General features: G+C 52.0%; 4 protein-coding genes across 13 annotated transcripts; 1 reads left to right on the top strand and 3 right to left on the bottom strand.

Annotated features, from left to right (window-relative positions):
- Positions 1 to 42,636: 42,636 nt before the first annotated feature.
- On the bottom strand, positions 42,637 to 60,182 carry LOC131584990 (sacsin-like). Its single transcript, XM_058850638.1, has 7 exons — positions 60,109 to 60,182; positions 58,041 to 58,128; positions 57,754 to 57,856; positions 57,351 to 57,497; positions 55,643 to 56,975; positions 55,321 to 55,409; positions 42,637 to 54,867 (listed from the first exon to the last, which is right to left on the bottom strand). The coding sequence occupies exons 1-7, from the start codon at positions 60,129 to 60,131 to the stop codon at positions 44,774 to 44,776; spliced, it is 11,877 nt and encodes a 3,958-aa protein (XP_058706621.1). The 5' UTR covers positions 60,132 to 60,182; the 3' UTR covers positions 42,637 to 44,773.
- A 3,260-nt stretch (positions 60,183 to 63,442) lies between these two features.
- LOC131585152 (immunoglobulin superfamily member 1-like) lies at positions 63,443 to 67,638 on the top strand. 4 transcript variants are annotated; one of them, XM_058850960.1, is made up of 5 exons: positions 63,444 to 65,439; positions 65,530 to 65,565; positions 65,761 to 66,024; positions 66,254 to 66,535; positions 67,130 to 67,638. In XM_058850960.1, the coding sequence occupies exons 1-5, from the start codon at positions 65,409 to 65,411 to the stop codon at positions 67,258 to 67,260; spliced, it is 744 nt and encodes a 247-aa protein (XP_058706943.1). In that variant the 5' UTR covers positions 63,444 to 65,408; the 3' UTR covers positions 67,261 to 67,638. The 4 variants fall into 4 exon arrangements, with proteins under 4 accessions (XP_058706941.1, XP_058706942.1, XP_058706943.1 ...); XM_058850958.1 differs by having other exon boundaries at positions 63,443 to 65,439; positions 65,530 to 66,024; XM_058850959.1 differs by having other exon boundaries at positions 63,443 to 65,565.
- A 358-nt stretch (positions 67,639 to 67,996) lies between these two features.
- L3MBTL1 (L3MBTL histone methyl-lysine binding protein 1) lies at positions 67,997 to 101,956 on the bottom strand. Of its 7 annotated transcripts, none has more exons than XM_058850949.1 (24): positions 101,671 to 101,956; positions 99,308 to 99,530; positions 88,989 to 89,178; positions 88,600 to 88,762; positions 86,304 to 86,527; positions 85,447 to 85,591; positions 85,171 to 85,309; positions 84,420 to 84,543; positions 83,745 to 83,832; positions 81,604 to 81,695; positions 80,910 to 81,014; positions 80,008 to 80,143; positions 79,433 to 79,533; positions 78,250 to 78,401; positions 78,088 to 78,164; positions 77,641 to 77,726; positions 76,976 to 77,086; positions 76,594 to 76,708; positions 76,241 to 76,340; positions 75,167 to 75,364; positions 74,859 to 74,905; positions 74,020 to 74,177; positions 73,323 to 73,385; positions 67,997 to 72,399 (listed from the first exon to the last, which is right to left on the bottom strand). In XM_058850949.1, the coding sequence occupies exons 4-24, from the start codon at positions 88,733 to 88,735 to the stop codon at positions 72,265 to 72,267; spliced, it is 2,532 nt and encodes an 843-aa protein (XP_058706932.1). In that variant the 5' UTR covers positions 88,736 to 88,762; positions 88,989 to 89,178; positions 99,308 to 99,530; positions 101,671 to 101,956; the 3' UTR covers positions 67,997 to 72,264. The 7 variants fall into 7 exon arrangements, with proteins under 7 accessions (XP_058706932.1, XP_058706933.1, XP_058706934.1 ...); XM_058850950.1 differs by having other exon boundaries at positions 88,989 to 89,174; XM_058850951.1 differs by having other exon boundaries at positions 99,308 to 99,525.
- Positions 101,957 to 102,069: 113 nt separating this feature from the next.
- SRSF6 (serine and arginine rich splicing factor 6) lies at positions 102,070 to 106,745 on the bottom strand. The gene is made up of 6 exons (XM_058850956.1): positions 106,447 to 106,745; positions 106,077 to 106,225; positions 104,673 to 104,800; positions 104,308 to 104,516; positions 103,676 to 103,765; positions 102,070 to 103,560 (listed from the first exon to the last, which is right to left on the bottom strand). Exons 1-6 carry the CDS (start codon positions 106,551 to 106,553, stop codon positions 103,197 to 103,199), a joined length of 1,047 nt encoding a protein of 348 aa, XP_058706939.1. The 5' UTR covers positions 106,554 to 106,745; the 3' UTR covers positions 102,070 to 103,196.
- Positions 106,746 to 109,246: the final 2,501 nt, after the last annotated feature.

Genomic DNA, 109,246 nt, shown 5'->3' with positions numbered 1-109,246 from the left:
TTTCAGGGTGATATCTCACCCTTTCGTTATTATAAAAAAAACCCCAAAAAAAACAAAGAACAAAACCCAAAAAACAAGAACCAGAAAAACAACAAAACTCAAAGATAAATGACACAATTGTCCAACATCAACACCTGCTTGTGGATGGGCCATCGGGGTGAGCACGCATGTCATCTACATCTGAGTCCTCATCCGATGACCCACCCATCCGCTGACTTCCAATTTGGTCACGGTCTCCAGCCCGCTCGCCGGTCGAATGCTGCCTCTGTGGTTGCAGGTCAGGACGGACACACTTCGCAGGTACCCAGCGTACCCCAGTATCTGTGGATACACAAGCATACCCTCGCCCCGAAGCAATGAGGTCATAGGGACCCTCCCACAGCTTTGTGACGAGATTCCTCACTCTAACCTTTGCCCGAGGCTGAGGCGTCTCATCCGAAGCCCGCAAAGAAAGGTGGTGATTCAACATGACCGGGTTACTGGAGTTCTGCGGCACCGTGAGGTGATTGAGGGTATATAAAGCTTTCCCCAACCGACTGTGTGGGGTCTCACCCTGCATTCCCCGCGGCATCACCACCCGAACCAATGGTAAACAGTGCGGGACCTCGGTCCGCCAGGGCCGCCGGAGGCGACGGGGGGGGGCTGCCTCCAGCCTCAGGCGCTGGCGATGCCCGAGAACGCGAGGCGGGGCGAGGTGAGGCCGGCACAGTGCGGCCCGCCTCCCGCGAGGGGGGGGAACGCGGCGCCGGCTGGGGCGTAGCCCGTGGAGACGCAGCACCGTCCCGTTCCGCCCCCAGGGGCCGTCCCGGGCTCGCAGGGGGAGAAACCTGCGCCCCGGAGCTGGCAGCCGGCCCGGCGTCTGCACAACGCGCTGCTCCCGGCCTCACGTCGCGCAAATCCGGCGCGGGAGGGACAACGCTCGGCAGCGCCCCCAGCAACATCCCGTCGGGAGCACGAAAGCCAGGAGCCGGTACCGGCCAGCCCCCCTTTGGAGCGGCGTGCGCATATGCTGCCGCGGAGCCCGGGCCTGTCCCATCCCCCACAGCGGGATACGACACGGCCCAGCCACAGCGGGGACAGAGGACTGTCCCTGACACCGCCCCGAGGGGCGGCGGCGCCCCCTGCTCAGGCGGCCCCCCATCGGTCTGTGCCGGGAAAGCACACCAAGGAGGCGACCCCACCCCAGCCCGATGCAGCCGGGGTGCCGGACGCGGCGGAGTTACATCCCACCGTTCGGAATCCAACCCTGCCCCAGACCGGCGCCGCCGGGGTGCTGGGCGAGACGGGGCCTCATCCACCCGCTCCGCATCACCGGGGGAGAGGGAAAACTCCGCCTCGCTGCCACAGCTGGAATCAGAGTCGCTGCTCTCATCCAGATCAGAGAGAGCGGCCACAGAACTCACAGAAGAGGGCGAGCGACCATGCAAAACACGGGCGCACTGCCGCCAAGCCCTTAGCAGCTGGACCAGCTGGGGCTCATAATCGAGCAGCAGAGCCTCGAGTAGGGAATCGCCTAAAGTGTCCCAAGCCGACTTCGAAAACAGGGCCTCAACCACAGGGAAAAAACCCTCATCTCTGCCATACTCACACAATCGCTCAAACTCAGCATTCGAAACATCAATCCCTCTCTGATCCAACACCGTATACCATATCTCCATCGCCAAGCCCCCTGTAGGAGAGAGCCCAAAAAGAGCCATAGCCACAGGCTAGACAGTAGCCTGTAACACACGTGCAAGACACGTAGGGGTTCACCAGATGTTACCGCTGAAGATGAATAGATCACACGGACACAGGTCGAGGTGTGGTGAAGAGAAGAGAGAGTTTATTTTTCCCTCCAGGATTTATAGGTTTCTGACCACGGCCAGAGATTGGATGGTCAGGATAACACTTTCTCACAGCACTGGCCATGAGAGATGTCCATCACAAGACGTGTAACAGAAAGAATGTACACATATCTATGTTTACAGTTACTGTCCTGGGAAAGTCTTTAGAAAACTATGTTAGCAAGCTCAGAAGCTGAGTTTTCAGGGCGACAGAAAGTTGGAGAAGATAGAGGACTGGCAGGAGAAAAGTCTGAATGAATTATTAAGAGAAGCACAAAAGGTGTGTTTGAGAAGGGAAGAGAAGAAGATGACGTCAAAGGCAAGGATCATGGCTGCAGTTGCTAGAGAGTCAGGATAGGGAAAGAGGAGCAAAGAGGAACAGCTAAACAGAAAAGGGAAGAGACTCTCAAGTTGTAAAAGGGCCCCTGGGAGGGGGAGTGTTTCTACAGCAAGGAAGAAGGTCACTTTGAAAAAAAAGAAAAAGTTCTTTCACTCAAACTATATCCTTTTGGAACTTTGGAGACACTGGAACTATCTGCCCCTGTATCAACTAAAAATTCATATTCCTCGCTCTGAGGGCCCACTTCCAATTTTACCAAGGGTTCTTTTCGATATTTCATGTCATCCCTCAGAGCATAGTACCCTTGACACCCCTAATCATCACCTTTTAATATTTTCTGTAAAGTGTCTTGTTCCCTTGCTATGTATTCATCCTGCTGCCTTTTCTTACAAAACCTCCTAATATGTCCTCTCCCACTGTAGTAATAACATATTAATTCTGACCTTTGTACCTTTTTCTCCTCTCCATCCCTCCCTTCCTTTTCCTCCTCCCACCTCTTCAGTTCTCTTCTGTCATCTCTTTCGGCTCCTCCTTTTTCTCCCCCCATGCTCTCTTTGGCCACTGCTATCATTATTTTTGCTTTTGCTTTTGTTTTCTCCTCTTCCCTCCTTAAATCAACTTTTTGCGCTTCTCTCAACAGTTCATTCAACCCCTTTTCCTGCAAAACATCCAATTTTTCTAATTTCCTTCTTATATCCACCCACGCCTTGGTCACAAATTGTATTTTTACTAGAACCTGTCCTTCTGGGCTCTCTGGATCAACACTTGAGTATAACTGAAAGTTTCTTCTTAACCTTTCTAGCCACGCACTAGGTGTTTCCTCCTTTTCCTGGTGGCTATCGAAGGCTAACTTTGCATTATTCTTTCTTGGTACTGCCTCCCTTATACCCCTAATTATTAATGTTTTGTAGTCCCTCATATTTCTTCTTCCCTCTTCCTCATTAGGATTCCAGCCAGGATCCTGATTTGGAACTTTCTCCTCCCCTCTGGGGCCAATTCGATTTTCCCTCTCCCATATTCTCATTGTGGCAGCTCTAATCAATTGATTCTCTTCCGGTGAAAACAATATATTCAATGTTGAATTCAATTCTTCCCAGGTATACACGCTGGGACCTAGGAATTTATCCAACTGATTAGAGATTCCAATTGGATCTTCCAATAAGGCTTTCATCTCTTTCTTAAAGTTTCGTACCTCCAAGGCGGTTAGAGGGGCATTTACAAACCCTAGGTATTAATGGTAGAGGAGGAGGATGATGCACTATAGGTGGAGGTGGTGGGAGGTTTTCTAAGGGATCCCATTTCCTCTCCAATTTATCTTCCTCTCATTTTTCAGACTCTTTAGTTACCTTACATACTTTAACTTCTCCCCCTTCTTATCATCATAAAGCCAACAATTAGTGTATTTTATTTCCTCTTCATCTGATGTTTCTCTTACATGCTTATTCAAGGCTAGACACAACCATCTCTCTCCTGATCCATACCAGGGCCAAAACACCGGGCCCTCAGAAATGCTTTCTTCTGGCCATATTTCCGTGCAATATCTTATAATTTTTACTTTATCCAACTCCTTTAGCATTTCCTCCTTTTCCCACTTACTCAACATCTTCCCCAGTGGGCTATTTGGAGGTATTTCTCTTGGCACCCTTTCTTTTCTATTTTTCCTATTGTTACTCTTTCCCACACATTGCCCCATGTTGCCTTTTTATATATCAGAGTAGAAACAAAATGGCAGGCAATTGAAAATAATAATTAAATATAAATACTATCTATGAATATAATCGGGTAGAAACAAAATGGCGGACAATTGAAAACAATAATTAAATAGAAATGTAATCGAGTAAAACCAAAATGGCAGATAATTGAAAACAACAATTTAAATGTAATTGAGAAAAACAAAATGGCAGACAATTGAAAACAATAATTAAACATGAATGTAATCGAGTAAAAACAAAATAGCGGACAATTGTAAACAGTAACTAAATATAACTGTAATTGGGTAGAAACAAAATGGTGGACAATTGAAAACTAATTAAATATGAATGTAATTGAGTAAAAACAAAATGGTGGACAATTGAAAACAATAATTAAATATAAATGTAATCGTGTAAAAACAAAATGGTGGACAACTAAAAATAGTTAAATAATAAAATTAGTATGTCTAACCAGCAAGTGACCTTCACAGTTCAAAATGGCTGCCTTCTCAGCTATATAGCCACCGTAACAAAATGGCCGCCCTTCCAGCCACCTACCCTATTATACAAAATGGCTGTTCTGTCAACTACACAACCAGCAACGAGACGGCTGCCCTGCCAGCCACACCATCCACAGCCAGGGGATGATCTGGAGACTCTCAGCTGAGCCTCACCCCAGAACTACATCCCCTGGAGCACCGAAACTACTCCAAATACTCAGCTTAATAACCAGTTACTAAATTAACCACACAATCCAATGTAACAACAAAGAACTTGCAAATGACCAACTCAAAATTTTGTCGCAGTTCTTTTAGATCTTAATGTAACAACAAAAGAACTTGCAAATGACCAACTCAAAACTTTTGTCACAGTTTATAATAATCCTACAATGACAGGCTCTAAAACCATACCCTCCTAATCCTAATGACTAGGAGGCCCTTCCCACAATCTGTGGCCCTTTTTCCCCTCTCCTGGGTCTCCGTATTGTGAGGTATGGACTCCGGTCCTTGCCCTTTATCTTAAGGGTTCCCTGAGTCCTCTGTTTCCCCCTATGAACCCCAAAACACCGGGTGAGGTTCCTAGTTCAGGGTCCTAACTCCCCAGGTTGTCCCTCAACCCTCGAGAAGCACAAACCCCAGAGTGAGTACCCCCTTTCCCCCCTGTCTAGAGAAAGGTTACCTCCCCACCTCTGGGTCCTAATTCCCCAGATGACCCAACCCACAAAAACCTTCCCACCTAGTCCTAACAACCAAGGGGACCCTCCCACAGTCGGTGGCCTCTTCCCTCTTAGGTCTCCGCACTGTGGTGTACGGACTCCGGCACCTTCCCGGTCTTAAGGACCTCAGAGTCCTCTCCCAAACTTCCCAAGCTCAGGACTCTCAGTTGGGTTTCTGGGGAACCCCTCTCTCAGGTACTGTTCCAGGCTCTTAGGGGTTCCTAGGGGTCACCCGTCTCCCTTCTCTGGGTCCCTGGAGTTTGCCCGTCTCCCTCCTAGCCTAAGGGGGTCCCTCCTTCCCCCTCCACTCCAACACCTTAATGGTAAGAGTTGCTCCCTGGAGAGGGGGGGGGTCCTCCTCGCTGGGTTGTCACTCCTGCTGGCTGTCAGGTTTTATCCAGCAACCCTTCCATGGTCCTGACGTAGTCCAGGGGTATATAAAAAGAAAATGCACACCACCCAAATCTGTGCTGCTCCAGGACCACCTCTGGGAGTGAATATCCCAGATGAGCCCCCAAAAATTGTCAAAATCAGGGTCTGGACTCTTGCTGGATGTCAAAAGGCAAGGAGCCAAACCTTTTATTTGATAACGCAAAAAAAAAAAACAACAAAAAACAACAGGAATTGGAACCCAGTCTAGCCTGAATTCTCTTAATTGATAACCTGGAAAGGAGAGCCCCCAAACATAGCTGTGCAAGAGGTTAAATATGGCCCGATCCCTGGGGGAGGGTACAACCAGGGTCCAATGGGGGATCTCAGGAGGAGGAGTGAGGAGAGGTGGTCATACTCTCAGGGACAAATGGGGATACAACGGAGGCGGGAATGTAACATAACCACCAATAAACTATTGAGGCAGGAATGGTAGACATGGAAGGGTCTGGAAGAAGAGGTGGGGTTTACAATGACGGATAGGGGGCAGAGGCAGGGTTAAGGTGATTGAAAAAGAATGTTCAGGAAAACTAGGAGGGGTCTAAATAACGGACAACTGGGGTCAAAACCAACACAGTTAATAGGGGGGGAACAAGAACATAGCAACAAAACCAACAATTACAATCATCCAAACCCTAGTTTAACGCTATATAAAAGAGTTTATTCAAAAGACTTCTAACATATTTAATATAAAATTAAAAAAGAGGGAGGTGTAAAATGACGCTTTGGGTGCTAAAATGTCTCAAGAAAGCACCAAAAAAGCCCAAGCACAACATTCCCCTCAGGCCTGGGCTGGCTGTCCAGCAGCTCAAGGAGAAAAGTCCTCCAGCAGCTCAGGGGAGCAGCAGCAGCCCACTGCTGATGCACAGCCTGTGGAGCAAGGGGTCAGTGGCCCAAATGTGTCCTTTGGAAATCAGAGTTGGGTTCCTCACTGCTGTTGGAACTCACTCTGCTAGACCTGTGGGGGCTGAGGGATGTACTGGGAAGGGTTTGGCAGCCTTGGACTGGACTTGTTGATCATCTGAGCCCTGTTCAGGGCCAGTCTGGGAGCCTGTTCCTTTCCCCTTCCCCAAGGGCAGAGTGTTGGTGAGGGCCTCAGTTGGAGGCTGTGTCTGCCCTGACAGCCGGTACCGTGGGGCTGTGGATGCTGCTGCCAGCGTGGGCTTATCTGAGCCGGGCCTTGTGCCTCTTTCAGGTGTCCCTGCTGCAGTCACAGCTGGCCCGAGACCGACAGCACCGGCAGAACTACACTGAGAGCTGCTCAAGGACCAGCCAGGAGCTGTCAGACCTTCACCAGGAGCTGTCCTGCTCCTTTGCAGCTGTGCTCAAGGAGCCCAAAGCTGCTCTTGTGGAAGCAGAGACTTGAAGCTGCATCGGTCTCTGAATCTTAACTTGGCAGGGACATCCTTGGGCCATCAGTCTCTGGAGAGACAGGCCCTGGAGAAGGCAGGTGCAGCTCTTGTGCACAGAGGATTTGTGCCCTGCTCAGAAGGCAGTTCCTGTCAACTGGGGCACAGAAATCCTGCCTAGGACACAGACAAACGCTATCAAAGATGAGGGCAAGAAACACCTGCCAAAGCTTTTCCAAGCAGATCCATTTGGTTCTTGAAGGTCTGTTCCTAGTGAGGAATCTTTGATGTAAGCAGCAAGACTTCTCTTCTGCCTAGAAGACCTAGTGATATATTACCAAACAGAGAGCAGAGCAGAAAAAAAATGCACTTGTGGCTGTCTCAGGATTCTCAATCTATTTAATGAGCTGACGCTGCTCTTGGCAGCACCGGAGCTCCGGGCTAGCTCCACAGTGCCCAGGGTCCAGGGTCCGATGGGAGCTCGCGGAGGGAGGGGTAGGGGGAGGAGGGTACAATACCAGGGACCAATGGGGACACAAAGAAGGCGGGAATACAACAGAACAACCAATAGTGTTTTGAGGAAGGGATGACATACATGGAAGGAGCTGGAAGGAGAGGTGGGGTTTATGATGATGGATGGGGAGCTGGGGCAGGGTAAAGGTGATTGACAGGGAACATTCGGAAAAGCTGGGAGGGGTTTACATAACAGACAAATGGAACCAACCAAAGCAGTAAATGGGAGAGAACCAGGAACATACCAAACAGACGAAATAATAACAATTTTAATAGAACTGAATAAACATACTACAACAATGAGCCTTAAGCACTGCAGCTCTAGGCATTTCTGTGTAGGAATTTGAAAAGTCCTTGAAACACCGTTTGTCCTCCTCAGGTGGCTGTTCTAAAGACAAAGCTTTACTTTCCATGAATATTTATAAAAACTAAGAACATTTTTAGGCTTTTCCTGACATCTCCCCTTGGTCAGGGAAGACAGAAGAATTGCTGTGACTCAGGAACTAAGCGCATCCCAAAACAGCATGCGGATCTTGAAAATACTGAGCCTTAAAAGTGATGCTGCCTGGAGCAGCAACTTGGAACTCATGTTATGAGCCAGGTCCCTGCCCAGCTGCCCAGCAGGGCTGTGGGGACATGTGGGAGGCAGGGCAGGTGCCAGGGCCAGCAGGGAGCTGGGATGGGGGGAGAACCAGGGAGGGCCGCTCCAACAGTCCCTGGAATGTTGGGATCCGGACCCTGGCAACAATCAACAGCTCTTGGCTATTAGGGTTTGGACCCTGGAGCTGTCGACAGCTCATGAGCATTGGGGCTTGGACCTTGCAACAGCCAACAGCACTTTGATTGTGTGCTATTGACCCTGTAAAGGCCAAGAGCCTTTGAACACTGGGGTTCAACCCTGGAAAGGCCAAGTGCCTTTGGACACTGCACTTTGGACACTGCTCGTGCCAAGGAGCAGATGGACACGCGACGGGTCAGTGAGAAAGCCACTGCTCTCCTTGTGCCAAGCCCTGCAGGGGCCTGGGTGGGCCTGGGCTGTGCCTGAGGGAAAGGTTCCCTGTGGGAATAGCAAGGGTTTAACAGTCGGCTGTTCCAGAGCTCCAGCAGCTTTGGTGCTTGCCGTGGGGACAGGCCTGGGAGGGAATGGGAGGCACCTGGCCATCTGTTGTGGTTTTAAAGCAGTAACTAAAAAATTACTAGAAGACTTACTTATTTTTTTGCTGTGAGATATGGATTAGAGCAAGAGCAAAACAGGCTTAAAACTTAAAAAGGAATAAGGAAAGTTTATTAACAAAACTACAAGAATAAGAACACCAGAATAAACTTCCAGAAAACCCTTTTTATCCCCTACTACCCACCATTCCCTTGTTTACATGGCAACATAGAGACAAAAAACTTTGGAACTTTGGTGTTTAAAACAGTCCCACTTCCTGCTAGAGTCTTTTCATCAGCCTTTGTAGAGAAACAGAAGTCTCCTTCTGCTAATCTATGGAGTTTTCCACAAGAAAGCTATTTTTCTAATAGCTTTCTATTTTTCTGATGCCAGCTGCCTGGAAATCCTGTTATCAGTTCACTCCTCCCATTTCACATCACTCTGAGGTGTGTTATGGGTCAATGAGTCTAGGGATGTTATTTTTAAAGATGAGTTATTCAAAGGCAAAAGTTCTCTTCATGTGTCTCTGTGAGCTTCCCTGGAAACAGTTTTCTCATTAGCTCTCAAGGCCTCAAATCTTCAACTATTACTTTATCTCACTCTGTTCCAGCACCTCACTGTATCACAATTACTCCACCTTTTGCTCAAAGTCCACAGTTTGAACACTCCATTCCTCCCAATATACTCTGTCATGGATTAAAGGAGTTTTTTCAAGACCCTATTGTACATCTCCATAGCTTTAACAGAAAAGTATTTCAGCTTATAAAGCATCTCCTTATTCTCTGCCTTTTCTGAAGCTTCTTTTCTTTACTGTCTCTGATAGTTTATAAAGTCTCTTTACATGTTGATTACTCTCTTTTTCTCTCTCTGGAAAAAAATGTTAATCTGCAAGTCTCATCTAAGTAATGAAAAGGTTAAAATCTTGCCCAGGCTTTTGTAAATAGTTCTGTGACCTCTGCTGGAGCAGCAGCTGGAGTTGTCTGCGATGGAAGATTCTTCATGGCTGCTCTGGAGAGTGTGGTCCCTGTCTCAGCCTGCCACAGGTCAGGAGCTCTTTTTCCTTTCTTTACTTGGCAGTCTCTGGTGAATTCAGTCACAGCAAAAACTGCAGCTGAGCCAGGGACTGGCCTGGCCTGGCCAGAGCCCAGGGCAAGCCCCGCAGGCCCCAAATCCCGGCTGGGAGCCGCGGCAGACCCGGCCCAGCCCGGGCAGGGGAACAGGAGACCAGCTGGAGCTCAGTTACCTTTCACAGCCAGGAAACAAAGAGACAAAAAAATTCCCAGGCTTAGGCCTTAAGGTGGTGTTCACAGGTTGATCTCATTTTTCAATGGTCAAAACTGCTGTCAGTTCTTAGAGATGGCCACTTGTTGGCCAGGAGAAAAACTCCCATCAGCCTCCAGCGGTTTTAACTTCTTTAGGTGTTTCTCTTTGATTTCTTAAATGCCAATCTATCACAGCTTGGTTTTACATCTTCAAACCAAGGTGAAGGGATCTGGGGATCTGAGGAATTTGAGGACTCTACAGCATTTCTCTGGGGTGAGGGAGGGGTTAACTGGCTGTTGGTGGTAAGGCACCAATGTTGTAACCCCAAAAACATAATCAAAACAGTAACAACAATTGCAAAAACCCCTATAACAGTGCGAAAGATGGAAGATAGCCATCCAGAGAGTCCCCATCCTGAAAAGATGTTAATAAACTAGTCTTTGGATTGTTTGATGTTTCCTATTAACTTTTGCATTTGGTCCAGGGTGGAGGGAATATTTTTGCATCTTGAAGTCAAATTAAGACAGCAGAGACCTTTGAATTCTGAGCAGTCATGATTGTGCAGCAGGAGCAGAAAATCAATAGCCGCTTGGTTTTGAAGAGTGGCATTCCTGGTTGCTTTTTCATCTGCTAGGAGGTTGCTGATGGCAGTAGAAGTTAAGTTGGCCTGTTTAACCACCCAGCACTCAATATGGCCTAATTCACCCAAAGCTTTCGCAGTTGCTACCCAGGGCAAAAACACTGAGACTGCAACCCTTTTCCCTATTGCCCAATGAATAATTTCTTCATTACAGTGTTCGTCCAATTCGTCAACACTGCATTTTTGGTTTTGGGTCGAATTCACAATTTTGTTTTGCCAATTTGCAATATGGGTTTTGTTGGGTGTAAACAAAGGAAGTGTCCCAATGGTACAAGGTCCTCCAACCAGGTGAGAAGGGATGCCTGCCCAGGCTCAATCACCACAAATAAGGAACACACCTTTTTCGAGGGTTCGGGAGCATCCCAAGGGGGTAGAGTCTGAGCTAATTTTGACGAGAGATTGGCACCAGTGGGCAGCCAGAAATTCTTTTTTGTGCTGCTCTAGAAACGTGTATCCTTTAGGGTACAGAGGTTCAAAGTCAAAATGCACACAATATGTGGCAGGGGATGAACCCAGGACTTCAAACTCCTGTGGTTCTGTTGAGGATACGGACAGGTCTTGGGTCCATCCCTGCCAGAGGGTAAAAGGGCCAGTTACAGGGAAGAGAAATTCAAAAACTTGACCAGTCTGCCTGCTTAGGACCTCAACTTTGGTACTGGGGGGATGGGAATTAACTTTGTAAAATAGGGCTTTTAAGCTGGGTGGGAGTTCATCAAACCTCGCTGGGATCCCCACTAGGCACGTCGACATTGGATTTGCTGCTGCTGCTGCTGCTGTGGACAAACAGATGTGGTCTTGTCTGAGGGTTTCTGCCAGTGCAACCCATACATTTTTTCTGGGCTGCGGGACAATCCACGCCTCTGAGGCTGGCATCAGCATGAGGAGGATGAAAGTGATCCACAGGAATGTCGTGCTGGGGATGGTTTCTTCCTAAAATACAGGTAAACAGGGAGCAAAAACATTAATGGAATTCATCAATAAACAAATTCAACAGGGGAAAGTCAGGATAAAATGGAGAATCTGGGTTTCCTTCTCCACCCAAATGCCTGGTTGTTCTTTGAACTTCTGCAACCGAGACATTGGGGGGTCTAGTAGGATGTTTCTCGAGGTACGGCTTTACCCAGTTTTGTGGGATCCATCGCAAGCCTTGGGGTGTTGATACTCAAGAGTACCCTCTACCACATGTCACTAATTTGCAGGGACCTTCAATTTTTCTACTCTCAGGGTCCCTTACCAGCACTGGCGGATGCTCCTTAAGCTTGTATTTACCATGAGGGGAGAAATGCTTAACCACTGCGGGGTTTTGATCGTCCACAGAGCAGTTGAAAAAACTGAGGGTGAACAGGGCTTTGCATAGTCTCTCTTGAGGTGTTAACTTTACTTTGTTTTCTCATTGATGTTTCAGAACTCTTTTGAGTGACAGGTGTGCCCTCTCGACCACTGCTTGACCAGTTGGAGAGTGTGGGATGCCTGTCTTGTGCCTCACTCCCCATTCTTGCAGGAATTCCTTACACACCTTGGAAATGTACGCTGGGCCATTATCTGTTTTAATCTCTTTAGGGATCCCCAGCACAGAAAAAGCTTGCAGGAGATGCTTGGTGGCATGCACACCTTTTTCTCCCACGTTGGCTGAGGCAAAGATAGCTCCAGAGAAGGTATCGATGGAGACATGCACGTATTTTACCTGTCCAAATGCAGGGATGTGTATTACATCAGTTTGCCACACTTCACAGCTTTTGAGCCCTCTCGGATTGACTCCAGCACCCAGTGATGGTAGGGCTGAGCGTTGGCAGTGGGGACACGTGGCCACAATGGCTTGAGCCTGATCTCCTCTCAGATTAAACTGGTGAATTAAACCAGGCACATTCTGATGAAACATTTGGTGGCCCAGCTTTGCCTGTTGGAACAGATCAGGGAGTCTGGCCAGCCCGATAGGGGCAGCTGCAAGGGAATCAGCTCTGCGATTTCCATCTGCTATAAAACCAAGTAATTTGGTGTGCGATCTCACGTGCATAACAAAATAGGAATGCTCTCAATGGGAAACTGCATGAATTAATTTTGAGAGCAAATCAACCAATGTTTTGTTTGAGATCTCCTAGAGGACTGCATTTTCTGCTCTGGAAACCACTCCTGCTACATACGCCGAATCAGTAATCAAATTAAATGGTTCTAAAAACTTCTCAAATGCTCGAACCACTGCTGCCAACTCAGCAATCTGAGGGGATCCTTCCACATACTCAACATCTGTCTCCTTTTGCTGAGTCTGAGGATCCTTCCAGGTCATTACTGACCTTCGGGATGCTCCAGACGCACCAGTAAAAACAGTCAAAGCCTCTAGGGGCTTCTGACTCCTCTTATCTTTTGGTACCAGATTAAACTTTGAATGAAACAATTTGTGAGCAGGGGCATGAACTGAAATCTGCCCAGTAAAATTCTCCAGAGCAATCTGCAGTGTCTCTTGATTTCTCAGGAGGTGCTCAAACATTTCCCTGGTCATCTTCACTGAGGATATTTCTTCCTCAGGAAGGCTGATGGGCAAATGTATGCACGAGAAATTGCAACTAGCCAGTTCTCTTAATCTCACCCTGGCCTTTCCAACCAGCTGGGCCATCAGTTCCTGTGGCCTCATGATGTTTTTGGACCGATGGTGGCTGAGAAAAACCACTCTATAATTATAAGATGGTCCTTCTGGTCCTTGTCCCACTGAAAGATCAACCCCTGAAGGTGCGGCAATTTCCCCATTATAATAAATTTGAAAGGCAACTCTGGGTGGCACCTATGTGGCTGTCTCTTCTCCATCATGCTGCTTACCTTCTCCAAAGCATCTCTGGCCTCTGGAGTCAGAGTCCTTGGAGAACTCAACCCTTGTCCCCCTTTCAATAAATTGAAAAGAGGGGCTAGGTCATCAGTAGCAATGCCTAGCCAAGGCTTAACCCAATTTAAAGTCCTTGGGGGAGAGACTTCCAATGGAACCTTCTCACTGGGGCTTCCTGGTTGAGGCTGGCTACAGAAAAAGCAAACCTAGGGGCATCTACAGGGTCATGGGGAATTTTGAAAAAGCAATCTTTGATGTCAATTACAGCCAATTCCCAATTTTGGGGGAGCATTGCAGGGGAAGGCATTCCTGGTTGAAGAGGTCCCATGTCCACAATGACTTTATTGATCTCTCTCAGGTCATGAACGAGTAGCCACTTGTCTTTCCCCAGCTCTTTAATGACAAACACTAAGGCTAGTTCCAAAGGCTAAAAGTTGGTTCAATGTTTCCTTGAGCCAATTGCTCGTCCACAAGTTCATTTAGGGCCTTTAGTTTTTCTTTACTCAGCGGCCACTGGTTTATCCAAATTGGTGAATCAGTGGTCCAATCCAGTTTTTGGGTCTGGCGCTTTTCAGTGGTAGCAATCAAAAATCCCAAGGTCTTTTTGGAATTTCAGTGCGGACTCCTCATTGTGACATGACATCACTTCCCCACAGGAGAACCTGGAAATCAGTGACGACTGGGTGTATAGATGCTACTTGCCCATCGGGTCCTCTAATCTGTATGGGCTCCTTTGATATTTTGGCCAATTGGGCACCTCCAATACCTTGGAGATGGTTCACCATATGTTGTAATTCCCATTGTGACAGCCATCTCCTTTCAGGGATCACAGTCATATCTGCCCCTGTATCGATCATGCCTGTCATTCCTAGGCCTTCGCTACCTTTTTTGAAGTGACATGAAATGATGGGTTTGACTTCCCCCACCACCTGAGCCCAATAGATTTGCGGTGCCACATTGTCTACTGGAATTCCCCATGGAATGGGGATGGCTTGGGCAACAACTTGCCCTTATGCTAGTTCAAATGGTGGGTTAATGCATTGTGCCAGGAGAATGAGTCCATCCAAGTCAGCCAAAAGGGTGATGGGAGAGATCTCAATCTCTGTGGGTGTGTTGTTTGTGTCCCCAATGACAAGGAACTGACAGTTCAGCTCCAGGGTCAATTTTCCCTCAGCAGGTCAACCGCAACAACTGTCCAGTGGCGAGACTTAAAAAAATGATCTTTAGTGTTAAACAATTTGAGTGGTAATTTAGGTTTCTATCCCTCGTTACCCCTGGTGTTATTTCGGTGGCAGAAGTCCGTCTGGTGAGAAATATCACAGTTAATAGTGTTGTCACATTCATTTTTTCCTCCCCCTGTTACTTCCATTCTACTTGTGTCTTGGCGCGGAGTGGAATCGCGCTGTGTATTTAATTTTTTTGGATTGTGAGGTTCCCCTCCCTTTTCCCGGATCCCCTGCCCTTGCTTGTTAGGACACGGCACATGGCAGAACTTTGCAAAATGTCCTGGCTGTCCACATCGGTGACAGGTGAGCGTTCCTCTTGGCTTAGCTGGCGATGGCAGAGTTGACACACTTGTGTCCACAATCCTTCCCGGGGTTTTCTTGGAGTCCCCAGTCTTTGGCATTGGAGTGCTGACTACACCTGTGCACATCTCAGTCAAAGCTGTCAAGGTAGGTGGTGGATCTTTTGGCAATACTCAAATCAACGCCTGCCAGGCTTCATTAGCATTTGCTTGGGCCATCTCCAACAGCAGGTCTGAATGAATGAACAGCATTTTCACTTGTCTTTCAATCTGTACCTTTGATCTATTTACAAAATCTACAAATCGTTCATCAGGATATTGTTTAATTTGAGCCTAGGGAACAGCAGATTCAGAAAGAGGAATACAAAGAAATGCTTTCTCTGCAGCTTCCTGTATTTTTTCCCTAACTTTTCTTGGTAATACTCGTGCCTGGTTTCTGGCTTGACTCCAGTCACCTTCTCCACAGAAATGGTCCATGGTAATCACTTTCCTATATTCATCTAAAGCATCAGTATCACTGTCTAACAATTCCCTTAGAAGGGTTCTCAACAATCTTCTCCATGCCCCCTCCCAAAGCAAATATTCCCCTGGGGATAGAAGGCATGAAGACAAATCCTTCAAATCATGTGGGACCAATTGGTTGGAGGCGATGGTTGCTTTCAAAAGACTTTTAAAAATTTCACTTTCTATTCCAAACTCCTTGGCTGTTTTACAGAGGTCCCTCTTTATTCGAAGTGAGAGAGCATTCCATTCTGGCAATGTTTGTCCACTGCCATCAAAAGTCACAGGGGCTCCAAGGAAAGCAGGTTTCTGTGTCAGTTCCTGGTTTCTCCTTTCCCCTGCTCCCATCTCCACACTGCATGGACTGGAGAGAGCAGTCTGGGAATCAGCAACAGAGAGAGGGTAGGTGGGATTGCAGAGAGGGTAGGAGGGGTAAAGGGTGGGATAACTTGTGAGGGAAACACCCCTGGGAGGTGGGGCTGAGGTGGAGGAGGGAGGGTCTGGGGGACCAGGAGGGGGGAACCTTGGGGAAGGTGCCCACCATGTGGTCTCCTCCATTTTGAGTACCCCAAGGACTACTTGGAAGAAAAAAAGGGGGGTATTGGGTCTGAAAAGGGGTAGTAGCTGGAACTGGGATAGATTTTAAGGAAGAATCTCCTGCAGTTTGGCCAGAACTACTGGAACAGGGGTACTGGGATGGCTCTCCCAGCCTAGGGTAACAGGGTTGGGGTACAGGAACAGGGTTAGCTGGGTAGAATTGGGTAAACTTTTTTCCCTTTCTTCTTTTTCAGTAAGTGCTAGCCTAATCAAAACAAACAAATGAATTGGTTTTGCTGCAGAACTACCTCTTGCATTCATGGATTCTGTCAATTTTGTTCCCACTCTGTTCCAAAATGAAACAGAAGGTACATCTGTAGGGAACACTACAGAAAAAAATTTAAAAAACCCAATTAACTAGCTTTTTTACCTTTTTCTTAGAAAACTGTTTCTCTCCAATTTTTAACAATTCTATAATATGGGTATAAATTCTCTTTTGTGCCACAGATAGCTTCACACTCATGATTCTTACTTATCTGTGGTAGTTACTTCACTGACAGTCACAGGAACGCAGTGTCCAGAAGTTTCACCTGGGATGGGACTCCTCTCACCCTCTCCCTCTTCACCGCTTTCCCCTGCTGTGGGGAATTCCATCTTCTGGATGCTTGTGATGTCATCTTGGTCATTAAAACAGCCCCTTGGTGCTCAGGGGTTGTTGCTTTTGTCCCCAAAACGTCCTCCACTTACAACAGTTAAGTGCCACTTCTGGGGTAGGTGATGTCCCAGCGGTGGTCAAAACCTCACCTTCCGTGGGTCTTCTGTCCCCCTTTATTGAGGAGGAAGACAGCCCCACATTGGGCGCCATCTGACTCAGGCCAGAGTTTTCCCGGCTGGCTCAAATATAGGTTTTTCTTCTCTCTCCGGCCCGAGGCCAGGAGGGGTCTTGACCAGAGTTGCTCTCTGGGTTTAGACCAGGATTTGAGCGTGCCAATGTCCTCTGAGCACAAGTCTGTGGACCGAGGAAAGAAGCCAAAAGGGCGGACTCTTCTGGGTTATATTTCACAGTTTATTCTTGCAAATGGAAACCCTGGGAAGACACAAAAGTTTGGGGGTCTAGGGCTGCTTCTTTTAACAGGACTTCTTCAGAGGGTGGGAATTTCAGAAAAAAACAATTCTTTTTCACAGCTAGCAAACTTACAAACTTTCTACAAATCAAGGTTAAACACGCTAAGATAAGAAATAGCAGACACAGACTCCTTCAAATGCCTACCAAGGTGTAGGAGTGAACTCTTGGTGGGGCTTGGGTATGTGGGGAGGCAGGGGGGGCAGTCACCCGACCTCCTTTAGATGGGACACAGGAGATGGAAATGCCCCAGGGACCAACCCCTGTAACACTTCACTATAAACTGAAAGGCTGAGTCCCTCGCATGTTCCCAGGCCGGGGCCAGAAAACACGGAGCGGCCTCAACTGCTGGGAGTGACAGCGGCGCTTTCTCTCCACCCTATCGGGCTCCCCGCTGTATCCCCACTGCAGGCAAGAGGGGAAGAGGGGTCGGCACGACCCCCGGCGGCAGCAAGGACTCAAACAGAGGGGTCTGGAGGAGGAAAACTCCGGTAACAACAGTAAACCCAGCCCCCGGCAGGGAGCGGAGGGGAGCAGAGGGAAAAAGCCTCAACCTCTGGCACTTCCCAGCTGGGGAGGGTGGGGGGGTGTTGGGGTGAACACTCCCTGAGCTGACAGCCAGAGGGGAATAACACAACAGGGCGCCACTTTGTTGTGGCTGGGTTCTGGGGTTCTGTCCAATCCCCAGCTTCTGCTGGCAACAATCCAGATAGTCGTCCCACGGCGGGAGCCGCCATCCGGGGTTCCCAGGCAGTCTCCAGCCAGGGGTAACCCTTAGGAGCACGGGCAGAGGCTTTAGGTGACCAGCTCTTTCAGCAGCGATTTCTGCTCTGTGATCAGCTCTGTTCAGCCCAGCCAGCTCCCTTCAGGGGTTATCCCTGCCAACGCAGACAAGAGATGGGAAAACCATGTGGCGTTCGTCAGAAAGTCTTTAATGCAGGTTTCAGTGAAGGGGGCCAGTGATGGTCGAACCCCGAATTGGGTAAAAGCTGGGGTTTCTATAGGGAAGGGGAGAATCAGGAAGGGGACCAATGGTCTGAGACAGGGATAAGGTGACCAGTGGTTAACAAGGAAATAATACGGGGTCCTGAAGCAGGAAGGGCTCCACAGCTTAGTCACAGGGACTAGGCAGTTTTATCTTATCTTAGGGGACAGATCTCCAGGAAGGATGCCTGTCAGAGGACTGGCGTCCTCCACAATGAGAGACTGTATGATTTGTCAAAAGATAAATAGAAAAATGATGAGAAAAGCACCACTGGGTGGAAGAGAGCTAGCTAGAAGGCCCTTCCAAAATGTTCAGGTAGATTTTACTGAACTGCCCCCAGTCCAAAGGTTTAAGTATTTATTAGTAGTAATAGATCATTTAACCCATTGGGTGGGAGCATTTCCAACTACAAGAGCCACAGCAGAAGTAGTCAGTAAGACTCTACTTGAGCAAATAATACCGAGGTATGGAATTGTGAATACTATTGATTCAGAGAGGGGGCCACAGAGACCTTTACAGCCAAAGGTCTACACCAAGTGGTTAGAGCATTGGAAACCACGTGGAAACTCCACACTCTGTGGAGACCCCAGAGCTGTGGGAGAGTAGAAAGAATGAACCAAATCCTAAAAGAAACACGCAAAGTTAGCAGAAGAAATTAAGATGAACTGATGAAAGTACCTCCCATTAGCACTAATGAGGATAAGAACAAAACCAAGAGCTGACATAGGTGTTTCTCCCCACAAAATGATGTTTGGATTACCATTTCTAACTACCTTAGATTGTGTGGGGACTTAGAAGGAAGGAGAAGAGAGTGTGAAAAAGTATATACAGATTATTCCAAACACCCTAGAAGAAGAATTGAGGAAGAACGAATACCTTCCCCAAAGTCCACCAACTGACTTTCAAATTCATTTGTTCAAGCTGGGGGATTGGGTTTTAATAAAGGTATGGAAAGAACAACCATTAACCCCCAAGTGGAAAGGTCCCTTCCAGGTTCTCCTAACCACGGAAACTGCAGTACGGACACAAGAGAGAGGATGGACTCATGCTACCAGAGTTAAAGGTCCGGTACTGGCCCCCACTGAATGGAGAGCAGTCAATGCAACAGACACGAAGCTAACCCAGAGAAAGAGACTAGAAGAGAAGTAGGGTAAAAAGGGGACAGAATCTTTAACCCTTCATGAAATGTTGAAGTTAAAAGTTATTTATAAATTGAGATGTTACTTATGAATTGTTATTTAAATATGTATTATGAATAATTTTAAATTTCTGGTATTTCTCATTACAGACCTAAGAGTCTGAGATCCTGAAGAATAGAGCATCCTCCCACCCACTAAGTAATCAGGCCCTAAAAAGGAAACTTACAAATCAATACAAGGGAAGAAGTGAGGCATTGCAGAGCAAAGTAACCGGTAAGGATACATTACAGGGGGCAGGATCGGATCAGGTTATACTCTGAGGAGAAGGAGTCACAGATACTCGGTAGACTGTCCCAAAAGGGAGTGGGAAATAGGGAAACTGGGAGAGGGCCCTGTACCAGACCCCTGTTGATGTTGGCCCTGTTACTAATAAGTATCCAGGGAAGATGGATGGACCCCTGTGATAAATGTTACTACCCTCTCTATGCCGGAGACTCTTGGAGCGCCATCCTAAGGATCCACATGAACCCCAGTCCCAATTGTATTGACTTTTCACAATTAAAAACGTGTGCAGAAGACAGTAAAACCTACTGTCTCTCCAAAAACGTAGGAAATTTTAAACAAAAGCTGCTGGGAGAATGCCCTACAAGGGAAAAATGGATATGTTCAGAAGGGAATCCTGGGGAAAAAAGAATCAAGGAGGGAGTATATGAACTAGACATGATAAAAGAAAAAGAAGTAAAAGGGGTGATAAAAAAGGGGATGGGAATCAAGGTTCTAGGTGGGAAAAATTTGGTTTTAGATCTAGTTGAAAGAATAAGTCATGAATTCAATATTACCAACTGTTGGATTTGTGGAGATATTAGAATGGCAGAGATCTGGCCATGGGAGGGAATAGCTCTGAGCCCACAGGAAACTGATGACAAACAGAGAAAAAGGCAACGAATCACCACTGGAGCAGGATGAACGAGACGATAAAGAAGTGTGATGAAGAAGTGTGGGGTTTGAGTTCAGATGTGGTTGGTGAGGAATGTTTATGGAGAGGGGAACAAAGTGTATGTCTTATGTAGGTGAGTCATCTTGCAAACGGTATCTAGTAACCAATGACACCCATCAGTGTTAGAGTCCCCAAGCTACTCATTTATACTGGTCTAAAAGGTCAAAGCAAGGATGCTCTTCTGTCAAGTGAGAACAATTCTATGAATACATTACCGAAGAGTGCAAACCTTTTTACGATGAACCCCAACTCTCTAAATTTTGGAATAAAAATGGGATTACTACTGGAGGACCTCCGAAGTGCCGGAGGGCCCCAAAAGAATTATTTTGGCTATGTGGGAGGATGGCTTATGGGATGTTACCCAAAGATTGGGTGGGAAGTTGTAGCCTAGGTATTATCAAACCTTCCTTCTTCTTACTCCCAAGAAATAAAGGGCAACATCTAGGAGTACCTATAAATGATGAATTAGAACACGAGAAGAGAGGTTTATTTGGTGGAACCCAAAAGTACAGGGAAGAGGAATGGCCCCCAGAAAGAATAAATGATACATATGGCCCTGACACCTGTGCTCAAGATGGTTCATGGGGTTATAGAACTCCTGTTTATATGTTAAATTGAATTATCTGGTTGCAAGCTTTACTTGAAATAATATCTAACCAAACAGCTCTAGTCTTAGATTTAGTCAACGCCCAATGACACCAGATGAGGACAGCTATTTACCAGAATCGAGTAGCAATAGATTACTTATTAGCCAAAGAAGGAGGAGTATGTGGGAAATTTAACTCAACAGAATGTTGTATTGGGATCGATGATCATGGAGAAACCATCAAAAACATCACAACTGACATCAGGAAGATGGCATATGTACCTGTACAGAGGTGGACCCGGTTGTTTAAAACTAATTGGTGGGACAACCTTAATTTCCTAGAAAGAGGGTGGTGGAAAAAGATCTTACTTATTGGAGGCGGTGCATTAATGAGTGTTATTTTTCTCCCTTGTATTATAACTTGCTTAATTCGTATGATTCCTAACATTGTTGATAATTCCTTAGAGACATTAAGTGATGAAAATATCGAGGAGATCATGACGGTGTGAGAAAATGAATGAGAGAAAGACTTGGTAACCACCAGAGAAACTTACAAGAAAAACGAGAAATTGAGGAAATTTTATCAATCCTCTGAAAGCCTTGTTTAATAAAAAGTTTTGATGCAGACTAAAGCCTAATCAAAGATTTAGAGGGGGGAGTTGTTATAGATAAATTGGCTTTCATAGGTGGAGTTATAAATTGTTAATAATATAATTAATAAGTATTAAAAAGTTGGGGCCATTAAAGTTTTCTGCTCCACTGCATTGGTGCATTTCTCAATCCTCGCACTGGTTGGTCTCTGTTCGCTGCTTGGTCCGTACCACCATGTGTTTCTGACCAACCATTTCAGAATAAGTCCATTCTATTGGTTGGCTCATTCTCCAGTCACAGTTTACGGTATTGTTGTCATCCCTTTTTCTCCATAAGGTAATATTCTAGAGGGTTCGTCCTGTTAAATCTATTGAATCCTTGTTACATCCCCATCTAGTGGTTACATACCCATACATCAGCGCATTTAGCTTAACAACTCCTTACATTAATTATATCGTTAACAATTCATGACTTTTAAACACTTAATAGTTATATTATTAACGACTTATAACTTCACCTGTGAAAGCAAATTTATCTATAACACTAGCGACTTAAATTTTACGCTCTGGGTGGTGTGGGTAGAAGAGCTCCTCTAGATGGGGAGCGGGGAGAATAAACCAGTATAAACCAGTCCAGACTGGGGCAGCTGGGGAAAATTCAGAGTCACAAGGAGCCGCTGGGAGCGAGGCAGGGGAGGGGCGGCAGTGACCAGCGAGGGGAGGCTGGGGAGAAGTTCCCGCCTCAGCCGAACCCCCTCAGTGATTGACAATGGGGGGCGGCTCCCGCCCAAACCGCGGGCAGGGAAAAGTGCCCTCAGGGATTGGCTGGGCGGGACGGGGGCGGGGCTGAGGGTTCCCGCCTCAGCCAAACTGCCCTCAGTCATTGGCTGCCTGGGAAAAGCCTCAAAACCTCCTCCAAATTTCAACAAAACTGGCAAAAATGGAATAAATTCCAATAAATATGAAATATTTCAGGCTATCTTTTAGTTACATTTAAACAATTGAAGATTGAAAATGTAGATTGTGCACAAAAACGTGGCAGAACCAGAAAGTCCCCCCCAAATCCCTTTAGGAGTCCCTCAGAATTAAGTAAAATTGAGTAGAAGCATAATAAATATGAACAAATATAATTCATTTAAAGCCATATTTAATGCATAGTTTAGAAATGGGGATGTGTAAAATGGGGCTTTGGGTGCTAAAATGTCTCAAGAAAGCACCAAAAAAGCCCAAGCACAACATTCCCCTCAGGCCTGGGCTGGCTGTCCAGCAGCTCAAGGAGAAGAGACCTCCAGCAGCTCAGGGGAGCAGCAGCCCACTTGCTGATGCACAGCCTGTGGAGCAAGGGGTCCGTGGCCCAAATGTGTCCTTTGGAAATCAGAGTTGGGTTCCTCACTGCTGTTGGAACTCACTCTGCTAGACCTGTGGGGGCTGAGGGATGTACTGGGAAGGGTTTGGCAGCCTTGGACTGGACTTGTTGATCATCTGAGCTCTGTTCAGGGCCAGTCTGGGAGCCTGTTCCTTTCCCCTTCCCCGAGGGCAGAGTGTTGGTGAGGGCTGCAGTTGGAGGCTGTGTCTGCCCTGACAGCCGGTACCGTGGGGCTGTGGATGCTGCTCTGGATGCTAGGCATTTCTCTGTAAGAATCTGAAAAGCCCCTGAAACACCATTTTTTTGGCTGTTCTAAAGGGAAATCTTTACTTTCCATGAATATTTGTAAAGACCAGGAACCCTTTTAAACTTTTGTTTACAAACCCCCTTGGTCAGGGAAGGCAGAAGAATTGCTGTGACTCAGGAACTAAGCGCATCCCAAAAAAGCATGCGGGTCTTGAGAATGCTGAGCCTTAAAACTGATGCTGCCTGGAGCAGCAACTTGGAACTCATGTTATGAGCCAGGTCCCTGCCCAGCTGCCCAGCAGGGCTGTGGGGACATGTGGGAGGCAGGGCAGGTGCCAGGGCCAGCAGGGAGCTGGATGGGGGGAGAACCAGGGAGGGCCGCTCCAACAGTCCCTGGAATGTTGGGATTCGGACCCTGGCAACAATCAACAGTCCATGGAATGTTGGGACTCAGACCCTGGCAACCATCAACAGTCCATGGAATGTTGGGACTCAGACCCTGGCAACTGTCAACAGGCCATGGAATGTTGGGGGTTGCACCCTGGCAACAAACAGAGCTCTTGGCTTTTAGGGTTTGGACCCTCAAGCTGTCAACAGCTCGTGACCATTGGGGCTTGGACCTTGCGACGGCCAACAGCACTTTGATTGTGTGCTATTGACCCTGCAAAGGCCAAGAACCTTTGGAGATTTGGGTTTGGACCCTGCAAAGGCCAAGGGCCTTTGGAAATTGGGGTTTGGACCCTGCAAAGGCCAAGGGCCTTTAGATACTGGGGTTTTAACCCAGTGTCCAAGGGCCTTTGGACATTGAGGGTTGAACCCTGCGAAGGCCAAGGGCCTTTGAACATTGAGGGTTAAACCCTGCGAAGGCCAAGGGCCTTTGGATATTGAGGGTTGAACCTTGCAAAGGCCAAGTGCCTTTGAACACGGGGGTTTGGACACTGCTCGTGCCAAAGAACGGATGGACACACGACGGGTGAGTGAGAAAGCCACTGCTCTCCTTGTGCCAAGCCCTGCAGGGGTGTGAGTGGGCCTGGGCTGTGCCTCAGGGAAGGGTTCCCTTTGGGAATAGCAAGGGTTTAACAGTCGGCTGTTCCAGAGCTCCAGCAGCTTTGGTGCTTGCCGTGGGGACAGGCCTGGGAGGGAATGGGGGGCACCTGGCCATCCCAGAGCACAGCCACATCTCCTCCTCCATCCTTGTCCCACCAGAGGCCATGGGCACAAACAAGGGTCATCGCCTTCCCCTCAGCCTAATTTACAGTGCAGCCTCAGCACATCCCAGAGGCAAACATGGGTTTCTCTCAGACATTTCTGAGATGATCCCCAGTGGCCTAAGGGAGGCCATGGGGATAATAGGAAGATGCTCCAAGAGCTGGAGCATCTGTGCCAAAGGCAAAGGAGGCAAGAGTTGGGGTTGTCCAGATGGGAGAAGGTTCCAGGGTGATCTTAGAGCCCCTGTCAATGCATGAAGGAAGGGCCTGCAAGAGAGCTGGACAGCAACTTAAGCCAGGGGCCTGAAAGGACAGGACGAGGGACAGTGGTTTCCCACTGAGACAGGGCAGGGATGGATAGGATATTTGCAGGGAATTCTGCCCTGTCAGGGTGCTGGGGCCCTGGCATGGGTTGCCCAGGGAAGCTGTGGCTGCCACTGGATCCCTGGGAGTGTTCAAGGCCAGGATGGATGGGTCTCTGGGCAACGCCCGTTTTGGCGTCCTTAGAAATGACGAGACACATTCCAGCATGTTTGTGCTGCTGTCAAACTAGTGGTCTGAAAATATTCCCAAGGAGGGGAGGAAGAGCTCAGCTGGAATTGCTGCTCTCTGGGACAGGCTGGGAAGGACTTAGAGGCGACTGCCTTGGGGGCAGGCATGCAGTCTAAGTGTGCTCTTCCCTGTGCTCTTCCAGGGAGCTCGAGGACTTTCTCACCAGGGACAATCCTCCAGAGCCCCTGAGGTGAGTAAACTGTGCTGAGCTGGCTGGGATTTTGAAACTGATTCTCCAGGAATGGACACTGGTCCTTGTGGGATGAGAAGAGGCATCTCAGTGGTACTTTGGAATAGGAAGAGAATGCCTGACTAACAGCTGGATGTGGGCTTTCAGGCACTGATAGACGACGGTGACAGCATGGCCAATGCCATCTTCTGGACTGACAATCCTGGCAGCATTCCCTCATCTCTGACATCCACTGATAAACAGGATCCCTTTGGATTGCTTCGGGAAGTCTCAGAGAATTGTGAGCGCTTGCAGCAACATATTGATCAAATGGACGAGCAAACCCAAATGGTCACAAGCTGCCGTGAGCAGATAGAGAGTCTGCTAGAAGAAATCAGAGGGTGAGCATTTCCTCCTCCTCCTCCTCCTCCATTCCAGAGGCAATCTGCTTCCAGGTCTGGGAGTTCAAAGGTTCCTGGGTGAAGAAATCACCTGCCCTACCATGTGTGGCTCTTGAGCATCGTCCTGTCAGGGCTTTTCATGCTCTACTGTGACTCCTAAGGCTGTGTGGGAGATGCACAGCCATGTTGGAATAGAAGACTCCTTCTTCTCACCATACCACTTCCCTGAATTCTGTTCTTTGTGTGCCCCTGCCCAGCCACTGCTTCTCACTGAAGGAAGGCAAAATCCTGCCTTCCTTCCCCTTTGCCTCTGGAGGATTTCCTTGGGAGGGAAAGAGCAAGGTCTTCCTTAGCCCACTGCCACCTGCTCCAGCCTGGAGTGCTGGAAATGGGATCAGTGACTCTTGAGGCCTCTTTGTTCTTCTGACTGAGCCTTGTCTCTGCAGTTGCTCAGAAAACCTTGAGAAGTCCAGGGAAAAGCTGCTGCAATACATTGGAATCCCAGAGCCAGGAACCTTGTGGCTGCGTCAGAAGAACACCGAGAAGCAGAAGGAAACGTCAGCCCAGGTGGAAAAGGCCCAGCAGCAGGACAGGATGAAGGTTGGTTTAGGAAATGAGATGGGTTTTCCCTTGAAAACTTGTCTTGGCCCTTCTTGTACAGTGGAGGCTGCACTGGAGGGAGAAGAGCCCTCATTGTAGAGCAAGCTGGAAGTCAAGAGGCAGACACTGGAGGAATTGCAGCTTCAGAGGGATCTGCTGGAGCAAAGGAGGGATGATGTTACCATGCCTCTGGACACCTCATTGCTAGGCAGCACCTGTGGGAGTGGGAGTTGTGCCAGCCAGATCAGTGCAGATGCTGTTTCTGGCAGAAGAAGACAGGGACACTGCTGTGGACACCTGCCTCAAGATGGCACACACATTTTTTAGCCACGGATATGGGTGTTCATCAGCAAAGTGTTGCCTGCTTCTACAAAATTTGTTGCTTTGGGCAGCCACAGAGCCTCTAAAACAGGGAATGGAGTTGGGGAAGGGTCTGGAGCACAGGTCTGACGAGGAGCAGCTGAGGGAGCTGGAGGGGCTCAGCCTGGAGAAAAGGAGGCTCAGGGGGCACCTTCTTGCTCTCTACAACTTCCTGTAACAGGAAGGTGCAGCAGCTGAGGGTTGGGCTCTGCTCCCAGGGAGCAAGGGACAGGACACGAGGAAACGGCCCCAAGCTGTGCCAGGGGAGGTTTGGATTGGGTGTTACAGGATAGCTGCAAGAGAAGGGTTTGTTTCTGATGGTCCCTCTCAGACAGTCCCAGTTCTGGGGTATGTGGTAGGTTTGGCAAATACACAGCAGAGATTTTGCTTTTGAAGAAAAGAGCTCAAAACACGGTTTGGTCTTCTGGCTTGAATAGCAGCAAGGGCCATTAGACACCTTCTCTGTGTAAGACAAGTGGTATTGTTGGTGTGAATTGCTGAACAAAGATATCTGCATTGGCCACATCATCCAGACTTTCATCAGTCACTAAATGTCTGCTCACCACAAGAGCCATTTCCATGCCAAGGATCCCCTCGTTGCAGAGAGCTGCTTTGAACAAGTGAGGAGGTGACATTTTGATGGGGGTTTTGTTCTAGAGGGGGAAATCCTGTATATTTTCCTGTGCTTCAGGGAGCAAAATTGCTTTCCCCAATCTTCCTGAAAATGTCCAGTGCTGAAATAGATCCTGATAGAAATTTTGTTTGCCAAGTGTCACTTGAGGAAGATGCATTACTTTTGGGTAACAACATGGAGTTTGGAGTAGGGATGTTTGTTGGCAAGGAGCTGTCTGGTCCCAGGCAAGGCAGCAGGGCCTGACACAGCAGCTCCAAGGTAACAGTGGCAGAGGCTTTTGCAGCCCAGGGTATCAGAGCTGCATAGGGCAGATGCTGTGAACCTTTGAGCCCAGAGCACAGGTGCTCCTTGTCCTCTGCCTGCCTGCGAGGTGGCACTGGCTGGCTCTGCACAGGGCTCCTGAGGAAGGGCTCAAGCTGTACCTTGTCCTGTTTCCAGGTTTCCCAGGAGCAAGACTCATCGAGCAGGGCTCTGGAGCAGCTGCGCCGGCAATCCTCTGGCCAAGGGCACACACTGGCCCAGGTGTGCAGAGAGAAGGAGCTGCTGGGCCAGGAAAAAGCTGCCCTTGAGGTACGAATGGAAGACATGGAACGGCACCGACATGACCTTTCCAAGCAGCTGGCAGAGACCAGGTAAAGGCAGGGAGGAGAGTCTTTCAGATGCTTTTACATTTCATGGACATAAAATGGAAATGTCTCAAAAAAACAAGTATGCCACAATGTGAAGGTTATTTTTCTGACATCTAAAGCCAATAAAGCTCTCATGAGCCTTGGTCTTCTGTTTGTCCTGCTGAGCACATTCCTGTGGGAAGTCAAAAGCAAGCCACCCAGCCTTGAATTCAGTAGTAGTTAAAGCATGCAGAGGTTGAGTGAAACCTCAAGTCTCTCTTGGGTTTGGTTCCTTTTTCTGAGCATCCCTTGTTCACTGAACATCCCTCATTCCTTACCAAGTAGCTTGACATGATCCTGATCTTCAGAACTGAAGCTCCATCTTGAGCATTCCAGGCTCTTGCCTGGGGACGTTGGGAGTGTTTTGTTCTAGAAGGGGAAGTCCTGTATGTTTTCCCTTGTTGCTTGCTGCCATTCTGGGTGAAGCCAGAGGCTCCTGCTGAAAGTATTGAGGCTTTCTGCTTCCAAGCCCACTCTTGAGAAGTGTGGGCCAGGTGCTAGAGCTGGTTAGAGAGCAGCAGGGAAAGCTCATCCTCAACAACCTCTGGGGATTCTTGCTAATTGTTGGTGGGCATCCACCTGCCAAACCCACCAAGGTCCCTTTGCATGGTCCCTCTCACTCTGTAAAGGAGGACAAGTCACTTGGGCTACTGCCTGCTTAGCCAACAACACTAAAGTAAATGTGTCAAATCTACTCCTTGACCTTGTAAGAGTTTAAACTGCAGTCTCTGCATTCAGGTAGTTGTTGTTCAGACAAAAGGGTGTTGGGATTTTTACAAGTGCTGCCATGATGATGAGATTTTACTGTATCATGCAAAGTAGTTCTGAAATCTCTTAAACAGAGAGTGTCTGGAAGATGATGTACCTTTATGTCCATTTTCAAGAGTATTAAAAAGTCAGGAGTCAGCCAGAGCAAGAGTCTGTTCTTTCCCACTGCAAAGCAGCTTGCAAGTGCTGACGTGAGAAGGGCTGTGAACAGAGTCTGAGCCTTTACTCGTCATGCCCATCCTGTTTGGGCACAGCTCCCCAGTGTCATAGGTCAGGAACAGCAAGTGAAGCTTTGGCTGTTGAGGTCAAGTTGGGCTGGGCTGTGTGTGCTGTGCCAGACCATAAGCAAGGCCTGGGCACTCTCTCAGAGGGCCCTGCTTTGCTATGGAAATGGCACAAAAGTGCCTTCTCTGGACAAGTTTCCATGTGATCCATTTTCCATACTGATGTGTGGGGATCTTGAGCCTCATTGTCCTGGAATAACCAGCTGTGGGTGTCAGGAGCAAGCAATTCATGTCTCTGTGTATTTGCAACTTGTAGGTCAGCAAAGGAGAGCCTGGAATCCAGCCTGTTTGTTGCTCAGCAGCAGATATCTCAGCTGGAGATGAGCAGGACCCATCTGGAGGCTCAAGTGCTCACAGTCACACAGGCCAAGGCAGTGGTAGAAGGTGAGGACCTCGTGTGCTTTGTTTGTGGCGCCGCCCCTGCCAAGAGAAGCCAAGCACCCTGAAAGCCACCTCTGTCCACGGGGCTTCTGAGGAGTGGTGGGGCTGGAGGCATGAAAGGGCCTGAGGTCAGTAAAGTCAATAAAGACTCTGACTCCTGCTGTTGGTGGTGTTTGCAGGACAAGTCAAATTCCTCCAACGAGAGCTGAAAGCAGAGAGGGCTCTCAGGAGAAAGGAACAGGAAGAGAGAGCTCAGCAGCTCTTGCAGGCAGAAAAGCAGAGTCAAGAAAGCCTCAGGCTTCAGGGAACAACTCAGCAACTACAAGTAAACAAGCTCCTGCAAGACCTGGTAGGGGACAATATGCTTCTGAATTGTCCACGCTGGGCCTGTGGGAAGGTTTAGCACAAGCAGAACCTGAGGGTGAGAAAGGGCAGCAATCCTCTGCCAGAGGCCTCTTGCTGCTGGGCTGGGCAGCAGAGCCAGCAGCTCAGACTTGGAGGTGTGTGAAGCCCCCCAGGATGGTGCTGGGACAGTAAATGCAGCCATGGCTCCAGTGAGGGCGTAAGACGAGTTCCAGAGCAGGTTGGGCAGTGCCCACCCAAAGTGTGGCAGCCCAGGGCAGGATCATCCCTGAGTCCCTCCTGCCATGGAGCAGATGCCAACGTGGAGCAGATGCCAACGTGGAGCAGATGCCATCAGTGCCGCTGGCTGCAGGAGTGGGAACTCAGTTCCTTTCTTGCTGTGCTTCCATGATTGACACAGGGATCAGATTTGGGCTGGAAGCCAATGGAACAGGCCCGTGGTCCTTCAGTCCTTGTGGCTGGGGCATCAGCAGGGGAAGGTGACACCTCCTTTTGTGAGTGCTCGGGCCCAATGCTTGTGAAGGTTTTACCCAACAGAAATGATTCCATGAGGCTGTGATTCTTGCAGCTGCTGAGCCTCCTTTTAAATTCCCTGACAGGACATGATTTCTGGAGTCCAGAAAGCCAGTGCTGTTGTCTTTTCAGGCTGGGGTTTGTGGGATGGATGAAGCTTCACATTTTTCAGCAAGGAGCTTGCCTATGACTTCATCTTGAAAATTTTTCTCCCCTCTTCAGAAAAATGATCAAGAAAGACACCATGCAAAGTTGCTGGAGATGCTGGAACAATGGCAAGAAGAGAAGGCAAAGAGAGAGCAGGAGCACCTGAGGGTGCTGCTTGAGATGAGGCAGAAAGTTGCCACCCTGCAGGCCCAACAACAAGGCGAACAAACAAGATTTGAAAAAGCCAAGCGACAGGTAATGGTTCTGAAGGGAGAACTGGTGTGATTTTTTGCAAGGCTGGAGGTGTGGAGATGGCAGGCTATGGGGGCTGTGTGGAGCATGTCCTCCATGTCTTCTCCATTGAACTTGGGCATGTGAAAGGTGAACAGGTCTGTCTTTGGGACCAGGAATGAGCCCTCTCTCAGGAAGCCAGGCAGAAACATAAGCTTTAAGCTGAGATTTTTGTGCTGCTCTTGTGTTCTGTTTTCCTAAGACATACTTCAGAGATTCTTCACTGTTCTCTTACCACTCCCCTTTTGGTGTGTGCTGGTAGGTGTTCTGTACCAAAGTGAGATTGTAGGACTTTTCTTTTGTGGGCACAGGGAGGGTGTAGCAGAAACATTGAAAAAGATGAGAAAAATCTATTCAACGACTTGTCTGGAGTATTTCTGAAGAGTAACCCAAGATGTCCTCTGGGCTGGGTTTTAAGTCACTTCCTGGGCAGCTGTGGCTCCTCGGGGCAGACAGTGGCCCAGGGGAGCAGCAGCCAAGTGCTCTGAGGGTGCGTGAGCCCATCCGTCATTGCCTCTTGCCACACAGGTGTTGCAGGGAAGTGTGAAACCCTCTGCTCTTTGCTTCTGTGCAGGTGCAGCAAAAGGAGCAGAATGAGAAGAGGGCTTTAACAGAGACACTGCTCCAAACTCGAGGACACCTCAGCCAAGCGTGCCAGCAGGTCCAGCAGCTCAGGCAGGAGGTGAAAGAGCAGCAAGAGAAGGGACAGGTAAGTCTGAGTAGGCAGGGAACGGAGTGCAGGGCAGGGACAAGGGCACAAAAGACAGCTCCTGGGAGTGAGGGGGCAAGGGATTCCTCAGGCTCTGGGAGCACAGAGCCTGGTAAGCTCCAGAGCTCAGCCCCAGGAAGGAGGGCTGGCAGTACAAGCAGAGCTGGGTCGAGAAGCCGGAAGGAGTAGCTGAAGGAATAGGATTTGGAGACAGCAAGTGCAAAAATCTGAGCCTGAGGGCAGGTCCCAGGAAGTTGCTCTGCATTTTGTTGCCAGAGCATCAAGGCAAAGCTTCAAGCTGAGCTGCAGGAAGCTCACACTGAAATCCAGGCAGCGCAGACGAGGCACAAGGAGGAACTCCAAGGTATCAGAGAGGAGATGAATGTCCTCCTTGAGCAGAGGGATGCTCTACAAAAGCAGGTGAGTGAAACAGCAGTGGTTCTGCAGTCACTCGGGGAGGACTCTGTGGCCTTCTTGCTTTTCCGTGGCAGAGCAGCAGCTGATGGGGTGATCCCTGGGGCTGCCTCATGCTGTGGGGGCTCCATGACAGCTGCTCTGAAGGACACTCAGTGCTCTGCTGAATCTCAGCTGCTGCCCTGGACAGCTGGGCCAGTCCTCTGGGCTGTTGGCCAGCAACCATCAGCATGGATTCCTGCTGGCTTCTTTTTGCTAGCCTTGGTTTGGGAGGTGCTTTTTCAGGTGAGCCACTTAGAGACTTAACCAAGTTGTCCATCTCTATTGGGAATCTGCCGGTCCCAGGACAGGGAGAAAGGGAAAGTTTTCCTTTCTCATTCGTAAGTGCCTCTGCTGTGGCTGACAGTGGCAGGCTGTGGCTGTCGCCTCTGACTGCTTTGTTCTGTTTGACTTGAGGTGGAAGAGTTGACAGCTCAGCTGGCAGCCTCCCGAGAGTTCCTGGAAAGCACAGTCCAGAGAGCCCAGCAGGATGTGAGTGAAGCCCAGGAAGAGTCACGTCGGAAGATGCTGGAGACTGAAGACATCCAGAAGAGGCTGGAGGAGGCAGAAGATCAGAAGAAGGAGCTACAAGTGCAGCTGCAGAAACTGGAGAGGGAATGGAGTGAATGCAAAGAAGTGGCACTGGAAAATTTTGAATTGCAGGCTTCCGTGAATGTCCTAGAGAGGGAAAGAGACAGGTAAATGAAAGCCTGTGGGACTCTGCATTGTGGTGAATGCATTCCCTCTTTGCCATCTTTGCACCTGCCTGGGGCTCTGGCAGCATTGCCTAAGTGGCAGATTCTGAACTCTCCATGAAGACACGTCTCGTTATCTGTATGTTGTATTCATTCTCTAATATTTTAAGCCTTCAGTTAGATTTTTTCTGAAGACAAAGGCTTTTGGGGTAGCTCTTTCCCTCTAGGGAGTGTTGTGCTGTTAGGTTAGGTTAGATGGGTGTGTTAACAGTGCTGGAGCTGCAGTGTAAGGAGCTGGATACATCCATCAGCTCCACCTTGGCTGCTGTAACTTGAAGCCTTTGGGATCTGATCATCCTGGCATCTGATGCCTTTGCTGGGCTGAACCTTCTTAAGGCCCTGAGTGCTGATCAAGCCCAGATTGCCCTGGGAGGCACCCAAGAAACAAGAATGTCTCTTGAAAAAAATTGGCCAGGAAACAAGACTCCTGTTTGATGCCTTTATTAGGATTCAGCTCTTGGGGTGGGGGGCCCGTGGGGTTGTTTGCATCACAGCCATTCCCACACTGTCAGCTCCAAGGAGGAGGCACAATTCAGCTTTGCAGCACACACTGCAGAGCTGGGGCTTCCATCATGAGAGTATCCAGAAGGCCCATTGTTCTAGCTTGTTGTCTAGGGGGGGTCAGTCCTTTCCAGTTCTCTTAGGTCATGGTGATGTAAGAAGATGGTTTCCAAGCAGGCTTAGGTGATGCAGGAAGATGATCTTTCATCATAGCTTGCTACGATATGTTTCCTTGTCCTTTTATTCCTCTGTTAGCTCATTGTTTTGGTGTCTTGCATGCCTTAGTTTGCATATTACTTGGTTGCACAGCTTCCTGGGAGTTTCTTTGTTCTAGTGTGGCACAGTGTCCATGGGAGTTGTCTCGTTCTGTGGCATATCTTTCTAATGGGTTGCTTTTGTTAGTTCGATTTAGCCCTCATGGGAGCAGCTCTATTACATGGTAGCAGGGAAGTAAGGGAAAGGGTACAGGAATGTCTCATAAGAACCTTTAAAACACTTCAGAAACTGGTAAGTAATTAGCATTACTAATAACCATTGGAGTAAACAAGGGGTACAACACACAAGGTTTACAAATGGGATAAGAACATTTACTGTACATAACTAAACACAGTATTTTAACTGGGGTGGATTTCTTGAGAGATTTTATTCATGACATCTCTGGTGCATTGTTCCTGATAAAATGCCCCCCGGAGCCTGGAGGGGCTCAAGCAGGGTCCCTGCCACCCTCCACACTCACAGGTGTTACTGACTGTGCAAAGAATGCAAAAAACCAGAGCAAGGTTAGGGGGGCTCCTCCAGCTGATCAAGTCAAGCCAGTCTTCAGTGCCACAGGATTCTTCTTCCAAGAAGAAGACAAAGGAAAGGCAGAGCACTCTTGCTTGCCTGGAGGTTTCTGCATCTTCCATCAGCTTGAGCTCCAAGCCTCTGTTGCCACTTCTGCCTTGGGCCTTTGTTCCTCCAGCTGCAAGTAGGATGGGTGCTGGTAAATCTCAGGGAACTTCCCAGACATCCCCTGGCTGTAGGGTGCTGCTCCTCCTACCTGGACATACAAGATGGGGGAAGGAAATGTCTCTTCCATGTTGACCAAAGCTCTTCCCCTTGGAGCCTGGTTAGTCAGAGGAAAATTCTTCCTCTCCCCTAATGTCTTCATTGCAGGACTTTGTTAGGTTTGTATTCACATTCCCATCTCAAATAGAAGATATTCCATGTAGGCAGGAACTCCCTGTTCTTTCAGGAACTAGAGCAGAGTGGGCACATGCTGGGCTGTGACTGCAGGGGGAACAAACAGCCAAGTTGTTCCGACAAACCTCATTGGACAGAGCAGTTTTCTCTGAGGTGGTGCAAGTCCTAGGAGTTTATAAAATGTGATACCATTAGTAATGAGTTGCATGCTTCCTTTCTAGGCTGATTCTGTCTCTGGAGGAAAAGAATGTGGATCTCAGAATGCTGGAACAAAGGAACCAGGCGCTGAACAATCAGCTCTCTCAGCTTCATTCTGCTCTTCAGCAGGCTGAACACCTCTCTTCAAGCCGTGCAGGACAACTGCAGGAGCTCAACACCCAGGTAAGCTGTGCATTCCATCCTCTTCTCCAGGGACACACAACACCACCTTTGGCATGGTAGTCCCAACCTCTTTTCCCCTCCCAGCAGCATCCACTGCTGCCGTGTTCTGCCCAGGGCTGCTGCTGCTGCACCCTCAGGCCAAGGCTGGATCTGGTGTCTGCTGCCAAAGTTTTCCCCCATTCACTCCTGTGTCCCAGCAAGAAATGTGGGAGGAGAAGCAGCAGCACACTCCTCTGGAGCTTCTCTGTCCCTCTGTTAGCAGTGCTGTCCCTGACAGGATTGGTGCCTGTGCCAGGCACTGAGCAATGTGGGGACACAGACGTGGCTATGGCAGGCTGGGCAGGGCACTTCCACCACAGCCAGTTCAGCCCGTGTTCAGAGCTGCAGCCTCAAGGATGCCCCTCGCCTCCCCATCCCTATTTTCTCTACCTTTGTCTCCACTGGAATCCTTGGTTCTGCACCTTCTGTTTCTGGCGTATTTCTGCCTGAAGTCATTTCTCCATCAATGCTCTCCCTACTGCCCACTCTGCTGCCTCAGGAGCAGCCCTGTCCCTGAGGCTCTCTGCATCCATCTTCCAGATCCAGGCCCTGCAGGACGCAGTGACAGAGAAGGCAGCTGAGCAGGACACTCGAGAGAAGGAGCTGCTGCAGGAGCTGGAAAAGTCCCGAGCAGGAGAACAGAGCTTGAGGGACGCTGTGCATGTGCTGCAGGTTGAGATGTCTGAGCTGCGTCTGAGGCTCCAGAGCTCTGAGGAAAGAGCAGAGGCCATGGCCACACACTGTGAGGCCATGGAGATGGAGCTGAGGATGGCTCAGGCTGACAACAACCAAATCAAGGCCTGCAATCAGGAGCTGCAGACACTCTTGGAGACTCGAGAGAAGGAGCTGCTGCAGGAGCTGGAAAAGTCCCGAGCAAGAGAACAGAGCTTGAGGGACGCTGTGCATGTGCTGCAGGTTGAGATGTCTGAGCTGCGTCTGAGGCTCCAGAGCTCTGAGGAAAGAGCAGAGGCCATGGCCATACACTGTGAGGCCATGGAGATGGAGCTGAGGATGGCTCAGGCTGACTACAACCAAATCAAGGCCTGCAATCAGGAGCTGCAGACACTGTTGGAGGAAACTCAGCAAGGTACAACTTCTCTCCCATCCATTGTCCCATCCTGTTCCACCAGTGGGGATCTCTGATCCCACACAGAGGTAAAGACCTGTGCCCAGAGATGGCAGACAGGAAAAACAACCAGTATGAGATTTATCCATCCAAGTGCCTGTGAAAGATTTTTCTTGAGAACAATGCTGTGGCTGGCAGTGCCAAATGGCTCTGCTGTGGCTGATCCCATCCACAGCTGGTGCCTTTCAGGTGCTGTGTCTGTGCTAAGCAGCTGGAGCTGGATGCCTCAGCTCAATTCCCCTAAGCTCCAGGCCCTGCCAGAGCCTCCAGGCTATTGGCCCCTCTGGAGCAGGGCTGCACAGGCATCCCAGCTGCTTTGTCTCTCTTGGATTGTTCACTCTGCACAAGGCCAAGAGCAAACACACGTTGCTATTCCTCTGAACCTTGCCCCTGCCATTCCTGCTTTTTTCTCTGCCTGGAAGTTTCCTTCATTTCTCTCAGTTTTGGAAGCTCTTGTGGGCTTAAGACTTGGCAAACCCAGTCAGGCAGAGAAGACAATGCTGTTGTCTCTGCAGGATGCCCATCAGTTTACTTTACTTTGCTTTCTCCCTTCTCTTTCCCCTTCCCTCCTGCAGCAGTATGGAGGGCAGAACACCAGAAAATCTTTCTAAGAACGGGCCTGAAGGATGAGGCCACTGCCTTGAAGGAAGAGGCTGTGACTGTTCGTCAGGAGATGGAATATCTTCGGAGGAAACTGGAGAGTCAGGAGAAGGAAAGGAAGGATGTGCTGGTGAGAATGGCAGATGCCACAAAGGGCCATTTTCTAGCTATGTTTGCACCTTGTGTTACCAGTTCTAAGGAGCATCTTTTTCCAGTTTAACTTTCCTAATTTCATTCTTCTGAATAAGGAGGAAAAGATGTTGTAGTCATGTCAAAGCCAGTTAGCACTGAGGCTGCTGATTTTCCTCCATGCTGGAGTTCTGTGGCCCAGGAAGCTTTAGTTCTCAATGTCCACACTGTCTCCATTGACATTGCATGGTTTGGGCAATTTCTGGTGTCCAAATCCATGTTCAGATTTCTAAATATCTGGAGCTGGCAGGAGGGGTGGGAACACCTAGGTTGCTGTTAATTGAAAGGTGTTTGAGAGGCCAATTTGTTAATTGAAAGGCCATGTGAGAGCAGGCAGTGGGGAGAGAAGAGAGGAAAGCCAAGTGCTGATGCAGATAAGGACGTGTGCCTGCAAGGGGACAACTCGTCCTGAGTGGCAGCAGGGAATGACAGCCTGATCTGGCCATTGGTGCTGCAAGAGAGGGCAGTGGGGCTCTCGGGGATGCTGCCATGGAAACTCTACACAGGAGTGTTGGAAAACCACTCCTGTTGCCCCAAGCCCTTGGAATGAAATGCTGAGGGTGTTTGCTCTTCCTTGCTGATGGAGAGCTCATCCTTGTGGCACTGCCTAAATCCTGCTTAGCATTGACTTGAAATCCTGGCTGCAGTTCTGGCAGCTCCTGCCCAAAGGAACACAGGAGTGGAGCTGTCAGAGGTCGGGGAAGGGCAGAAAGGAAGCTGGGATGGGCTGAGCAAGCTGGGAAAGAGGCAGCGTCAAGGGGGGCCCAGCCAAGGTCTGCAGCACCGCGAGAGGCAGAGAGAGAGGGGCAGCACGTGCCTGCCCCTGCAGCAGGAGTCCAGATCTGGTATGAGAAGCAAACCAAGAGAAGGAATGAGTGACTCTTTTTCTCCTTGTTTTGGCAGCATGAATGGGAATTGTATGAGGGGAAGATGAGAGACCTGGAAAAGAAGATAGAAATGCGTGCACCTGCGATGAGTAATCATAATGCAAACACTCAACATTTGGAAGTGGAGAGGGAAGGCATGCAGGAAGATTTGGAGCGTGGGGCTGCTGCTTTGGAAAAATGGATACAGAACACTCAAGTCCTGAGTGATGCACTGAGGAAGAGTGAAATTGCCAACGGGTCTCTGAAGAAACACGTGGACATCCTGAAGGGAAAGACCTGTATCCAGGTAGGCACAGGCACTGACCTTCAGTCCACTCCAATGTCCCTGAAGAATTCCAGTGATATTTCCCATAAAGAAGTGGGACTCTATATCCCTGTGAGTCCAGGCCTGCTTGGGCAAAGCAGCCCAGGCTGCAGCAGGCAGCCTTGTCTGTCTGCCTGGCCCCAGCCAGAGACCATTGACTGCCAGATTGTTTCCTGGCACACCCAAAATGACTGCTACAGCTCTGGAGTTTGCTGTTCAAATCAGCTGCAGGCCAAATGCTGGGCATGGGGAGCTGCTTCTCCTGTGCTCACACAAGGGGAGCCAACACGTGGGGATTTGGATTTGGTGTGGGAAGGAATGGAGCAAGTGAGCAGTTTTGTACTGAGAGGGCCGAACAGAAGCTGCACTGCCACAAGGATGCTTTGCGAGACTGAGATTTCTGAGGGACAGCTCTTGTGGTGTCTGAAATAAGGGAATCATCTCCTCTCTGAATACCAAACAGGCTGTTGGAGCAGAAGGGAAGCAGCTATCAGAGCACTCCAGGAAGGTTGTGGAACATGTACGGGATGTGGCTGCAACATCAGCAAAAGACAAGACAGAGAATTGTGGATCAACCACTGTGCCCAGGTGGACTCTCGAGCAGGTAAAGTACACCACCTGTGCAGAGCCTCAGGCTCCTCTGGAACACAGCACGTTTGCCCAGGCAGTGCTTTGCTGTCCCCTGCATGTTTCCTTGCCTCTCCCTGTCCCTGCTGTGGGCACACCCTTTTGTTTGTTCTGTCTCTTGCAGCAGCCCATGGCTTTCTCAAAGGCGCCTTCACTGCGCTGTCTCCCTCCCTGGCCCTGTGTCCCTGGACACACACTGGCCTCTCTTGCGCAGCCCCCAGCGAGATCTTTTTGCCCCCAGTGCTGTCTGGTGCAATTCAGGGTCTCAGAGCAGAGCTCTTGCCTTGATGTCCAGAGATTCTTTTGCTCCATGTTTGCTAACGGATTTCTGTGACCTTTCTCCCATCCAATGTGCAGGTGGAACCTGAAGGAAGAAGAATCAGAACTTTTAGGAGAGTGTTCCCCCCAGAGTCCTTTACGTTCAGTGTCTCCAAGTCTGACCGGCAAAATAGGTCAACTTCTGAAAGAAGCTCCAGCAGCTCAGGGGAGCAGTAGCCCTCCTGCTGATGCACAGCCTGTGGAGCAAGGGGTCAGTGGCCCAAATGTGTCCTTTGGAAATCAGAGTTGGGTTCCTCACTGCTGTTGGAACTCACTCTGCTAGACCTGTGGGGGCTGAGGGATGTACGTGGGAAGGGTTTGGCAGCCTTGGACTGGACTTGTTGATCATCTGAGCTCTGCTCAGGGCCAGTCTGGGAGCCTGTTCCTTTCCCCTTCCCCAAGGGCAGAGTGTTGGTGAGGGCTGCAGTTGGAGGCTGTGTCTGCCCTGACAGCCGGTACCGTGGGGCTGTGGATGCTGCTGCCAGCGTGGGCTTGTCTGAGCCGGGCCTTGTGCCTCTTTCAGGTGTCCCTGCTGCAGTCACAGCTGGCCCGAGACCGACAGCACCACCTGGAGAGCTGTGCAGGGAGCAGGCATGAGACACTCCCCTTGAGTCACAAGGAGCAGAAGGGATCTCCTTGCTCCCTAAACTTCTCAGAGAGGAGCCAGGGAGCAGCTGGATGTAGTATATTAGCTTTAGATTTTGTCAATAGTTTATGTTTAAAGGATAGTATAGGTGTAAGTGAACTTTTATACAACTGTTTTCCTTAGGATGTAGGATATATTTATAGACAAATAAAGAGTTTGTTTTGATCATGATTAGACTAAAAGATCTTTATTAGAATTACTTATTACCCAGTACAGGGAACTATAACTTCCAGTATAGTGTATTACATTTGATGCAAGTTTGAAGCAATTCTATTCAAGCCAGCAAAACCAATTCTTAATTAGAGATTGATCACCCAAACCAATGATCATGGGCAAAGATTTCTCTCAGCCTCAAGGAGTGACACTGAGGGACATTGTCACTCCAGGGAGGAATCTGCAGAAGGGAGACATGTGACATAATCCACTTTGGTGAGGGCAGGGGAATCCTGCCATGTGTGGAGCTTTTTCATTTGTTCTTAGGAAACTGCAACCTGTTTTATTCTATTCTGAGAGTCACAGAATCTCAGTCTGGGTGAGGTTGGAGACACTTCTGGAGGTCACCTGGCACAGCCCCTGCCCCATCAGGACCACCCAGAGCCAGCTGCCCAGGATGTGTGCAGGTGGCTTTTGAGTCTCTCCCAGGGTGGAGGCTGCACCACCTCCCTGGGCACCTGCACCAGTGCTCGGCCACCCTCCCAGTGCAGAAGTGTCTCCTGAGCTCACAGGGCCCCTCCTGTGTGTCACTTTGTGCCCGTGGCCCCTGGGGCTGTCCCTGGCCCCATCCCCTCTGCAGCCCCACCCTGGGTATTTATCCCCAGGGATGAGATGCCCTGAGCGTGCTGTGCTCCAGGCTGGGCAGTCCCAGCTCTCTCAGCCTCTCCTCATGGCAGAGATGCTCCAGCCCCTCCATCATGGCCCATCATGGCCCTGTGCTGGGCTCTGTCCAGTCTGTCCCTGTCCCCTGTACTGGGCAGGGGAAGGATCCCCTCCCTCCACTGGCTGTGTCCCAGCTCCCAGTGCAGCCCAGGACGCTGTTCTGCATTGCTGCAGGAGTACCTTGCTGGCCCATGGGCATCCTGTTTCCAGCAGGACCCTGCCATACTTTAGTTTTCTAACTGGGTGGCTCCCAGCAGATACTGATGCCTGTGGTTTTTGCTTCTCAAGGACAGGACTCAGCACTTGTTATTAAACTGTCACCCCTGTTGAACTTTTGTCCCTCTGGATGGCAGAGCCATCCAGCATCCTGCATCAGCCGCTGCTCCCGGTTTTGTGGGAGGGCACACTCTGCTCCATCACCCAGTTTACTAACAAAGGTGTCCAAAAGGACTGTACTCAGCATTGTCCTCAGGGGTACACCACTAGGCTTCGTGCCAGTGATCATCAGGGATCCAAACGGATCCTCTCTCTCTGGATCACTCTCCTCAGGTGCTGTTGCATTAACAGAAACAACACTATCTGATGGCGATGCAGGTGGAGCAGCCTCAAGGACACACTGCTTCCTTAAATTCTTGCAAAGCTGAGTATACCACACACCAAGTAATAGTATCATCAGGGTGGATATTGTGATGAGTAATTTGGTGGGTTTGTGAATATTAACCAAACTTCTGCCAGTGAGTGAGGTCATAGGAACCATCTGATGGGTACCAGGGACAAAACTGTCTGATGCATATAAGTGGCTGTATAAGTCTTTGGGATTGGAGTTTATATCCTTGTTCCCAAGTGATACGCAACATGCAGTTTTTATGCAGCTTTTGGTATTTCATTGCACTTTGCCCCACTGTAAGAAATGCTTCTTGACTGCTTGCACAGGCTAGCCTGCTCTATAGCCAGCGATAAAAGGAGCTCCTTGATCAGCAGAACACACACACTGATGGTTCAGCTGGAGTACACCACAGGACTGGATCACATCAGTAGTAATGAAGCCCCTGTTAACTGGCAACCATTTGTGGCATATGAATATGAGACACACAAACTAGAAGCAAGTGAATCTGGTTTATTACAAAGTTAAGACAGTATTTATGCATTTCAATGTGAGAAACTGTGTTCAGCAGTTTGCTCAAAAGCAGCTGAAGTCCTGTAATAAATCTGTCATTTTGACAGTTTGTTATGCTTCTCTCAAGGTTTACAGGCTTGACAAACAGGACACCGCTCCTGTTTTCAGATCACATGTAATCAGCTTTGTTCTCCATTTTTCAGCACTGAAATGAGAATCTCACAAAGGTGAGAAATCAAGAGATGCCACCTGATATTGGCTACGTGCTTTTGCTACGATGGGAATTCCTCAACAGATAAAATCAGATAACAGCTCCGCATATACATCTCATAAAACACAAGAATTTTTCTACACTTGGGATATCAAACACATTACAGGTATTGCCCATTTTCCAACAGGGCAAGCTGTAGTGGAAAGGGCATATTATATATTGAAAAACATGCTACAAAAACAAGAGGGGAAATCAGATAGGCATGCTCCCTCAGGAGCAGCTTGACAATGCAATCTATATTTTAAATTTTTTTAATCTTTCCACTAGAGATGACCATCCAAGATGCCTAGGTCAGACCACTGATGGAGAAGTTTACCCAGAAATTACATACAAAGATGTACACAGTGGTCAGTGGAAACGTCCAGTTCCACTGTTAGCTCAGGGAAGAGGTTATGCATGTGCCTCTTGGCCCACAGAACCACATCGGCTTCCAGCGAGATATATCAAACCCAGCCAAGGACCTTTAATATTCTTTTATATTTCAGCTTATTAAGGCATCTCCTTATTTCTCTCCTCATCTGAAGGTTAATTCCTTTCCTCACTGGCTTTGATAGTTTATGGTGTCTCTTTACATGCTGATCACTCTCTCTCTCTTCCCCTCTCTCTGGACAAAGGATTAATCTGCAAATCTGTCTTGGTTCTAGAAGACAGGTGTCTGCTAGGGAGGGCAGGAGCCTCCCTTGGGATGAAAGAATGTAGACCCCCCCTCCCTCCGAATTATTATAATTTTGAAATCAAAGGGCTTTTAGGCAGAGATCTGGGGATAGGAATAACAGTTCTTTACTAGTATAACCAGGCAAACAAACAACAATAACTACAGCAATAACAAGAACACAGAACCAGGGACCCCGGGACAGCTTTCTCGGCTGAGATGGGATGGAGGAGAGGCTTTGTTTTCACAAACCCCTCGGGCAGTCAGTCCCGGTGCTCCTGCAGGGCTCTGTGGAACACTCAGCTGGAACAGCAGGGATGAGCTGAGATCCTGGGCCGGTGGATGAGGTGGATCAGCAGGGATGAGCAGAGATCCTGGGCTGGTGGGTGAGGTGGAACAGCAGGGATGAGCTGAGATCCTGGGCTGGTGGATGAGGTGGATCAGCAGCTCCTCAGCGGTGCCTGGCACTGCCACATCGCAGCAGGACAGGGGGTGTGAGGCCACCAATAAAGAGGGAAGAAGGAGAAGAAGCAGCAGCTCCGTCTGGGTGATGGTGAAATTCCCTTCTCTCTACTGCAACAGCTCCGTGCCCCAAAAATAAGGATGTCTTTCCCCGAAGCCAAAGAAAGCCAGCCAAAAACTGTCCCCACCCTCCTTTCCTGCCCCCTTCCCCCCCCCGAGTCCGGCCACTCTTTGTCCTTTGTTGAGCACCCACTAAGACCCAGCTGTTATAAATGCAAAGGCAATTTCGGGATAAAATTAAAAAGAGAAATTTATTAATAAACAACAAAGAACAAACAACGAGAAAAAACCACAATAAAAATGGTCAGCGCAGCGCTGGGTGGACAGGGTCTACACCGGAGGTGCAGGGTTCCCAAATCCACGTCTGAGTGTTCTCAGGCTTGGGGTTTTATAGAGATTTTAAGTCCTCAGGCTAAAATTCCAAGCAGGCTCCATTCACCAAGTGTCCTTGATTGTCCGGTGAATGGATTTCCTGGCATGGAAAAATAGAACTAACCAGTGTCCGGACAGAGTCTCCTCATATGTAAAGAGACTCTGTATGTATTTCAATTTGGGTTATCAAGGCAAAAGTGGTGTGATCCGGGATCGGTGCCGATGGGTATCTCGGCAGAGTCTTTCCTTTTGTTTCCGTTGATTGCATCTCCAACGCTGGTTTGACAGGTGAGGTGTTCAGGTCTAGCGACGACTACTTTTTCCGAGGCTTGTCTTTTGTCGACCTGATTGTTTCCCAACAGAGATCTGCAGGGACGTTGGTCAGGTCCGGAGATGGATATCTCCTCCGAGCTAGTTCTTTTGTTTCCTGATGGCCCTCGTCCTGTCTATTTTCCGAGCTGATGTTCGTTATCTGGGTGTTGGCTGCAATCCGTTGCCTTTGGGAGGAAACTCCCGGCCAGACTTGGAGAAAGGTTTTTTTGTACATTTTGGATTTTATATTATTACAACACATACATATCTTATTTATACTTTTACGAATTTTTATTTACAGATTAATTTATTACACAGCCTTAGGTTGTCCCCGCAACTAATGGGTAAAAATCCTACGGGCAAGCCAGAACAACAAAAAAAAAGGACACCTAACCCCCAACAAAATCTCATCTGGCTTGTGAAAGGGTTAAACTCTTGCCCAGGCCTTGGGGATGGTGCTGTGATCTCTGCTGGGGCAGCGGCTGGAGCTGTTTGCTATGGAAGATTTTCGGTAGATGCTCTGGAGGAGCATGGCCACTGTCTCAGCACGCTGCAGCTCAAGAGCTTTCCCTCCCCTTCCTGAGCAGTCTCTGCTGAAAGGCAGCAGCGGCAGAAACTGCAGCCGAGCCAGGAACCAGCCTGGCCCCGCAGCCCCACTGAACAAGGCTCAGCGAGCCCTGCGAGGCCTTCAGCCCATCTGGGAAGGGGCTCCTGTCACTTCACACTCTCCATCCCTCCACCAGGAACCGCAGAACTCCGGCCAGCCCCGCTCCCCCTGCGGCCTGGAGCAGCGGAGGCTGAACCGGAGCCCTGTTACCTCTTCAAAAGCCAGAAACCAAAGAGAAAGAGAAATTCCCAGGCTTAAGTTTTAAAGGGTGGTGTTCACAGGTTGATCTCACTTCTCAATGGTGAAAACTACTGTCAGTTGTCAGAAATGGCTAGTTATTGGCCAGGAGAAAAACTCCCATCTGCCTCCAGCAGCCTAAACTTCCTTAGATGTTTCACTTTTTTTCTTAAATGTCAATCTATCACACATGGAGAGGGGAGACTGTGAGGAGAAAGGAGCGGCGGAGACAAGTGTTACGAGCTGACAGCAATCCACATTCCCCATCTCGTGCCCTGCTCAGGGGTAGAAGGTAAAAGAGTTGGGAGTGAAGCTGAACCTGGGAAGAAGGGAGGGTAGAGAGAGGTTTTCAGAGGTTTTCAGTTTTGTTCTTATTTCTTATTTTCCTACTCTGTTTAATTGGTTATAAAATAAATTAATTTCCCCAAGGTGAGTCTCTTTTGACTGTGGCAGTAATTGGTGAGTGACGTCCCTGACGCATGGGACTTTTATCACATTTTCTCCCCGTTTGATCAAAGGGGAAGTGATGGAGAGGGCTCAGCAGGCACCTGGCTAGCCAAAACTGACCCCCCACAGTTCTCCAAACTCCTTCATGACCACCTCCACCTTCCACACCCACTGCCCATGACCTCTCCATGTCCCTGACTCCACTGCCAGTGAAGGGTCTACCAGCACTGCAGCATTTATTTTGCACTTTAATTTACTGCACAGTCAAGACATGCACAAGTTACCCTGTGATGTCCAGTGGTCTGGGCCCTCATCTGATGCCAAAACTCCCCTAGCAGAATTGGACAGTCTGGGATTGCGTGCGGCAGGTCTGTGGCAAGTCCATGGTGAGTCCACAACAGGTCTATGGTCCATGGTCTCTGATTGGCACCTGGTGGTCCCTTGGCCCAGGTGCTGTGCCCTTTGGTAAGGACTTCCTCACTTTCTGCCCACATGGTTCTTCAGTGTCACCAGCACTTTTTGTGCCTGCTTCAGGACCTCCTCCTCATCCACACTGGGGAAGGCTTCACTGGGGGTCATGGGGAAGGGATGGTAACTTGGGTACTGTGTGGCCTTGCTGTCCATGCCACAGTCACACAGCCACTGCAAGTCCAGGACAAGGCCCCTCAGCTCCGGCTCCTCCACCTCCAGCCTTTGGGCCATACCCATCAGCCCCCCATGGCCCTCAAAGGCTTCACCACGGCAAAGTACAGCCGCCACCAGCGCCTTCTCCAGGGCCTGGTGCACTTTGAAGAGCACCCAGTTGGGGCAGCAGTGCCGGACATCATTATGGGCTGCCTGCAGGTCACTTGTGGCCTGACACAGCCAACGCAGGGCCTCGGGGACGGATGGAGTCAGGGCCATGAGCTCCTCACTGCTCAGCCAGGACCCATGACCTCCCTGTCTGTGGTGCTTGGCAGCACTCACAGGTTTGTATTGGTCCCGGAGCTGTGGGCAAACCTTTGGCCGCCTGACACCACACAGAGGCCTCAAGGTTGCCAGGCTGGGATCCTTCCATGGCCCCTCTTCTGCCACAGCCTCCTCCTGCAGCCTCTTCTCTGGCTCTGGTGCAGCGCCCACCAGTGCCACGTTGTTCTCCTCCAGAACCAAGGCCACGTCCTGTGGCTCCTGGCAGACCAGCATTTCACGCAGGATGGACAAAGCGTGTGCCTCCAGCTGCCCACCCAGGATGTTATTGATCACCTGTGCCAGCGTCTCCACAACCCTCAGCTGGTGCCGGTTCAGCACCATCTCTGCATGACGGATGTAGAGGAGCCGCTGGGCACCACCAGATGGGCACACATGGATAACCTGTGACTGGGAGCTGCCCTCCACCTTTGCCCCACCATGCACCAGCACAGTGTGGATTTCTTTGCAGCACTGCACTTTCAGCTGCTCCACTGCCATACCACCATCCCCCTCTATTCCCGTCACAGCCTCGTGGCTCTGCCACTGCAGCAAAGACTCCAGCCCCAGCCTAAACCACGGGGATACCAGCAGGGTCTGCAGACGGCTCTGCGCAGCACACTGAGAGCCGAAGTGACATGGCTGTGGACCACCCTCCTCCAGCTGCTGCTCTGTCACCTCTGAGAGCACCCGTGGCCGCAGGTGTGGTGGCAGCCTTTGAAGCAGCCACCTGGTATTACAACCAGACACCGGCAGCGCAGCCATGAACACAAAGGTCTTCTCCAGGACCCGAGCAGTCTCTGAGGGCACACAGTCATTGAAGCACAGTCTGTGGGACAGCTCCAGGCAGTCAGCAGTGCTCAGCAGGTACAGCTCAGCCACAGTGGAGAAATCGGGGGACTCTGGTTCTTCCTGCAGCAGTTGGAAGAAATGCCGTGTGGTCAGCAGGACTGTCTTCTTCTGGCTATTGGTAAGAGTCCCACTGCCATGGCTCTCCTGGTAGATTTGGGCCAGGACATGACTGTAGTGAGTCAGTGTGGGGACCAGAACAACGCCAAGGTGTTGCAGGAGATTTCCAAAGGCAGCCACATCGGGGTGAGGCGTGACGAGGTAGGGGGAAAAGTCAGCCTCGTCCGGGAGTGATGTCACCACCTGCTGTGGCCTGGCCATGTCCCCTGACTTGGCCAGCACCACGGGCAGCTCAGCGAGGTGCTCTGCATCCACCTCTTTCAGATGAGTCTGCAGGAAGCTGTACATCCTACGGACCACCCTGGCCCGTGTGCTTACCTGCTGCTGTGTTGAGCAGGCTGCCCTGCACACATGCTCCAGGTTGGCCACCACCAGGGCAGTGGGTATCTCTACAAGTACTCCCATGGCCTTCAGATACCTCTCCTTAATTTCAAGGGATTCAGGCAGGATGGTGGCTGATGTCCACAGGAGTTCAGCCACATTTTTGCAGTAGGAAACACTGCCTTTCAGAGCCACGGCCTTAATGCGATCTGCAAAAGGAGAATGGAGCTTCATCAAGTCTTGGGGAATATCCAGTGGAGGCAGGAATTTGATTGAGGCAATTTTCCTCAGGAAATCCTCTGACTCAAGATTTTCCAACAGGATTGCAAGCTGTTTGATCATCTCTTGCTGTCGCTCCAGCAGTTCTGCAGCATGGCAGGTAGCCCGAGTGGCTTCATACTCTATCTCCTCAGCCAATGCCACAAAATCCTCTACAGAGAGGCTGGTGCGGACACCTGCCTTAAGGAGGAAATCCAATGCTTTACTCTTTGGATGCAGCTCCTTAAAGAAAGACGCAGGCACAAAGCGGTGTTGGAGCTGCAGGGTGCAAAAGGAGGGCATGTCAAGGTAGAAGTAGGAGGCCAAGCGCAGTGTTCTGTGGACATCTGGTATAAAGGCCACCTTCTGAAAAGCTGCCACAATGGCATCCTCGTTCTGAGGGTTACAGATGGGTTGCAGGATAAAGAACAAGCGTACAGCTTCCATGCGGTTTTGCTGTGTGAGCTGGGACAGCCGAGGAAGCACCACAGTCATGAAGAGCTTTTGGTCATCTGTGAACTCCCACTTCAAATCCTTGGCCAGCTGTTCGTGGATCCAGCTTGGTGTGAGAAGCAGCATGTCTCTGTCCAGGTCATAAAGGGCTTGGGCATGCAAGGGCACTTCCAGGAACTGTCTGCGGAGCAACAGCACCTTGCGGTAGGGAGCCACAGCTGTGTAGCCCCCCTCAAACTTCTCAAAGAGAGGCAGGTGCCGGAGCTGCTCCAGCGCACGTGAATCCATCTTTCCCTGCTGGACAAAGCTCAGCAGGGCTGTCACATCCTCCTCCCCTAAATCCCCCCAGCAGAGATCAGCTCTTGTGTCTGCCAGATGGGCCACTACAGCACTGGCATCTGTGACCTGCAGTGCCTTTGGCTTCAGGCAACGGTGGGCAAAACCAGAGGCCAGCAGGAACTGCTGGATCACAGGGATGCCCAGTTTGTGCAGCACCTTTTCCACTTTGGAGTTACACTCAAAAAGAACCCTGGAGAGGGAGGATAGTGGCAGTAGGTGCTTTGACTCTGTTTTACTCTCCTGAACAGGCAGCACTGCCATATCCTGAAGATGATTTATTAATGATTCTATGTTAACATCTGAGTTCCTGGTGGTGACCTTTTGGTCCTGATGGACCATTTTGGCGAAGAAGGTCCACAGCTCCTTGAGCCACTTTTGTCCTTCTCTGGTCCACTCCAACTGACCTAATGCTTCCTGGATGAGTGGTGTGGCCTCTGGGAGGCCAAGCTCCTTCACAAAGCAAGGTGGGATCCATGTAGGAATATACTTTTGGGCAAAACGGTGGCTCTGCTTGGGGAAGAGGTGGGCAAAAGAGTTCTTGAAGATGGGGTGGTGGCTGCTGAAAGCATTCAGAAAACCATCTTGTGTGGCCAGCAAGGGCAGGCCTTCCAGTTCTGCCTCGTCTCCATCCTTGGGAGTACCTTGGGAGTGCCTGGGAGTATATCTTTTTAAGTATTGCAGCAGGCAGAGGCAGCTCTCTGGGGTCCTCAGGGGTGTCTCAGACAGCTTGCAGGGCACAGGCAGAGCCAGGGCCTTGAGGAAGCACCGGAGAGAGGCTGGGCTTAAGACAAGAGCATTTACGTGGGCTTCAATGAACTCCTCATGGATCTGCTGCAGGGGGGTGAATGCTGGAACCAGTTTCATGTTCAGTTGCTGCAGCACTTTCTGGATTTCTGGGTCAGGCATCTCCTCAAGGAAGTACGGCTCTGTTAGCACGTCCCCTCCACCTGGAGATGCCCAGGTTATTGTCACCATGCTGCCAGGTGACTTCTCATGGTACACAGGCACCAGGGGCAGGCGTGCATGACTGAGGTGCTTGTAGACCTCTCTCACCATGTCCTGAAACATAGGTAGCACCCATTTCATACCAGGGAAAAACTGAAGGAAGTTGGGGTACAGGTGCTCCTGGCAGAGTTTCAGGGACCCATACTGGAGCTCTTCTGGCCCCAGGGCTTTCCACTGCCTGGTGAGAAAGTCACAGTATAGTGGAACCACCAAGCGCCGGAGCAAGAAGTCATTCCAGGTTGCCTCTGCGCAGCCTCTGTCCCAGCGGAGATTGCACCTGGCCGCATCCACAGAGAAGTTGGCATTGATGTGCACAGGCAGCCCGGTGATCACAGGCAGTGGGAGGGTGCAGAAGGCTCTGCCTGTGACTCGGTTTAGAGGCTCCAGGCGAGCAGCCACAGCCCCATAGGGCAACCATTTAAGCACCGGAGACTCTTCAGCCCCACCATGCACCCCAGTTTGGGAGATCACCCTCCACACACTTGTGGTCTTGGCCCTGTTATTTTTGACTTTCATGGTATAAGAGAGATGGGTGGGGTTGTTCCCATCCATGGCTTGGCTTAACCTTGCTTGAAAATTCTGTCTCAGCTCTGCATCATCACCTGTGAGCTCTGTGCTCACCCGCAGTTTCTCCACCAACTCTTTCCCACCTGGGGGGATCTCGGAGAAGACCACAGTGTGGACATGCCGGAGGAAGAGCATCAAGTCTTCACCTTCCTCAGCCAGCATTTCTTCCATGCTCTTGAGGTCTTGGTCTCGCACGAACATGTCAGATACCCTGGACTTGAGAGCCTCAGCTGCTGTGCGGAGCGGCAGCCGGAAGAGGACTCCCTGTTTCAGGTTGAAGAAGGATGGTAAGAAGGTGTTATAAATGTCTGGAAAATAATTCTTGAATTCAGTGTTGACAGCAAACATGCTACCAGGCTTCTCAATTGTGGCTGTGGGCATGTAGTAGAGATGGGGATCAGAGACACACAGGGTACTGTCTCCGGTCAGGAAGGCTGGGCAGTCAGTAAAGTGGTAGACAGTGTTGAAGCCAAGGCCATATTGGCCTGTGACATCCTGCCGGTCTTGCTTGCCACCCACCCCCAGACGCTGAATGCCTTCAATGTCCTGCTGCTGGAAGGGGCGGTCATTGTAGATGCAGAGGGCAGGGCCCTGCAGGATGTTCCACTTCTCACTAAAAGTGGCCTTCACTGGGTGCTGCCGGCGGTCCCACACAAAGTGCACAAGCCCCGCACCAGCATCATCCGCATTCTGGAGCACCTCCTTCACCATATCAGGAGCAGATGCCGAGTACTCCTTCAAGATGTTCTTCAGTCGTGTTGGCAGATCTTCATGGGCACCAAATGGCTGCGCCCACAGGCTCAGGTGATCAGTGATGAGTTCACTCCTCTCCAGTGCTCGGTGGCGTGTGGTGGCCACCCCACAGCGCAGGGCTGCATCTCGGGACAGCTGTTTATGGCACAGCAGGACATCTCTGTCCAACGGCATCCACGGCGCATCATTGAAGTGGAGCTTGTCCCGTGGGTGCAAAATGCCCTCCTCATCAGGCAGAAAGAGTTGCTGGGTCTGGCAGGCATCTGGCTGCTTGCCATCTTCCATCAAGCCACAAGTCACCAGCCGCAGGGCCAGATCCAGCTCCAGGGCAGGCAGCGGCTCTCCAGCATGTCTCTCTGCCAGAATGCAGAGCACTCGGGCATAATCATCCCAGGTGAACGTGTGGCGCAGCCCCACACACTCCCAGAGCTCTCTGTAGGGCTTGTACTGCTCTTGGAGCTGATGAAGGTATGGGACAGCCTCAAATGACAGTGTCTCAGCCACAGCTGTGACTGGCACAAAACGGGAGCCCACCAAGATGAAGGGCTCCCCTTGGGCCACTGCAGAAGCCACCTCATCCCAGCTGGAGTGATCTTCCCGGAGCAGCATGTTCAGGTGCTTGTAGCAGCAGTTGGTGCTGTCCTGCAGGGTCTCCAAAGAGAGAGTGTTGGGGCTACGGCTGAGCGCCTGTAACTGCTTTAGGACGGGAGCTGATGGTATCTGCCGGTCCAGCCCCAAGAAGGATGCTACCTCCTTGGAGAGGCTGAAGTTTTTCCCCAGCGCTTCAGGAGCCAAGATAGGATAGATGAGTCCCACTAGTGGGGCATGGAGGTGATGGTAGAGCTGGGCAGCTGGCAGCAGCACATGGTCACCAGTGGGCAGTGCAGCAGGGAGGAAGGGCACTGTCTGGAAATCAGCCTGCAGGGTGTTGTCTTCTCTCTTCTTCACTGCATCCTGAAGTAACTCAAGGATGCAGGCAGCCCTCTGGCAGCCCTGGGCACGATCCTTGGTCCAGACATGCTGAACGGTCTTTGCCCTCTCCAGCAGCTCTGGCAGGGCCATGGTGTTCTTCACCATGCCTAGCCTCTCCAGTTGTCTTAGTCTCTCCAGGGAAAGGAAGGCATTCCCAGTGGGGAAGCGCCCATCCATGGGGTTGTATAAAGGGGCAGCACGGCCTTGGGGATGCACCAGGCGATTGATGAGCTGCAGGTGGCCATGAGGGGTGACAGGGATGCAGGGCACTGTCTGCAGTACTTTGTCCACATCCTCATGAAACATATCCAGCGCATGGAGAAGCAGCGGATTCCGGTCAGCAGCAGGGAGTTTTTTCAAGTTGGGAAGCACAAGCTCACAGAGAAAGCGATTCCAGTCATAGGTTCCAGCATCCAGCACCTTCCCGAGGCCCTCCTGCACCTTCCTAGGCAAGGCCACAGCCAATAGGGGATGGGGCACAGTGGTGGCAAAGACTCGCTGCGCCACAGTACCCAGCTTAGGATGTCTCTCCACAGCCTGGTGCAGGAAGCGGGCGTCCTGCAGTGAGCACCAGGAGTGGCCATCAGAAAAGAGCCTGGGACCATTCCTGGCTGCCACGGCCTGGTAGAAACCGGTCACAGCCTCTGTGAAGGGATAACGGGCAGTGCTAATGTCTGGCCAGAAGAGATGGTACTCATAGTTCTTCAACTCACCTGCCTCATGCATGGCACGGAGATGGTCCAGTGCCCGGAGCCAGGCCATCGGCACAGCATTGTGGAGCAGCACCCGATTCCACCTGCCCCGCTCTGCTGTGTCCCACAGCCCCTTGCGATTTGAGAGGATGCTGAAGGCTCCATGCAGGTGGATTGGCAGCCCTGAGATGACCGGCATGGGAAGGTGGCAGAAAACTTGCCCCTTCTCAGCATCCAGACGTGGTATCCACTTGCCATCTTCAGTAGGGTCAAGGGGAAGGGCCACACCAGCCATGGGAAGTGGAGGATGGAGTCCTGCCTGTGTGTTCTGGTGAAACAGTTGCAGCAACTCCCCATCACCCTGACACACCAAAACCAGGTAGTGCCATATGGTCCTGGATTTCTTCTCACAGGCTGAGAGCTGCTCAATGGCTGCCCAACTTGGGGGATCCCCAGGGGCTGCCAGGTCTCGGATCTCCTTTCGCTGCAGCGTGGCCAGAGGCATGGTATTCTCTGCAGAGGAGGCCGTGTCTGGCAGCATCTCCAGGGACAGCTCCCTTACCTTCTTCAGGAAGAGCAGCAGGAGCCGGTTAGAAGCAAGGAAAGTAGTCCCAAGGGACTGGATGCGCTCTGTACCAAAGGCCTCAGAGCAAATCTGCGATGACACAGCTTCCTCTTCAGTGCGAAAAGGCAAGCGGAAAAGGCTCCCTGGAAAGGGTTCTGGTTCAGGCAGGCAGCACCCAAAGATACCATGGTAGGGCTGGAACTGTTCAGCAAAGACACGGAGGATGCGTGGTCGGCTGGAGAAGTCCAGGCGGATGCCAGGGGAGCCAGCCCTGGGGATGTGCTTGCCCAGATGGGTGCCATTGGGATCAAAGATGAGCAGCGTCTGCCCACTCAGCACTGCTGGCACATCCGTGACACGGTAGACAGAGCTGAAGCCCAGCCCAAAGCGCCCAATCCGGCCTGCCTGGCCCTCCTTTGTGGCAGCCCCAATCCGGGTGATGTTCTGGAGGTCATCCTCTGTGAACAGGGCATTGTTGTAAGCCCAGAGGGCTGGGCCGTGGCAGGCAGCCATGCCTGGGTCAAGCAGCCCAGAGGTGGCCTTTCTGCGGCACCGCAGGTCCAGGAGGAAGCGGCACACGGTAGCGCCGGCATCTTCTGCGTTCTGGACCATCTCTGTGAAGAGGTCGCCCTCCTCGCCGTATTCCCGGAGGATATTACGGAGGCGTAGGGTGACGGGCTCCGAGGGGCCACAGGCTGTGAATGGCTCCGGGCCCAGCACCCGCGTACTGAGCAGCTCTGCGCCCAGGAACGTGGCTGTGCTGGAAGGCACTGCCTCGTGCACCACCTCCTGAATATCCTCCTCTTTCTCCAGCTCCATGTCCAGGTACACGGCAGAGGCAGCTGGACGGAGGGCAAAGCCTGAGCCCTGCGGGACCCTCACAGGAACTGGCACAGTGCCCTCGCCCTGGTGGCCCCGACTCTCCAGCCACTCCAGGACAGCTACAACCACCTGCAGCTCTGCAGCAGTGCCCGATCTGGAGCTGCGCCTGTCTATGTCCTGCCCCAGGCAGCGCAGGGCTGACACTGCCCTCTCCTCACTCACCCCCTCTGCCACCCCCCAAGCCCTGAAGAGGCAGCTGTAGGGCAGGAAGTCAGCGGGCACCCGGGGCACCAGCATTCCCAGCTCCAGCTTCTCAGGATAGCCCAGCACAGCATCACGTGGCAGGACAAACCCAGACCCAGTCCACACAACGGCACCATTTGGGGGTGTCCCAAAGACCTTCAGATTTTCCTGCATGTGCCGGTAGATGTTCTGGAGAGCAGGACCCACCTCATCCATGTCCCCATGCCCTGCCAGCTTTCTCAGCTGCTCCCACACTCTCTCTGGTGGTGGGACCTGGCTCAGCCCCAGCTTCTTCTCTGCCTCTGGTACAAAGGCATCAGTCAGGGGCATGGAGAGCCCCACCAGGGATTGGTACTGGGTGGATCGCAGCTCATTGAGGGGCAGGAAGGGCTGCCCAGGCTCTCCTGTGCACTTGGAGCGAGGCAGCCACGGCAGGGCCTGGAGCAGCCCAAGCTCTGCAGCGCTGAAGCCATCCAGTGCCTTGGGCTGGTTGCAGACTGTGATCAGTGCCTCAGCCCTGTCCAGAGCGGCTGTGCCACCCTGACTGACCTTTGCTGCAGCTGCCAGGATGTCTGAGGGCAGCAGGCACCCCTCACCGTGCCGCAGGCCCAGGGCCCTCAAGGCACGGAGGACAGACGGATTGCGGAAGGCAACAGGAGGAAAGCGCTCCGGTCCCAGCAGTGCCTGCAAGGTGCTGTCGCAGGGGTCGTAGAGGTCTCGTGGGCATGCGGGGCCTTTGGGGGTCTCCAGGAAGGCCAGCTTGCTGCAGGCCTGCTGGAGGGGGGGGCTCTGTGCAAAGACAATATCTCCGTGCTGCAGTACCCAGAGCAGCAGAGCCTGCGTCTCAGCCGCTCGTCCTGCGTATGTGCCTTGGGCCACGGCTCTGATGGCCTTCAGCATCACCTGGGCTGCACTGATGAATGGCTTCTGGAGCCTCCCAAGTAGCTGCCGGTCAGCTTCATCCCGGCACCGCAACATAGCCTCTGGCAGCACCACATCTTGGGGCAGCTTCAGCTCTGGCTCCAAGGCCGGGGTGGCACCGGCTGGCACCAGCTCCATGGGCTGTGGGGTGGCCAAGCAGGGCAGTGGCAGGAAGAGGGGCAGAGCAGCCAGAGTGGCCATGTCCTGCTTTGTCAGGGATGGAACATCTGCCAGGTAGAGCCGGAGGGTGGCCACATCTGCATCAGGCAGCGAGGCCATGCGGGAGGCCAGCGCTGCAGCCCCCTGCCTGCCCAGGGCCCGCAGGACATTGAGGGGGGATGGAGGCAGGACGTAGCGGGACAGGGAGCGGTGCCACATGCCTGGTGGCACCACAGGGCAACCCAGGATCTCCAGCACAGAGGCCACAGCAAGTGGCAAGAGCTGGCCTTCCCATGCCTGGAAGATAAGACTGGACTCAGGTATCAGTGGAGCCAGACGAACACTGGGGGCATCCAGTGAGGACAGGGATATGAGAGGGAGCCCCTCCAGAGGGCCCAGGTCTTCCATGTGGTGGGCCAGGAATTGCCACAGGGCTGGGAACCAGGAGGCTGGGGGCTGGGGGGGACCTTGGGCTGGGCACCAGGTCACTGGGGTTGAAGACTGGGATGTCCAGGTGTGGGGCAGAGCCAAGCGCAGGGTCTGTACAGTCACAGCTGGATCCAGCAGAACCAGGTTGGGGAAGAGACCTGTGTACAAGAGGCAGAGACTGGACTAGAAACATGTGGGACTGGGAGGGGGACCCAGGATGGGGGAGAAAGAACCTGTATGGGATGGGTGGCCCCCATATGGGATATGGGAGGAGCCTGGGCTCTGGAGGGACAATGGATGCCCTTAATAGGAGCACAGAGAACTTATATATGGGATATAAGAAAGAGATGTGGGAGGTAAAAGGTGTTAGCGGGACCAGTATTGGGGAGCACAGAGGTCTTCAGATGAGGAACACAGGGAGACCGGGATCTGAGGGGTCAGGGCAAGGTGGGAAGAACAGCAAGGACAAGCATTGCCAGAGAGACAGGGAGGTACAGGGAGATACTGGGGCTGCACAGGAACCCCAAGGTGTACAAGCCTGCCTGGGGATGTTGAGGTTAAGGGGGGCAACCAGGGGACCTAAAGGTGGTCAAGGGACCCCTGTCTCTTACCCTCCTTGGCAATGCCTCGCACGAGGTTGTCCAAGCCCGGTTCCAGGTCTGAGGGCAGGAAGGACCCAGCTAAACCAGGCAGGAGCTCCCTGTGGGGACAAATAGAGGTGGTGGGGGACTATAGGGATAACGGGGAGCTGCTTTCTGGGCTCCTGCCTCAGCTCCCACTTGGTGACACCAGGTGAGAGAGGGAGAGCAGTGAGAAGCCCATATATCCAGGTTTGGCCATGGCTCCCCTTTCCAATTCAAGAACGAGGGCTGCGACTGTGAGCAACTGGCTGTCCTGCCCACTCTGCAGAGCTGCCAGGGGCCCCGGGCTCACCTGGGGCAGTCGGATGTGTCCACGTAGACAATGGCTGATGCATTTCCAAAGGCCACGAAGGTTCCGTCAGCACGAGGCAGGAGGGGGAGGCCCCGGAGCTCGGCATGGCGCCCATCCCCAGCCACGTAGCGCAGCAGGAGCAGGCGGCTGGCGGCCGGGAGCTCTGCGGCCTCGTGCTGCCACAGCACCTCCCGCACGTGTCCCGCCGTGGCCTCCCGCAGACCCTTTGGCATCCCCAAAGTCAGCGCCCTCCACACGTGGGGTGGGACCTCAGCCACCGGCTCCCTGGCTGCCACCAGCAAGTCCCGCACCGCCCTCCGTGTGGCCGCATCCCCCGCGGCCTCCGGCAGCAGCACAGCCTCGGGGGCCCGCAGCCGCCCCGCTGCCCCCTCCGCCGCTGGCACCAGCACCGGGGCAGCCGCCAGCTCCTGGCACACCCGGCTCACCAGGCTGTGGATCCGGCCGGAGCTCGGCAAACGCTCGGGGTCTGGCCACAGGCTGTGGGCATCTGCACTGGGCAGAGCCACGGCCACGGTGGCCAAGTGGCTGTAGACCCGGGGCAGGAGATCGAGCAGCAGAAGAGCATTCCAGCGGGCATCTTCCTCACCCTTCTCACCCTCCTGGGGCCAGCGCAGGTGGCGGCGATCATCAGAGAGGGAGAAGGGAGCGCTGGCGTGGACGGGCAGCCCTGTGGCCGTCTCGTCGGTGGCTGGCAGTGGCAGGAAGCAGCAGAGCCGCCCTTGGCAGGCCCCGTGGAGGGGGTGTGCCAGGCTCAGCTCAGGGGAGCACCCCAGCCCTGTGCCCAGAGCCACGGCTGGCCCCTCAGTGGCCCTGCCTGTGGCCACCAGCCACTCGCTCCCAGCACCTACCCCATCCCCGTGCAAGGCCACCAGGCACCACACCAGACTCAGCCCCTCATCCCCAGACGGCACCGGGACAGGCAGAGGCTGAGGGGATGCCTCGAGTGTTCCCATGAGTGTCTGGACCCCATCAGGAGCCACACGGTGCAGGGCCACACGGCGGACATGGCGGAGGAAGAGGAGGGCAAGAGGGGCCTCTGTGAGGAAGGTCTGCATGAGGTTGCAGATGCGCTCAGGATCAGAGACCCCTGCAGCGATTTCCGAGGGTTGCCGGCGAAGGGGGAAGCGGAAGAGGGTGCCTTGGGCTGAGGTACGGTGTTGTCCCACAGCTTCCAGCCCAGCCCAGAAGGGCTTGAAAAGGCCAGGAAGGTCCTGGGCTTCAGTGATGTCCCAGCGCTTGCCACCACCAGGTAGCACCTTGAATTCGGGGTCCAGCACCCCCAAGTATGGGGGGCTCAACACACCTGGCAGGTCTGGAGACATGGGAACCATGAGGCCACAGATATGACATGGACACCACTGCCTTCCTGGATCATCCCAATCCATCAGTGCCCCAAATGCCCACCCAATGGCCTCAAGTTTATCCCCATGGTGCCTCCCATGATCTAAAGCTTAATCCCAATTCACCAGTCCTCCCTCAGTTTGACCCCTAGCCCTGCCCTCCATTGCCAGCCAGCCTCCCCCCCAGCCTCCTGATGCTTCAGGCTTCTTCACTTTGGACACAGCCCTCCATTTTGCACTCCCCCAATGCCCCCCACCCCAGTTCTCCCCAGCACCTGCAGTTCAGTGCCTCCAGTAAAACCCACATCCCCAGTTCAGTCCCAGCTGAGGCTCCCAGTGCCACTCACCTGTGAGGTGGTAGACAGAGATGAAGCCCAAGCCGAAGCGCCCCACAGTGTGGGGATCCTCCCGCTTGTGTGACACCCCTGGGCGCTGAATCCCCGTCCAGTCCCGGGGCGACATCCCGGCGTTGTTGTAGGCCAGGAGAGCTGGGCCTGGTGGTCAGCACCATCCATGGGTTGGGGGAAATTGGGACATGGAGAGGGAATTGTCATTCATACTCAGTGTTCCCACAAGCTCCAGTCCCACAAAACACCCCTAAGTGTACCCCTCACCCTCCCAGCACCCTCAGTGCCTCCAGCACATCCCAGAACCCCTCACCAGTTCCAGTTCCCCCAATCCCTCCCAGCACCAGCCAGCGCCACCCCAGCGCTTCATCAGGTTTCTCACTGCGCCTACAGTGCCTCTCACCCCGGGTGCCCTCCAGTCCCCCTCCGGTGATGTCAAATTCTCGCTCGTCAGATACAAACACGACCTCATGAGCGCCGGCATCATCTGCATTCTGCACCAGCTCCTGGAATTAGGGACCAGTGCCTGGTCACCTGGGCCCCCAGGCCCTGAGAAGAGCATTGACCCTCTCTCCCAGTGGGGCACCAAGGTCCTGGGGCTGGTGCTGGACAGGACAGCCCCACTGCCTGCGGTAACTCTGCCCCACTGGGCAGGAGATCCTGGACAGCTGGGTTCCTTGGGGGTCTGACCTTGAGGATCTGCCCTCCATCCGGGTACTTCTGCAGGATGCTGTGCAGGTAGTCAAGGAAGATGGGTGCCTGCTGGCAGAAGGTGTCCCTGTAAAGCACAGAAAGGGAGAGAAGGTGTAGGGGAGGCTCTGTAACCAGGACCATGTCCTCCTTGGATCCCACAGGATGTGCCTCTCCTTGGAAAGGGTCAAGGACCCCATCTCCTTCCAGGACCCACTGAAACAGCAATCTCCAAGGACAACAACCACACTTCCCCAAACCCCCATCTCTTCCTTGGATGCTCCAGTGCCCTGGTTTTGGCTGGGATAGAGTTAATTTTCTTCCCAGAAGCATGCCCAGAGCTGTGTTCAGGATTTAGCATGAGAACAGTGTTGGTTGCACACTGATGTTTGAGTTGGAGCCCAGTCAAGGAATTTTCAGTGTCCTGTGCTCTGCCAGCGAGGGGGGAGCAGGGCCAGGAGACCTGACCCCAACTGGCCAGGGGGATATTCTGGACCTCCTGCCCAGTACAGAAACTGGAAGGGGGTTGGCAAGGAGCTACCAGTGCTGAGGGTGGGTTATGAGCAACAATTGGACATTGCTGATTTCTCTTGAGTTTTATTCTGTTCTCTCTCCTTTTCATCACTGTTGGTAGCAGCAGTAATATCAATATATTTAGCTTTGTGTCAATTATTAAACTGTTCTTGTGTCAGTTCAGAGGTTTTACCTTTTCTTTTTGATTCTTCCCCACTGGGAACAGTGAGTGGCTTTGTGGGATGAGCTGCAGGCAGGGGTTAAACTGTCCTGAGGATTTGGGTAACCACAGAGGGAAGGGAGGGGAAGGGAAGGGAGAAAGGAGAAAGGAGAAAGGAGAAAGGAGAAAAGAGAAAGGAGAAAGGAGAAAGGCAAGGCAAAGGCAAGACCACGCTGGAAGATTTGTCTCATGGCTTGGCTCTCGCAGAAAAGCCTAAAGCTGTAATTCTTGACGGTTCCCACTGGATGGCTCCCGGAATCCAGCGGGGACGGCAATGCTGAGCACAGCCGGCAGATTCGATTCAGCTCCAGCCGTTCTCTCGTACCACAGCCCGGTGTCACCAACCCCACCAGAATGGTAACCTTAGCCCAGAGCCAGGGCGGATTAACATTTCCACGGGAACACACACACCAGGAAGGGTTTTATAAAATGCACCTGTGAGAGCATGGGCAGGAAATCCAAGAGCAAACTGTGACCCACAGCTATGAAATAAATACAAGAGATGCTTACAACAACATTGTTTTAGCACACCCTGCTCAGATCTGTTGTTATCTCAACTCTTTGTGCCCCAGCTGAGCACCAGTCGGGACCGTCGTGCTTTAACCCCAGCCCTCAGTCCCACGCAGCCGCTCGCTGCTCTGGTGGGGTGGGGGGAGAATTAGGGAAAGGTAAAGCCCACAGGCTGACACAAGAACAGTTAATAATTGAAAGACAACTAAATATATTTATATGGCTGCTGTTACTACTCCTACTTTGACCAGTGAAAAGGAGAGAGAACGGAATAAAACCCAAGAGAAACCAGCAATGCCCAATTGTCACTCATCACCCACTGACCAATGCCCCACCCATCCCCCAGGGGCAATCGGTGGCTCCTGGCCAACCCCTCCCAGTTTCTACACTGGGCAAGAAGTTCTGTGGTCCGGAATATCCCTCTGGCCAGTTGGGGTCAGGTCTCCTGGCCAGCTCCCTCTTGCTGGCCGTGCATGGGACACTGAGAAGTCTTTGACCTGGAGTGAGCTCGATGGGGCTCCAACTCGGTGTGTTACCAACATTGCTCTCACTCTGAAACCCAAACACAGTGCTGGAGCAGCTTCTGGGGAGAAAATTCTCTCTCCCAGTCAAAACCAAGACACCCAGCAGCCCTCAAAACCCCTCCCTGTGAGCTCTGACCGCTGCAGTCCCCACCTCCCTCAGTCACCCTTCAGTTCTCCCCACCACCCCTTGAGCCCCCTGCCCCACCAACAGCCCCCCGTGACCCCAAAACGCTCCAGCCATGCCCTGTGTCCCCCCCACAAACCCCCAGTGACCCCAGTGACACCCCCCAGACCCACTCACTGCTTTGGCTGCTTGAAGGCCATGATGGGCACAGCGGGGAGACCCCTGCCCGCTGCTCGGAGCTGGTGCCGGTGCCGCCCCGGTGCCGGTGCCGCCCCGGTGCCGGTGCCGCTCCGGTGCCGGTCCGCCCCCTGCTCCGCCGCCCTGGGCCCGCCTCCCGGACCGAGAGTTTCGATTCCCCGTTGCAGACACAGAAACGGGGAAATTGTGCTCTCTTCGTACCGAAAGTAGCGGCGGGGGAGGAGCAAAGAGACACGAAAGGCGGCGGGGGGGACCGGAGTGGGAATCTGGCGATGGAGCAGGGATATGGGAATGTGGATAGGTGGGTGGCGTATGGGAATACATGGGGAGATGGCTACAGGGATATGGTATGGAAATGTAAGGATACACCTCCAGGGATGTGCTATGGAATACATGGGGACACTGCTGTGGGTCCAGGGCCACCGGGGCCCGGTCTCCTGCCTGAGACTGGCCTGCAGAAACACCTGTAAAGTCCAGGACGAAGGGGCTGTATCAAATGGATCACGGGACCATGTGGAGATCATTTGCACCGTATAGATCACATAAGGCAAATTTCAGCCCCATGGACTGTTACAAACCATGTGGGGACCACACGACATCACAGGGACACCACATTGAGGCTGCTTGGACTGCAGGCAAAAAGGCCACAAAGACACGAGACCACTTGGAATGTGTGAAGAAGGAACCTGTAGGACACAGTGACTTGGGGCAAATGTAGGACAAATTTCAGGGGATGCAGTGAGATGCCTCTGCAGGGAAGCCTCCTCACCTCTTCCTTCCTTCACCTTGCTCCTGAGTGCAATGGTGTGCAGGCCAGTGCTCCACGGCTTCAACCCCTCTCCAGGCAGATTCCCACCCCTCCGAGACCCTCATCCCTGCACGGGACTGCAGGCTCTGCTGCACGTTCCCCCTGTGCAGGGATGGGGATGGGTCCTGCAGTGGTGCCAGCCGGGGGACAGCGGGACACAGCTGCTGCTGTGCCAGAGGATGGCACTGTGCTCACAGGGAGGGCTGGGGAAGAGAGAAGGGGGATGTTCGGGTGGTGGCATTTGTCTTCTCAAGCCACTGTTACTGTGATGGAGCCAGCCAGGGGATGGCTGAGCCTGCCAGTGGGAAATGGGGAATTCATCCCTTGGTTTGCTTTGCTTGCATGTGCAGCTTTTGCTTCCCTCATAAAGCAACGTTATCTCAAAGCAGAAGGGGTTTGGTTTTTTTTCTCTTTGACCATTTGATTCACTCCACCGTCCCACCAGGATCATGTGTAGGGCTCAGTTGTTGTCTGACAGAAGGAACATAAAATGAGTTCTTCCCTTGATAGGTGCAATAAAACTGACCCTTCTCTTCCCTGCTTTTTCTGTGTGCTGGGTTGAGGGGTGGGCAGGGCAAGGTGAGGCACCTCCTGGGCCACTTGGAACAGTTTTGCATGTCTGGAGCAAAGTCTTCATTGTAGTTGTCTCGGGATGTAGCACAGCCAGAACAAACACCGGTGTTCAGAGACAAGGGACAGGGAGGGAGGGATCTAATTAGACATTTATCCTCCAGCATCTCGGCTCTCAGAATTAAGACAAAATTTGAAAAATTGAAACTGAAAATGAAAGGCAAAAATAGGCAGATCATAAGAAAAGGAAGTAGAACCCAAAACAAGTATGACATTTCTTTTTCTCTCTCTTCTGGAAAATGTAGGTTCACTGAAAAACCAACAAAACCTTCTTGTAAGAAAGAATCAGTTCTTATTATTCTGGACTAATCTGAAACAACTCAGGTGGAAAAGATGTTTTCCTGCTGGTATTTTCAAGAAGAATATTTTAGTATTTTAAATTCAAGACAATGCTTTCATCACAGTATTTGAATTAATGCATAAAGTGTGAAAAAGTAACCAAAAAAAGAAGATAAAAACATCATTTACATAAAATATTTTTTAAATTTATTTTTTTTAAAATTCTTCTCATTTGTCTTCTTGAATAGCATTATTTTCCAAGTTTTTGGCTTTTTACCAAAATTCTAAAATTTGTGTGACAGGTAAAAAACCATTTGTAGCTTAGCTTAATGGTTAAAATCTAAAAATGTCTATGGCACAAATTATAGTCAACGTTGCACCATGTCAAATTGTGGGTGTACCTCAGTGAACTGTGGGTTGATGCTGCTTGCCCTGAGCACCTGAATTTGCTGCTTCTCTCCAGCAGAGGCAGGTGTAGAATGATGTGAAGTCTGCTCTGACATTTTTAAAGCCACCTTTCCTGGGAATTCTGCTTCAGACTGGTTCTTGCTGCTCTCTGGCCTCGCCACTGGAGGACACAGCTGCATGCTCATGTAGTGGTGTGTGAACAGACAGGTTCATTTCATGCTTAGCTGGTCTGAAGATGCTTCTGCATGTGTTTACTTCATGATTAAGACCTCCACTGAGAGCCAGGGAGAATCCAGGCAGGAAATGCCAGCCAAGGCCTGCAGGGCTATAGGGAGACATGGACTCAGGTGTTGTGAACATGATGGTCCCACCAATGAGCAGGTCAAAGATCATTGCTGGACTGACTCGGAGCACTGCAACAGTTGCTGGATTTTGTCAGCAGGGCTGGTTTCTTGTGATATTTGCATGGCTTGGAAACAGCTTGTATTTTTTTATTCTTCCTTTTTTTTTTTTCTAGTATGGACATACTTCTGGTCTAGCAAGTGACCTGAGGCTGCAGAATTAAACTGGGGAAGGTAGATGACTGAAAGGAAAATATTATGGAACAATGGTTTCCTTCAGGGCCAAAAAAAGAATAAGCTACTGTTTCAGTTATTTGCACTGTAGCCAGGAGTTTGCCTCCATGATCCTGATGGGTCCCTTCCAAGTCAGCATATTCTGTGATTCTAAGGTGAGAATGCCCAGCGGTAGATATTGATTCCTGGGAATATTGATTCCTGTCAGAGGGTGATATTTCTCTTGCTGATGAGCAAAGATGTGCAGCAGCCTTGTCCTGTAGGCAATGCAGTTGCTGAGGAGCCACCTTTGGGCAATAGAGAGAAGTGTAGCTGTAGCTGAGGGTGAAACCCAGATCACAGGGGAGTTCTTTGGAACTGCTTAAGTGGATATGAGGAAATGTCTCCAGACACCTTTCCATACCCCTTGTAGAAACGCTTACAGTGGTAGGACTCTGACAGTACATTGTAAATTAAAGCTTTTGATCTTTAAGCTCAAATGTGCTTGCAGGGGTACAACAAGGGGCACATGCTGTTGTGCTGTTTGTGGGAGGCCCTGTGTGCCTGTCCAGACCTGTGGGACTGTCTGTGTCTGTGTGTGACCCCACCTGTCCTCTGTGAGCTCCAAAACTCCTTGGGCTCTCTCCCAGGCTGCTCCTAACAGTGGTGATAGAGGGGGAAAGCTCTTTCTATGGTCCCGTGCTCTGGATGTGCACCCAGAGGTTGGTCTTAGGCTGAGGGATGTGAGAAAAGGCTCTGTAGAAGGGAGCAAGGATTCCAATGTGCCCATGGATGGGCCCACAGAGATGCCACCAACACCATCCAGGACAGTGTGAGCAAGGCCAGAGCCACAGAATGGCCAGGGCTTGTTCTTCACTGAGCACAGGTGAGCCCAGAGCAGTTTGGTGTGGCCAGTGGGGGCTGTGGAGATAAATGGACCTGAAAGGAGGCTCTCCAAGGAGCTGCTGATGCCTTCTTGGGGCTACCTAAAAAGAGAGGCCAGACAAAATAAAGGGAATAATAAACAGTTATATTTATTGAAGGACCTTCAGGTACATTTCAGGCAGATGAAGTGCCCCAGGAGCTACACCCAAAATGGACTTTCATGGGTTATCAGACTTTTGTAACTTTTATAAGTTTGGTCCATTTGCATATTGTAATCTTCCAATTACAGCTTCAGCTAATGAAGTAATTAACCCCAAATTTGTACCCACTCACCCACCCCAACAATTCACTTTTGTTTACATTTCTTGGGGTCTGACATAGTGAGGTGTCCTTGATTCCCAGGTCTGGCGAGGAATTGTTTTATCTGACTAAAATGGGAAAGCAGTAGCTAGCAATCTATATGGGGTTTAGGGTTATACACTAAAGAAGTATAGGCTTACAAATATATGAAAAATATAGAAGCTAGAATACTAAGGCATCAGTGCCAAAATTAGCTGAGGCTGGGGGAGGTTAGACAGGAGAGAGGGCCAGAGGAGGTGCCCAGAACAGGAAAAGGCCATAGGGCACCCTGCTGCCAAAACTTCTTGCCCATGGAATATCCAAGGGAAACCATAAAGGTCAGAAGAAAGAAGAAAGAAAAGGGTAGAAAAGGGTCTGGAAGAAGTCCAGCTTTGCCTTTTTCCCCTGATTTACACCCATACAACCCCCACCCCTACCCAGCCCTGAGCCTTCCCTGTTATTCCTGCAGGGCCCAGTTATGGCAGAGCTTGCAGACACAGAGGGGACAGGATGTGCTGCCTGCAGCTCACAGGAGGGCAGGGAGCTACAAACACTGCCACCTTCAGAGAAGGACCCTGGACAAGCTACCCCAGGTCCCACACAGCCAAATTTAGTGCCAGAATCCATTTGTTCCCTTCTCCCACACGCACTTGCCCGGTTTCATTCACCCTTCATTATTGCCAAAGGGAGCTCTGGCTACATCACCCAGAGAAGATGCAGTTGGGGTGCACCTGGCTCCAGGTGTGGGGTGGAAGGGAGCAGCAGTCTGGCGGAAGGACCATTGGCTGCTGCAGTGTGGGACTGGGGGATGTGGATGGATGAGGAGTGGGACCAATCCTGTGGGGTGCACCCAGACCTACAGGAGGGAGGTGTTGCTGTTCCTTCTGCAATGAAAGACTCTGTAGGCCAGGAAGATACAACTGCCCCTGAAAAGGTGAAAAAGGAAGTCAAGTTCATTCCCTCCTATTTCTTTCTGTTGAGCCAGCAAACTTGTGGGCTTGTGGTTGCAAAACAACCCTCTATTTCATAAGGCAGAGAAGAAGCCATTTCCCCATCAAGTGACCGGATCTAAGAAAGAGAAAGAAAAGGCCTGATAGCCTTTCCCCCAAGGCCTGCAGGATCCTAAGTCATCACAGGGGCCCAGCCCTGGGCATGTGACAGGGACATTGTAGTTCGAGTTCAACCATTGCAGCCCTGCAGTCGTGCTGCAGAAACCCAAGCCCTGGGACAGAAGGTGGCTGTGGTGGACAGAAGGTGGTAACGAGGTCGTATCAGGAGCCACAAGAAGCCACCCAGCTGCTCAGTGCCTCTGGTCAAAGCCTTCCTCTGAAGAAGCCCTGCTTGAGCTGAATACAGAGGGAGCCAAGAGGGACGTGATGCTGCCTGTGACCCATGTGCTGGCCTTCGGTGAGTGCCAGAGGCTGTGGGAGCTCCTAGAGGGCGGCAGGAGGTGTCCAGACACTCCACAGCGATGTTACACAGCTGCTTCTCTTGCAGGTGCTTGGCTGGTGGCACAGAGCGAGGTTACACTGAGTGAGTATCTTGAGGAGGTAGATGGGGAGTTTGGACACATTTCTGGGCCCACCCATCTCTCAGGGCTCTTCCACAGCCCCCTGGAACAAAACTCACCCTTATGTGGAGACAGGGCCTGGTGGCAGCCCTGGGTTCACAGCAGGGCAGCTGCTGGGGGCTCCCTGCCTGTCTGGCGGCACCTCTCTCCCTGTGCAGGTGCCCCCACAATCTCCATCTTCCTGAAGCCACCTGGGGTGATCCCACTAGGAGGCTCCACCACCATCTGCTGCATTTGCCAGCACAGCTCTGGGAGCTTCGTGCTGTACAAGGGCAGCCGCCGGCTCCGTACCCAGAGTGGCAGCAGGGCTGAGTTCTCCATCTCTAACGCCACCTCCCAGGACAGCGGTACCTACAACTGCCATTACCTGCAGGGAGGCACTGTGCTGGCTCGAAGTGAGGAACTGGAGGTCTTTGTGGAAGGTGAGAGTGATGCTGTTTCCCCTCTTATGGGGTCACACGCCCGGCACACTAAGATGCCCGCGGCCATTTCCATGATGGGCAGGGTTCTTCCTCCTCTTCCCTGGCTTGGAGAGGTGGGGACCATCTTCACTTCTGCCTGAGCCAGCTGGTGGCTTCACAGAGATGCTGGAGCTCCTGGCACCACATCAAAGCCCTCTGCACCTTCTCATTCCCTCTCCTGTCCCCACAGAGCTCCGTCTCCCCAGACCCCACCTCTCTGTCCTGCCTGGCCACGAGGTGACTGCAGGAGCTGATGTGATGTTCTGCTGCAGCCCCACACACCCCAGCACCGGCTGTTACCTGTACCTGGAGGGGCAGATCCGAGCCCAGCTACTGTCAAGGGAACGAGGTGACTACAACCTCTCCCACGTGCAGAACGGTGACAGCGGCCGCTACAGCTGCCAGTGCTACACCATCAATGCTTCCAGAGAATGGTCTGCTGTCAGCAACACCCTGGACTTGGTGGTGAGAGGTGAGACATCCCCCCAGCCACAATCCTACTCTATGTCCTGGGGGAACTAGAAAAGAGGACTTAGGACAGGAAAGCAGCTCTAAGAGGGGTCCAAGCAGAGGGTTACAGCTTCCTTCAGCTGTGTTTGAGCCTGGCCAGCTCCTCAGAGACCCTGCAGATGATCTAGAGACCCTATAGATACAGGGTTGCTGGGCTGACAGGTCCAAGAGTCAAAGGACACCTCTCCCTGCACCTCCCAACCCCAGGGACAGTCATATATCTTGTCACAGCTCAGTGTCACAATTTCACTGGCAGTGGCATCTGAGGGCCAGCTCCATGTTTCTTCCCTCCTTCCCATCTTTGGTACCACCAAAGGGTGGGGTCACAGGTGAGAGGCTGTGAGTAGGGGATGCTCCAGGGGACAGGGATATGGAATGTGCAGCTGGGTGCCCCCCTTTGCTCCCTATGAACTTCCCTTCGCGTCTCTTTAGCCCAGGATCTCCATGGGGTGTCCCCTTGCCCTGTGTGTCCCCTGGGATCCCCTGCTGCCCCCACGGGAGGGCTGGGATCTCCCGGTGGGTCACTCCCCAGTGACGGTGCCCTGTGTCCCTGCAGATTACACGCTGTGCAACACCGTGCGCCTGGCGCTGGCGGCTGCGCTCCTGCTCCTGCTGCTCCTGCTGCTGCTGCTGGGGCCGCTCACAGCGGGGGCGGCGCGGAGCCACAGCTGGAGGAGCCACAGCTGAAAGAACCACAGCTGGAGGAGCCACAGCTGGAGGAGCCACAGCTGAAAGAACCACAGCTGGAGGAGCCACAGCTGGAGAAGCCACAGCTGAAGGAGCCACAGCTGGAGGAGCCGCAGCTGAAGGAGCCACAGCTGGAGGAACCGCAGCTGGAGGAGCCACAGCTGGAGGAGCCACAGCTGGAGGAGCCACAGCTGGAGGAGCCACAGCTGGAGGAACCACAGCTGGAGGAGCCGCCCGCTCCCCGCAGGCAGCGCTGCCCCGCCGGGCACCGCCCCGGGCAGGCCCTGCCAGCGGCTCCAGCTGCGATAAATAAACCGGCCCTGGCGCCATCCCTGTCCCGGTTCCTGTCCTGGTTCCTGTCCCACTGGCGCCATCCCTGTCCCGGTCCCTGTCCCGGTCCCAGCTGCCTCGGGAGTCTCACAGGGCGGGCGGGCGGTGGAACAGCCAGAAACACGCAGAGGGGCGGGCTGGACACTGACCACTGCACTGACCACTGCACTGACCTCTGCACTGACCACTGCACTGACCTCTGCACTGACCTCTGCACTGACCACTGCACTGACCTCTGCACTGACCTCTGCACTGACCACTGCACTGACCTCTCCCACCATGTAGTGACAGCTCCTGCTACCCCACTGCACAGCGTTTGCTCCCACTGCCCTGCAGCACAGTGACAGCTCCAGCCCTGCAGTGACCGGTCCCACAGCACAGTGACCACTCCTGCTTCACAGGCCTCTGTTGCTCACATTCGTTTATTATTTTAAAACACTGACAAAACACATCACACCATCATCTATATATATAAATTTACTTTTGTACCACTATAAATTTATATATATAGAGCCTTTATATCTCTGTACATTCAGGACACACAGTTCCAGAATAGCTGCACTGGCTACAACAGAAGGATTTTCATTATGAAAACACAGAGAGGAGGCGCCGATATCAAAAACACAGAAAAAAAGAAATTAAGAAAGAGTGCAAAATGAATGAAAGTGCAAAAAAGCTTTTGTTATCATAATCACACTCCCTCCATAATATGGTCCCTATTTCTCCCTCCAAGGACAAGTGAGCCTCAGGCCCTGGAGGGAAAGGCTGGGCTGGAAGAAGGAAGCCAAACTGCAGCCCTCCTGTCTTTCCCTCTCTACATCGAGGAGCTCTCCTGGAGGATGAGGAGCGAAGAACCCCAGTGGCAAAGTCACACCCCTCTCCTGGCTCCCTCCTCCAACACCCTCATTGCACCACGGGCCCAGATGTGCCCCTGCAGGCAGCAGCTGCCCTAAGCCCCCAGCCCTCCTACACCATTTGGAGGGTGCTTTTCTCTTCTGAAAGTGCTTGTGATCGCCATGGAAAGCAGCGGAGGAAGTCGAGGGCAGGCGGCTGTGCTCTGGTGGGCAGGCACAGCCACACTCCCTGCTGAGCTCCAGGCTGGCTGCTCTCCTGGAAATGGAGACCTTGGCTTGCACTGTCCCAGTGCTGCCCATTTCCACGAGGAGGAGGACACAGTTTCCCAAGAGGCTCCAACTGCCCCCACACACCCAGAGTCAGGCACAGACCAGCCCCCCCAGAAGACACCCCATAGCTGAGGCTGGAGCATGCAGTGGGACTTCCCCAGCTAAGCCCTGCCAACACCAGCTGCAGGGGCAGGAATGGCAGAAACAGGGACCTGGGGACCTCCACTCAGAAAAACATTCGACTTGAAGAATTCTTCATTGACTTAGAAATGCTGGCTGCAGTCACATCTCTCAGAAAGGCCCAGAGGGGAACTTGTGGGCCAGACCCAGCCCACTGTCCTCTCTGGCTCTTAGTGACACGGCAGTGAATGTCCCTGTGAGGAATATGGTCAGGCAACAGGGGAAGGACAGAAAACTTTGGTGCTTCTGCCTTGGTCACAGCTGTCTTTGACAGTCCCTGAGGGAGGACTCCCACTCAGTGCTCTGTGGGGATGAAGGACCTACCAAGGCCAGGGGTGCAGCAAACCTTCCTTCTCTTGCCCTCCCTGCTGGGACCAGGGACAACTGCTCACAGAGGACACATCACATGAGACCCTGGTATGGGTGTCTGCTGCCTCCACAGCCCCAGAGACCCCCACCCTAAAACAGCAACACACCAACAGCAGGGGAATGGTGTCAGGGTACTCCCACAATCACCCATCCACACGTACACAACGCTTTGGGTTTGGTTTTAAAGGACACAGAAGGTTGTAAGTTTTAACAGTAAATAGCCCTTGACCACCTACAAACCCTGTAACTCCCTCACCCAGACAAATCCAGCAGCTTTGTACCCCAACAGGTACATCAGCCTGAGAGGCTGAGGAAGTGATGCTCAATTCAGCAGGCGTGTGACACAGCCTCCCATCACCCTTCCAGTGGCACTGCTGCTCCCAGCACAGAGCTCAGACCCAGTGGGGAGCTGGGCTCCAGCTCTGCAGCCAGACCCCCAGACGAGGGGGCAGCACCCCAGCAGTCCGGTCCAGGTCACGTCTGTGTTTAAGAGGGAGGTGAGGAGAGCGCAGGGCGGGCGCTGCCTGGCTGGCAGCGTGGGGATGCACCTCTGCCTGTGTGGCTGGTGTCCAGGCAGAGCACGGCTTGGCTGCACCCAACAGCAGAGCAAGAGCCAGTGGTGCTGCTTGTACCCAGCCCTGGGGGGCAGCCAGGGCTTGGCTCATGGCTCCTCTTCCCCTTCAGCAGGATCTTCTGAGCTCCTCGCCACCTCTGCTCTCCCAGCCAGCCCTGTGAGACACAAGGCTCTCCCTCCTTCACAGTAGTTTCAGATCTGATGCCTGGGCAGCAGCTCCTCTCCCAGCACCCTGGGACGGTGCTCAGTCCCTTCCCCAACAGGAGGAACGACTTCACACATGGGAATACAGCAGATGAGAACAGGATGCTTTCCTAAGATGGGTCCTTGCCAGCTCAAGGGCTGTGTCCAGTGTGAGGGAGCCTTTTCATTCCAGATCACACCTGGAAAAGTCTCAGCACCATTCACAGCCTGGGCTGAAAGTCCCAGGGCTCCTCCTCTTCTCCCCCAGCATACAGTGGCCCAGAAAGAGACTCTCCATCAGCTGAAGAGACCAACTTCCACACCACTTCCTGCAGATGAAGGGTGGCTCAGGCAGTGACTCTGGGACCCAGGGACACAGCTCCCAGTCTCTCTCTCCACAGCTGGCCAAGCTGCAGTGCTTGAAGAGATACAAGGACATAAAAAGGGAAAGGAGGGGGAAAGCTGCCTAAATCAAACCCAAGCAATGACAAAACAAAGACATGGACAAGTTGCAAGTCCTGCGTGAAGAGCAAGCAGCAGATGTTTCAAGAGCAGGTCAGACATGACCCCAAATATTCAATAATAGATTCAAAATGCTACATTTCCATGGGAAGCCTCAAACAGGTTGACCCAGATGTGACAGTGGCTCCCAAGGCAGCGCTACTCCAGGACACATTGCTGGTGCACTTGCTCACATCTCTGCACCCCTGTCTTTGGGCAGTGGGAAAGGGAGGAAATTTTTTTATTACTGGAATGTCATTGTTGGGAATGGCAAAGGAAGTGGACCTGGGACTGGGTCCCTGGGCAGGTGGCTGTCCTCCAGCACTGCACAGCCACCCCCTGCTGCAACAGCTCCCACATCAGGCATGCAGGGTGATGGACCATGGAGAGCAGTGTGGGGACTGCCAGGAGGCACAGGGGCTTATCAGAAACTGCTGGGACTCTGCCAGGACCCCCAGGAATGTTGGTTTTTCTGGCTCTGCAGCTCTTTGGTCCCTTCTCCATTACAAGGGACAACGTTACAAGAGCATTCCCAAACTGCCTGTGACCCTGTTGGAAAGGTGCTATCTTCTGAAAAGGACAGAAACAAAGCAACTAAGTGCTGGATTTCTTTTAGCTCTGCAGGTAAGGGATCCAGGGACAGCAGAAGATCCTGCTCTTCAGACAGCAAAACCTGGATGCCTTGTGAGGGCAAAGAGGGGGGAGAAGGCAGCTTGGCAGAATCGACTCAGCCAACTCAGGAATGCCATCAGAAGCAACTGTGGATCAGCCTGTTGGAGCAATGGATGCTTCTTGTCCTTGGCAGCTCTCTCCATCTAAAGAAGGCCTTGCTCCTAAAACAAGGACCAAAGAGGGCCCAACTTCCTTTGTAGATGACTCTTGAATAGGTGCAATCCAAGCATCCTTTCTCCCAGAGAAGTGCTGGACAAAACAGTCTGAAACTCAAGAAGAAAAAGAGCCTTTTCTGCACCCAGCCAGCCCTGGCCTGGCAGGGCTCTGGGGCTGCTGCATTCCAGGAAAAAAGGAATAAAGCACAGGCGCTGGTCATGGGCAGAGCAGCAGCCAGGAGAGCTGCTCACTGAAGGGACAAGAGGTGGCCACTGGTTTTCAGTGCAGTGCAGGGGCAAAGCAGTCATCACCCAGCCTTATAAAGGGAAAGTCAAAAGAATTCAGAGAAAAAGGCAAAATGAGCAGAAACTCCTCAAGAACGTCCCTTGAACGTCCCTTGGAAACGGTGTTAGCACAAGTACCCCCAGAGGATCACAGAGAGGGAAAAACCCCAAATCTCCCCCAGCTGCTGAGCAAAGGCAAGAGCAGCCTTTAAGCAGGTATGAGCATGGATGCAGGCAGTCAGTCCCTTCCCCTGCCTGGGTGACTGGAGTAGGTGCCAGCCCCCCACGGTGACACCCTGCACAGTGCTCCCCTGGCCCTCAGCACGCCCTACCCAGGGCAGGCACAGCAGGACGTGGGGGGAACTGTGGCACTAAGATGGGGCAGGGCCACGTCCACGCTCCTTCCCTGCAACCACCCCCGAGGCCTGGGGCCAGCCTGGGCCCAGCGCTGCAGAAGGGCAGCACGGAAGGAAGAGGATGGGAGATGGATTGGTGGGAGAGTGGAGATGTGGCATCCGGGAGGACACGAGCAGGACGTGACAAGCTGCGGTCGGCTGGGGGAATCTCTGTCCCGACCAGACAGTTTGGCAGCACCAGTGATGAGGGACTGTCCCCGTTGGGCCAAGAGAAGTCACTTCAAGGTGTCATCAGCATTCTTGAACATGAGGATGGCATTGTAGATCTTGAGTGCCGGGCCCAGCTTGACACTCATAATCTTGACGATGTCAGCCTGCGTCAGCAAGAGGAACGCCTCGCCATCGATCATCTGGGGAGGAGAGCAGGGACAAAGGCACTCACTGCAAACCTGGGCTGGCATTCCTGGGGACAGCCAGCACCAGCATGACCTGGGCAGAAGCCACAGGTGACCCCAGGGAGCAGGGCAGGGGCCACCTACAGCACTCCCACACTGCCCAGGGGAAACCCCAGCTGGCAGCTCATGTGCCCAGGAACAGGGCAGAGGGGGAGAAGCCCTTCCAGGGGCCATGCCAGGAGCTTACACTGCAGCCAGATTGGGATTCTGTGCTGGAGAGCCCCACAGGCACAGCACAGAGCCATCACAACCTGCTCTGGGCAGGCAGCCATCCATTCCCTGCTCCAGGGACCAGCACCCGCGTTCAGGGACTGCCCCGGTACAGCTCTGCCTGCCTGAGCACCCTTAAAGCACAGGGGCCATTCCCAGATAGGGAATTGTACATTGGTTGTACCCAGGATCAGCCCCAAGTGTCAGAGCCACCCCACATCTGCCCACAGAGGGTCCAAAAACACCGACCCTGACAGGCAGCAGTGCCACCCAACTGCTGTGCTGGTCAGAGGGGCAGAGGGGGAAGGATGAAAGGGTGAGGAGGAGCAGCTCCCCTCACGAGGCAATGGTGCTCTCAAGGCAGCACCATCCTCCTCCTGCCCCACATCTGCATCCCCTCAGAGGGGCCCTGTTCTCCCATGCTGGGAGAGCAGAGCAGCACAGCTCCCTGGGGGTCAGCAGCTCCCCTCCTGCCCCATATGGGCACAGCCAGATGGCTGCACACTCCCATGCAGTGGGACTGCAGGGCAGAACCACTGCCGGGTGCTGGATGTGGCCTCAGCATCCAGCAGCAAGGCACTGCAGGAAGGCCACTGGCCAATTCCCCCTGGCCCTGGTGGCAAACAGTTGTCCTTGACCACCTGCTCTCATCTGACAGCCCCTCTCACCTCATCCTTGAAGAGCTTGGCTTGGTCCTCACAGCCCGTCAGAGTCTGCACAAAGCTAAAAACCTTGGAATAAATGAGAGAAATGTCAAGACAGAGCAATGTTTCTGGCTGGAGGCTCCCCTGAGCCCACATCCTCCTATTTTGAGCCCTGCAAGGTGCCATGGGGCTCTTGGGGCAGAGGCTGCAGTTGCTTTGCTCTCCCATGCCAGAGTCCACCCCTGGCCCTGAGCACAGGCACTGGCCCGAGAGTGCACACGTGGCACACGCAGGGGAATGGGAACATCAGGGGATTGTTCAGGTTGGCAGAGCCCTCTGAGATCATTGAGGCCAACCACTGACCAGCACTGCCAAGGCCACCACTGGCCCATGTCCCCAGGTGCCACATCCACACACCTTTTGAACACTTCCAGGGATGGTGACTCCACCACTGCCCAGGGCAGCCTGTGCCAGTGCCTGAGAGCAGGCAGGGGCTACTGGGGCTGGTGCCAGAGCTCCTCCACCTACTCAGGCCTTAACAGGGGTCACCATGGCTGCCCAAAAAAGTGAGAAAAGCTAACAACATGTCTGGCAGACCCCTCCTTGCTAGCCCAGGGACGTGGCCACTGAAGTGCCTGGTGCATGCGCCATGGTGCTGCACAGCCAGGCAGGGCACTCCCAGCACATCAGGGGCCAGCACAGAGCTGTCCAAACACCTCACCTCATCAGTGGTCCACTTGGCCACCGTGGCTGCTGTGATGCCAGCCACCCCTGGCAGCAGCTTGCAGTGCTGCTCCCAGCACAGGGACAGGGAGCGGTCGGGGTGGGCGGACAGGGCGGACATGAAGAGCGACTGGTGCATGTTGTCTGAAGAAATAGCTGGGGATAAAGCACAGCATGTGATACGAGGTAAAGGATGGGATCACCCCATGCAGGTATCAAGAGCTAGTGGCTGTCTCTTGAGTCAGTGTATCCAAGTGTTTAGTTAGGTGGGATTAGGGATACTGGGGAAAGAAGTTGAGACAAGCTTGGCTTGGCCTTGTTCTCATGACCTTTAATCATTTATTTTCCACTCACCCCCAGTGGTGGGGTAGGTGGCAGGACAGCCCATGCTGAAAGGGATGCTGGATGGAATACACATCAGGCATCTGCCCCTGTCAGGCATCAGAACTAAATGCCAAGCCAACTGTCCAGCATCAGTTTCTGTGTGGCAGCAGTAATTTGGCACTTCACAACCACACTCAAATTTTGGGGCACAACTTCCCCACAACTTCCCACTATCCCTAAGAGGACAAAGCACCACAGAAAATACACGGCCATAGAGGGGATCCTAATTCCATGCCATGAAGCACTCAAAGATTCTCAGCCATAACCCCAGAGCCAAACCAGGGGAGCTTGCGAGCCCTGGCACAAAGCCCACATGTCTCTTGTCAATGACCACAAGCCCCTCACTGGGGTGGATCTGTGTGAGCCAAGGCAGATCTGCCCCCAGCACCCCCACCCACCCCAGCTCCTCCAGCCTTGCCCTGCAATGACACCATGGCAGAGGATGGCACTTACTCTGGTAGTCTTCCTGCTGGATCTTCCGGTACTTTGGAGGTCTCCCTCTAAAGAGACAGGAAGACTGATGTCTGGCTGGGCTGGGACTGGCCCCAGAGCCCTCCTCCCCAGCACCCAGATACAGTGAGAGCAGGGACCCCTTGGACCCTGACCCAAAGGCTTGGCAGCCAAAGCCAGAAACCATGGGAAGAAAAAGCGAGAGGTGCCCAGCAGAGCCGGCAGGACCGAGGCCAAGGAGCCTCTGCGGCCTGGTGACCCCTGCCAGGGTGGGCAGTGTGGCCCAGGGGCCCTCCCTCCCGTGCCCCTACCTCCCGTGGTGCCGAGATTTCTTTCGCTGAGGGAAACCCATGGGGCTCCTCTTGCGAGTTGAGGCCTCGGTGTCAGACAGGTCGGCCTTCAGCCTGCCCTGGTTCTTCTCTGCCAGCGGGCACCCTGAGAGGCAGTAATGGGCTGTGAACCTCCCCGTCACATGGCCTGAGCCATCGCAGCCCGGTGTGGGGCACTTCCTAGAGAACAGAGGGGATACAAGCGTTGGGCCCAGCTTGGAGCATGGGATGAGCCAGCAGGGCCACCCTTCTGCCCACGAGCACAGGCAGCCATTGCCCTGGCCATGGAAAGCAGAGGAAAGATGTTCCGAGCAAACTGCTGAGGCCAGGCTGTTGGGGGCAGGGGCAGGGCACAGCCAGTCCCTCCAGGTACAAACCTTGGCCCTCTGCCATCCCTGAAACCCTGGGCAAGGCACCAGCGTGCTGATCGAGCAGCTCTTTGGGGCTCCCAGAGTCCCCATCTTCCTTTGCCCCCACAGGCATCCAGACCAGCCTCAGAGCGAGCAGTAAACTTGTGCCAGGAGCATGGCCAGCAGAAAAACCTCCGGGAGGCAGACCTGCCGTCCCCATCCTCATGGATACTCCACCATACAGGCTCCTCCTGACACCAGCTTAGGGCTGGGGTTAGCACTAGACCCAGCCTGGTTTCCCCTAGAAAAGGTCCTTCAAGTGACTGCCTGAGCTGGAAACATGCACTGCTTCTTCTTGGAACTTCCCAGCTCAAAGCCTAACAGGGAAGGGCATCAAAGAGGGGTGGGGGAGACAGCGTCCTCCCAGCTGGTCAGTGAACAGCACACTCACTGTCCTCTCCACAATCCACAGGTGCCCGTGCTAGGTGGACACACAGGACACCTTCAGGGGCTCTGGGGCCACAGGACAGGAACAGGAGGGGCTCACAGGGGTTACTCCAGTTGGGGGGTGCTGCCCTGGGGGAGCAGGGGGCAGGGCCAGGTGTGGGGTCAGTGCAGGGAAGGGCTGGATGCTGCAGGTGGGGGTGGCAGGTGAGGAGGAGCAGAGGAAGAGCTGTGTCTCTCCGGGCCGTGCCAGGGAGCTCACCTGTGGTGAAAGCTGTACTTGGAGCTCTTGGAGTGAGGGATGCTCTTGCAGCCCAGGCTTGGGCAGCCCCCATGGGCAGAGGAGGCCGGTTCCTTTGGCCCTGCAGCCGGGGGAGAGGAACAGGAGAAAGGCTGTCACGGCTGCAAGCCCAGGCAGAGCCAGAGCTCTGAGCTCCCTGCCTGCACCAAACAGGGAGAGCTTTTCCAACTGACAAATCCACGGAGTGGCCTCTCCTCCCTGCCCATTCTCAGCCAGAACCTGCCCTCCCACTTCTGCATGAGCAGGTGCAGTGACAGTGGTATCTGGCATGCTTGTGCCCTGTGGGAAGGGACTGACACAGCAGCAGCACTTACTGAGAGGAGGCTGCAGTGGATGTCCTGTTTTTGAGCACCAGCCCATGGGATGGATGTCTGGATGATCCGCATCAATCCAGAAATCATACACGTGGCTCCAACCATCAAAATGGACCTGGGGAAGCAAGTAGAGAGGTCACCCTTCAAATGCCAGCACACCTCTCTGAGGAGCTCTGGAGCCCTCCGAGTTGAGGGCAAGCAGCAGGGTAGAAGTGCAGTTCTACTGAGAGAACAAGGCTCTCCACTCCTGGAGCCAGGCACTGGGACCTGCCCACCTGTGCACACTGTGCTTCCACACAGCACTCCCAGTGAGCTGGGAAGGGCAGGAGCGAGCCAGCACAGTGCCTGGACACAGGCTCAGCACTGATGCTCTAGCACTCACCTTTATCCTGTGATCTTCCACATCCTCCACACTGGCCACTCGGATGAAGGAAGGAGTCCTCCTGTCCACTGCCTCCAGCTTCATGTTGACCAGGAAGCCGTGGGGTGGGCGCTGGAAGAGCCCAGTCAGGGGGAGCAGAGCCCTGTTTCAGGCTCTTGTCCCCTCAGCAGCTTTCCCAGCACTGTGTCCTCCTTGAGCCAGCTCCCACCCCTGCCCTGGCCAGGGAAGAGCCATCCCAGCTCGCAGTGGCAACAGGAGAAGTGGGAATAGGCTCCCTGCATTTGAGCTGTCTTTAACAAGATGTACCCCAGGGAAGAAGGTCTCTAAGAGACACATTTTGGGGATCTACATTGCAACCATGCTTGGCTGGACACAGCTGCTGGTGGTGCAGTTTGAGACAAAAACTAATCAAGCAAACTTAAATTATTTCCCATCACTCAGCTCCTGTTTAGCTGAGGGTACAGTCATACTCCTCATTTTTCCCAATTTTGAACTATTTGCCCAGGATAGCCCTGACTTCTGAACCCTGAGTGTAGATCCAAAGCCTAGGCCTGTGGCAGGAGAAAACAGAGCATCTCGGGACTTGTCACAAAAGCAGAGACCTGACAAGGAAGAAAACCCAAATTCCTGCCAAAGTGGGCTGGAGCAGATGATGTGACACTCACCACTTTAAAGGCCCAAGCTGGGACAGCAGATGCTCCAGTTTCTTTCAAGTACTTTTCCCAGGTGAAGTTGTCGGGATCAGGGTAATCTGGAAGGAGGAAGATGCAGAAGGTGAGCCATGCCTGCAGGAAATCAGAAACTACCCCAGGATGCCCCACTGCCTTTGAGGGCTAACCAAGTCTCTGCCAGGTGCATGGGAACCTGAGAGACACCCAAGAAGTGCTGCTATTTTCTCATGGACCATGAAACCCACAGTACAAGGAAGCAGAAACAGCTGTGTGTACACAGCTGGGGTCCTCCTCCTATCTCTGAGTGGAGGCTTGGCCCAACACAAGCACTATGCTGCACCTGAACATGTGTACAGGAACCTTGACATGAGGTTTGTGTCCCCCACACCACCCTGGGAAGATGGTTCCTCCCAAGCTGCCCCTGACTGAGCATTGACTCACCCTGAGGAGGTGTGAGGGGTTTGCCATGCTCATGACACCATCCAACGGGGTGAATGTATGGACTGCTGGGATCACACCTAGAAAACATACCCAAGCTCTTACACAGGGCCCTCTGTGCATGTCTCCCCACCACTGGCCCCCCAAGAGCCTCTGTGCACTCACCAGTAGTCATAAGTATCATCCCAGTTGTCAAAGTGCACCAGAAAGCGATTGTCCACCACGTCAGTCACTGTGGCAACACAGATCAGGGAAGGGTTCATGCGGTCCACGGCTTCAAGCTTCATGCCCACCTTGAAGCCTGGGGAAGCCTCGTGCTGGCAGGAGAGAGGGGCAGGGCTTTTTCAGAGCTGCAGCCCCAGCTCCTTCCTCACCACTTCCTATGTCTGCTGCAAGGAGACACCTGCCCAAACCCTCTGCAAACCAGACCCTCTCTGGCCTCCAGACAGGCCTGGGACCACTCAGGCTCCCAAATGGGCAGTGTGCAGCTGTGCAAGGAAAGAGGAAGGGGGTAAGAAGCTCAGCTGGGCCACACAAAGAAAGAGGAAAAGTGATCTTCAGACCCTCAGGAAATAATATATTTATATATTATATAAGCAGCAAATTCCAAGAGAGAAAAAACCTCCAACTGATGCTAGTTCTGATTTTGTCCCAAAACAGTTGTTTGTGGTCACAGTCAGCAGCAACCAAAGCCTCAGGCATGGCAGGAGAATCTGGGATGGGGCCCTTCTCCCTTCCCTGCCTTTATTTCTTGAATCCAGATTCTGTGCAAAACACACACACTGGTGGGGATGTTGCAGCAATGAACAGCAGGGTTTAGACACAATAAATAACTTGGAGAGGCTGATTCGCCAGTAGGGTGAGTTTCCTCTGCAGCTGACAAAGGAATGATCAGCATTTTCATTCTCCTATATTCCCACTTTCCTTACCCAAGCTTCCATGTAAAAAAAAATAGGTAGACACAGAAACAACAAAGGCACAAAACAGAGACAAAGGAATTATACTTATGAAATATTAAATGATGTATTTTTAGCCAAATAATTGTTGAGAGTAGTAGTTACTTCTCCTCACCAGTACTTCTGTAACAGATTTAATTGTACATGAGATCAACCTGGATGAAACAGAATCAGAGCAGCACCAGTTCTGGGCAGATCAAATGAGTGCCCAAGCTACAGATCCTGAACAGCGAAGTGTGCCACACACTCCTGGCTCTTGAGCACTGTGGGCTTGAGGAGTGTGGGATGGACAAAGCAAAGCCCAGAGCTAGTGGAAGCATTTTGCTCAGCTGGAGGGAAAGAGTCACAGCTGAACCTGTAGGCTCTGGCAGGAAGGAGATGCTGCTACTCACAGTGTTTCGGACCATGAAGAGGTGCTTAGGAGCTGCCTGAGCCTTTGTTAACTTCAAGTAGTTTGTCCAGCTGAATTCTTCTTCCTTATAACCTACAACCCCTCAGGAAGAGAAATGAGAGCAGTGAGTTCACAGCTAGGAGGATGTGAGGGTGAGCCTGGCCATCCCTGACCCACTGTCACCCTGCCAGTGTATCCTGCTGTGGGCACACAGGATCTACAGCAGCCCTGGGATGCCCAAAGCCCACGGCTGAGGGCTGATGGTTGGTTTTGAAGGGGTGTTAGGAAACATGAGCAGGGGAGTGGAAATCCAGAGCACAGCTGCTCCTCCCGTCCTGTGTGCCCTGAGGCACAGATGGTGGCACTGGGAGGTCCAGAGCAACGGGGCTTTGCCTCAAAATTTGAGCAAGCAGAGATGGATGCCTGAAATGTTGTCCTGTGGAACTCCCCCAGTACAGCAGCAACCCTTCCTGCCCCATGGAACCACCCTCTCCCCACCTCAAGCTCTACATTTGGCCCACTCTTCATCCCCCTCCTTCAGCAGGACCCAGCACCTGAGATGAATTAACTCCTTACCTTTGGGGGGCTGGAGTTTGTGCCCTGTCTCCTCAAACCAGCCAGCAGGGTGGATGTCAGGGGAGTCAGCATTCAGCCAGAAGTCGTGGCACTCTGAGTAGCCGTCGAAGTGAAGACGCATCCGGTAACCACACACCTGCCAGCAGGGAGGCAGGAGAAGAAAAGGGCCATGGAGACCTGCTGCTGTCCCTGGCTGAGCATCACACCCTCTCCTCTCCCACACACCAGCTCAGCATGGGTCACTCTGGGAAGCTAAAAGCCAATCACAGGCCAGTGCCCAAACTGGGAGGCACAAACCAGTCCCAAAGGGTGTCCAGCATGGAACAAGGTCAGTGCAAAGCCACCACAAGCCAGCCCAAAGAAGGTATGTTCAGGCTGGTGCATTAAATGCCATGGTGGAGCACCTTGCTGGATTCAGCAAGTGCAAAGACTCCCTTTTCTGCAGCCCAGGAAGCTGCTGGTGCAGGGATTTTGGCTAAATGCCACACTGGCTGCCTGGGGAGCTCTGTGAGACAAGGCTGGCTTGGCTGCCACATGGCTGAGTGACAAGTGGACCTGCATGGACACAAGGAAGGGAGTGGGATGCCTCCACACCCTCCATCTCAAGGGCTCAGACCTGTCTTAGGGACATAAGCTGTTGCCATCAGCACAATCCCCCCCTCCATGCTGTGTCAGGGTGACAGAGAGACCAACACAGCTCCACAGCGCTGTGTCCTGTCCCTCCAAGCTGGCAGGGAACTCCCTGCTTGTTTGCCTGTGGTGCTGAAGCAGCAGCTCATCTCCTGCAGCAACAGGCCCTGTCTCCTCCAGGGGCCAGCTGGCAGCACCTCCCCTGCCCCAGAGCCTCTGGGTGAATGGAAGCCAGGAGGAGCCAAGGAATACGGGCACTAGAGGCTCCTTACCTCAGCCACTGTCAGGATGAAGTACATAGATGGGTGCTGCGGGTCAATCCCCTCCAGCTTCATCCCCACTTTAAAGCCATTCTTGTGCTGGGAAGCTACTTGGTACTGGAAACAAAAATTAAACTACAATGTAAAACCAACACAGGGAGTTGGGTCTGGAGCCCACCAAGGGAGCAATCACCAGGCAATGGGAGCTGCTGGGACCAAGAGACTGTGGGCCACAGGTTATGTTGTCATCCAAATTTTAATTTTTTCCCATAGAAAAAAAAAGTGTTTCACCTCCTTATGGATTTACATCTCTTGCTATTGGCAGGGCAAGGTGTCCCTGGGGTAAAAGCTGCAGCCAGGGGAGAGGGGCACGGGCCTGACTTGTTTGCACAGCCTCAGGAGAGCCCACCTGGCTTCCAGGAAGGGCTGGAAAGGCTCCACCACTCTGCCAGAGCCAGAGCAGTGTCCTAGGCAAAGATGGGGTGTTTGGGATGGGGGCCAGCACCCTGCTGGGGAGTGGGACTCCAGGCAAATCAAAACTGGAGGCTGCCCAGTCCCTTCCAGCTGACAATGGGAGCTTGGCTATTGCTTAGAGTCCCGCAAAACAGGGAAGCAAGGAAGAGAGGAGAAGGAGGAGGGGTGGGAAAAAAAAGGGAAAGAAAAGAGAAGATGAAAGAGGGAAAAAGACAGGAAAATCCCAACTCACATCCTGGAAGAGATCTAAAGGGGCAGCAACAGCTTTCTGCTCCTCCAAGTAGGACGCCCAAGACCAGCCTTCTTTCTTCTCCTCACTGGCACCTGAGCGCAGCACAAACGCACACAAACGCTGCTGAGGGGCCACTCCAGCCCTGCCCCGCTGCCTCGGGGCCATCCCGCTCTCACACAGGGTCCTGCACCCCTACAAAGCTCAGCAGAATCCTACCAGAGCCCCTTTTCCAGAAAACCGGGCCAGTTGCACAACGAGAGGCAGAGCCAGGAGTCCCCGTGACCCAAATGTCCTGAACCATGTCCTAGGTAAGGCACCTGGGCTGGTGGAAGGTGTCCCTGCCCATGACAGGGGGTGGAACCAGATGGGCTTTAAGGACCTTTCCAATGAGTCTGGGATTCCAGGGAGTGTGAGGGATGAACCATCAGGACACCTGTGCAACCAGACCCTGCTCCAGCCACAATATCTGCTATGTCCACACAGGATGAATTTGGGGCAGCCAGCAGGATCCATGCAAAGGTCTGGGAATCATTGCCAGCTGCAAGGGGCTCCTAGAGAGTCAAACCAGCAGCAGGTTCACATCCCAGCTCTGCCATCCTCTGCTCTGAGCCACCTGAGCCCCCATGGCACAGCAAGGCCACTCTGGTGCCCTCTGATGTATCTGCCCATATGACAAAGAAGACAGCACTGTCTCTTCACAGGCAGGGAGGTGACTCTTCATGCCTTTGAGAAGGCCACAAAGGCCTTGCCCAAGAACCATGAGACACAACCCAAGTATCTTGCTCTCCAGCTTCTTTGTCTCCCATTAGGGAGCTGAAGGGACTCCAGGGGTGCTTGTGCCTATTCTGGTGCTGAGGAATTCCCAGCTGCAAGTCAGCCATGGCAGACAGCCTCAGGTAGGGCAGGCCACAAATGCAGGGGAAAACCAGACCAACTCCTTCCTCCTTCTTAGGGGAAGAGGAGATGGGGAAAAAACAGAAACTTAGGGAAGAAATTAAAGCTGAACTTCAGTGAGCAAGGTGACTAATCTTGCTTTGCTGACACTTCAGAGTGAAAAACACTTTTACTATTCATTAGGACATAGAAAAAGTGCCAGGCATGGCTGGGGAATCTGTGAGTACAAGCTCTGCACTCCTAGGGAATGACAAATACACCAAGAGTCAGAGCATACACTGAATGCTGCACTGAGGCATCCAGGTGTGTATTTTGTTTGCTGAAGTACTTCTAAATTAAGAGAAAATATAATGCTGAAGTAACAAAGCTCATCACTGCTTACTTGTATGCAGCAGGGAAGGTTACATGCTCAGGGCTCAGAGTGAGAAGCAGATATGAGATCTGAGATTCCTTTTTAAGGGTGGTTAACTCAGTGTAACATCAGGGGTTAATGACACCTCGCCCCTGACACTATCCCTGCACTTGGCTATGGAGAGCAGTATGAAGTTGGAACAGTTTAATTTTAAAATTATTTTGAGTATGACCTTCAGTACTCAAAGACAAAAGGTTTCCCATAAATGTTTATTTTCAGTGTTTCCCAAAGTTTTCCTTGACAATGCAGAGAAAAAAACCAACCAAGCAAACACTGCATCCCTCAGCTTGTCTCCTTTCCCTCCATGTCAACAGCCCTGCTTCTGAGATCTCTGACACAGTCCCAGAACAGATCCCCACAGGATGAGACAACCCCAAATCACACGGTTTCATTGGCACCACCTCTACACGAGCAGCTCCCAAACTTGTGAGCTCCTGATGCCACGAAGGAAGTTCCCCATGAGCCCACCCCGAGGGAGGGCAGTCCTGTTCTGGCTCAGGACAGTGTCCCTGGGAGCAAACACAGTGTCCACGAGCCAGTAAGAAACTGAGCTCCCAAGGGGAGGGGCAGGAAGCTCTGTCCAGCACGGGCCAGTGCTGTGTCCATAGGGGAGCCCCCTTCCCATGGAGAGAAAGAGAGGAAAGGAGAGAAACGGAAAGAGACAGAGAGAGCAGGATCAAGCAAGCAGAGGAGCTTACAAGCCTTCAGGACCACATGCTAGCACATTGCAGTGGGTGTTTGACCCTGCAGGAGCACCAAAAGTGTCCAAACCTGGAGTGGGATCCCCCAGCCCCAGCAGGAGTGCTCACCCCACCACCCACCCCACCCTTCTCACCGTGCTGGCTCCCGTTCCACGCCTCAGCCTCCAGATTGCTCATGGCAGAGTCTTCCACAGAGCTTTTCCTCTCTTCCTGCTTTTCCTCCTAGACATGAGAGCAGACAAAACAGAACCCAGGTCCACAGAGGTTTTGGGCTGTGTTGTACCCTCACACTGGTGCCCAGAGCCACAGTGCACCTCCACAAGGTCTATGGTTTGACCAATGCCTGGCCCAGAAATGGGCTGCCAGAGAATCTGATGATGGGAGCTTGCAGGGACATCGGTGCTGACTGGTAGCAATCACACCTGGACTGGACCTGCTACAGACAGGGCTGGCAAGCAGAGTCTCCTTGCCTTGTCAAAGCCTCTCCTTCCCCAGGACACCCAGCAAACAGACAGACACTCCCCTGCTTCAACCCCTACTTTGGTGGCCCAGACTCAAGAGAGACTGACCTCAAGAGACAGCCTGGCACTGCCCAGGCCTCAGTGCTCCATGTGCCAAACAACCAGCCCAGTGCCACCAGCCCAGCCTCATCTCCACACACTCAAATCTTTTTGGCATTTTGGCCAAGCCGTTTCCCTTTTGACCTGCAGCTGACAGAGCCCTGAGCAGCACGATGAGATCTGTGCACACAGGGCTGGCCCCCAGCCCCCACGACACTGGCTGCACACACCCCTCACTGTCTGTCCTACCATTTGCTCAGATTCATATTCTTCCTCCGAAGGGCTCTGATAGTCCTTCCTCTTTCGTTTCTTCACAGGCTTGAGGATTTCAGTGGTATTGGTGCTGCTGGCAGAGTTTTCCACGATGACAGACCTGCACAGAGGGAGGGAGGACCAAGCACTGAAGCCAGTGCAGCACGGTGACACTGCCTGGGGTGTCAGTAAGGGAGGGGCTGCTGGACAATCACCGTCCCCCCATTTCTTACACATGCCCCCACCCCTCCTGATGGATGTACAAGCTGCCAAGAGTTAGAGCCAAGGACAGGCCAGAGTCACCCTCACACACTTGGATGTCAGAAACCTAAACCCAGGGATGAATCAAAAGGGATGTAGTTTAGAAGCAGGGCTCTAATCTGCACCAGAGATACTGGAAAACAAGTCCTGAAAGTCACACACTGGTCAGAAGTAGGGCTGGAACTGCCCCCGTGACATGTGGCGTTCCTCTGTGGCCTGCACTGCTGCAGCCTCCTGCTCCAGCAGATATGTTTCAAAGGTCACTAATTGGACAGGAGAAAATCTGGTTCCTGTGCTTCTTGCTGTTCCCTTGGGAAGTTTTCCTTCTCTCATCCTGCCTCCAGGAACAAGAGGAACGTGTGGGACCCCCAGCACCTGCCAGAGGCAGATGCGCTCACATCCCGTGCTGGAGCATGTGGATCAGGGCAGGGAGGAAGGGCAGAGGGATGGAACTGGCTCTGCAGGGCACAGACCCCCCTTCCTTTACCTCTCTTTGAACTGCTGGTGGCAGTGCTCGCTGCAGAAGCCCCTGCCCTCGCGGGCCCCGTCCCACACGTGTCTGCGGCCGCAGGTATCGCAGTGGCACAGGCCTTCTGCCGCCGGCAGCGTGGGCTGCTCCGGCACCTCTGGGACACAGAGGAGAGCAGTGAGGCACAAGGAGGAACAGCAGATGCAGGAGGTATTTTCCTTACCCACAGAGACACCAGACAGCATCTGCTGCATGGTGGTACCCACCCCACAAGTGCCACCACGGTGTCCTTACCCTGAGCCACAGTAGGATTGTCTCTGCTGGGGGGTGCCACCTCAGAGTCCCCATCTTTCTCTGTGTGACCCTCCTTTACAGCTTCCACAGGAGGCATCTTATCAGCACTCACCACCTTCAGCGTCCCATACTCATTTATCCGGAACTGTGTCATTGAACAAAAAGCAGGGAAAGGGAGTTAAGGAGGACAGACATTTAACTGTGTGGTTACAACTGGGTCTGAAAATGAGGGACATGGTTTGGTCATCAGTGTGTCTGACAGAGGACAACTCTTCTGGGGACAGAGGTGAGCACAGCACCCCAGGCCCTGTGAAGGTGCTCTGCCTGCAGCCTGTGCTGGACACTCAGGTGACACCAGCACCAGCTGGAGCTGGCAGGTGGGTGGCTGGAGGATGAGGTGTCCTGAGGCTGAGCAGCAGATGAGAAATGGGTGCATTTTCTGCAAGCTGTCATGCACTGAGGGTACCCTGAGGTGCCCAGATGAGCACAAGGCCGCTGCTCCCAGGTTGAGGGCAGGAGCTTAGACAGAGCCAAGTCCACAGCATAGTCTGGAAGGAAAGATGTCCTGCACAGCCCATGATGTCCTGTAGCACCACTGTGCCTCCTTGTGCAGGGCAGAGCTGCTGCAGCCCCCCAGACACCTCTGTGAGCTCTGTACTAAGCTCCCTGGATGGCAAGGCCACAGGGATGGAGCAGAAGAAGAGCTGAAGCAACTGAAGGATCCTCCAGCCAGGGTGCAGGGGGGCCACAGCACACCCTGGTGCTCCCTGCCTGGCACAGGCTGGGGGATTTACAAGCACAAGCAGCTGTGGGGAGAGGCAGAGGGGTCAAACCCAGTAGCTCAGGGCCACACTTACCCGCAGGTTACTCCCAGGCAAAGTTGCCACCCCATCTTTCCACTCCAGCACACGGACTGTGCTGCAGGTCTGCACCCCACTGATCTGGGGAATGACAGCAGCTGTGATGGGCTCATTCCCTGCTCCTCTCTCTGGCCTCTCGGCCCCTGTGCTTCTCTGGGGCTCCCGGGGGAATCGCTGGATTTCTAAGGTGCTCGTGGGCAGGTTGATGGCAGTGGCGTTTGCTGAGAAGGGAAGAAAGGAGACAAACAAGCAGAGGCAAACAGAACAATTCACTGATGCAAATAAGGCTCAAAGGCAGCTCCAAATCCCAGAGGACATGGTCTCCCAGATGAGGGCTCTGCTGTGGGCCAAAGCACAGAGCAAGCAGGGCAATGCAAAAAATCTGCAACCAGTAATGGCTCATGCTGGGGGGGTGGCACCAACACTACCCACATTCAAGGGTTTCTACTTCAGCCTGATCTCAGACTGTTTCTGTGCCCAGGGTGTCCTGATGTGACAGGAATTTGCTCCTGGACTGCAACTTCCAGTTTAGTTACGTTTCAAAGGAACACACTGTGCAACCTAGGGCCTCCCTGCAGTGAGAACTGAGGCACCAGGAAAAACTGGGAGATCTTCTAGAGAACACCCCTGATCTCACCTAACACACAGCCATGCTTTGCTCAAACACCTCCTAAAAATACTGGTCAGCTGCACTCAAAATTGTCCCAGTTTTCAAGAAGGGTAAGAAGGACAACCCTGATAATTACAGGCCTGTAAGGCTCGCTACAGTGCTTGGTAAAATTACGGAGATTACTCTGGGAGTTCCTGGAGAACACTGGAGAGACAATGCAATTGTTGGTCATGGCCAACACAGGGGAAGTCCTGGTTAACCAACTAAATTTCCCTTTATGGAAAGGTCACCCCACTAAGCTGACCAAGCAAAGCCAATAGATGTGGGGTTTTAGGATTTTAGCAAAGCCTTGATACTGTCTCTCACAGCATCCTTCTGGACAAAGTGTCCAGTACAGAGCTCATCCAGTCCATTGTCCATCACGTGAACAAATGGATGATGGGGATCCTACAGTTGGGCTCAAAGCCTTACAGGAACTGGGTGCACATCAAGCTGGTGACCATCACCAGTGGGGTTGCCCAGGTTTTAGGGCCAGTGCTCCTAAATTTTCTATAAATGATCTGGATGTAGGAATTGAATGTCAATTAGGTAAGTTTATCTATGACAATAAATTAGGAGGAAGGTAGAGAGACGCTACACAGAGATCTGGATAGACCACAGAGCTGGCAATCCAATCACCATGTGCATGAAACAAGAGTAAGACCTGGATTCTGCACCTGGGATGGGATAATCCTGAAAAATTGTATGACTTGGGGAACAAGATTGGAGAGCTGTCCTGGGGAAGGGGCTCAAGGGCTTTGGGCTGAGGGCAAGTGGAACAGGAGGCAGCAGTGCCTTGGCAGCCCCAAGGGCCAGTCCTGTCCTGGGGGACATCAGGGATGTGACTGTCCTGCTCTGCTCTGGGGCAGCCTCACCTCCAGTCCTGGGCAGAGTTTGGGCCCCTCAGCACACACAGGACATCTGAGAGCTGGAGCTGTATCCAGAGGAGGGGACCAGGATGCTGAAAGGCCCCGCGGCCAGGACGTGGCAGGAGCAGCTGAGGCCACTTGGCCCATTCAGCTGGGAGGAGAGAAGGCTGAGGGGTGACCCCATTGCTCTCTGCACCTTCCTCCCAGGGGGCAGGTGCTGATCTCCCCTTCTGGGAGCAGCAATGGGACCCCAGGAGATGGAATGAAGCTGCCTCAGGGGCAGTTCAGGTTAGGAAAAGGTTCCCCACCCAGAGGCTGCTCAGTGCCTGGAAGAGGCTTCCCAGGGAAGGGGTCACAGCACCAAGGTCAGGGAGTGTCTGGACAGCACTCAGTCTCTGTGGTTTCATTTAAAGTGGTGGTGCCAGGAGCAGGGTTTTGGACTCAATGATCCTCATGGATCCCCTCCAGCTTGAGCTATTCTGGAATTCCAGGCTAATGCAGCAGCCCAGGAGCCCACAGCCCTGCAGAGCAGGCACCCAGCACACTGTGCTGCCCTGGCTCACAAGGCCCCTCACATCCAGGCTTCAGTTTAAAGCTCAGGAAGATTTGACTGACCACAAGCAGTCCAAGTGACGTGGGATATCCACAGAGAACCTCCAAGATGGCAACAGCAGCTTGTCTTTGCCTCCCAAGGTTTGGGAGGAGCACAGCCACACAAGGAATGTGGGCTGTGGAGGCTGAGGAGGCAGCAGATGGAGGGGGCTGCTCCACATACCTGGTATGATGAAGGCAGTGGTGGGCAGGTGGGTGCTCTGCACAGTGCTCTCGGTGGTGACCACGTGGACACTGACCTCCCCAGCAGCACTGCCCTTGGTGCTCCTCACCACCTCCATCTCCCCCCTGCTGTCCATCACCTTGCCTGGACACACAGTGAGGCCCTGTAGGGCAGCAGGGAAGAAACCAAGTTGGGTACCAGTATGAACACAACCATGGAGCGAGACAGTGACTGCACAGGATGGTCTCTCCCAGAAGAAACCCCTACAAGATGTACTAAAAGTCCATTAAACCCACATGAAGGTCACAGCTGACATCAACATGACCCATGAAAGCCCCTGTTGTGAGGTCCCAGCTCAGAGCCTGCAAATGCTGAGAGTTTTTTCTCACCTGGCACCACCATAAGATGGTACAAGCACAACAGGTCCACCACAAGCTGCTCCTGGCTCCCACGGGGGCCTACAGTGCTCTGACAGACTGTGACTGAGAGCTGCCAAATCCCACCCTGGAGCAGGCAGAGCTCCCTCCAGGTCCCCTTCCAGTTCTCCAGTTGGAGGGTCACCCTTGATCTTCTAACTGGCTGCAAGAGAGAGAATTTCACCAGTGACAGGAGTTACTGGGGGGTCACTGCCCCCTGAACCCCATCTGAGTTTCTCATGGCACTGGTGATGCTCAGCCTGTCTAGCCAGGAATCTCAAGGAAGAAGCAAAGTGTCAGGGCCTCAAGGGCACAACTGGCCCTCACTGGCTGTCACCAGCCCCCCACCCATGGGCCCAGGGGCTCCACATTGCAGCAGCATCCTCTCCAAAGCACCTGCTGCCAGGATGGAGGCAGGGCTACAAAGAGGACCACTGTCATGTCTTGGCCCCTTCTGATGCAGTTTGCATTTGAAAGGGAAGGCATCCCTGTGGAAAACAGGATACTCATTTCGGTGAAGAAGGGTCAGCTAAGACTTGGGCTACAAAGGACAAAGTCTGGAATTTTAAAACCAGAGACATTCAGATAAAGGTGTTATAACCAGAGGGCACAGAGTGCGATGGTGTGATCACATTGAGGAGAAGATCCAGTTCTCCCAGTTCTGTCAGGTTTGTGACCAGAAATATCAACACAGTTGATGTCAACTGGTAAACAGCACAGACCTTTCAGGCTCTCCAGGTGCAGAAAAGCACTGTTAAGTGTCAGGATAACTGAAGGAACCGAGAAACTAATCTGGACACCAGACTCCAAGTGAAAGCCAAAATAAATTTAGTAGCCAACCTGTTTCAGTGCTTCCTAATACCCCATAGGAATCTATCTGCTTTTTTTGGCACTTAAATCCAGTCAATCCTTAATTCATCATTGGGTCAAATATTTCAAGGACAGTTCCTCATTTTGTGGGAATTTTTGCCTTTTTTGAAAATCAAACAAAACTTGGGCCTGGAAAATGCCTAGAAAGGAAGAGAAATAACTAGATCCAGTGCTCAGGTTCATGATGCTCCACCCAGGTTTCTCACAGTCTCTGGTGTGAACACAAAAGCAAATATTTGCACAGGAAATGCCAAGCAGTAGTCAACATTATGGTTTAATTTTGGGCTCCAGGAGCAGGGAGTTGGACTTGATGGTCCTTATGTGTCCCTTCCAGTTTGGGATATTCTGTGATTGTGGATCACTCTCCAAATCCTTTAGGGGCTAGGCTGATGCTGTGGATAGTGGTTCTCCTGTGAGTTCAGGGTGAACAGAATGAATTTGGATTACAGATTGTGGTGCTGGTCTTTAAAGTGGAGAAGCTGAACAACTGCCATTAACCTCCAGACAGCCCCTCCTTCAGCAGCCTCCTGGGAAAGGCCTCACTGCAGCCAAGGGCATGTCCCAGCGCTGGGACAGCCCAGCTCAGAACGCTGGGAGCCCTTCAAGAGGCAGAGGAGCCCATTCCTGCCCTGCTGTTGGACTCGGTGATCTTACATGTCCTCTACAACCTTAACAATGCCATCATTCTACCACAAAGTGTGCCTCCTGTTCCCCTCAGCAGCAGTGTGAGTGCTTTGGCTGGAGCAACTTCTGTCTTGCTGGTGGAAACCTTTCCCTAACTCCTTGTCCCAACGCCCACCCTTTGAGCACACATGGAGCACAAATTCTATTCCAAGCCCAAAACCATTCCAAGGCCACACATGAGCAGCAACAACACTGTTGGTGTGAACTTGTAAGCACACTCTTGCCACAGCTGAAACTCAGCAGCTCCCAGGGTTCTCCCACCTCTTGTCAGGGGCTTCCATGGTGCCAGACAACAATTTACCACAACACTGCTTACACCAACCATAGCACACACTGTTAAACTTTTAACTCAGGATTCCTGGGATAACCCCCACAGACCCTGGACCATGGCCCCACAGGTGTGAGCATGACACTGGGCTGCAGAGCTCCATCCTCACCTGGAGGACTGAGAATCAGGACTGGAGATGTCATTTGGAGCTCACAGTTTTTAAAATCCCAATATGAAACCCCCTGGAGCCTAACCTGCTGTGAAGTATCTCAGGTCAGGAGTGCTAAATGAGGAAAAGGGGCTCAGCCACAGCTGTTACCTGCCCAAGCACCCCTGTCAGAGCAGGAGAAAGGCACTTTGGATAACCCTGCTCCCTGGGAGCAGAAAAGATGTCATGGGGGGGATGCCCACAGCTCAGACAACTCTGGCAGCCTCAGCTCCTGGAGCCAGAGCCCAGACAGGTACCACTGCCCCAGAGGTCCCTTCAGGGGGTCTCCTACAAGCCCTGGAGTGACCCATATTATCACAGGATAATTCAGGAACCTTGGCAGGTCTGTTATTCAACCTTCTGTTCCCAGCAGGTTGGTATCACACCAGGCTGCTCAGGGCTTTACCCAGCCACGTCTTTATCCAGCCTACTAGGGTGCAAACCTGCAAATTAGCACAGAAATTGGCAAACCAAACTCACACTTTTTCTTGGATGTTAGGAAAGGTTTTTAACCCCAGAGGGTGGTCTGGCATTGAACAGGCTCCCCAGGACAGTGAGAGCTCCAGAAGCATTTGGACAATGCTCTCAGGCATGGGGTGGGATTGCTGGGGTGTCTGTGCAGGGTCAGGAGTTGGAACAGGATCAGGATATTCTATGATTTGTTCTGCTGATTGCCCTAGATATTGAACAAAAGCCGTATTTATTTGTTTGCTTGTTTGTTTATCTAAGCTGTTGTTTAAAAAGCTTTTGGCCTACACATGTCCCAGTGACATATGATAAAGCTCTGCCCACCCAGATAAACCAGAATCAGGCTGCTCAGCATCCTTCAAAACCCATCCCCTCCCCCCAGGTAGCTTTTAAAAGAGCAACAGTGGAGCTGCAGTTGTTTTGGCCTTAAGAGTGAGGCCCTGAGTTCTCCATTTTTTTGGTATTGGGTGTAACCCCACATCTTACCAAGGGTGCAGGTGAGCCCCACCCCTCAGCCAGCTGCCCATCCGTTCCATGACTCCTCACATCCACTCCTCACTTCTGCCTTCTGCTGAGGGACACCCAAGGATCTCTGGCAGGAAAAGCCAGGAAGGAGGAAAGCCAGCCCAAGAAACCTTGGCCACACACACACACACACACACACACACACACACACACACACACGGTCCCTCCAGAGAACACCACACTGGCTGGAAGGTGGAATTTTTCAGGACAATTCTCATTTGGGAGCGCTTTGCTCTCTCCTGCTTTGCTCCTGGATTCCTGTGCCCTGTGTCAGGGTAGGGCTGTGCACATGGAGACTGTCAGCACCAGCCTATTCCAACCAGTTCTGACAGCAGGATCAGTGTCTCTGAACAGTGGTCTCTGTCAGAGACAAACCTCCAGGTTCAGGAGACAAAGCACCAACTCAGAGAGGGGTCCCTGCACAGCCCCTCACCCAGCAGGGAACAGCATCAGCCCAGAGCACAGTCTGACCAGCCTGAGCACCTGAGAGAGCTGGGAACACCAGCCCATGCACACAGCCACACGAGCCAAGGACACTGGCCACAAAACACACACTTTGGGGCAACAAGGATCACTGGCTCTGTTGCTCACAGAGGTTTAGCTCATCCAACAGAGATCGCTGGGTGCTGGCACAGCCACGTTCCGGACCAGTGACCTGGGGCTTGCAGAGCATCTCCAGGGCTGCCATACACACGAGCCTCCAGCTCTGCCTCACCCTCACACTCACCCTCACACCAAACAAGAGCCAGGGAATGATCTGCTCCTTGGGAAGAGGAGGGACATGCTGCATGCAACAGGCCATAGAGGAGCATGGAGAAAAGCAGCTCCCAGCATGGAGCCACTGCACAGCCCCAACAGTGCTTTATAAAGCACGATCTGCTCAAAAGAGCTGCCTCTGTTCATCACAAAACTAGCTTAAAGTAGTCTAATTTGAACAATATTAATGGATATTCACTTTGTGTCTTCTCAGATTTTCAAACATTTCTAAAATCTGCATTGGTGCGTGCTGGGGGCTGCCCAGCTGGGAGGAAAGGTCCTGCTGGACACAAGATGCCCATGGGCCAGCAAGGTGCTCCTGCAGCAATGCAGAACAGTGTCCTGGGCTGCACTGGGAGCTGGGACACAGCCAGTGGAGGGAGGGGATCCTTCCACTGCCCAGTACAGGGGACAGGGACAGACTGGACAGAGCCCAGCACAGGGCCATGATGGGCCATGATGGAGAGGCTGGAGCATCTCTGCCATGAGGAGAGGCTGAGAGAGCTGGGACTGCCCAGCCTGGAGCACAGCATGCTCAGGGCATCTCATCCCTGGGGATAAATACCCAGGGTGGGGCTGCAGAGGGGATGGGGCCAGGGACAGCCCCAGGGGCCACAGGCACAAAGTGACACACAGGAGGGGCCCTGTGAGCTCAGGAGACACTTCTGCACTGGGAGGGTGGCCGAGCACTGGTGCAGGTGCCCAGGGAGGTGGTGCAGCCTCCACCCTGGGAGAGACTCAAAAGCCACCTGGACACATCCTGGGCAGCTGGCTCTGGGTGGTCCTGATGGGGCAGGGGCTGTGCCAGGTGACCTCCAGAAGTGCCTCCAACCTCACCCAGACTGAGATTCTATAAATTATTTTCAGTAATCTCCTCACCCATAACAGAGAACTTCCCCATCATTGCCATCAGCTGAGATATGGATTTTTAATTCCCTCCAGTGATAAAACTGAGCCTTTAAGAAAGACCACCAGCTGGGATCATGCTAAAACTGCAAGTGGCACACCAGAGCACTACAGAGACCTGCGAGGCTGAGAGCTGCTCCCTTGGATCTTCCCCTGTCTTCTGGCATTGCCCAGGGCAGGTGTTTAGGAGACTAATGGCACTGCAGGAAATCCTTGCTTTGTATACACACAGGAGCACTCAGGAACACCCTTGGCACAGGCAGCTGGCCCAGTGGAGAAAGACAATCACACACTTCCTCCCTTCCAAATCTGACTGCTGCTCAGGAGTAAATGCCTCCTCTGGAACAAACCAGGGGCCACAAAGTTCTGCTCCTGGGTTATTGTGCAGCAGGGTGAGGTTTGGAGTGGGCCACGGTATTTATCAACACCTCAAAACCAGATGAAATGTCCTTCTGTTCATGTTACACATTTCAAAAGAGCAAATAGAGTCTGTGGAAACGGAGATCAGAGGGAGAAGGGCAATAAAGCAGCAAGCTGCATTCAGCTTTATGTTCAGACACAGACGACAAGGCAGAGGCACTCAGGCTGGGTGTCACCTGCTGTCCCCAGGAGTTTCACTGTCACCAGGACCAGCTTTTGGGTCTGTGGATGTGCTCACACCCACAGGTGGGGAGGATGAGCAGCTGCCAGAGATCCCATGTGCCGCCCCAGAGGGGTGAAGGTGACACCATCCAAGCTGAACGCCAAGGCCAGCAGGCAGCCTGAAGCCCAGGCACTTCTGAGGGACACAGCAGGGACAGCCACAGCCCCCTCCCACTGCCCCCGAGAGCACCAGCCCTGCTCACCACCCAGACCGGCACAGTTCGGGTATTTTCCCACACTTCTAAGCAGATGGAAACACCTAAACAGGATGGATACCTGACCTCAAATTATTTCTAACTGCCCAGTGTTTTATTTTCTTTTACAATTAATAAAGAAATCAGTCCTGGACCATGTGGAGCAGCCTGTCCACAGCCTGGGCTGTTTGTGCACTGCTGGCCCAAAGCCCTCCAGGCTGCAGGGCCGTGTCCAGGGCTGCAGTGGTGTCACTGCAGGCTCCGGGACAGCACCTGCTCAGCCGCTCTTTGAGGAACACCTGAAGGAACACGGCCAAGCGTCCCCCCTGCAGGGCTCCCGCAGCCCCGGCGCGTCCCGGAGAGGCTCCCGGGGGCAGCGCGGTGTGTGCGGGCCCGGCCGGGCCATCAGCGCTGCTCGGGGCCAGCGAGCCGCTCCCGCTGCCCGGGGCAGCCCCGCCGCGACCACCGGGATATCGCCGCTTTTTCCTCCCCCAGCGCCGGGCCCAGCCCCGCTCGCCCGGCCGGGGCCTCGCCCGTGTGGGCACCGGGCTGCGGCGATGCCGGGCGGGGACGCGGCGAGCCCGGGCCGGGCTGCCCGGCCGCACTCCTTACCTGCGGGCGGGCGGGCGCTGCTCCGAGGCGCTGGGCGGCCCGGGCCGGGCCGGGCCGGTGCGGGGGGCGCGGAGCGGGAGGGGCGCGGGGCCGGTCCGAGTGTGCGCGGGGAGCGCGGGGAGGGGGCGGCTCAGCCGCGCCGTCGCCCTGGAAACGCGCGGGGCCGCATCCGCAGGGCCGCGCTCAGCCCCGCCGCAGCTTTTCGGGGGGATGCGGGGAAAGGGGGGCGGTGTCATGGCAACGCCGGGAGCCCCCCCGAGCGGCCGGGCAGCCCCGGGCCAGACTTGGACGGGACGGGGAGCACAGAGTCACAGGGTGCTGCTGCGCTGAGGCACGGGGTGCTGTGGATGGGCTGGAGCCCCTCTGCTCTGAGCCAGGCTCAGAGAGCTGGGGGTGCTTACCTGGAAAAGAGAAGGATCCAGGGAGAGCTCAGAGCCCCTTCCAGGGCCTGAAGGGGCTCCAGGAGAGCTGCAGAGGGACTTGGGACAAGGGATGGAGGGACAGGACACAGGGAATGGTTCCCACTGCCAGAGGGCAGGGATGGATGGGATATTGGGAGGGAATTCTTCTATGTGAGTGTGGGGAGGCCCTGGCACTCCAGATGTGGCTACCCCTGGATCCCTGGAAGTGCCCACGGCCAGGTTGGACAGGGCTTAGAGCAGCCTAGGATGGTGGAAGGTGTCCCTGCCCATGGCAAGGCATGGAATGGGATGAGCCTTTAAGGTCTCTCGCAGTCCAAACCATTCTAAGATTGTGTGATTAACCAAACACCCCTCTGAGAGAAATCAGACAATGCCAATGGGGATGTGCCCTGCACAGCAGCCAAGGGCCCTGGAGACCATATCAGCTCCCCAGGCCTTGGCTGGTTTCAGTATCAGGGCAGACTTCTCTCCCTGGCACTCCAGCCACAGGCCCAAAGAGGGAGCAGAAGGTGTTAACGTGACACCCCCAAGATCCCTGGGAAGTGAAAGGATCACTTGGACTGGTCCTGTAGTGGAAATGCAGGATGGACACACTGCAGAAGCACTTCCAAATGACTCTGGTCAAAGCCAGGCTGCTCACCTGCCCACCCTTCAGTATTCCATAGCCACACAAGAAGTGTCTTCATACACTTACACAAGGTCTGTCCCACTTACCTGCAGAAAGTGGGAGTGGAAAGAACCAAGGCTGGAAGCACAAGGGTCAAATGTACAAAAAGCTTCTGAGAAAATCTCTCAATGTGTTTTGGATGGGCTGGGGAGAGGTGAGTGCCTGCTCACACTGACAGCCAGCTCTGGCTGCTCCAAACCCAGGGCATGGAGTGTTCCTGCTCACTCTGGAAACTGTAGGAACAGCCTCACAGTTTTAGTGCATCTGCAAGTTCCTTGCCACCTTGAGTTTTGTATTCCAAAATTTTTACCACATTAAAAATATTAAGTCAGACTCATGAAGCAACAAGTCCTGCAAATCAGGAGGGAAGTAACAATATACTTCCTTTGCTACTACTGCCTTCTTCCCCATTTTCAAATAAAACTCCAGTGGCACAGTGTAGAAAAAAAATTTCCCATATCAATCCTTTTATGTGGCAGAGGCAAGGTCAAACAGATTTGAATGAGGAGCAGAGTGAAATTCAGTCACTTGAAAAGCAACCCATCAGTTCCCTGTTCCTGGCTGAGCTTGCTGTAAAAAAACAATCAGGAATTCAGAATGATGAATTTCTGGGGAACAGATACATTAGGTAAAAAAGAGGAAACAACCCTGGCTTCCCAGGGAGCCCTCTGGCTGAAGTAACACCAGATCATTTCCTTCTCTGTTCCTCAACTTCCATTTCTGTGACCTCTCTTGGGAAGGATCTGAACTTACACCTCAGGGGTTGGGGAGCTGTCCTGGGGAAGGGGCTCAAGGGCTTTGGGCTGAGGGCAAGTGGAACAGGAGGCAGCAGTGCCTTGGCAGCCCCAAGGGCCAGTCCTGTCCTGGGGGACATCAGGGATGTGACTGTCCTGCTCTGCTCTGCTCTGGGGCAGCCTCACCTCCAGTCCTGGGCACAGTTTGGGCCCCTCAGCACACACAGGACATCTGAGAGCTGGAGCTGTATCCAGAGGAGGGGACCAGGATGCTGAAAGGCCCCGAGGCCAGGACGTGGCAGGAGCAGCTGAGGCCACTTGGCCCATTCAGCTGGGAGGAAAGAAGGCTGAGGGGTGACCCCATTGCTGTCTGCACCTTCCTCCCAGGGGGCAGGTGCTGATCTCCCCTTCTGGGAGCAGCAATGGGACCCCAGGAGATGGAATGAAGCTGCCTCAGGGGCAGTTCAGGTTAGGAAAAGGTTCCCCACCCAGAGGCTGCTCAGTGCCTGGAAGAGGCTTCCCAGGGAAGGGGTCACAGCACCAAGGTCAGGGAGTGTCTGGACAGCACTCAGTCTCTGTGGTTTCATTTGAAGTGGTGGTGCCAGGAGCAGGGTTTTGGACTCAATGATCCTCATGGATCCCCTCCAGCTTGAGCTATTCTGGCATTCTATGAACTTTCGTTTACTTAAACTTAGCTCTTTGTAATATTTTTGTGATTTAATTTATTCTGACATGGATTTTTCAACTCTGCCACGCCATTAGTCCCACGAGACCCAACGTGTGCAGGGCTGTGCTGCTCTAGGACTTGTTTGGCTGGGATTTATCCCCATAGCATCCTGCTATTCACAGGGTGACAGCATGCACACGTGGTACTGCCTGTCACTCCTGTCTTTACCCACAGGCATATCCCAAAAACCTGGCAGAGACCTCATAAAACGTGAAGCAACAGGAAGCTCCTGCCATCCACAGCTTTTATTCCAACTGGGAAGGTCACTGCAGTGCTGTGTATCAGTTTCATGCTTTCTAGGGGGGTGTTGTGTGCAGAGAACTACAGAACAATTCTGGTCTGGACTGCCACATGCATACAGCTGACACCTGAATTATGGCAAGTGGGGGATTACACTTCCAATGTTGCAGAGCAACTGGTTTTAATTGTCAACAAATAGACCCAGACAAGAAAATTGGAGAGGCTCTTTCAGAAATACTTTTCTTGTGTCTCTTCCATTACTGTCAGCACTTACTCCATGCTTGAGCCAGAGCTAAGCAGAACAGGAGCTGCACCCTCCAGGTGAATTGTACAGCATCCCTGTCACCACTGTGATCACAAGAGACTGCTATTTTCCTCTCATGCTGATGCTGAGCAGAACAAGGGTCACAAGAGCTGTGCAGGGGAAAGCATTTTGCACTTTACCCTGTTCTGCTCCCAGCAGCTCACCTGGTCACTGTGGTCACAGCAGGCCCATGAGCTGTGATCCATTGAACACCTGCTGGCTTAACAGCACTAACTTCCTATTCCCATTTACACAATAATCCTGTTCCAGGAGCTGCACAAACCAGTAATAAATCTACAACCTCCCTACTCCATCCACACGCCAGCACAGGCTGTCACTTCCAACCCTGGCGTTACCTGCAGCTTTCCCTGCACTGTTTTTGGTACTTTGGACCAAAATCACCGTACTCAGTTCTTGCCCAAAGGAAAAACACTGGAGCAAGACTTAAGTGTCTGCTTCTAGAATGAATAAAAAGAGTGTTTAAGATATTCTAAATCGGACAACCCCACAAGACACTTTCCTTGAACAAGCGGATATTGCCCTTGAGTCAGAGAATCACCCAGAATCATGCCCAGAACTTGAGTCCTAGTACAAGCTGGTGTGAACTACACCCCAAGTCATGCATTAGCTGCTGACATCTTCGTGTGGTCAGCACTTTTTCCATGGTGTGGATCATACCAACTGCTCCGCCATTCCTTCTCCCTCAGGGACACACCTATGTGCTTCCAACCCAGCCTGGTAAAGACAGGCGTTGCTAAAAGGGTGGAAGTTTACGAGCCACTTCAGAGGAGTTTGTTTATTGCAGATTTTTACTTTATTATGAAACAGCTGAAACTTCCCCTCTGACACCTACACACACATTTAGCAAAGTAATAATGTGTAATGGAGCTGTGAGAGTTGAGCCCATATTCTCACCTAATCCTCATTCTTTTCACCTAACCACACAAAAAGGGCGGTGGGGGGAGGGGGGGGAAGGGTTGATCACAGTGTAAAAGCAACCATTATGATCCTAAAGACACATTGAACTGCTGCTAGTGAAGTATTTGTGTTAGCTGTGCTTCTCACCTTTTAAAGTAATGAGAGTGTTGCAGAACTTTATCACCAGCCACATCCAAATGATGCATCTTTCAAATGATCCAGGGTTTGCATCACCTCTCAAAGACATTCCCAGCACCTCAGCTATTTGTTGGGATTTCCAGGTTCCTCAGCCAAGTTTCTGCTTTCACAGTTTTCACTCTTTGATGTATGAAATTGCTCTGTGGATGTTACAGTGCCAACCTAAACTACACTTGGAACTGGAAATAGTTCAAGTTATTCCATGTGTGAAGAAGAAATCCAAGAATTGTTTTAAATGCCACTCCCCATTGCTCATCTAAAGGTGGTTACAATCAGGATGGAGACAGAGACATCTCCCAGCTTTAAACAGAATCTGAAACCACAGAATTTAGAGGTAGAAGTGTTATAGTAGGAAAAAGGAGGATCGCTTACTGGGGCCTCTCTCAGCGCTGCTCCAAGCAGTGATATTGCAAGGTGAGAGACTTGTTTTAGTGCACATCAGACACAGAAATTGTGCCCTTCCTTACAGCAACACAACTCTTCCTGACATATACAATCAAACAGAAAGTGAATCAAACAGAGGGTGTGGCTGCCCCATCCCTGGAAGTCTCCAAGGCCAGGCTGGAGGAGGTTTGAAGCAAGCTGGACTGGTTGTAGGTGTCCCTGCCCAGGGCAGTGGATGCGACTGAATGGTTTTTAAGGACCCTCCAGCCCAAACCAGCCTGTGATTCTATGATTTAAGGACAAAACTTGAATCAATTTTAAAAAAACAAATCACATGGAGGGATGCTTTTTGAAATATAGGAAAAGGCCAGGACAAGACTGCAAATACAGGCCCAGATTCCAAGTTTCACTTTTAACAGTACTTTTGATTTGTCTTTCACAATTTGCTACAGGACACTTAGATTTTTATCAGTCCTGCATCCCACATTTGATGAGAAGGCAGGTTTCTCTTTTGTCTTTTTAAAGACAAATTTATATTGATTATACCAAATGCAAAAAAAATCTCCAAAACCCCACAAAAAACAACAAAACCAAAAAAAGTCAGGTAGCCCAATTATGAAGGACATTCCTAAAAGGTTGTTTCCAGGGTCAGGTTAAAAATGAGTTATGACAATGCCAAGTGGTTTTCCCATCAAACTATTGCTGCTACTGCAGGCAAAGCAAAGCACATGCAGCCAGCATGCAGGTCCTGTAGCCTTTTACTCTTGTATGGAGACTTATCCCAACCCTTTCCAGCACTCCCAGAAGAGATCTCAGGAATAATCACACTTATGATGACCAACACACACCAGCAGCCTCCATGTTCCACTCCCAGAAAAAGTGCTGCTGACAGAGCTGAACACAGAGGGTGTTAGGGTTTTTGCTGGTTCATTACAGCATTATCACAAGCTGTGCACTTCACTGCCTGGCTCAGGATCTGGCACTGCCAAAATCTTCTTGGCTTTCCAGAGGAAACCCATCCAGAATGATGAGTTGTGCCAAGGAATCCCTGCTTCATTTGCACAGTGAAGGGCAGCAGCCAAAGGAGACAGGCAATGTGGCTCCAGTAACACAGAAAGAAATCTTGGTATTTAAAGGAGTTTCAGGTATATTGGTAAAATGCCATCTGGCCCCTCCCTGTAATTCATGAATAAGGAGCACTCAAAACATAACCACTGTCACAGCAATCTTGGCTCAGAAAGCCGAGTGTAGCTGGTTAAGAGCCTTCCCTCTGCATCACTGACCTAGGCTGGGGCGCCCACAGCCTTGGAGAGACCAGGACATCCCCAGGCTGGCACTGGAGTCAATTTTAGAAAGGGACTGTATCTACAAAAAAGTAACAGTCAACTTCTTATTAGACAGATATTGGGAATATGCACAGGTACTTTTCAACCTGCTGAGCTCCAAGCTCAATCCTTCTTTGGAGTGTGATGTGTATTTTACCAGCATTCTCTGTGAAGCTGTTTCACAAAGAGAAGCAGTTCCCCCTCTGAAGTCTGACCTACTCCATTATCAGAAGTATAACCAAAGCAGCTTAACTCAAGTATGTCCTCAAGTGTATTTTAGGCTGTAAACCTGAACTTAACTGTTCTTGCCCAGTCTGAATTCTGTAGGAAGCCCCCAGTACACTCCTCTCCCATCTGAGATTCTGCACTAATCAACACTGCGACACCATTTTTCTACTCATGCTGAAATACACCACCCTTAGCAAACAGCTCCAATTTAACCCAAAAACTCCTTATCACAAATTACCACCAGGGTCAGGTGCAGATAACACTGCAGCACCCAGGCTGATAACCTGATCTTATGGCACCAGGCATGGAACCACTCCAATTCAGGTTCCAGGAACATGAGCTTGGACCCCCTCTGCCACCAGCATGGATACTCACCTGCAACAGGCAAAGTGCAGCTTTTCAGAGATGGTCAGGAAATGGTGAGAAACTGACTTTAACAGTTGTTTACAGCGCAAAGAAATTCTGGGAAAGACAAGTTGGCATCAAGTCACATTTCACGTGTGCCCATGCTGACCCAATTCCTCGGGGCAGGTGTGTAACTTGGGACCAGAGATGCAGCTGTCACACCCAGCCACACCTGCAGAAAGGACAAGGTGACACACTGGGACACAAAGAGCTTGTGCTGGTCTCAAGCACACCACCAAGAGTGTGTCAAGAGCTACCAAGTGTTTCACTAAACCAAGGACGTTCTCTCCATAAAAGCAGGGTAAGTTGTGATTTCCCCAGCAAAATGCAGAGCAAAAATCCCATTTTACTGCAATGAACACAAAAGTTTGAGTCACCAATTTAATTTTATACAAGTCAAACTACACATTGTATAAAGAGTACAAGGCAGTTCTAATGTTTGCTACTGCATGTTACAAAAATCAATTTAACTATAAAGGGAAATTTTTGGGATGAGTCCTATTCCACAATTTAAGTGAATTGGCAACTGTGGTTTAGCAAAGCCTTTGTTAAAACTAGAACTCTAGCTCCAAGAGATTACATTTCCAATAAAGTTCGGACCTACACACGAGGATTATAGTTCTCCTAGTCTGAAGCAAAACGTTAACATAAGTGAGTCAAAGGGGAGGGAAGACAGATTACTTTACCTGGGTTTCATATCCAATGGGGATTCAGAGGCTGACAAACCATACAGCATACTAAAGACTTGGACCACAGCCAAGAGACACCTTCGTGTCTGACAACAGTGACACTTGAGATTCAAGCAAGAAACGTCAGAAAACTTTTATTCTTTCAAGTCTGGAACGAAAGGGTTTTCAGCAATACAGGTTCCAGAGTTCTTCTGTTACCTTTAATACAATCTCAGTATGGGGGGAATGTTCTTTTGGCAAGTCAAGGTACAACCTAAGTCCTCCAACTTGAGTTTATTGCTGGTCTAAAATCTTTCCAGTACTGTTTACTGGTTTGTACAGTTTGTCACCTGCTTCCAAAATTAAGATAAAATGTGTGACCTGCCCAGCAAGGCAATCCTGCCTTTGGCTGGAGGCTGAAACCTATGAAACTAATGACAGCCATAGCTCTAATGCCATGAAAAAAATAAGAAAAAAAGGATACTTTCAAAAAGCCCATATTTAAGCCTGTTTATATTGTTTATTTTTAATATAAAAACCACTTTGCATTTAAGAGTAGTTAAGTTACTCCTGCTGAAATGCTATAAAATCAAACTTTCAGCTCAATTTCTACAAAAAGGGGACTCTTCCTGCTTTGTACCACCATTCCACCTGGTATTATCAAATTTGGGATACAAATTAAACCTTTCGGCCTTATGACTTAGTTCTTAGGCCATTCACTCCTGCAAGAGAAAAAACCAACTTCTGAAGTACTAACATAACACTAATGGCCTGACAGGTAGGAAAATGTTCCATAATAGTGTGCAAGGTGAGAGGAGAGTTCTAGTCCTAATCTCTTGAACTGGATCTTGATCGCGAGCGGGACTTTGAGCGAGACCTGGAGCGGGACCTGGAGGCGGCTCTTTTGGGCGGTGACTCGGAGCGAGCCTTGGCAGATGGCTGCTGCTGAGGAGAGTTGGAGCGAGACCTGCTCCTGGACCTGGACTTAGACTTAGCATCCCCTTTACCATTTTCTTTGGGAGACCGAGACCTGGACCTGGATCTGGACCGGGACTTCTCCGACTTCTCCTTGGATCTGCTGTGTGAGCGTGAACCCCTGTCAGACTTGGGTTTGGATTTGCTCTTTGATCTGGACTTCCTGCTTTTGGATCGGGAACGGGAGCGGTCTTTGCTTCGTGACCTGGATTTAGATCTTTCAAAGAGAGAGACAAATTTATTCTGCATGGTCTGCAGTGTACTTCAGCAGCTGTAAACACTTGTCAGTGAGGAGCTGCCTGCACTGGCAGCATTAACTCTGGGGCACTTACCGGGAACGGCTTTTGGAGACACTACGGGATCTGCTGCGGCTGCTCCGACTCCTCCGACTTCTGCTTCTAGATCGTCTCCTGGATCGTGACCTGCAGACATTTAAAATGTCATTCCCTTTCTCTTTGCCTGGTTGTGTCATCCATCATCAAGTATAGTATGGAAGGGATCTTAAAGATCAGCTTGTTCCACCCCCTGCCATGGGCAGGGACACCTTCCACTACCCCAGGTTGCTCCGAGCCCCATCCAGCCTGGCCTTGGACACTTTCAGGGATGAGGCAGTCACAGCTTCTCTGGGAAATCCATCCTCACAGGGAAGAATCTTCCTGAATCCATCTAATGCATTGTGCTATCTAGTAGCACAATCTAACAGATTCTACAGAACTTCTCAAGAGTAAGGGTGGTCCCAGCAGGGTGAGTTCAACATACTGTCAGTGAATCACATCTGAGGTTTCACATGTGATGAACTGCTCAAAGCTGGCTTTGCTGTATGATATAAAATACTTCCTTCTACACTGAGGCCTCCTCCTGTTCCTAAACCATCAGCTCAAGGTAACCACTGCAGGCAGGGTACTCATCCCCATTGCTGCCTGTAACCATTTTTGCTGCAGTGACCAGCATGCCCCCGACTTACCTGGACCTGCTGCCAGAGTAGGATCGCCTGTGGCTGGAGCGTGGCTTATCCTCCACCAGCCGGATCTTCCTGCCGTTTATCTCTGTGCCATCCAGCTTGTCCAGGGCGCGTTTCATGTCTGAGTACGACCGGAACTCAATCACTCCTTCATTTGTACGCTCTTTGTGGGCATCTGCATAGGTCACCTCCCCAGCCTGCCTCATGAAATCCTGCGGGGAGCAGAGGGCACTTACAGAACAGGAGCTCTGCAAGCAGCACTCAATGCACACATTTTAATTATTCTACTTCAACAAAATCAACATTGCTATTAAAGGAAGCTATTGCTTCCTGATACAACAGACTCCACACAGAACATCAATACCTACTTTTAAATCCTGCCAACTACAGCGACTGGAAAGGTTCTCAACAATCAGCCTGAACTCTGTACGAACGGGCGGTCCATATTTATCTCGTCCCGATTGTCTCCGACTGCTATATCCGCCACCACCCCCACCTTGATTGTACAAAGAAACAAAGTTAGGTTGTCTCCTAGCATGAAGGATGCTCAATGTTCTGAAAGTTAGTTTAACAGTCATATTTACTGGAGTAGGACTTTATTTCGCTAAGCCTCCAATAAAATTTGCAATTTTGCCATGATCTATATTAATGGCAAATCAAACAGACTAACATCCTACAAGTCTGTGCTCCTATGATCTGTTAGAGAGTGACTGCTCCTTATTAGATTCACCTTGCTAAGTTTTATTTTACAGAACATTGTAAAATATAAAACTTAACTGATTACATGCATTTCTACATTTTACAAAAACGTTTACTAGTTACACTAAGTACTTACATCACAGTATGAGGTTTTTGGTGGTGGTTTGGCCACAAAACACGCAAGGTAACAGTCACCTAGTTCAGTTTAACCAGTTTTGTCTAACCCTTGGAATCCTCACCATCACCCTGCGTCTAATGGCAAAAGGCTGCTGTCGTCATGGCTTCCGGTAAGGTCAGCCAAAGGGTCATAGGGCAAGGGTCACACAATGTATGGAAAAGCCATGGCCAGGAAAGGCAGTCATCTTAGCCTCAGTGGACACAGCCTCAGCCCCACTGGTCACTTTTAAATTGAAACATCAAGGACTTGTTAAAAAGTTTGAATTGAACATGCAACAATTTTAAAACAACATACATTTGATTTTTTTAAAAAGACAGAAACCCACCCCCCCCAACACCACGTTTCCAAACACCACCGAAAAATTAACCTTAGTACTTTTAATTACAGTACTAGGCCATTCAAGCTCTACACAGCTCAGCTCAAGAAGCTACACGAGTGAGCTGAGCACAGAAATATTTACAATGCCCCCCCTTCAGCACAACAGATTCCTGCTCGAAAACCTCCCCCCGCCCCTCCCATATATCGAACTGAATCAATCACATCAAAGTTCACAGCTGAGCGATTCTCCCCCAGTTACACGACGACATTTATACACTAACATTACTGATGCAACATTGCTGTCACATCTAAACGCTCCCAGGAATACTGGAGCCGTTAATGAGCAGAGCATACCCTTTCTAGAAGGCCACGATTTGGTAGCCAGAACTGCTCCGGGATACCCGAGGGCGCCGCTGGTGCAGGGGAAAACGCCGCAGCCCCAGCGGTGCACCGGGTACCCCCCGCTAACGAACCCCCCGGCCCAGCCCCGGGGCTCGGTGCCAGCCGAGCCCTGCCCGCCCCCGGCCCTGCCCGCCGCCGCCCCGAGCCCCGCGGGGAGGGACGGGCCCGGACTCACTGCGGCTGCTGTAGCTGTAGCCATCCCTGTCGCGGCGGGGGCCGCGGGCGTGCTCCACGATAACCCGCTCCCCGCACAGGTCCTTCCCGTTCAGCTCGTACACGGCATCGTCGGCGTCGCGGGAGTCCTCGAACTCCACGAAGCCGTAGCTGGGCATTGGAGAAAGGCCCGGTAAGGCGGCGGCGGGGGCACAGTGTCACGGCCCCGGTCCATGTCGCAGCCCCGGGACGATGCCGCGGCCCCCCCGCTCCGCTCCGCTCCCCCCCCGGCCGCCATCTTGCGCCGGCGCCACGCGGCAGCGGCCGCGACATGGACGGGCCCGGCCCGGCCCGGGGCTCTCGGGAGGGGCGGACGGACGAATGGCGCTCACCCGTTTTTGAGATCGACCTCGAGCAGGCGGCCGTAGCCGCTGAAGAAGCGCTGAATGTCCTTCTCCCGGACGTGGTAGCTCAGGCGACCGATGTAGACGCGCGGCATGTCCGCGGCGGGGAGAGGGGGGGAGGAGGGGAGGGAGAGGAAAGGAGAAGAGGAGGAAGGGGAAGGAAGAGAGACAGAAAGAGAAAGTGAGAGAGAGAGAGAAGGAGCGAAAGCGCTGGCGGCGTGAGTAGCGGAGGCGCTGCGGGCCCGCTCCGCACGGCCGGGCCTGGCGCACCACAATGGCGCCCGCCACCCGCCGCCGCTTTTATAGTGGGAGGCGGGGCTCGCGCGAACGTCACCGCGCAGCCGCGCGCGCTCGGGGGGCGGTGGTTGAACGCTGCGCCCGCGCGCGCGCGCGGGCGGGGGCCCGCGGGAGCTGCGCGCGGTTGTGCGCATGCACCGCCAGTGCGTGGAGTCTCCCGCGCTCAGGCCTGCAGAGCTCCCGGGATCGGTCCCACAGAGCCTCGGGATCGGTCCCAGAGAGCCCCCGGGATCGGTCTCTCAGAGCTCCGAGATCGATCCCTCAGAGTCCCGGGATCGGTCCCAGAGAGCCCCCGGGATCGGTCACTCAGAGTACCGGGGTCAGTCCTTCAGAGCCCCGGGATCGGTCCCTCAGAGCCCCCGGGATCGGTCCCTCAGAGCCCCGGGATCGGTCCCTCAGAGCCCCGGGATCGGTCCCTCAGAGCCCCGGGATCGGTCCCTCAGAGCCCTGTCACGACCTCCTGAGAGCACGGGCTGCCCCTGGGGCTCTGTGTGTGGGGTCCCTTCCAGGCACGGCTGCGCAGGAGAATCGCCAAACACCAGCCTGGAGTCACCAAGACTGCACCCTGACTTCCATGTTCTGAATTAGAAAAATTCTCCTTATCTGCTGATAAAAATCCTCTCATATGTGGATAAATGCACTGTTTTACAGTCTGCTGGGCTTTACATTCAAGGTATTCATAGTGTACACTATGATTTGTATATTTGAGACAAACTTCTATATATCTAATTATTATATTACATTAAATACTTGGATTTTATAAAGCATTTCTATTTTAATGCAGATAAAATTTTTATGTTGCATACTACATAAAAACAAACTTTGTGCAAAACAAAGTTCAGTCTCTAGAATTTTTAAAAGTTTAATAAAGGAATAAAAAGGGACAATGTCGAGCGCTGGGGTGTTTCTGGCTATTGGCCAAAGAACACACCGGTAGATGAAGTAAGTGTTATATATATACTGTTACATTACTGAGGTACATACATATTCATGTGTTTCATGCATTATTCAAACATTCTTGTGAGCTTTTTGATGTCTCAAGAACTCTTGTTTAATTTCACACTTCGACTTTTCTGTATGACATCCTGTGGGTTAAGTCCATATATTTTATTTCTTCTCCTGTTTCCACCCTGTTGTTCCACTCCCTGATAAAGAGTTCTTCTATAGTTCTTCTCCAGCGCTCTAGTTTATGTCACTGTTATCACTTAGAGAGGTCAGTCAGGAGATGTGGGGGAAACAAGCATAATTGCCTCACACCATTCTTTTAGTTGCATAGGAGCACTTTAACATTTTGTGGTTTGCTAAGGCCTACAATATAATACAGTCATCGCACCACTATTTCTGCAAGCTTTACAGTGCAAAATGAATAGATTGTGTTACACTAACAAGCAGCCAAAGAGAATTACAAATTGTACCATATCCAAATACTTATGATCAATACCAACAAGTAAAAGCTAATACATAAATTAGCAAATTTAATACATAAATTTGCAAAAGCCAATATTATATTGTCATTTTTAATATAATCAAAATAGTAAAAAGGCCGCGTTTAGTCCTACTGCAGGATTTTTCCCAGTTGCTTTAAAAGCAGCTTATGTTTACCTCATGCTTCCCAGGGCACCACCACTGCCTCCCCTTTCCAGGGTGCTGCCCAGAGTGAATCTGTAATAGAGCAACTACTGAGTTTGAGTTACAGAACTGGGAGAATCAAGTCCCAGTTTTTCTCATTTAATAAAAGCTTGATCCACATAGTGCAACAGGCAGTGAGTGACTTGTTACAGTGGAAAGGGATTGGATGATTTCACAAATTGGTGGAGTGTTTTCTGTGTGCAGTTACAGCAACTAATTTATAAGTTGCTGTATTGTTTTTTTCCCTATGATATATAGGTATTTTGACTTGTAGATAAATTTAGCCATTACATCTCTGTGTAGAAAATTCAAAAAGTTTTTTAAAGTCCTGAATAGCCCTACACAGAGAGGAACAGTATGAGAGATGTTGTATCTTGCCCCTGAGCCTACTGAAATAAAAGCTCTCCTGGAAGTGTTGGGATGTAGCTCACACTCAGGGTTTTCCACCTTTAGCTCTTCCATTGGAGAACAAGCTCTGAAGTACCAGAGCTTTCTCAGAAACTGGTAAGTGGGAAAACTGTTTAGTAATAAAGTGTCACAGTGTCTCTGAGCCTCTCCTCTGGGCAGCAACACCATTGCACTGAGTGGGGCACACACAGAATTAAAGGATTAATTCTACAAAAGACTTAAAACGTAAAACCCCAATTATTTAAGTAATTTGTGTCTCCTTTGGGGTAACTGCAGGTTGTAGTGCCTAGTCCCAAAGCTCCCCTCTGCAACACAGCTGGATTCTGTTATTTTCCACTCCTTTTCTCCCTAAGAAATGACTCCCTGGCACAAATTAAAAAGTCCTTGATAGGGGCATTCACCTGGAATTGTCTGTGCTGGCACCTATGGAGCTGCCTGTAAGACCCACTGGAAA

This window comes from Poecile atricapillus, chromosome 15 (assembly GCF_030490865.1).
Source record: "Poecile atricapillus isolate bPoeAtr1 chromosome 15, bPoeAtr1.hap1, whole genome shotgun sequence".
NCBI classification, from domain to species: domain Eukaryota; kingdom Metazoa; phylum Chordata; class Aves; order Passeriformes; family Paridae; genus Poecile; species Poecile atricapillus.
This window is presented reverse-complemented; position numbering and strand designations above follow the sequence as displayed.

Bases quoted from the DNA above. Each gene is read 5' to 3' on its own strand.
- LOC131585152 (XM_058850957.1), top strand. From the start codon at position 65,409: ATGCTGCCTGTGACCCATGTGCTGGCCTTCGGTGAGTGCCAGAGGCTG. The intron at 66,025-66,253 runs GTGAGAGTGATG...CTGTCCCCACAG, and splicing joins ACTGGAGGTCTTTGTGGAAG to AGCTCCGTCTCCCCAGACCC. The intron at 66,536-67,129 runs GTGAGACATCCC...GTGTCCCTGCAG, and splicing joins CCTGGACTTGGTGGTGAGAG to ATTACACGCTGTGCAACACC.
- LOC131584990 (XM_058850638.1), bottom strand. From the start codon at position 60,131: ATGGCCTTCAAGCAGCCAAAGCA. The intron at 57,498-57,753 runs GTGAGAGGCACT...GCTGACCACCAG, and splicing joins GGGACTGGAGGGCACCCGGG to GCCCAGCTCTCCTGGCCTAC. The intron at 55,410-55,642 runs GTGAGCCCGGGG...TTGTCCCCACAG, and splicing joins GACACATCCGACTGCCCCAG to GGAGCTCCTGCCTGGTTTAG.
- L3MBTL1 (XM_058850949.1), bottom strand. From the start codon at position 88,735: ATGGACAGCAGGGGGGAGATGGAGGTGGTGAGGAGCACCAAGGGCAGT. The intron at 85,310-85,446 runs GTAAGGACACCG...TCTGTGTCCCAG, and splicing joins CAATCCTACTGTGGCTCAGG to AGGTGCCGGAGCAGCCCACG. The intron at 76,341-76,593 runs GTAAGTGCTGCT...CCCCGGCTGCAG, and splicing joins TCCACTGCAGCCTCCTCTCA to GGCCAAAGGAACCGGCCTCC.
- SRSF6 (XM_058850956.1), bottom strand. From the start codon at position 106,553: ATGCCGCGCGTCTACATCGGTCGCCTGAGCTACCACGTCCGGGAGAAG. The intron at 104,517-104,672 runs GTAGGTATTGAT...TGCTCCCCGCAG, and splicing joins GTAGTTGGCAGGATTTAAAA to GATTTCATGAGGCAGGCTGG. The intron at 103,561-103,675 runs GTAAGTGCCCCA...TCTCTTTGAAAG, and splicing joins GTCTCCAAAAGCCGTTCCCG to ATCTAAATCCAGGTCACGAA.